The sequence below is a fragment of the Mesocricetus auratus genome, unplaced genomic scaffold, assembly GCF_017639785.1.
Source record: "Mesocricetus auratus isolate SY011 unplaced genomic scaffold, BCM_Maur_2.0 Super-Scaffold_100022, whole genome shotgun sequence".
NCBI lineage: Eukaryota > Metazoa > Chordata > Mammalia > Rodentia > Cricetidae > Mesocricetus > Mesocricetus auratus.
Window position 1 is genome coordinate 10,706,900 of NW_024429203.1, and position 119,209 is coordinate 10,826,108.

The 119,209-nt window shown below is 41.6% G+C and overlaps 1 protein-coding gene and 2 pseudogenes across 4 annotated transcripts; 2 read left to right on the forward strand and 1 right to left on the reverse strand.

Annotated features, from left to right (window-relative positions):
• Positions 1-18,032: 18,032 nt before the first annotated feature.
• LOC101837822 lies at positions 18,033-18,527 on the forward strand (annotated as a pseudogene).
• Positions 18,528-47,991: 29,464 nt separating this feature from the next.
• On the forward strand, positions 47,992-103,972 carry Zbtb44 (zinc finger and BTB domain containing 44). Of its 4 annotated transcripts, none has more exons than XM_013123928.3 (6): positions 47,992-48,530; positions 76,315-77,392; positions 90,303-90,387; positions 92,479-92,588; positions 94,888-95,188; positions 97,217-103,972. In XM_013123928.3, the coding sequence occupies exons 2-6, from the start codon at positions 76,375-76,377 to the stop codon at positions 97,497-97,499; spliced, it is 1,797 nt and encodes a 598-aa protein (XP_012979382.1). In that variant the 5' UTR covers positions 47,992-48,530; positions 76,315-76,374; the 3' UTR covers positions 97,500-103,972. The 4 variants fall into 4 exon arrangements, with proteins under 4 accessions (XP_012979382.1, XP_012979381.1, XP_012979380.1 ...); XM_013123927.3 differs by having other exon boundaries at positions 47,994-48,530; positions 92,476-92,588; XM_013123926.3 differs by having other exon boundaries at positions 47,995-48,530; positions 92,425-92,588.
• Positions 60,563-60,962, reverse strand: LOC110343604 (annotated as a pseudogene).
• Positions 103,973-119,209: the final 15,237 nt, after the last annotated feature.

Consider the following 119,209-nt stretch of genomic DNA (forward strand, 5'->3'; position numbering starts at 1 on the left):
TGCAAACACAACACTCATGTATGAAATTCTTTTTTAGAGATTATTTAAAATTCTCTAAGAATTATTTTAGAGAAGCAGAAGAAAAATAACTTTGCAGAAGAGTCCCTCTCCCTCTTGGACACAAAGCCAGGATGCCTTTGGTAAATAGCTGCCTAGAGTTCAGATCCTACCAATGGACATTCTGAAGCTAGGCTTCAACCTTTTCCCTCTGACAAATTACCAGAGAAAATATACTACCCTCAAGGCCCTACCATGAAGCAGTCCTCATATCTAAAAGATCAGAGGCCAGCCTTAGAGAGAGTGGACCTGGTCTTGGGAGTGTCCCTAGGCTATCAGCATTGTGATGACCACGGCTAAGCATGCCAATTAAGCCTGGTCCAAGGAAACTTCTGGCAAATGTTCTCACAACTTTATTTGTGTGAACAGCAGTGCCTGATAAGAGCTCAGGAAGCAGATAGGAGCTATTAGCACCTCTGGGTCAGGCCCTGCAACTCCTTTGGCAGTCTTTCTGTATGTTAAGGAAAGAAAACTTTGGGGGCTGGCAGTGTCAGAGATCAGACTAGAATACAAAAGTATTTCCTGCCCAGCCTTTTCAAGATATAACAAACTAAGTGGCTTTGTACCAATGTGTCCCAGATGCTTCAGGGTTAGGCAATCCAAAATTCCCCAAGCCATATCAATCTGAAAAAAAAAAAAAAGGTCTGTGGTTCCCCCATGAATAGGAACCTTCCAGGAGCCTCTAGCATCTGAAGAGTATTTGAAGAGTATTTCCTCCACAACTGACACCAGAACACTTTGTGCTCCTGGCTGTACCTACTCCTCTGGTGCTTCTACTCTGGCTTCCCCGTGAACACTCTGTAATGATCTAGTGCTCTGCCCAGCACTCCACTTACTGACAAACAGGTAAAGCAACTCCTCTCAAGGAATGAGTTCCAGGATTCCCCCTAGACACCAAAATCCACCAATGTTTCTCTTATGTAAAATGACTAACGTCATCCTGTGCAATTTAAGTCACCTCTAGATTACCTTTAACACCCAATGCAATGTCATTGCTACATGAAGCTGTTACATGTATTGCTCAGAAGACAGTAATAAAGGAGGAAGTATTATCTACTTAGTACAGGCTTTTTAATAAAGATTTATTTATTTTTATTTTACGGGTGTGGGTATCTTGCCTGCATGTACATCTGTACACAGCATGCAGGCCTGGTGCCTATGGAGGCCAGAAGAAGGCTTTGGGTCTGCTAGAACTGGAGTTACAGACAGTTTGGAGCCACCATGTGAGTACCGCCAATAGAACTCAGGTCCTCCGGAAGAATAACCAGTGCTTTTAACTACTGAACCAGATCTCCTGTTCTAGTGAACACAGTTCTACAGAAAATATTTTCAGTCCTCAGCTGAATCCAGAACTTGAGCATTCGTATCAAGTGAACTGCTGTGTGAATTACCTGAAGAAAAAGAAAGGAACAAAAGACTATGCAAAGGTATGATACAGTGGAGATGGAGCCAGGGATGCGGAGGAGGAACAGTGAGATGGCAGCTCTTGCCGTGCTAGCCTGAAGATCTGAGTTCAGTCACTAGAACTGCCAAAAACTGGAATGCAACCCCACTCACCCATACGGCAAAACGAGTGAGAGGTGGAGAGAGAACGGCCCAGAAGCTTCTAGGCCAGCCAGCCTGTACCCTGCCTGCCTTGTCAAGGCGGATAATGAAAACAAACTCCCCAAAATTGTTCTCTGACCTACACACAGAGAGAAAGGGAGAATAGGAGAGAGGCAACAAGAGAAGATCACGGAGACCAGCTTGACCCTTTCATTATGATGTTTTCCACTGCCACTGCAGCTAATAGCTTTCGTTTTTTTTAATGAACATTGCCCGTCAATTATTATCAGTCAATCACTACATCATTACAAGCTGAAACCAATGAATGTAAAGCATTCCACCATTTCCTCTAATTTATCTTCTATATAGACAGGACCTTTACATCAGTTATTTGGTTATTCTGAAACATATATGACAAAAAGAAATAAAAATAAGTGTTTTCTCATTCGTTATTTACTTCCAGAATAAAAAAAGTACCATCCTATCAACCCCCAGCAACAGCCATTATTTGTCTGGAGTTGGGCGTTTGGGCTGGTGGTCTTTTTGTATCAATATGAGTCCGCTACCATGCCTTCACTATGAGGGACTCATCCCTCCGGAACCATAAGCCAATATTACCAGCATGCACCACCATGCCCAATTTTTGTACCTGGGTTCTGGCTAAAACTTGCAAGGCAAGCACTTAATTGACCAAGCAATCTTCCCACCTGTGCTTATGATACTTTTTATTACTGCCAAAAGCAAAAAGCAGATAAAAAACAAACAAACAAAAACCTTAATTTAATGTTATGCGATCTTTGTCTTTCCCCCCAAGACAGGGTTTCTCTGTTCAACCTTAGCTAACCTGGAACTCTCTCTGCATCTGCCTTCTGAGTGCTGGGATTAAAGTCATATGCCACCATGCCTGGCCTAACATAATACAATCTTCATCTTTTTTTTTCTTTACTACTTAAGTTATTGGTATATGACCTAAGAGATATTTTTATAGCCCAAGGTTTTTTGTGTCTAATTTGAGTGTTTTTTGTTTTGTTTTGTTTTGGTTTGGTTTTGGTTTTTACAAGACAGGGTTTCCCTGTATTGTTTTGGAGGCTGTCAGTCCAGCCTGGCCTCGAACTCACAGAGATCTGCCTGCCTCTACCTCCCGAGTACTGGTAATTTGAATGTTTTTTTATTAAATAAACTAAGTGTATTTAATTAGGATGCAAAGTAATATGCTTTATTTTGGCATTTCAGACCTAATTTGTTTCTGTTGAATTTCCTCATTAATTAAATTAGATATTTAACATGCAAAATAATAAGTTTTATTATGACATTTTCACACGTAATTTGTTTCTGTTGGTCCTTCTATCCCATTCTTCCCATCTTGAACTCTTCCATCCCAGTACTGTCCAATTTTTCTCATGGCACATATGTTCTTGACGTTCTTGGTGATATATTTTCTTTGGACACTTAGCTTTTCTCTTCCATTTGTAAGACTTTTAATCCACCTATGATAAAAGATAAGGATATAAATTTCTTAAGAAAACCCAATTTTTGCCAAGGCTAACCAACTCAGCTACCATCCAGGCACACATTCAGGACCTTGAGTTGGCACACCCCAACACCTACCCCATCTATGACCTACTGGAGCATGTGAAGGGGCTTGTCCTGCAGAACCATAGCCGCAGGATCCCCATGACTTTGTGCAACAGCAGGATATCCTAGAGGAGTTTCTGCGAGGGTTCAGTATGGATAGTGTACCAGAAGCTTTGAACCAAACCCATAACACATTACACAAAACATTTACAAGTAAAACTGTTTAGGTATACTGTATATACAGTACATAAAAGAGTATACTGCATGACACACAGCAGTTCCCAATGCCAATAAGATGGATGAAGAGGTGTTGGAGAGGCTGGAAAGATGGAGGAGTGAAGAGGTTTTTTGTTTGTTTTTGTTTTACTTTTTTAATTAATATTTTATTTTTGAGGGGGATGATACAAGGGTGAAAGGAAGATATGAGGGATTGGGGTACATGATGGGAAATTCCCAAAAATCAGTAAAAAAAATTATGTTCAAAAAAAAGGAAAAGAGCCAGGCCGTGATGGCACATGCCTTTAATTCCAGCACTTGGGAGGTAGAGGCAGGTGGACCTCAGCAAAGTTGTAGGCCAGCCTAGTCTACAAAGTAAGTTCCAGGACAGCCAGGACTGTCACATAGAGAAATCCTGTCTCAAAAATCCAAAAATAAAAGAGAGAGAGAGAGAGAGAGAGAGAGAGAGAGAGAGAGAGAGAGAGAGAGGGAGGGAAAGAAAAGAATAACCAAGATTCCTAGCACTACATTTTAATAGTTTGATATTTTCCCACTGATATATAATTCTAACTTTATAGCACATTGAGTTTCCAAATTCATATGAATTTGCTTCTGGGCTTCATCTCTGTTCCATTGATTTATTTTTCCAATTCTTGCACTATTCCACTTTGTCCTAGTTTCTGTGGCTTTAAAATGAGTCTGAATGTCTCCTCGTGGCTGGTAGTGTTAGTCAATTTGACAGAATCTAGGAGGAGCTGGGAGATGGACCATTGAGCATAACTGGAGGGATTATCTTGACTAAGTTAATTGATGTGGGAATACCCACCTTAACTGTGGGATACACCATTCCCTCCCTAGATCTTGGACAGAGTAGTGGAGAGAGTGAGCCATGCAGTGTACATGAACTCATCCCTTGCTCTCTGTGTGTTTATTTTAATACAATGCTCCGAGCTCCTCTTCTTTGACTTTCCTGCTATGGTTGAAAATACCTCAAATTGTGAGCCAAAGCAAACCTTTCCTTACGTTGCTTTGGCCAGGGCATTTCATCACAAGAGAAAAGTGACCGAGACACTTCTAGAACAAGCATCACCATCGTCTTTAAAATATCACATCCAGCTGGGTGGTGGTGGTGCACGCCTTTAATCCCAGCACTCGGGAGGCAGAGGCAGGCGGATCTCTGTGAGTTCGAGGCCGGGCTGGTCCGACAGCCTCCAAAACAATACAGAGAAACCCTGTCTCGTAAAAACAAAACAACAATAACAAAAAAAATCACATCCAGTATAATATACCCTGTAGAAAGGTACTGGGGAAGCCCCACATACTCAAATTTTATCTGTATCAAATAGGAAGAGACATGATCAAAGGCCACTTGAGGGCCATAATAGAATATTTGCCATGTGGAGCTACCTTAGATCTAGCTAAGAGGGCTTACTTCTAGGAAAAATCTAGGAATATGCATGATATACTGATTTCTAAAGGTGAACCCCAGTGACCAGATAGGGAAAATATATTATCCTGCTTTGAATGAAATAGCAGGTGAAAAAAAATCTCAGAAATGGAAAAGAGATGTCAAGGCAAAAATCCTACAAAAGGGCTCAATGCTAGAACAACCCAGCTTTAAATTTTCTTTAGAATGGGATGCTTAGATACCAGTTGGTAACAGTGCTGGACAAACAGAACCTTCCCATTGTTCCTCTTCCATCCCCTACTTGAGCTTCTCTTAAGGAAGGCACACCTTGGTCTCATGGAGAGGACTCAGGCAAGAAAATAGGTGAGACATTCTTCATCCTCATTCCCAGTGTATCTCTACCTGCTACTGGCTCAGCTTGGCCAGACAGAGTTCTAAGTTTGTGAGTGACTTAGGCAGCATGACTATTTCTGTGATGAAACACCATAACCAAAGAAACTTGGGGGAGAAACAGTTTCTTAGGCTTATACTTCCATAGTACTGCTCATCATTGAATAAAATCAGGACGGGGACTCAAACAGGACAGGAACCTAGAGGCAGGAGCTAATGCAGAGGCTATGGAGGGGTGTTCAGCCTACTTTTTTCTAAACCCAGAACCACCAACCCAGGGATGGCATCACCCACAATGGGCTAGGCCCTCCCCCATCAATCACTAATTAAGAGAATGTCCTATGGCTGGAACTTATGTAGGCATTTTTTTTTCAGTTGAGGCTACCTCCTTTCAGATAATTCTACTTAGTGTCAAGTTAGCATAATACTAGCCAGCACAGTGATGTTGAACTTTGACTATTACTTGAACTAGATATCTTTAAAAAAAAACTAGATATTTTAATTCATAGATTAGAATGACTTTTCATGACCATGGTAGTGAAAGAAATCAATGGTGGCTGCCAGTGATTTCATTAAAGGGCAACAAAGATTAGCCTTGCAATTTAACTTCCCAGATCAATAGCAAGAGAAAAGTCTGGTAACTCATGATCAATCGTATCGCATGACTCCTATTCACTTGAATATTGTATTTATAATTTTTAGCTCACAGCTTAATTAACAAGTAAAATAACAGAAGTTTTTTTTTCCTCCACTAGGCTTATAGCATCCCTAGCTACAGATTTCTGTCCTGGCTTACAGTATTTTACTTAGGAGTGTCTATATGTACACTCTTGAGTGGGATTTATACATAATTTTCTTTTTTTTTTCCTTTTCAGCTTCAGAACCAAAGTTCAGAACTAATCACACACACCCACACACAAAAAAAAAAATGTAGGTAGCTTCCATTCTTTGATTATACAAGTGAGTTGTATAGTATTAGGATATTATGTTTGTTGATTGTGGTCTCTAAAATCACCAACTAGTGATGTCAAAGGAGGCAGGCCGATACATGATCCATACTTGTACTTTGGTACAAATAAAGTCTCAGTGCCCAGAAGCTAGTGAAGAATGGGATAGTCAGTAGCCCTGTCCTATGTGGGACACTTCGCTCAAGATATCTATGGCGCCAGGTGTGAGGCTGAATAAGAATGCTAGTATTGATTTGGATATTAAATTGCTAGTAAAGCTACATTTCTCTCATTTTAAAAAGGTGTATTATTTATCTGTGCATTTTTACATGTATATGTGCAATGGTGTATATGGGTGCAAGGTGTGGAGGCCAGAAGAGGGTGTTGGGTGCCCTCCTCTATCACTCCCCTGTTGTGGAACAATCTTTCAACAGCTAGATAGGAAGAGGTTAGGCGGGACTTGCATACAGGGAGAGAGCTCACTGGGACGAAGAGGGGTGGAGTTGCCAGCCAGATGCAGAGGAGGCAGGATGTGTGCAAGATGAGGTAAGAAACCATGAGCCATGTGCCAGTAAGTAAAATAATAGAAATGGGTTAATTTAAGTTATAAGTGCTAAGCTATCAGCTGAGCACTTATACTTAATAATAAGTCTCTGTGCGGTTATTTGGGAACCGGCTGACAGGACAGAAAAGTCCGCCTACACTCTCCACCTGTTCCTTTGAAGCAGAGTCTCTTCCTGAACCTAGGGCTATCGTTTTCCCAAACAGACTGAAAGCCTGAAGGCCCCAGCAACCGTCCTGACTTCTCTCTCTCAGGGGCAGGTGTGCTTGGGATGCCCTACATGTTACAAAGAAATTAGAATCTAAACTCTGGCCCTCATGATTGTGCTGCAAGCTCTCTTAATCACAGAGCCGACTCCTCAGCTCATTTCATTCCTTTTAAAGAAATAAAGTTTGAGCAGTGTCCTAGAGAACAAACTTAGCATGCTTTGAAGCTAAAGTAAGAGTTAGGTTTGGACAGTGACCATTTCTGGAAATTTTAACCAGTGAAAGGCCGTTAGGTATTGTTCATTTCCACCTTCTTCACTGATAAGATCCACTGCACACATTTAATAACAAAAAAGATTCCCGAGGCTAACCCAGATTACTGAATCAAACTCTCGTGGGAGGGGTGTCTGAAAATCTGTATTTTTTTTAAAGATTTATGTATTTAGTTAGTTATTATGAATACAGTTTTCTGCCTGCATGTATGCCTCCAGGCCAGAGGAGGGCACCAGAACTCATTATAGATGTTTGCGAGCCACCATGTGGTTGCTGAGAATTGAACTCAAGACCTCTGGAAGAGCAGCCAGTGTTCCTAACCACTGAGCCATCTCTCCAGCCCCGAAAATCTGTATTTCTAATAAATATAGTAAAGAATCTTCTGAATGAGCAAATTTGGGAAATACACACAAGGAGAATAAACATGGGTTGTGGAGTTAGGCTGGGGCCTTACTTTCAGTTCTTGGGTGGCTTTGAGCATGTCACTTAACCTCCCTGTACCTCCTTTCCTTGTTTAGAAAAGGAACTAACCATTCCTCTCAGATAAAGTAATCACGAAGACTCAGTGGGAGAGTGTAACACAAGGCTCTCATTCCATGAATAGTCATCTTAATTATGGAAAAGGTTCTAGAAAAAAATCATGAAATTTAAAGTACTAGGCTACAAAACTGTTTCTGAAGTTGAGAGAGAAGAACAGCTTCTCTTATTAGTTCAGTATCATCTGCTCCCCAGTTTTACAATCACAGTATCGCATTTTCTTGGAGAGTCACCAGCAGTTTCCATTCCTAGTTTACATAGTTCTGGTGTGAGACTCAATCATGTCTTCTCACTCCAGAGGGAAGAATGGCTCGGGCCTAGCCAGTCAGCAAACTTCCTTCTCTTTGGCTATCATGGTCAGTTCAGAATGAGGACCATGACACGAATTTATGTGATGACATTCAGCTTTGGGATTTCTACCAAGGTTGTGTTCTCTAAGCAGCTACTAAGAGGGAATGAGGAGAATAAAGCTCCCACAGTCTGAAGCTTCCACAGCCACAGGAGATGAGAGAGACTCTAGAGATGTAGGATGCAGAGGCGCAAATCTTGAAGATCTTTTTGAGCATTGGAATCTAGATATGCTAAGAGATTCCATTCCAGGACTTTGCAGCTGTGTAAGCTATTAAACATTTCCCCTAAAACAGTTTAAGTTAGACTTTCTGTAACTTGCACTCATAGATCTTGACATTAATTCTTTTTTGTTTGTTTTTGTTTTTGTTTTTCAAGATAGGGTTTTTCTTCGTAGCTTTGGAAACTGTCCTGGAACTAGCTCTTGTAGACCAGGCTGGTCTGGAACTCATAAAGATCCACCTGCCTCTGCCTCCCAAGTGCTGGGATTAAAGATGTGTACCTCCACTGCCTGGCATGACATTAATTTTACAGCATTTCTTCTATTTTAGTCTCTAGCTCACTATGGAGTCATATAAGGTATATACATACATACATACATACATACATACATACATACATACGTGTATTTGGTCTGATACATTCCCCAAGTTTATTAGGAAGAAACAGTCCCATGGCCTAACATTTGGCTGACGGATAATGGAAATTGCTGAAGCATCATCAATTTCCCAGGAGCAGAAATTCAAATCTGTTCCGTCTAAATGGGTCCTTTTCTCTCAGAATAGGAAGTTGTTGATACTGAGATAAGTCTCTGCACTGTTCTTCGAGCTGTGAGAAAGGTTGCCATGCAAGGGCAACACAACAATTGAAAGCTGTTGGGTAGGAGAATGACAGGCTTGGCTGGTATGCAGTACTGTGTCACTGTGATTACTCTCAATTAATGAGCAGACATTACACAATTGTCTCTTTCAAGTCCAGAGACCTAATACATAATACACAATCAGAGGGCATTGTACATTGGAATAGAACCCATTAGCCAGAGTCATTTCTTTACCCCTCGAAATGAAATTGTCCATTACCTATCAGAGCTTTATTTTGAGTCTTTCTAATTTACAGCTACAGGCCAGGTGAGGATTCCAATGTGGGAAAAAGCCAAAAGGGGTTAGGGATAGGATCTCCGACTGAAACCCGTTAAGTCAAAACCAGGAGAAGGAGAGGCTGAGTGGTGTGAGAGGCAAAGTGGAGTTTGACCTCTAGCGCCTCCCACTCAGAGTACCAGGCAGGGACCTTAGGTAAATCTAGCTGAGGCAGCATCTGGCCCTTGTGAGGGACATCCCAGAATGGACATGTCCCTGTGTGACTTCCCAGTGAATACCAAATTGATTGGGTCATTTTCTTCAAACCTGGAGGACTTGGCTGCCCAAGCACATGCTCTGCAGATGAACTCACTTTTGCTTTGGTCCCACATGGTGGCTGAAGCCTGAGCAACTCAGACAGCAAGAGACAGAGGAGAGAACACAGGGCAGATGATCAGAGAAACGCGTGGAAGGGGATTAAGTCACTGTCGGATCGAGTGTGTGTGAGGGAGACTCTGGGTCAGACTTGTGGAAGAGTCTAAGCGCCTGGCAGAGAACTAAGAGTTGCCACGGCCACTCTACTGAGCCAGCTGCCCTTTGTATACAGAGTACAGGCTAACTGCGCAGGAGGGAGTCTTAACAGTTACCCAAAACACCCGGCAACACGTCAGCTCTACAGACTGGAAAACAAAGCATGCTATTTGGACTCCAAATCCCCCCAAACCCAAGAGATAACTACGTTATCCAGTTTCTCGATCTGTGAGGACATGTCTCTGCTAGTCTCTCCACAAACACCAAGAGCCTTCCAAATGGCATCAGCTATGCTAGGTACTGGAGTTATGGAGGAAGTATGCATAGTATTTCCCAGGAGAAGTGATCATCTAGTTAACAATTTGGGGGGGCGGGGGTGGTAGGGACAGGGTTGAGGGAAAACACAAGACCAAACAAAACAGATGAAAGTCCTAGGGATTTGACATCCTAGTGGGGTCAGGGAGAAGTTTTCTGGAAAGACCAAACAAGCACAACCATGAAATATGGGAGTGGAGGGGGGTTGCATGTATGTGGGATTATGCGTGTAGCTTGCTAGCAAGGGTATCTGGACATTCTAAAACATTACATATATGCATACTAACCCATTCCAGCCTCTAGTTTGTTTTTGTTTTGGGGCCTTGGGGGTGTTGGGGGGGATTTGAGACAGGGTTTCTCTGTGGCTTTGGAAGCTGTCCTGGAACTCGCTCTGTAGACCAGGCTGGCCTCAAACTCACAGAGATTCGCCTGCCTCTGCCTCCCCAGTGCTGGGATTAAAGGCGTGCGCCACTACCGCCTGCCCAGCCTCTAGTTTTAAATAGAACACTGCCACTGAGTAGTATAGGTAATGGTAATGGGTTTGAATGGAGTGAACACTCTATGGCCTCTTGATCTGACCTCCCACAACCACAAACAGAGCAGACATGTGCTGAGCCTCTGGCTCAGATCGGTGAGTGAAGAAGCTGTAGTCATGGGAGCTTTATTCTCCTTCCAAATGAAGCTAAACAATTCACGAAATCAAAGTCCCAACCTTTCACTCTCATCTTCTACCAGCTAGCTTAAACAACACACTCCAAGGGATACAACCAAGGTGTGAACATACAAGCAGAGCTCAGACATTAAGTTATTTACTAGACCTGATCGGCTGTGGGGAATATTGTTAGCATGTGAGCTCGTGTACGGGACACTAGATGAGGGAGAGAAAGCTGTTGAGAGGGCTTGTGGGAAATGCAGCGGTAGAAGGTGGTTCATGTGATTAATAGTTATATAACTCCTCAGCTTCACAACATGACTTACATGATTTGGTGCCTATTTCAGGGCATAGTCCCAGCACAGTGACTGGATAGGAGTTAGGCATGTGACCTGGACAAAGCAACATACTCTTCCTGTAGAAGGATCCTTAAATGAGAGAAGGGAGGTATTTTCTATTGGGATTGTTAAATTGAAGACAAGTCTTTGGTGGGCCCTCCTAACTAACACATGACTTTAAGCTGTGTGAGAATAAAGTAAAAAACAAGACAAAAACTAAGCAAGGCCAAGAAATGAAGAGGCACAGGGTTCTTGTGGAGTCCTGAATCTCTGTATTCATCCTTGCTCACAAGATGACAAGAGACCATAAACATCATTTTTGCTTGACTGCTTGCTTGAATTTTTCATTATTATTGACTAAATAAAAAAATTTGGCCAGGTAGTGGTGGCACACACCTTTAATCCCAGCATTTGGGAGGCAGAGGCAGAGGCAGGCAGATCTCAGAGTTTGAGGCCAACCTGGTCTACAGAGTGAATTCCAGGTCAGCCAGGGCTATACAGAGAAACCATGTTTCAAAAATCAATAATATATATTTGTACATATATATTCATATGTAGAACATTTTGCATATGTTTGCAATGCATATACCAATCTCACTCTCCTGCCTCATCATTGCCCTCCTTCTTTCCTTCTCTGTCACGTTCATGTCTACTCATCTTGTTTTGTGACCCGCCAAGATTAACCAGGGCTGTCTATATGACCATGGATTTGGAGCTATCATCTGGATCTGAGTGGGCTCAGCACTGGGGATACAACTAAAGTCAGGTATTTCACCTCTCCCAAAAACTACCAATAGCTAATAGTTCAGAAGTAAAGAGTAAGGCCCCTTAGTCCCTCCCTGTTTCTTAACCAATCATTGATAGGACAGGTCTTGTATGAGCCCAGTGCTTGTCACTACAGTTGTTGGGAGTTGTGGTGGATAGTTTTATGTCAACTTGACACAAGCTTCTAACATCATCTGAAATGAGGGAGCCTCAATTAAGTAAATGCCTCCAGCCAGGAGGTGGTGGCACACGCCTTTAATCCCCACACTCAGGAGGCAGAGGCAGAGGCAGATCTCTGTGAGTTTGAGGCCAGCCTGGTCTACAGAATAAGTTCCAGGACAATCAGAGTAACACAGAGAAACCCAGTCTCAAAAAACAAAAAAGAAAGGAGAGAGAGAGAGAGAGAGAGAGAGAGAGAGAGAGAGAGAGAGAGAGAGAGAGAGAGAGAGAGAGAGAGGTCTCCATAAGGTCAGGCTGTAGGCAAGCCTGTAGGGCATTTTCTTAATTAGTGATTGAAGAGGGAGGGCTCAGCCCATTATGGGTGGTACCATCCCTTGGACTGGTGGTCCTGAGTTCTACAGAAAGCAAGCTGAGCAAGTCTTGAGGAGCAAGCCAGTAAGCAGCATCTGTCATGGCTTCTGCATCAGCTCCTGCTTCCAGGTTCCTGCCCTGCTTGAGCTCCTGTCCTGACTTCCTTTGCTGATGAACTGCAATATGAAGTGTAAGCCAAATAAACCCTTCCTTCCCCAACTTGATTTTTGGTCGTGGTGTTTTATCACAGCAATCGAAACTCTAATAAGACAGGAGTTAGAGACCACAATACTTGTGTGCATTTCTAAGCCCTTCACCCAAAGAAGTTTTTTAAAAAATTTTAGTTTAATGAAACTGCCTTATTATCTACAGTAAAAGAGTTCTAAGTCTCCTTAATAAGTACTATGTTCCCACATTAATATTAAGGACACAGGCTAAGGAAGTGAAATACCATCCCAGGTGCTAAGGTGTTTACACTCCGCTCCTGTAGCTTGAACTTTCTGGTACTCATCCTCCTAGGACTGGCAGCACCACACCCACTCTGCATTGCACCCTCAACAAGACTCTCAGAGGATGACCGGGAAGAAAGGCTTGACGGGGAAGAAAGGCTCATCAAATTAAGAGACTGGTTGATACTTTGTAGCAGAGACCAGATCCTAAATGATATCTATCTGACTTCTCTTCAGCCTTTCTTTTCCTAAAGCAAAGTAGTGGTTGTCCCCTGTGTTTCTGGCCATAAGGTAGGAAGGGCCATGATTCCAATGAGATCATAACTGGACCATGTCCCAGGTTTCTTTTCATACCAGGAAGAGGAATGTGTTTTTCTGAAGCCTATTTTGACTTGGGATTTCCTCATAATTACCATCTAGATTATTTTATCCTTGGAAAACAAGAGAAACTCTGGGTTTTGATCAGCTCCTCTTTAAAATTCTATTTCCACTGCCATATTTGCTGTGTAGTTTTACAATGAGAACATTTCTTCCTTTAAATTGAAGTATAAAGTTCTGTTAAAATGGAAATAGTTTCTTAAAATGTTTATATTTGTGCTTAGTAGCCATGTCCAACTGAGCATGAATTTACTTGGCAGGTCATCCCTTAGAGCACACTTCCAATGGCAGATAGAAAGAAAAGAGAAATTAGTACAGAAATAGAAAGACAGGGACAGTTCAAAAGCTTACCTCCAAAAGTCACTTCTGAGGTAAAATTGTAAACCAGGAGCATGCTGGACACACTGATATGAAAAGTGTCCTGAGCAATAAGGTGAATTAGACAAGGGCTTTGAATCCTGAAGGGAGTCTCTAATGTGGTTCCAGAACAAGCTCTCATTCTTTTCACATGCTCTTCTACTTGGTCACTTCTGGCATTGCTTAAGACCATTCATGAGCTCCAATTAGAGTCACATCCAGAAATCAGACCCAACCATTCACAGCATGTGACTGCAGCTGTCCCACACTGTCAGCAAGCATCAGCCCCTCTGCAATTTACTACCTGGACAGAAATTACGTGAGAGCCCGATCTGCTCTCAACTGTCATCAATGTCCTTGTAGATTCTTCATCTACGCAATTTCAGTTCCCCAGTCAGGCTCCTTCTAAGTTGCTCTAATGTGCTTAGATGGACTTAGTGATCACGTTATTTTACAACTGTACATTTGTGTCACTTGTCGGGCCCTCCAGTGTGCCCTTGGTGACAGTACAAGTGAAAGCAAAATTATGTTGACCAGGAGTACACGAGTAAAAAGCATAGTAGAAAGTTCCAGCTCTCTCTCCTGTAGAAACATATAGAGATGGGGAACTATTTGGATGGATCTGTTAGAGCTCTGGAAGATAGCTTACTGTCACTAATGAAATGGGGGATCAAAAAATGCATTGGACACACAGGAGTGTTGTGCTTGTTGCTAGGCATCGCCATCTGTCCATTCCCAGCATGAGAATAGCGTTGGCACTGACGCGGACCTGAATACAGGTATCTCCCTTGAATCAAAGTCTACAATAGTAGACTTCTTTTTTTTAATGATCATGAGTAACTATTACATAAGCTGTATGTTACTCACTTGAAGGCTGATACAAGGAGCTTTCCTCTGTCTTGTCTAACTTAAATTCCAGGCAGGAAAAGTAGAAAGCACTACTCAAAAGCCTGTAGGGGGTAAAGATCGCCAGAGTCCTGGAACAAACAACTACAGGTAGAAGGATGGTGAGATGGTTTGGTGGGTAAAGGCACTTGTAGCTGAGCCTGGCAAACCTGTGTTCCATCTCCAGGACCCCCAGGGCGGAAGGTGAGAACTGACTTCTGCAAGTTGTCCTTTGACCTCTACAAGTAACGGCTTGCCTGATGAAGAAACACATGATTTTTGTGTAAGTATTAGGTGTAGAGCTGCATAGAAGACAAGCTTCATTCATGTCTAGGAAAGCTGGACTTTGAATGTTTCAGCCATGTAACAGAGGGTCTAGGAATCCAGGAGCATGTACAAAACAAGGTACTATGTCAGAAGAGACCGGAATCATTCAGGTTGGTTTCTAGGCACAAAACAATAATGAATATGGGTTGAAGAAATGCCTCAGCAAAGAAAGATTCTTCAAACACTGGGAAAGCTCCAGACATTTAGGAAACTCTGTCAAAAAAAATGAGCAAAAGAAGCTAAGAACTCAGTGATTGAAGACAACAAAAAGTAAGTTCTACAAATATAATTAAGAAAACTCTACAACTAGCAGACCATGACAGCCTTCAATGAAAGACAAAAGTGCTGACCCTGAGTTTCCATACTTTAATGTTCAACAACAACTAAAGGCCCAAGACATACAATGAAGTAGTAACATGGACCACAAGGCAACCAACCATTGCTGCTTGAAAAAGTTCTCCAGCACCTTTAAACTTTCATTTCTTATGATTCTCACTCTTAATGACTTTCCCTTTGGGAAATGTTGTGTGGGCTTTGTTTGGTAAAGGATGAAAATGTGTACCAGGGGAACCAGGAATCCCATTGTGCCCTCCTAATTATACCAAGAACAGGAAAGTTAGAGATTTACTAGACACACCTGATCCCAAGAGTGAAATGCCTATGATTCAGATCCAGTTTGAGTCTAGCCTGGCCTACAAAGCAAGTCCCAGAATAGTCAGGACTGTTACACAGAAAAACCCTGTCTCTGAAAAACCAGGAAAAAAAAAAGAAAATTTCAGTAGAAGGAATTAGCAGCCTGTCTGAGCATTCAGAAGAGAATGAGCCCAGGTAGGCTGAAATTACACATTCTGAGAAACAAAGCAACAACAACAAAGAAGAATGAAGTAAAATGAACAGAGCCTAAGGGAATTTACAGACATCTCAAAAGGAGATGAGGGACCTGGGGAGGGAGTTATTTAAAGAAATCATGGTCAAAGAAAGCATCACAAATTTGATAAAGTAAAATTTATCAACTCCAAAGAAGTCAAATGAACATTAAGTATGACAAACTGTGAAGGCTTCATCAAGACACTTATAAGTCAAACTTTCAAGACAAAGGAAAGCAGCAAGAGAATGGTTCAACATGTGGGAAGGGCTTTCAATAAAATACTACTGAATCTCATATAGTGGCTGATTTTCACTGTTACTCTTTTTGCTCTTGGGGGGGGGTTGCCACCCAGCTCCCAAATAAATACATGGAGACTTATCCTTCCTTATGGATATCTGGCCTTAGCTTGGCTTATTTCTAGTCAGCTTTTCTTTTCTTTTCTCTTTCTTTTTTTTTCATGAGACAGGGTTTCTCTGTACCTTTTGGAGGCTGTCCTGGAACTCACTCTGTAGACCAGGTTGGCTTTGGACTTACAGAGATCTGCCTGTCTCTGCCTCCCGAATGCTGGGACTAAAGGCATGCACCACCACAGCCTGGCTCTAGCCAGCTTTTTTTTTTTTTAACTTAAATTATCCTATCTTTTGCCTCTGTAATTTTACCTTTCTTTATTTCTGTATATCTTTTTTTTCCTTATTCTGAGTCTGGCTGTGTGACTGGCCCTGTCTTTTCTCACTCCTTCTTTTCTTGCTCCTCACTCTCTTTCTGTTATGGAATTAAGCTGGCATCAATTAAGATCAAATTATTATAATTTGGGGGTACTATATAATTATAGTAACTACAAAATATCATGGTAGAATATATATATATATATACATATATATAAGGAAGTGAAAAGAGAATTGAAAATGTAATTTCAAAGCAATCAGGTAAACAAAAAAGAAGGCAGTGGTGAAGTAAATTAGAAACAAAAAAGCACCTGGGTGTGGTGGTGCATGCCAAGACAAGCAGGTGTCTGAGTTCAGGGCTAGCTTGGTCCACAGAGTGAGTTCCAGGACAGCCAGAGCTGTACAGAGAAACTCTGTCTCAAAAAGAAAGAGAGAGAGAGAGAGAGAGAGAGAGAGAGAGAGAGAGAGAGAGAGAGAGAGGGAGGGAGGGAGGGAGGGAGGGAGGGAGGGAGGGAGGGAGGGAGGGAGGAAGGGAGGAAGGGAGGAAGGGAGGAAGGGAGGAAGGGAGGAAGGGAGGAAGGGAGGGAGGGAGGAAGGGAGGAATAAAAAAGAAAGAAAGAGGCCGGGCAGTGGTGGCACATGCCTTTAACCCCAGCACTCGGGAGGCAGAGGCAAGCGGATCTCTGTGAGTTTGAGACCAGACTGGTCTACAAGAGCTAGTTCCAAGACAACCTCCAAAGCCACAGAGAAACACTGCCTTGAAAAACAAAACAAAAAACAAAAAAAGAAAGAAAGAAAGAAAGAAAACCAACCCCAAACAATAACAACAACAACAAAAAGAGTTACCAAAGTTATGTTGTCTCTTCATAGCAATAGAAACCCTAAGATACAACGGCATCAAAAAGAATAAGATGCTTATGAAAAAATTAAAAGGGAAGTGAAATATTTATACATTGAAGACTAGTACACATGCAGCAATAAGTTCTATTCCCAATATACACATACATAAAGGCAGCACACACCTAAATCCCATCACTTGGGAGGAGGCAGGAGGATTAGATGTTTAAGGTTATCTTCAGCTTCATAGTGAGTTTAAGGCCAGCCTGAAATCTATGGAACTATCTAACAAAAAAAAAAGTTGCTAAAAAAAATAAAGACACAGAAAAATGGGAGAAAAATCCAACCTTCATGGATTGCAAGATTTGCTATTGTTAAGATGTAAATACTACACAAATTAATCTACAGAGTCAATGCAATCCCTATCAGAATTCCACATATTTCTTTGTAGAAATAATAAAATCTATCCTAAAGTTCAAATAGAAACTCAAGGGGCCCCGAAGAGTGAAACAATCTTGAAGAATAGTGATTGGTGGAGTCACACTATGTAGTTACAAAAGTTGGAGTGTCACGGTGTCAGGCCGGTTTAAGACTAGCAGAACGACAGGGATATAGACCAATGAAGCAGAACGGACAGCACAGAGGAAAGCTTCTGCATGTATAATCAAATGATTCCCAATAGTGGAAGCAAATCATGCCTGCAGTCTTAGCATCTGGGAGACTGAAGCACAAGGATCATAATCTTGACAGACTGTGGCTACATAGTCTTTTTTAAAAAATAATCCATTTTTTAAAATTTATTTGCATTGGTGTTTTATCTGCATGTATGTCTGTGTGAGGGTGTCAGATCTTGGAGTTATAGACAGTTGTTAGGTGCCATATGGTTGCTGAGATTTGAACCCAGGTCCTCTGGAAAAGCAGTCAGTGCAACTGCTGAGTCATCTCTCCTGCCCCCGACTGTCCTTGTAAACAAACAAAAATAGGGAGTGGAGAGATGGCTCAGCAGTTAAGAACAGTGGCTCGGGACCCAGGGGTGCTGGAGCCCGATGCAGCGGCGACCCCAGCAGCATCTCGGAGCTAGTCTCTGGCTGCCAGCTGCTCACCACGGCTCTGTCCCCTGTCCTTTGGCGAAGGAGTCCAGTATGACCCGCTACCACCAAAAGAAATAAAGTATACTTCTTCAGTCAAGTATGACTCTGAGTGACACTTCATCGATGATGTGCAGATGCCCCTGGGCCTGGCGGTGGCCTCCTGCATGCACACAGTCACCTGTGTCCCCAGTTGCACTTGGCGAAACTATAAGACTGAGGCTCACTTGGAGCCCAGCGACAAGGCTGCGTGTTTCCTCAGCACCACCATCATCTACCCCAAGACCATCTACACCACCACTCTGGGTTACAACTGCCGCAAGAAGCTGAGATTTCCGTCCAGTGTGGAGCTGGAGGCCACAGAGTTCCAGGGTAGTGACAGTCTCTCAGATGAATGCTGACTCAAGCTAGTTACTTGGGGTTGGGTCAGCTGTTCATCTGCTACCCGGGTCCCCAGACCACCCTGGAGAAGCTGGGCAGCATTGCTCTTGAGGATCATCCCAGCCCCAGAGGAGTCTTACCTGGAGATACCTCTAAACCTACCAGGGGAAGAAGGGGAAAGAAAATCAGTGAATTTATAGTAATAGAGAAACTTGGCTTTTTTTTTTTTTTCAGGTGCTGGGCGGTAGTGGCGCACGCCTTTAATCCCAGCACTCGGGAGGCAGAGGCAGGCGGATCTCTGTGAGTTCGAGGCCGGGCTGGACCGACAGCCTCAAAAACAATACAGAGAAACCCTGTCTCGAAAAAAACCAAAAAAATTTTTTTTCAGATAGTTTTTTGTTTGTTTGTTTGTTTTGTTTTTTGGTTTTTCGAGACAGGGTTCAGGGTTTCTCTGTATTGCTTTGGAGGCTTTCCTGGAACTCACTTTGTCGACCAGGCTGACATCGAACTCACAGAGTATCCACCTGCCTCTGCCTTCCCAGTGCTGGGATGATTAAAGGCATGTACCACCTATGCCAGGCGGGAATTGCTGTTTAAAGGATACCAAATTTCTGTGTGAAATATCGAAAAGTTCTGGAAAGGGTTAGCATCTATGGTTGGACTATGATGTCATATATCTAAGTGCCATTAGAATCTTTAAAAAAAATCTGGCTAACCATGGGAGAGCTGCCCCTGATGGCATGGACCTAGGAGAGCTGGCTCCGCCCCTTACCTAATGGGGCTGTTCCAGCTCAGCTACCAGCCAGACTCACATCCTGGACCTTGGGTCAGCCCATCCTAACATCTACCCCATCTGTGACAAGCTGGGGTTCTGTGAAGGGACTGGTCCTGCAGAATGCTAACTGCAGCATCTCCATGACTCCAGGCACCAGCAGGATATCACAGAGGAGTTTCTGTGAGGGTCCAGTGATGATGGTGGGCCAGAGGCCTTGAACCAGACCAGTGACTCATTGCAATGAGCTTTCTATGGGTGGGGCTGCTTGGACAAAAGGGATGTGTGTGACACAGGCAGCACCCACTGCCAGTAGGGTAAATGACAAGATGTTAAAAAGATGGAGGAGCAAGGCGGGTTTTTTTTTAAATTTATTTATTTGTATGTGCATTGGTGTTTTACCATGGGTGTCAGGTCCCCTGGAATTGGAATTACAGACAGTTGTGAGCTTCCATGTCCTTGCTGGGAATTGACCCTGGGTCTTCTGCAAGAGCGGTTAGTGCTCTTAACCACTGAGCCTATCTCTCCAATCCTACAAGGTAGGTTTTTTGTTTTGTTTTTAATTGATTTTTTTGGGGGGAAGAGGTTCTTGTGGAGAATGCTTCAGGGGTGAGGGGAATATATAGAGGGGCTGGGAGGTAAGAAGGATTGGGGTTCATGATGTGAAATTCCCAAAAATTCAATAAAGAATTATGTTATTAAAAAAACTGGCTAAAATGGGAAATTTATGAGATATATACATGTACATTTATACAATACTACAAAAATTTAACTGATTTATGCTAAAAAATGTATTTTATAGCTCTCAAAGACCATCCATTAAAGTATCAATTAACTTTAGTTTCCTTTACTCAACCAAAATATATTGAATACCATCAAAATGGTAGTTCTCTTGCTATTTCTCAGCTTCCAAAGACAATTAAAATAGTCCCCACCATGACAGACTTCAATACGAGCCACATATAGTGGTTCACGCCTATAATACCAGCATTCAAGGATGAGGTGGGAGGATAATTCAAGTCCAGCTTTGGCTATGCAGAGAGTTCAAGGACAGCAAGAGCTCCAAGAGGCCCTGTCTGCTGAGAAAGTTAAGGGTGTGAAACTAGAAAGCATCCCATGTGATGAGGAATGTCACACGCGTAGGTATAGGGAGATTAGGAAGCAGAGAAGTAGGAGGACTTAGCTCAGGCAAGAAATAACTTGGAACACTTATGGAAGGACATGGATGAATTAGCTGCTGTGATAGTTTGAATGTTATTGACCCCATAAACTTGTATGGAGTGGCACTATTAGGAGGTATAGCTTTGTAGGAGTACGTATAGCCTTTTTGGAGGAAATGTCACTGTGGAGGCAGACTTTGAGGTCTCATATATGCTCAAGTCATACTCAGGGTCTCAGTTCACTTCCTGTTGCCTTTGAATCAAAATGTAGAATTCTCACAGGGCCATGGTCACACGTGACTTTAATCCCAGCACTCAGGAAGCAGAGGCAGGAGGTCTCTGAGTTTGAGGCCAACCTGGTCTATAGAGTGAGTTCTGGGACAACCAGAACCACACAGAGAGACCCTGTCTCGAAACACCAATCAAAATTTTTTAAAAATGTAGAATTCTCAACTCCTCCATGATGATAATAGATTAAACCTCTAAACTGTAAGTGAGTCACCCCAAGTAAATGCTCTCCTTTATAAAAATTGCCTTGGTCATGGGCTCTTTTCACAGCAAACCCTGACAAGGCAGTTGATTGTCTTGTCACTGTGACAGAACGCCTCACAAAACCATCCTAAAAGGAAGAGGGTTTATTTGGTTCACAATTTCTATTAATCGTTATGGCAGTTGGAAGGTGTGGACTTTTAAAATAAAATTTTAAGTTATAATATGTATAATTGTGTGTACAACATGTGTTTGGGGGATATAAATGTACCATGATCTACATGTGGAGGTCAGGGGACAACTTTGTGGAGTTGGCTCTCTACATATACTGTCATATCAGTTCTGGTGATTGAACTCAGGGTCCCAGGTTTTCATGGCAAGACCCTTACCCACTGAACCATATCACTAACCCCAGTAAAGTAGGTTCTTTACCTCACAGTAGACAGAAACCAGAGAGTAAGAAGGAACCAGAGACCAAGCATAACCTCCCAAGATATGTCCCATGTGACCTACTTCCTACCGTCTGACCTCAACTCCTAAAGTTGCACCATTTTTTCAAAATAGCACCATGAGCTGGGGACCAAGCATGGAACCATAGGAGTTGGTCACTTGACCTGAGTCTTAGTGAGTTTGAAGTAGTCAGCCAAAATAAAAAGGGGTTCTAAGATAAGAGAAACGCCATATGGAGGCACAGGCAGTTAAGACAGCCCAAGGAAATTAGAAAACATATGATGTATGAAATTGGTAGGGATGGGTGATGAAATGAATAGTGAAGAGACAGACAAGATTCAAGAAGTAACCTTATACACTAATAGGAGTTCGCGCTTTATCCTAAGGGCAATGAGTACCCACTGAATATTGAGAAAGAGGACTGACTCAGTCATATCCCTAAAATAGGCCTCCCTGATTACCTGGTGAGAAAAGACAGAAGAGAGGACGAGCTCTCCAATCTTCCACCTACAGAACTGATGAAAGGCATGATCGTGATATGCAGATGATCATGGAGAGTAATAGAGTCAAGGATTGTTGATGAAAAAGACTCAGAAGACTAGTTAGTAGGTGATAGGAAAGCTTGGGTTTCTAGATAGGAAAATTTGGCACAGACTGTGGTGGCGCACGCCTTTACCCTGCATTGAGGAGGCAGAGGCAGGCAGCTCTTTGATTATGAGACCAGTCTGGTCTACAGAGCGAGTCCCAGAACAACCAGGGCTACACAAAGGAACACTGTCTTGAAAACCAGAAAGAAAGAAAGAAAGAAAGAAAGAAAGAAAGAAAGAAAGGAAGGAAGGAAGGAAGGAAGAGGAAGAAAACTTGGCAAATGGTAAGATAATTCATTGAAATGAGAAACCCAGAAGGAAAAACTATGTCTAGTGTAAGAGAGGTAACAGTTCTGTTTAGGCTGTATTGACAGCAGGGGGTGGGGCAAGAACAGATGGTATTCAGGAGTGGAGTTTGGGAAATGCATGGCGTGCGGAGATTGGACAGCCCACTGGACAGAAAGGAGAAATTGCCCAAAGTTTAAGGGAATTAATGTCTAAATGTAAATTTCCATAATTAGAAATAAATATAATCCTTCCACTGGGTAATTTAAGCAAGAGAACAGCTCTTCTATATGACATCAAGATCAACCATATGGGCCATTGCCCACTCGGCTTTGCATATAATAAGCTTATGAGAATAAATCAACTAAAGATAAACGTGGATGCTTTCCAACTGGTTTTCATCTTCAAGCAAAAAGATGTTTTCTGTGACAAATCAAAATCTTGAATTCTTTATATTTGAAATCAATCTTTTGGGACTCTTGTTTGCATAAAAGCATCAACAAACAAAAGTAAAAAATAAAAATAAAAACAAAATATGTGCTGCTATGTTCTACTCTTGTGTCAAAGAGGGAATCATTATCAGTTTTCCTATAGCTTGCCCTCCACAGCTGACAGAAACTTGTCCTAACCAGTCAGTTCTATTTGAGTAATTCTTGGAACTGGATCATACCACATATGAAGGAAGACTGAGCCAGGTGGTGGCACACCCGTTAGTCCCCTGCACTCAGGAGGCAGAGGCAGGTGGATCTTGGTGAGTTCAAGGTCAACTTGGTCTACAAAAAAAGAGTTCAAGGACAGCTAGAGTTGGTACACAGCCCCAACCCCCACCAAAAAAGAAAAAGACTGGTCTTTGGATCAAGAAAACTCTGAATTGAAATAATATTCCATTTCTCAGAACTTATACTCATGCTGGGTTTGGTGGCACACACCTTTAAGCCCAGCAGTTAGTAAGTAGAGGCAGGTGTATCTCTGACTCTAGTGTACACAGTGAGCTTCAAGGGTTACAAAGAGAGACCCCTATCTCAAAGAAAATGGAGGGTGGAGGGAAAGAACCCTCATGCATCAAATGACTACCTTCTTTTTATTTTTAAAGATTTATTTATTTATTATGTATTCAGTGTTCTCTCTGCATGTATCCCTAAAGGCCAGAAGAAGGCACCAGATGTCATTACAGATAGTTGTGACCCATCATGTGGTTGCTGGGAATTGAACTCAAGACCTCTGGAAGACCAGCTAGTGTTCTTAACCACTGAGCCATCTCTCCAGCCCCTTATTGATTGATTTGTATTTAGCTTTATTTTATGTGCATTGGTGTGAAACTGGGGTTACAGACAGGCATCAATTGCCACATGGGTGCTAGGAATTGACTCTGGGTCCACTGGAAGAGCAGTCAGTGATCTTAACCACTGAGACATCTCTCCAGCCCTGCTGTACATTTTTAATGTTATTGCTGCCATAGACTCTCTCCCATTCATTATTTGGAGACTTTGACACGATGTTCACAGGATCCTCTCTAAATTCTCTAGCAGCCTAAATTAGCTAGGGCTCTTGCAGGGAGACAAAACCCATAGGATATATATGCAGTCAGAGAGAGGTTTATGTTAGGGAGTCCGCTCCTGTAAGTGTGGAGGCTGTCAAGTCTGAAATGTGTTGGGCAGACCAGCAGGCAGGGTTTCTATGTTACAGCATTGGAGAAGAATCTCTTCCTCTTCAGGAAACAGGTTTTTATCCCTGGAGTTCTTCCTCCTCGTTAGCTTCAGCTGCCAACTTGACGCAGGCCAGAGTTATCTGAGCAAATCCTAAGTGAGGGATAGCCTGCATTATACTGGCCTGTGGACAAGTCTGTGAAGGTGTTCTTTGATTACTGATACAGGAAGGCCCAGCCCACTGTGGATGGTACCATCCCTAGGCAAGGGGTCCCAAACTGCACAAAAAAGCTAGTCAGAGCTGTAACACAGAGAAACCCTGTCTGGAAAAACATAAACAAAACAAAACAGCTAGTTGGCAAAGGCTGAGGACTAGTCAGCAAGTAGTTTCTTCCATACTTTCTGCTTTATCTCCTGCTTGAATCCCTGCCATTATATTCTTCAGATGGGATGAAGTGTAAATTGAAATAAACCCTTTCCTCCCCAAGACGTTTCCACTATGGTGTTTATCACAGCAACTAGAATGTCAACTAACTGGGTGAAAGCCTTCATCCATTAGGCACTTAATCTGTTTTAACCAGGTATATAAATATAGGAGCTGGTGAGATGGCCTAGCCAGTAAAATGTTGTTGTACAAGCATGAGGACCTCAGTTTGGATCCTACATAAGAGCCTGGCATGGTGGCATATATCTATAACCCTAGTGCTACGGCAAAGGCAGAGATAGAGAGATCCCTGAAAGTCCATGGCAAGTCAGCCAATCTAGTCAATCTGAAACCCTGGTTCAGTGAGAGAGTCTGACTTAAAAAAATAAAGTAAGGTGGAGGTCTGGGAGATAGCTCAGTGGATAAGAGCACTAGCTCTTCATGAAGACCTAGGTTCAAAACTCCAGCACTCATGTAAAACCTGGGCATAGCTGTTGAGTATACCTGTAACCCCAACACTGGGGTACACAGACAGGTGGATTCTGAGAGCCCACTGGTTAGCCAACATGCCTACTGCAAGAAGTTTCCACCTCAGTAAGAGACTGTATTTCTAGGCAATAAGGTGGAGGACAATAGAGGAAGACAATGCTTCCACATATATACATATATACATGTAACACACACACACACACACACACACACACACACACACACACACACACACACCCCAGAAAGTTAATTAAGATAACAACAGAGAAAGACACCTGATACTAACCTCTAGCTTACAGGTGCATTCACACACGTATACACAAACACACATATTACATACACACACAGAAAACATGAATAAAATAGTCTATGGTGGTGGCTCAGTGGACAAAAGCATTTGCTGTGTGTCTAGTTAGCTTTAATTCTCAGTGTTGACAGCCAGGAGTTATCTGAGAGGAATATCCTGATTGAGGAATTGCCTACATCTGTTGACCTGTGGGCATGGGGTATTCTCGCGATTGTTAATTGATGTAGAAGACTAGGCTCACTGTTGAGTGGTGCCATCTGTAGGCAGGTGGTCCTGGACTGGATAAGAAAGGTTACTAAGCGTGAGCCTGGGAGCGAGGCAGCAAGCAGCACTCCACAGCAGGTTCTGCTTCAAGTTCCTCCCCTGACCCCACAATGAGCTGTGGTTAAAGTGTTTATTACATCAGCAAAAGGAAACTAGAATAGCACATCAATTCAAGGACCTGAGTTCAAACCTCCAGAACACACAAAAACTGAATGCAGTGTGTGTGTGAGCATCAGCAATCCCAGTGCTTCTGTGAGGAAGTTGGGAGGCAGACACCGTAAATGCCTGCAAGCTTGCAGACTTGGTGTATGCAGCAGAAAAGCAGATTCCATCTCAAGCAGGGTGGAAAGTGAAAGACCAACACCCCAGGTCCTCTGGCCTCCACACATACACCATGGTATGTGTACACTCATATTAGCACATACAGAGCATGCACGCAAAATAAATGATGAAAAAATACTATGTTAACTACATCTAAAACTATCTTCAAAACCACACTTAGAATAGCAACAACTAAAACACTATTTGACCAAATAGCCAAGCATCACAGCATAGCTAAGAAGACACACAAAAATCAATCCCTTATCCCTTAAGACTTCAAAATGTCTGGATATCTCCTCGGTTAAGGCCCAACTGGAAACAGAATTCACCGAGATAGACTTGGTGGAAGGACTATTTTTAGAGGTGATTATCACATGTAAGTAAACACACAAGAAATGCCAAGGTACCTAGCAAAATCTGTGAAGGAGCTGGACAGCGGTGGCGCACACCTTTAATCCCAGCACTCGTGAGGTAGAGGCAGGCAGATCTCTGTGAGTTGGAGACCACCCTGGTCTACAAAAGCTAGTTCTAGGACAGCCTCCAAAGCCACAGAGAAACACTGTCTCAAAAAACAAAAACCTGTGTAGGATCTGAGATTTTACAAATTGTAGGAGGAAGTCTGATGCCGCCATTAAACACGTGACTTACTAAGTCTATGCCGCCATTAAACATGTGACTTACTAGAGGCGCATACAGATGAGGTAATAAAAGGGCGGTTTACCACACCGCTAACCACACCCACTTTAGGCAGGACTAAAGACGTATACGGCTGGACGTAAAGACGTATACGTACGTAGGCGGAACTACGTCACTAGCCAAGCCCACTTTTGGGCATGGCTAGGGGCGTTACGGGGGAAGGCATAAAAGACAGCGCACAGGAAGTCTCGCTCTCTTTTCCTGGAGTTCGGCTTCCGGTCCAGTCGCTAGCTGAGATCTGCTGGGCTTCTCTGGGTTTGCGTCCATTGAAGCCAACAATTTGGTGTCGGGAGCGGGATTGAAATCCGGATCCAGGCGCCCCGGAAAAGCGGCTTCTCTTGGCCCAGCCAGGCACACGTGGACTCTCCTTTCGCTAAGTTCCTCACCACTTCGCTCGGCAAGGCACGATTCCTGCCGCCAGGAACCAGCACCTACTACCTGCCGGTAAGGTCGGGCGGTATTCCAAGATTTCTCTTGCGGCCACGTGCTGTTTTACTGGCGGCCTGCTGACTCCGGCCACGTGCTCTTTCGCTGGCAGCCTGTTGATTTCGGCCTGAATTACTCCATTGGTAACAAACGTAACTGCTTTATACAATGTCAACAGCTAACACTATGATGCAGGATGTTAAGAATTTTCTTGTTTTTTGTATGGATGGGATTTTAGAAAGGGTTGAGGACCTACCTGAAAGGTACTTCCTACCCACGATGGTGACTATTAGCTTCATAATCAATATAATTTTGTTAATGAAATGGCTCAAAAATAGGAATAAACTTATACAGGTCATACAGTCATCGCAGGATAGTTTTGAAATCTTAATACAAAGGATTCAGGAAATGCAAAATTCATTGCAGGAGAGTAAGAAAGGGTTGGTAGAAAATATTCAGGATATTAAAAATGATAATGTAGGTCTGACGAACAGGTTTAAAGAGACGGAACACAAAATTGAATTATTTTCAGGAAAAATGTGTTCCATAGATAGAATTGAAAAATTGGAACATAATGTGGAAACATTTAACGACAAACACGGTTCCATGTTTGATGATTTCACTAGCAAATTACAAAGACTGGAACATAAAATTGAAATGCTAGCAGAAAAGAATTGTTCCATGTCTGAGAGAAATGGTAAACTAACTGATAGAATATCATTTGTTGAAGGCAGTTTACATGCTATTGAGGTACTTGCTAAGGATGAGAATATTAGAAATTTGGAATCACATGTAAATGATGAATGTAAAAAAATGAAAGATTCCATGACATCCTTAGAAAATCATTTGTCCCAAGAACTTCAAGAGCTCAGAGAAACAATGATGAATAGACTGCAGGATTTAGAAGACGCTCAATCTGATACTTCAGAATCAGAAATACAGGCAACAGGTCAGGACAGGAGTTTCCCAAAGCTTCTCAAATGCCGGAATGATTTCCCTAAGGTTGCTATGCGTTCCCCTATGGTTTTTCCAGTATCTGTATCAGAAAAACCAGCAACGAAAAAACAATCAAATGGTCCCATTGCTTATCACTGGGAGCCTATACAGATGAAGGATCTAAAAAATATTAAGGAGGCCATTGTCATGTATGGTCTTCATTCTCCCTTTGTCAGAGAGCTCCTAACCTCATGGGCTACTGTAAATAAAGTAACCCCAAAAGACTGGGCCCAATTAGCCTCTGCAGTACTCGAAAATTCTTGCCAAATTCAATGGAGAGCTTTGTGGAGGCAAGAAGCAAAAGCAATTGAGATTCAGGAATTGCAGAACGGTCATGAAGTACCCCAAGACAAGATTCTTGGGGAGGGTCCTTATGCTGACACGCAGGTTCAATCTGCATATGACGAGCACATGTTGTCTTTGTGCCGTACAGCTGCTTTAAATGCTTTGGATAAGGTTTGTGAAACAGGAGAGATAATGCAACCCTACACCAAGGTATTACAGGGCCCAAGGGAAAGGTTCACTGAATTTTTAGAGAGATTATCCAGAGCAGTAGAAGTACAAGTAGCAAACCCAGAATCCAGGCGTCTCCTTATAGAATCTTTGGCGTATGAGAATGCGAATCCTCAATGCAGGCAGGTAATTTGGCCATTAAAAATAAGATCAGCGCCTTTGGAGGAATGGGTCCTGCATACAGCGAACCTGGAATGTAAAAGTCAGGATACAGGAGCTTGGGTAGGTGAAGCTATTTCTACAGGCTTGAGGAGGCACCAGGATGCCAAATACCCTACCTGTGATGATATAGAGGCATGGGTAGGGAAGGCAATCTCAAAGAATTTAAATAGGCGTAAAGATGCAAAATGCTTTAACTGTGGTAGAATAGGACATCTTAGTAGGAACTGTAGACAACGCATTCCTAGAAATAATGCTTTTACCAGGAATGTATCAAACAGAAGGCCTAAGCCTCCTGGTCTATGCAGGAGGTGTGGGAAGGGGCGCCATTGGACTGATGAATGCTTTTCCACAATAGACAGACAAGGTAGATCTTTACAGCAGGGAAACGGGCTTCCGGGGCTCCATGGAGCCCCGAAGAGGAAGATTATCCGGTCATTCCCAGTGACAGTGGAGGACAGCCCCTCCCAGGACAATTAGAAGATCCACTGCCCATTGTAAATAATACGGCACTGGATAATACATTAGCTCCAGAGGATGAATCAATTACATCAGGAGGAGATACAAAACATATATTTTGGCAAACTTCTATACAATATCATAGACCCAAACTTCCGGTTAAGGTAAATAATAGGGTGATTTACGGATTACTGGACACCGGAAGTGACGTCACTATCCTTAATCAGCAGTCCTGGCCACAAAACTGGGCTTTAAAAGAGGTTAATGTTCAATTCTTAGGGATCGGAACCCTATCTGAAGTTAAACAGAGCGTTAGATGGATTGACTTTATTGGGCCAGAAGGACAGAGAGGAAGGTTAAAGCCATATGTTGCAGATATTGCTATAAACCTCTGGGGTCGTGATCTACTCCAGCAATGGAATACGCAGATTAAAATTCCTCCTGTATCAGCTAGGAATTATAGACAAGCTCTTAGTGGTAGTAAGAATATAGTAAGACAGTACAGAAAACAGATGCCAAATGTACAGGCTGTGCAGAAGCAAGATGCTAGTGCCAAACCTACAGAGCAACCAAAAGCTCTACCATTAAAATGGCTGACAGATGAACCCGTCTGGGTGGGTCAATGGCCTATGACATCTGAGAAGTTAGAGGCTTTGGAGAAGTTAGTTCAGGAACAGCTAGATGCTGGACACATTGAGGAATCAACTAGTGCGTGGAATTCGCCTGTTTTTGTTGTCAAGAAGAAGTCTGGTAAGTGGAGAATGGTTACTGATCTTAGAGCCATCAACAAGGTAATTCAGCCTATGGGGTCTCTACAACCTGGGATGCCATTACCTTCTCTAATTCCTAAGGATTGGCCAATTATAGTTATAGACTTAAAAGATTGTTTCTTCACCATACCGTTACAAGAAAATGACAGAGAAAAGTTCGCCTTCACAGTACCTACCTATAATAATTCCCGTCCGGTACAGAGATTCCAGTGGAAGGTACTACCTCAAGGTATGTTAAACAGTCCAACTTTGTGTCAATATTTTGTGAATAAACCTCTAGAAATAATTCGTAAAAAATTTCCACATTCGTTAATATATCATTATATGGATGACATATTATTGTCTGATTCAAATAAGGATACTTTGGAAAAGATGTTTGAGGCAGTAAAGGAAATTTTGCCTCGCTGGGGATTACAAATTGCCCCAGAAAAAATACAAAGAGGAGATTCTATTAACTATTTAGGTTATAAAATAGATGCTCAGAAAATTAGACCACAGAAAGTACAGATCAGAAGAGATCGTTACCGGACTCTTAATGATCTTCAAAAACTATTAGGAGAAATCTCTCAATTACAGACGATTATTGGTGTAGAAGGGCATGATTTAAAACACCTGAAAATGGCTTTAAAAGGAGATAAAGACCTAAACAGCCCACGAGTACTATCAGCTGAGGCTGAAAAAGAATTAGAATGGGTAGAAAAGAGAATATTAGAAGCACATGTGGACCGTGTGGATCCAAATCTGGACTGTATTCTGGTTATTTTACCATCTAGAGAATACCCCTCAGGAATATTAATGCAGAGGGACGACATCATTCTAGAATGGGTATTTCTGCCACATAAACAAAATAAAAAATTGAAAACATATATAGAAAAGATATCTGATTTGATATTAAAAGGTAAATTAAGGCTTCGTCAACTGACTGGGAAAGACCCAGCTGAAATTATTGTACCGTTAACGAATGAGGAAATTTCCTCCTTATGGAAGGATAATGAGTATTGGCAAATAGCTTGCAGTGACTTTTTGGGAAGTATTAGTAATAACTATCCCAAAACAGAGAGAATCAAATTCATAAAGAAAACAATTTGGATTCTTCCACGTATCGTGAGGCAAACACCTATTTCTGGAGTTCTTACCTTCTACACGGATGCAAACAAATCAGGTAAGGCAGGGTATAAATCAGGAAATATAAGTAAAGTAGTTCAAAGCCCTTACAACTCCGTACAAAAGGCAGAGTTATATGCCATTCTCATGGTACTTAAAGACTTTACAGAGCCTCTCAATATAGTCACGGATTCTCAGTATGCAGAAAGAGTTGTCCTGCACATTGAGACTGCAGAATTTGTTCCTGATAATACAGAATTAACCTCATTGTTTTTACAATTGCAGGAAATCATCAGAAACAGGACTCATCCTATATATATAACACACATCAGATCCCATACAGGTCTGCCAGGTCCTCTGGCACAAGGCAATGATGAAATTGATCGTTTATTAGTAGGTAATGTGTTGGAAGCTTCAGAATTTCATAAGAAACACCATGTTAACAGCAAAGGTTTAAAGAAGGATTTTTCTATCACCTGGCAACAAGCCAAAGAAATAGTAAGAAATTGTCCCAGTTGCTCATTGTACAATCAAACTCCATTACCAGCAGGTTGTAATCCTAAAGGTGTTCACAGAAATGAACTTTTGCAAATGGATGTATTTCACTTCCCAGAATTTGGCAGTTTGAAATATGTACACCATACTATAGACACGTTCTCAGGCTTCCAATGGGCTACTGCCCTCAGCTCTGAAAAAGCTGACTCTGTTATTACACACCTCTTAGAGGTAATGGCTGTTATGGGTATACCTAAAACAATAAAAACTGACAATGGTCCAGCATATGTCTCCAGTAAATTGGAACAATTCTTCAAATATTATAATATAAAACATGTAACTGGTATACCTTACAATCCCACAGGACAAGCAATAATTGAAAGGTCTAACCGAACCTTAAAGGAGATGCTTCATAAACAGCCAGGGAAAACAAAGACACCTAGACACAGGTTACACAATGCTTTACTAACGTTGAATTTTCTTAATGCTGATGAAAAAGGACAAACTGCAGCAGAAAGACACTGGACTACAGAGAAGACTTCTGAACTGAACCAACCGGTGTATTTTAAGGATGTTATGACCTCAGTCTGGAAACCAGGATATGTGTTACGTTGGGGAAGGGGTTATGCTTTTGTTTCCACAGGAGAAGAAAAGGTTTGGGTTCCATCAAAATTAATTAAAATTCGATCAGAACAGAAAACATCTCAGGAGGAGGAAGATAACAGCCCATCTACAAATTCATAGTCCACAATGGGTAAAGTGACCTCCTAAAAGGAAAGAGAAGTGCTTTGTTTTTGTCCTCACAGGTAAACTCAGCAAAGAATACTGGACACATGGATTCCTGTAGAAGAATGAATAGCTACCCTGAGGACCATCAAACACACACTGTGTGGTATCAAAGTCTAAATCTCTCTATATTGCTTTTTCATAGTATCCTTTTATCTTTATTTCTTCACATACCTCAGTTCCCATTCATTTAACTGAAGCTGGCTTTGGAGTTGGATTGGCTCTCCTACTCTAAACCCAAGCATATTATTTAAATACAATTCAGAATTTCTGTATTATATCAAAGAGCCATTGATATAAGACAGAAGAAATAAAATGAGGGACTGTCATCTGTGGATTTCTTTTTCTGAACAGTCTAATTTCCTCCAGGTTTTCCATCTTCCCTATTGTCACCTCTTCTGTATGCATACATATGAAAGTTAAAATATTTCTTTGTTAACATTAATGTTTGAGTTTTCCAGAGAACAAGGGATTTCCTGACAGCAATCTTGAACTGCTTCCGAAAGAGAATGAGGATCCACTTCCTTGACTTCGCCTGATTCGACTGGAGGCATCTGAACTGCCCCACATCATTGACTCCACCTGACAAGCACTATCCTGAAACTGGCTTGAAACTACATCACTCGACACAACTCCAGACCAAGGAACGGAAATAGCACATCTTCTACAATCTGACCAGAGCTTCAAGATAAGAGCTTCAATCAACACTAGAACCCCAGTCAGGAACTTCAATCAAGCATCTCCTGCCATACTGAGACTGTCTGATCTACTCAGATTTTGTTATACTAACATTTTCTTTTCACAGGTCCCCATGAGATTATCATCGTCCCATCTCAGCAGGAAGTAGTTTTGAGAATTCCACGCCCCCTCTCCCTACTATAGATATTATAAGATTACACCTGTTAGTGTTAGTTTTCAATTATTTTAGAGTTGGGATTGGAAAGAGGTGTTCATATTTGGGTGTTTCTTTAAGATAAGTTTAGGTTTAGATAGAATAGATGTTTGATACATTTTGTTCATGGACACAAGTTAGTTGTCCTTTTTTAGACTAAAAGGGGGAATTGTAGGAGGAAGTCTGATGCCGCCATTAAACACGTGACTTACTAAGTCTATGCCGCCATTAAACATGTGACTTACTAGAGGCGCATACAGATGAGGTAATAAAAGGGCGGTTTACCACACCGCTAACCACACCCACTTTAGGCAGGACTAAAGACGTATACGGCTGGACGTAAAGACGTATACGTACGTAGGCGGAACTACGTCACTAGCCAAGCCCACTTTTGGGCATGGCTAGGGGCGTTACGGGGGGAAGGCATAAAAGACAGCGCACAGGAAGTCTCGCTCTCTTTTCCTGGAGTTCGGCTTCCGGTCCAGTCGCTAGCTGAGATCTGCTGGGCTTCTCTGGGTTTGCGTCCGTTGAAGCCAACAACAAATCTGAAAGGTAACTAAGTAACCTATTCATGTTTCATGGGTGCTGGTAGGAGACATGATACTCTTCCAATCAAGATAAAGAACATTATATCCCATAATAACATTAGTAACCAGAGCATGAGCACTTTAAACAAATTATCAGTGTTCATTAATTGTGGAAACAATTGTGGAAATGGGTTTCAATATGACATTTTTTGTACATGGATATAATGTACTTTGAGCATCAGCACTTTATTCTGCTTCACAAAGGCTCAGTTCCCACAGAATGGCATGCAGAGAACCAGGTAAAATTTTCACACACAGAGGGACTGAGTTATGCCAACAAGACTTTGAATTTAGAGAATCTAACCCTTGATAAAGGCCACTAAGCCTCTTTTTCTGCAGGGAGATACAAAATTCTCAGCCTCTCTCTGTCTCTGTCTCTGTCTCTGTCTCTCTCTCTCTCTCTCTCTCTCTCTCTCTCTCTCTAACTCACTATGTAGTCACTCCTTGACCTTGCCATCCTCCTGCCTCAGCCTCCTAAGTATGGAAATGACAGGCATGTGCCACCAGGCCTGGCTTAAGAATTCTGTCTCAACCATTCCTAGCAACAAGGTATTAGAAATCAGTTGCAGTTCATAGAGCCAGGATTAGAATAGCAAGAAAAAGAAGAGTTATCTGAGCCCATCAACATATGTGGCCATGGAGAAAAGACCACCCAATAGGGACTCCAGTCAGAAGGAAGTACAGTTGCTTACTACCAAAAGCAGATCGAGTGTGGAAGAAGCCCTCAAACTCTCTCCACCTTTAATTTTTGGTATTTCCACAACTAATGCAGCAAGTTTACAAATCCTGGTTTTAGTTCCTCTTTCTCTTCTTGTCCCTCAGAGCTTCATTTCTATGTCCCTGAAGTAGAGGAAGGTTAACAAAGATCCTCAATAGATCCTCAGGCATGATGAAAGAGCTTCTTGAACCTAATTGGACATGAGGTCATGTGCCTATAACCCCAACACATAATGGTGGTCTTTAGACCACCAGCTCCCTGACACTTCTTGCTATGAAATCTTGGCCTTATCTTAGGCTTGTTCCCAACTAGTTCTTATAACTTAAATTAGTCCCTTTATATTAATCTACATTCTTCCACGTGGCTCGTTAGCTCTCCTCCATATTATACATCCAACTTCCCTGTGTCCAGCTGGTGAATTCTACCTCTCTTCTTCCCAGAGTTTCTTTCTCTGCCCAGAAGTCCCACCTATCCTCTCCTGCCTAACTATTGACCATTCATCTCTTTATTAAACCAATGAGAAAGTGCCTTGGCAGAGATACATTTTTCACAGTGTACAAAACAACACCCACTCCTCAGTCTAAGGAAGAAGATCCCAAGTTTAAGGCAGTTTGGGCAACTTAGCAAGCTCTGTTTCAAAATAAAAAAATATTTAAAAAAAAAGGAAAGCTGGCTAGACAGTTCAGCAGTTAAATACTGTTCTTGCCTAGAACCTGGGCTTGATCCCCAGCAGGAACAAAAGGTGCTTCATAACCATCTGCAACTCTAGTTCTAGGGGATCTGATGTCCTCTTCTGGCTTCCACAGATACACACACACACACACACACACACACACACACACACACACACACACACACACACGTAGTTTTTATAAAGGAAGGAAAAGAAGAAAAAGAAAAGGAAAGGATCGAGGTCTATTCAGGAACAGTATATATACCTATTATGTATGAAGTTCTGGATTCACTCCCCAGTACCAAACAAAACAACAACAACAACAAAATAAACAAAAATGCCATTCAGTCCCCTTGCATAGCTACCTCTTCATTCATACGTCCAGTTCTTCTGTTTCCCTGATTGCTTCAAGAGCCTAACTCAATGCAGGCCATTGCTAGACTCCACAGCACACATTTGAAAATTCTACCTCTCAATCCCAGCATTGTAGACTTCCTTTATTTTGCCTCACCCACCCTTGTAAACACTCATGATTACATCTAACCAGACGCTGTCTTTTGAATACATATCCATGACAGGTGTGGTAGAGAGCAAACTGGAACTTTTGAGTGAAACAGAAATAAAGTTGCATCTTGGCCCTGATAGTTACTAAGTAAGTAGACATGGGCACCTATCTTAAGCCTTCATGTTTCCTCCTATAAATATTTCTACACACTGCAATATGTACAATATTATATGCAATAAACACAATAATATTTATCTAAGTGTTATCTGAATTGATAGAAAAGTGAGTGTAAGGAGATTAGCACAGTTCCTGATGCCATTAATAGATGGTGACCATGATAAGATTCTGCTCAAAATCTCCGATTTGATGCTTCATAAGTAGATTGTTTTCAACCTCTGCAAGACCTCTGTGAGGTTTGAGAATATATCAGGTTCCACCTTCCAATTCCCTGCCAGTGCTCTCATACATGAGCAACAATCTCACCAAGGTCAGAGTTGTGGGTCATGGTTCTTCATCACAATAGTATAACTCTGACAAAGAGAATGGAAAACACAAATTTGCCATTCCTTGCATTGGTCTTTGTTTCTAGGAGACTCCCATGGAGTGAGTAGCTAGCAATGTGAATAGAAGTCATGAATTTATAAGGTGAAGTCACTGACTTCCTCTCCTGTTCAATGACAGAATGAATAATCTGTTCCAGTACAGAAGAGAGCTCACTGGGTTGGCTTATTGGAAGAGATACAGCAGTCTCTCTCACATGGCTCATAAATATAATATGACTAATTTTATAAGTGCTTTAAGAGATTTCTAAATGTTATTTTGACTATACATGATTATCTGTAACATGTTTGTTGCCTTAAGTAAAATTTTTCATTTGACTAATTAGAAAATCAGATTAAAATGGAGAGGCTGGTTGCAACTTGAGTATAGAAGCAAATGGCATACGGAGCATGTTAGAGAGAGATAAAAATAAACAGAAACCGTGATCTAAGCTACATAGACAGAGAAGAGGGGACCAAAGTGTAGCAAATATTCATGATTTGCTAACAGTCTTAGGGCTACTGTTGCTGCAATGAAATATAACTGAAAGTAAAGCGGGGAGGAAAGAGTTTATTCAGCTTACACTTCCCCATCACTGTTCATCGCCAAAGGTAGTTAGGACAGGACTCAAGCAGGGCCAGAACCTGGAGGCAGAGGCCATGGACAGGAGCTGCTTACTGGCTTTACTGGCTTGCTCCTCACGGCTTGCTCAGCCTGCTTTCTTTTAGCAGAACCATCAGTCCAGGGATGGCCTCACCCACAACAGGTTGAGTTCCTCCCTTATAAATCACTAATTAAGAAAATACCCTACAGACTTGCCTACAGCCAGGTCTTATGGAAGCATTTTTAACTGAGGCCCTCTCTTCTCAAATGACTTTAGCTTGTGTCAAACTGACATAAAAGTAACCATTACACTAATAATTCAGGAGACATTAAGCATTCAGCATTTGTCTTAAATCAGCCACTCATGGTTGATTTTTTACTAGTTCTTTGCCTACCTTCCTAATGTAAACCAAGTTAGAACTACTCATGAAGTTGGTTGATAAAATTCAGCTATGGCCAGTGTAGTTGCCCCACAACCTCTGCAGTCTTTCAAATACAAAAACACGTAAGTTCCATGTGTCTTCAATCTATTGGATGTCTGTGTTTGAATACGAACTCTGATCCTCATACACAAATCATGAAAGAGGAAAGCAGACACAGAGGCAGACAAACAGAAGTATGAACATTGCAGAACCCATGGTCAGGTAGCATGGTCTTCTACTCCACTATACCTTATCAACTATTTTTGATCTACCTTATCTCTTTCTTCTTACCTTTCACTTCATCTCTTTGTTTTTTTTTGTTTTGTTTTTTGTTTTTTTGTTTTTGTTTTTGGAGACAGGGTTTCTCTGTGGCTTTGGAGGCTGTCCTGGAACTCTCTCTGTAGACCAGGCTGGCCTCGAACTCACAGAGATCCGCCTGCCTCTGCCTCCCGAGTGCTGGGATTAAAGGCGTGCGCCACCAACGCCCGGCTCACTTCATCTCTTAAGTTTTATAATCAAATACAATTCAGGATTCTTATTTTAGTCTGTGGTTCTGTTGTTGTTGTTGTTGCTTGACTTTTTCTGGGAGGACAAATAAATTTATTCATACCAGACAGAGAGGACACCAGCAAACCACAGAGAGGATTCCATCCAAGTCAAGCTTGGTAAACCAATGAGTGTACTAGGGTTAGCTGCAAAAAATATGGGCAACTAGGGCACCAGGAAATGCCCTGGGCAACTTATAAGCAGCTATGCCACTGAATAGTCCCACATGTAATATGGAATCTTTACCATTATAAAGTCCTCTGAACAACTGATAGGCAGCTACACTACTAAAGATTCACCAACCCCAATCAACCTTCCACTTTCTATATAACCCCAAGTGAAATACTAAGAGTTAGACTGATTTCCTAGTAGGCAGATAAATAGGGACAGAGGACATGGCTAAGTACTAAGGGCAGCAACCTTCCAAGATGACTAGCATCTTCCACCTCCTGACCTGCGACGAAAGACTGACAGCTTAAAACAGGCATTATAGGCTTTTTTTTCTCCTGCGAGGAGGCCTTCTTCTGTGATAGAGTGGCTAAACAGGTTCAAGGCCAGGTCAGGAGACATCACCAATCAGCCATCCTACCTTCCTTCAAACTGACCAACGCTAAATTAGGGGAGGAAAACTCTTCAGAGACTTAAAACTAACCAGCCCTCATGAAGAGACTGAATGCTTGTTTGCTTTGTTTTCTTTCCTGCATCTTCCTCTGCTTTGCAGAGGGTCCATTTCTCTGTGTGCTTGTGGCACGTGTGTGTATCCTCATCCCCAATAAGTGCCTTTCTTCAACTGTAGACTCTGTTTGCTGATAGTGGTAGTGCTTGAGATTTCTCCACTGCTGTCATGCTCCCCATTTCCCCTGCCTTTTAATTCTTTAACTGGCAGAAAAAGAAGTACTCTTCTCACAAGGGTCTTCATGAAGTTCTCATGAAAGCTAATGCATGTTGTGAATCTCATGTGCCCCCACAAACCATCCAAACCTTCTGTACATTCTCCCTCCCTCCATGAGGGAGTGTCAACGGGTCTAATGCCATGAGAGTTCCCTCTGGATAATATTACTCTGAATCAAGAGGATCCTGTCCAACCCAGAGGAAACAGGTATACAATACTACATCTTTTCTTTTGGTTCTTTCCACCACATCTTCTTGAGCCTTGGAAGTAATGATATAGGGATTATATAGGGATTACTCCAGGAGTTTAACAAATTATGAGTTTCCACAATAATTATGCTAAGAAGTTTTTATTACCTGCAGCTGTCATGAGGAGCAATCTACAGTTATAAACACAGATATTTAGAAAGTAATTTTATAGATACATTACATTTGTTTAACAGAGCAATAGCAGCAGCCTCCACAAACCTCCACCATTTTCCTAACCATGATTTTTTTTTGCCTGAAGTTATAATATGAAACATGAGTCCTGTCCTGTGGAGTGGGGTTTAAATCCAATCAGAAGATAGTAGATTGCACCCACAATAGTCATGCCAATATTGTACCAATAGGCACATCTTGCCAGGCATGGTGACATTATAACATGTTAAGTCTATAGCTGAGCAGGACTTTTAGCAATAATTTTATACCAGCAGCCTACATATATATCAGGCACTATAAATGCTAGCTAATAGGAAGGAAACTTCCAGCACAGTACTAGTTTGATTTCTCTGTACCCCACAATCATACTATATGATGTCTTTAGAAACAGGAACTTTCCATTTTGTTCTAGTGTGTAACCAAGCACAGTGACAATAACTTGTAAGGCGTGTAGGTGGAGATCAGGGTCTTTCCTAGACAGCAACATGTAAAGAGACAGCCCACTCTGTCACGGGTAGTTTTAGTCAATAACCTTATGGCTTTTAGAATGCTCTGTTACATTCACTCAGGGTGACTTTATTGTTTTAACTGTTCTCCTGGATGTCGTTCCAACAAAGTTTGGAATACTCGTAAGTCAGCATTATATAATGAAACCTTCCAGTATGTGGACAGGATCTATGAAGCTCCAGTACCATCATTTCCAAGCAAGTGCAAATTGGTCTTGGGACCTAATGGCTAAGGGGTTGCTTCAGGAAGGTTCAATATAGCACAAAAATACCTATCTCAACATTTGTGTCATTTGTCCCATCAAAGGAGTGATGCTGAATGCACTATTGTGGGTGAGGAACACAGCCTTAGATGAGATTGTGCATGTTCAGGACCATATGTCCATAGACACTTTCTATTTAGGGCTTTTTGATTTTTGGTGTTGTTATTGTTGTTTGAGACAGGATTTCTCTGTGGCTTTGGAGGCTGTCCTGGAAATAGCTCTTGTAGACCAGGCTGGTCTGGAAATCACAGAGATCCTCTTGCCTTTGCCTCCCAAGTGCTGGTATTAAAGGCATGTGCCACCACGGCCTGATGGTGTGTGTGTGTGTGTGTGTGTGTGTGTGTGTGTGTGTGTGTGTGTTTGGTTTGTGTGTTTGGTTTTTGTTTTTTTGAGACAGGGTTTCTCTGTGTAACAACCCTGGCTGTCCTGGAACCTACTCTGTAGACCAGGCTGACCTGGAACTCACAGAGATCTGCTTGTCTCTGCTTCCTGAGTGCTGGGGTTAAAGGCATCACCACCCAGCTCTATTTAGCTTTTTATAGGTCACGCTATCACCATGAGCTGTTTGGTTTTTTGCCAACCGTAGTTGGCTATCAAAAGGGCATTATGGTTTGTGAGCCCGTCTTACCCAGCCATGCATGCTTGCTTTTATAGTTTATATCTTCTAGTGAAAACTTCCATTAATATGTGGAAAATGTATCTGAATAGCACATGCATATGAGGCATGTATACTTTCACAGATGAGAAATGCACACATCACACTAATCTTTTATACATGTACTGCTCCATCTCCACTAGCCCTTCTGCTTTGGGTGGTTGCTATGAATTAACGTACACCTAGCTCAGCATCTAAAGCCTTCCCAATAGCAAGGGACCAACAAATCCCATCCATCTGAGGGCCTCTGGTTATCCTGTATGCCCTCCACCTACTGGCAACAGTAGCTAACTCACTAGGGGAGCAGCTGAGGTAGTTACCAACACACAAGGTCTTCTTCCACAGTAGCTGCTGAAGTAGGGATCATCTGTACTTTTCTGTCATTCATCTTTTCAGTGAACTGTTCAGACTTTAAAGTCTTCCAGAGGTTCATAAACAAAGCATTTGTCTTTTTATTCACCCCAATCCTACCCCCATTGCTATCAAGTGACCCAAAGAGATCTTTTGTCTGATTTCCCTTAAACTTTCCTTTCTCTGGCTGTAAAAATTGGAAATTCAGCACTTTTATCCTATCCTCCCTCTTATCCACATTTCCTAATAAGGAGAGTTCCTCCTGTGTTGTGGAATATTATTTTAAGATGTGTTACATTTGTTTATGCTGTGGAACATTTCTTTAATGATGCAAAGATGTGTTGCATTCTTTTATGTTCCATTTGTTTAACTCTGTGAAGCTGTATTACTTTACCTGTCTAAAACACCTGATTGGTCTAATAAAGAGTTGAACAGCCAATCACAAGGCAGGAAAAAGGATAGGTGGGGCTGGCAGAATACATAGAAGGAGAAAAAGAGAGATCAAGGAGGATGAAGAGAACAAGAAGAGGATGCTAGGGGCCAGCCACCCAGCTACACTGCCAGCCATGGAATAAGAGGAAAAAATAAGATATACAGAAGTGAGTAAAGGAAAAAGTCCAGAGACAAAAGGTAGATGGAATCATTTAAGTTAAGGAATGCTGACTAGAAATTAGCCAAACAAAGGCTAGGCATTTATAAATAAGACTCTGTGCGTGTTTATTTGGGAGCTGGGTGGTGGGCCCCCAAAGAGTAAAACAACCAACTACACTCCTATATATCTACTTTCAGGTCAAGTGCCCTCTGGACAAACAGATAAGCCTCAGTTGCCTGTCTCATCATTTCCAGAAGGGATCATGCAATATAATCACAGGTTGCAGGCAAACCATTCTGCATTGCATAGTAGAAAGATGCCACCCCAGGATTTCTTCCATGAACACTTCATTCTGTATTCATCTTTACATGCTAGGTGCTAGGATAGGTTTCCTGGGGAAACTATTCATCTACATTGAGCGGCACTAGCAGACTAAAGAGAGGTTCCATCCAAGTCCAGGTTGGGGAAACAGGTATTATATTGTGATTGCCCATGGAAGCATAAGTATCACGAGGCAACTCTACCACCAGGAAATCCCCTGGGCAAATATGGACAGCAATATCACTGCAGAGTCCCATCTGTACAATATCACTCATGAAAAGAAGCACCACTTAGAGTACCTAGAAGAACTTATGAGAAAGTATACTACTGAGGAAGTCTCAACCTCCAATCAGCTTTCCATTTCTTACATAACCTTGGAGAGTGGGGGGGATATTGTGAAGGTCTCATGTACATTCATGAGCCCTGTGAGCCCCATTGAGAAGCTCCATGAGCTTCTCCCTCCTTGCAAAAGAGAACACTAATCTATCCAAACTCTTGAATGTTGCCCAAGGAAGTCATGGCTACTCTGATACAAGATGGAACTGCCCTGCTCTGCCCTGGCCTGCCATGCTGTACCATACCTCAGGTGAAAAGTTGTTATTTCTCTTCTCAGCTCCTTTCAGGCAAAGGAAAGTCTCACCCAAACCTCATTCAAGAGATTTATTGGGGACTGGGGAGATGGCTTGTCATTAAAGGCTAGGCTCACAAACAAAAATGGGAGATTTATTAGGAGGGAAAAATCCAGGAGGGTAGCTGAGTCTGCCAGAGCAGAAGAAAGCAGCAAACTGAACAGGCACAAGGTTTATATAGGGCTTATTAGGGGCGGAGTTTTCCAGGGAGAAGATTTCCAGGGTGGGGATTGGTCAGATTTCAGTCCCTGTGCTCAGATTGGCTAGATCTCCTGCTTAGGGATTGGTTGCTCTTTTGCTCAGGGTTCAGTGTCAGATTTGGTCTGGTTTCAGTGCCAAAATGTGTTTCTTTCACTAATCCTCTTTAGCTTTTTGGCTCTAATTTAGGGGCCAGGATATATTTTTTTCACTGTCTCTGATTCTAAGGCCAAAGTATGTTTTTTTAGCACTAATTTTGTGGTCAGGGTGCATTTCTTTGGCTCTGGTTGCAGGACCAACATGTGTTTCTTTGACTCTGCTCAGGTTATGTTTCTTTGGTTGGTCCTTTTTCCTTACATACATTATATACAATTATATACACACATACACACACACTACATATGGTGTGCATTACTATTGTTCTGTATAGTCTGAAGATGATAAACTATAGCTGGACTTTCAGTTTTGAATGAGCAAATTTAGTAAGTACATAGCATGCAAAAGAAAGAATAAATACTGGGCAGTGGTGGCGCATACCTTTAATCCCAGATCTTGGGAGGAAGCAGGTGCATCTCTGTGAGTTCTAGCCCGCCCTGGTCAACAGAGCTAGTTCCAGAGCAGAGAAACCATGTCTCGAAAAACAAACAAACAAACAAACAAACAAACAAAAAGAATGAATATAATAACAAGGAGCAGATAGAAAGCAATACATTGATGGGGGGGATGTCCTCTGTATATATATTTCTCTTATTGACTGATGAACAAAACGTTGTTTGGCCAATAGAGGCAGGAAGATAGGTGGGGCTAGGAGAAGAGGAGAAATCTGGGAAAGTTAGGCGGGGGAGATGGGAAGGAAACACCATGTATTGGAGGAAGGAGGAACAGGCTGGACCCTTCTTTGCTAAGATAAGACTACATGGAAATACTTAGATTAATAGAAATAAGTTACTAATTAAGAAAGAGCTAGCTAATAAGAAGCCCTAGATATCAGCTAACAGTTTTATAATTAATATAAGTCTCTATGTGTTTATTTGGGGCTGAAGGGCAGCAGGACCTGGCAGGACAACAAAACTACAGCAACAAAACAACATCCAGCAGAAATTGGCTGGGGAAGCCCCATTAAGGCTGCCAGCTAGAGTTCCTAACTGAGAGGCAAAGTGTCCCCTCAGGAAATGCTTCTACGGAAAAGAATAAATAGTAGCAGAAAGGTAACATCATCAAATTGGATTTTTAATTTATTAATTTTTATTTTATATGCATTGGTGCTTTGCCATGGTTGTCAGGTCCTCTGGAACTGGAATTACAGACAGTTGTGAGCTGCCATGTGGGTGCGGGGAATTGAACCTAGGTCCTCTGCAAGAGCAGTCAGTGCTCTTAACCACTGAGCCATCCCATCAAACTGGATTTTGAAAACCATCTGGCAGAAACCAACTGTATAAGCCAAAGCAGTCAGATGATCCTCCAGTTTCCTAGTCCCACTGTAGGCATTTTAATATGATGGGATAAACAATAGTAACCTTTATTAGAAAAGGTTTCCCTTAGAGCTGTTTTCAAAGACACTGTGTTTTTACTCTTGGGTTATTTGGCTTTTTTTGTTTTTCTTCTCTTGCCATTACAGAGGTGTGAGTGTGTGCTGGGATGGTAGCTCATCCACAGACAAAGGGGCCTTGGAAGATACTATGAGAAAAATATGCTTGCATCTTAAATGGGAAATGGTGATGCAACCCCATTTCTAGAGCCAGCTTCTCAGTGATTCCAAACGGCACACAACAGTTTACCAATTTTATAGACAGTATAGTTATGCAACAAATATATTTTACATTATTCAAATCTGTAAAAGAGGAGATCTGAAGGTGGAGAAAAAAATATCCAAAGAATGGAATATTACTATTTAGAGGGAAGAATGTATCGAAACAAGAAGCATGATAATGTTAGAGGTTAAACAAAAACAGTAACTCTGTGACTACCATGTTTCTTGAAGGAGACAAGGAAGGACCCGGACAGTAGTGTTATGAAAGCCACAGTCAGAGCTTGGGACTTCACCTGAATACAATAGAAATTGTTGGCTGCTTGCTCACATGGTTGCCAAGCATTACAATCCTGGCTACTGCTTTGTCAGTGAAGGGAAGGCAGAGTCCTTTGGGAAGCAGGTAAGCAATATTACAGTTTTCTAGGTGCCATCTGCTCTATTTCAGGATGGTGACAGTGGGAAAGAACATATTTAACAGGAATCGCTCAACTGGACTGGTTTGCAGTAAGTTAGGAAAGTGGCTAAGTTGACCTACCCAACTGAGAGGGTGGTGAAATGGGAACATTAGAGAGGCATGTTTCACGGTACGAAAAGAGACTGCTTTTTGTTTATACAGTTGGAAGAATCTATGAGGAAGTAAGCTTGTGCAGTAATGGACTGTCATTGAAATAACTCTAATCTTTCTGGTGAGTATAAAGCAGTCCACCTTTGAAAGATGTTTTGGTCTAAATAACTGAGTTCCCACTCAGCAGTAACGGTCTACCATGAGAGAGTACCATTTTTTGCCAGAAATGAGTCTCCCAAACAGCTTAAGGATAAAATAACCCCCCCCCCCCGGAATTTGCCTGGAATTTGAATTCCTCAGAATCATCCACACTGAGTTAATAATTAGAAGTTCCTCATACTGCTTGTTTGTTTCACCTGTGTACAGGATTCCAGGTGCACAAAATCCTCCCAACAGAATTATCCAACTTGGTGTCAAAGAAAGGTCTACCTATTCTAGCAACCCAAGGGCAAGTCTCTGCTAGCTCAGGAAGAAAAGAGGTGGGAGGCTGAAGAAGCCACAGAAACTGATCCTGCCCAGAGCCAGAATACTGAAGAGGGTTCCAGCAACAGTCCATCTTCTTTGCATTTTTTCTTACACCCTCCCCAAGCATCTAGAACTCTCTGCCTTCAAGAGATCAACAGTTATTTGTTGCTTCCTAAACTCTTCAGACACAGGGGTAAATGGGAGAGGAGGGTGATAAACACCTAAACTCTTCAGACACAGGGGTAAATGGGAGAGGAGGAGGATAAACACCTAAACTCTTCAGACACAGGGGTAAATGGGAGAGGAGGAGGATAAACACCTAAACTCTTCAGACACAGGGGTAAATGGGAGAGGAGGAGGATAAACACCTAAACTCTTCAGACACAGGGGTAAATGGGAGAGGAGGAGGATAAACACCTAAACTCTTCAGACACAGGGGTAAATGGGAGAGGAGGAGGATAAACACCTAAACTCTTCAGACACAGGGGTAAATGGGAGAGGAGGAGGATAAACACCTAAACTCTTCAGACACAGGGGTAAATGGGAGAGGAGGAGGATAAACACCTAAACTCTTCAGACACAGGGGTAAATGGGAGAGGAGGAGGATAAACACCTAAACTCTTCAGACACAGGGGTAAATGGGAGAGGAGGAGGATAAACACCTAAACTCTTCAGACACAGGGGTAAATGGGAGAGGAGGAGGATAAACACCTAAACTCTTCAGACACAGGGGTAAATGGGAGAGGAGGAGGATAAACACCTAAACTCTTCAGACACAGGGGTAAATGGGAGAGGAGGAGGATAAACACCTAAACTCTTCAGACACAGGGGTAAATGGGAGAGGAGGGTGATAAACACCTAAACTCTTCAGACACAGGGGTAAATGGGAGAGGAGGGTGATAAACACCTAAACTCTTCAGACACAGGGGTAAATGGGAGAGGAGGAGGATAAACACCTAAACTCTTCAGACACAGGGATAAATGGGAGAGGAGGAGGATAAACACCTAAACTCTTCAGACACAGGGGTAAATGGGAGAGGAGGATGATAAACACCTAAACTCTTCAGACACAGGGGTAAATGGGAGAGGAGGAGGATAAACACTTTTAGAGGCAAAATGAGAAATAGACAAAGCTTAAGAGAGAGAAGGAAATGAGATAAGAAAATGAAAGCGCTCTCTCTCTCTCTCTCTCTCTCTCTCTCTCTCTCTGTGTGTGTGTGTGTGTGTGTGTGTGTGTTTTCTGTCTGTCCTGTGAATATTAGCTGCCATCTTAGTCCCTTGAGTCACAATTAGAAAAGTCCAACTGAATGCTCCTTTATTGACTATCTATTAATTATCCTAAGACTTTATTTGTCTACTTTATTCCCACTAGATTCTCCACCAGTTGTTTCCATGGCATATGTTTTCAGCACATACTCTACCAAGAACCCTAAGCTCAGGCACCTCCCTAGATAGTAAGATTCTTCAATTCTCAGTGCAAAGACAGGTCCAATTTATTTAAAAACATGGTAAAGTAAAATACCTTCTATATACTTGAAAATTTGTTTGGAAATTGTGAAGGGCTGCATAGACTTTGGTTCTGTTGCTTTTATTTTGAAGGTAGATTTCATTGGTTAGGGTGCTCTGGGGCTTGGTGGTTTGCTTTCTTGGGGGGGGGGGGGGGGGTGGATTAAAGTCAGAAGAGGCCAAGTGTCTGTCTATTGCACCCGGGAGATCAACCTACCTTGCACAAAGGAGTCTTTCGGTTTAAACGCTGGGTGTGTGGGTACATAGTATGCATATGCAAATGTACAGCGCCCGAGGTGCAGAGCCTTGACTGACATCCTGCCCTCCTCCTCGCTTCCAAGGCACAATGACGCCTGCCTCCGGGGGGTACTCCCGGGGTACCCCCAACCCACCCCCGCTAAATCATCAAGTCTGGTTCTCTGAGGTCTGAGGAAGTCACAATTTAGGGCTTTGAGGGTTTTAATACCCTAAATGCTGACTTTGCAGGCCATCAAAACTTGAAAGCCCTACAGACAGTGTCAGTCAAGTGACCCGCACATATTCCCTGCCCCAAGGGCAAAGAAGAGTCGGTGTACTGTTGGGAATAGTTCACAGTCGCTTTAGCTTGTAGAAGCCACTTTGTTGGGGAAACGAGAGACATGGGAGCCGATTTGTTTGTAGTCATCCCAGGGCTACACTTTCTGCCATGGTAATCAGAAAAATGCTAGGGCAACCTCAGAGCACTGCGAGGATGCCAGACACGCCAAGATGCTCTGTGGTACGGCTCGCAAGGGATCCCTGTCCATGGGGAGAATGCCGGGGAGCTCGTCAGGTTCTCAGCGGCCCTCGAGGACATGCACTGATAGGCCTCAGTTTCCACGTGCGAAAAACGGCCACATCACCCAAATTCCTTCCCCGACAGAGAAGGGCTGGAGTGCTTTGCAGCTACAGAGAAACCTTTCGAAAAATAAATAAAAAAAGAAAAAGAAAACAGTTTCTTTAGCCTTTTATAAAGCGCCGAGGAAAACCAAACCGTTCTGACGTTTCCCTCGGTGTAGGCTCAGACCACGGCTACAGGGCAAACCGGACAGGCCTTGTGGCGCTTCTGTGGAAACATGCAGACAAGAGGACAGACCGGGTCAAGGCCCGCGGTACTTTCTGTGTCTGGCTGGCTCGACAGGCTAAGGACAGCTCGCTCTGCGCTTGCGCAGTCTCCTTCAGTCCGGCCCCGCCCCTCCTCCTCCCCAGCCCGGCCGTCCGCGCAGAGCATTGTGGGACACAAACAAAGTGCCCCCCCAAACAGGCTGGAGTGAGACGAGCGGCTACGGCCCGCACGCGCGCTGCGGCGGCGGCTTCCCTCCCAGCCTCCCCTCCCCTCCCCTCAGTCCCTTTCCCCTTCCCCACCCCGCCCCGCCGGCCGGGCCAGCGCTCGCGGTCGCCCGCCCTCGGCAACCGCCCCCAACGGCCGCCCGCGCGCAGCGGGCTTGGGCCCCTCGCTCCTCCTCTCGGGCCCGCGGGCGCCGGGCGCTCCCCTCGCGCCTCGCACTCTCACACCTCGCGGGCACGCGGGCGAGCGGCGCCGCCATGCGCGCCCACTTCCAGGCTGCACACTGGCCTAGGCGCGGCGGCCCGAGATAGGGTCTCCTGAGCCTCCCGGGGGAGGAGAGGAGCCAGCCGCGCGCTCCGCCCCCTCCCCCCCGGGTTGCCGGCGCCGCCGCCGCCACCACCGCCACCGCCACCGCCGCCACCGCCGCTGCCACCTCGCTGCCGCCGCCTCAGTCTGGCGGGGAGGAGGAGGAGGAGAAGGAGGAGTAACAGGCCTCCGGACCCCCGCACCGCCGGCCGCAGGTAACGGAGGGAAGGGCCAGCAAGGGGACAGGGGGAGGCGGCGGCGGGCCAGCCCGGGAACCGACACCACGCGTCGCCCACCTGGACACGGCGAGGGGGGGGGAGAGGAAGGAAACGTGATTTGTCACTCTTGATTCGTGCGGGGAAACACCCCACAAGGTCCCCCTCATTGGTATTTGATCCGGGAAAGGGGGAGCGGCTGGCCTCGCTCCCTGGGGACCTGAAGTAGTCACCCGGATCCTCCAGGGGAGCCGATTTTGCAAGGCAATCCGCCCAGCACCAAATGCAATGCTGGTGAGGTGTGTTTGTACCCGCTCGCTCACCTGGTCTACCCGTGAGCCCGAGACCTGTTTGTTCCCTCCTCTCCTCCGCTGCCTCCACCCCCCTCACCCCCCCATTAGAACGGCACTTTTAAAAGAAAAGAGGAAGAGTATGCAAACACACCTCCCCCCACCCCCACACACACCTACCTGAGGATATCTCTGTATCTGGTCGTGTTGCTGTCGGCCTACCAAAAAGGAAGGAGTTACCTGCAAGTGAAATGACAACTTAAGTTATAACTGATTAAAGGAAATGGTACCTGTTTGAATTTTGTTTTTTGTGAACCTTAACCAGAATCTATTGTAAACTGCGTTGTTCGTGTACTTTCTAGTAACTTACAGAATTTAAGACTGAAACCTATTTGTTAGCTATATAAGCAGCATACTAATCTGTTGAGTGTGTTTATCGGAAAAATTCTTCCGCTTATTAGAATTTTATGCGGAGATAAGTTAATACCAAAAGCAGGCTACAATATAATAGCAGAAGCTGGGTAAAAAAAAAATCGATATTTACTTTTGCTTTCTTGGTAATTTTTGGTTTAAAAAATACTATAGATCTTGATTTTCCCCCTCCCATTCACTCTGATATCCAGTTGATTTATAATATTCACCTGTGTCTTTTGTAGTTTTCCACGTGGAATGTAAAAATTAGTGTTAGTACTTTGTATATCTATTTAATTACAAAAACCAGATTTACTTTGTGCAACAGTGTTTTGCTTTTTATTTATGTGTCTTAGTCTCAGAACACATAATGATGTAGATAACAATTTTATAGAAGAGACAGAAACTTAGTAACATTAACTGTAACTCGTTCTAGGTTATGCAAGTAGTGTTGACAGTTGAACCCAGGTGTCTTTCTGCTGTACTTCTCATGAGTGATATAATTTCTTTTATGGCTTCAAACTTTTCAGTTTCACAGAGGTTGTCTGAAAAATAGAGTGACCATATTAGTACCGATTCCATGATGGCCGGCTTTTCCTATACTTGCCTGTTTTGTGGTTGCTGTTGTTGAGACAGTGTGCCTCCTCCTCCTAAGTGCTAGAATTAGATTTCTTCACCACCATGTTTGATTCTGGAATATTTCCTAAAAATACCAAGTCAGTAACAGTGTCCATCAACATTTCCTCAGTTGCCCCAAAGTAGTTCCACAGGCTGTGATCAATCAAGATTCATGAATTGCATTTGGTGATTACGTTTATTTAGTCATGCCTTTTGTTGGAAAGGATAGTACCCAGACTATCGTATTTTCTTTTCTTCTTCCTTCTGTTTTTGTTTTTGGGTTTTTTTGGAGGGGGGGGGACACTTAACTGACCAAACCAGTTGCTTGTAGAACATTTGAGCCGTTTTAGCCTTGACCTTGTACTCCCCGCGTCATTTCATTTACTACTCTTTCTTTTTAAGTGAGAGTTTGGTTCCAGACCTGTCCAGCTGCTGGTCGATGATTGCATAAGGCCAATGATATCTATGAATACAGCTCAACACCAGGTTGTAAACTGAAAATATTAGGTTTTCGTGTGTGTAACCTGATTGATTGTGTAATAGTGTCAAAAGATTGGACATCCTTGGAACAAAGATTTAATTTGCTTAAAGTGAAACCTTATTTGGCAAGAATACTTAAATAAGTGATGCCCCAGACTTCGAATCGGAACACCACACAGTTGATGTTAAGTTTAAGTGGTGACTGCAAGGTCTTTTGTGAAGGTGTGGTTTAACAGTTTGATTATATGTGACCTTAAGGTAACTCTTTGACAGGAAGCAAAAGCAAAAAACTTGTTTCTGATAAATTTTCCTCAGTGAGTTTTAGCTCTTAATCAGTTATTTTATTGACTCTCTTGAAAAGTTGAGATTTTATTAGGTATGAACTAAATTTCTTCCTAAAAATGCAGATTAAGTGCTTAATTTTTATCACCTTAATTATGGATTTTGTTGTTGTTGTTGTTTTTTTTTTTTTTTTTTTTTTTTACGAGACAGGGTTTCTCTGTATTGTTTTGGAGGCTTATCAGTCCAGCCCGGCCTCGAACTCACAGAGATCCGCCTGCCTCTGCCTCCCGAGTGCTGGGATTAAAGGCGTGCGCCACCACCGCCCAGCAATTATGGATTTTTTAAATGAGTAAATTGATTTGTTTTTCATTTTAGGGGGCTGTGGCCATTACAGACTTAAGATTTGAGCGGATAATACTACCAAGGAGTTTATTCGTTTTATAACCAATTAGGATCCTTTTTGAGGGCCACACTGTCACCAGTTTGGACATAGGAACTCTTTCAAACTGGCTACAGTGTCTTTTGACACTTAGACTCACCTCTACTCTGGAGCACTTTCTGATACAAGGTACCCAGCCACATGGAAAGGGCTGTTTATCCTAGGAGTCTTGGTCATTTCGATGAGAAATGGTATATATAAAAAGATCTGAAAGTTTGGCATAACCATTGCTACCAGAGTATTACTGTTTCTAGACTTGTTTCAAAGGACAGAACTAAGAATTTATTTACTTAGACAGGGTCTCCCTATAAAGCCCTGGCTGCTCTGGAACTCAAAAGAGATCCTTCTCAGCCCCTCAGGTGCTGGGATTAAAGGTATGAGCCGCACACCCAGCAGAATTTTTTAAAAAAAGATTTAAACATTTTTATGTGTATCAGTGTTTTCCCTGCATCTGTCTGTTTGTACCTGTTGCCCTCAGAGGCTGGAAGAGGGTGTTGGAGATCCTGGAGTTAGAGTTACAGTTGGTTGTGAGCTGAAATATAGATACAGGGAACCGAACCTGGGTCCTCTGCATGCTAAGCCATCTCTAGCCCCAGGATTTCAATTTTGAATGTATAAAATATATACATAGTTCAGCATAATGTTGCAAAAACTGTGCCTTTAAAAACTTCACTTAAGAAAACTTCATTCAAGGGCCTAGGTTGAAGCACGAGTACTATCAGAAATCAAAACCAAAACCTTGGCTCAAGTGCCAGAGGGTTAGCAGTACGGTAGGCTGAAGCCACATAGTACTGCTTTTTTTAATTTGTTCAAAATTTTTTGCCTTTAAAAAATTAGACTATACATTTTATAGTACTACTTTTGTTTTATAATTACATTCAGATACCTTTGGCTAACCTTTAGAAATTTGTAGAGACATAGATTTGAAGTTTGCTTTTGCAGGTGTTGTATTTTTAAGTAATTCATGAAAGAAAAACTGCAACTTTTACTTGAAAAATCTTGATCTAGGGGATGGGGAATAGCTCCATGGGTAAAGTACCTGCCATAGCAAGCATGAAGACCTGGGTTCAGATCTCTAGCATCAGTATCTGGGGGTGGGAGCCCGGGATTTGGGGCATGGGTAGAGACTTAGCAAGATCCTGAGACTTGCTAGACAGCTAGTCTCGCCAATAGATGATCTTCAGGAAAGTGGTAGAGGAAGACTGACTTTCCTTACTCCCCACCCAAATCATCTTTAAAGCTAAATGTAATTGATAGAGGTTTTATTTACTTAATTTTGGAGACAGGGTTTCTCTGTGTAGCCCTGTCTGGCTATCCTGGACCCCAGCTCTGTAAACCAGGTTGGCCTTAAACTCACAGAGATCCACCTACCTCTGCCTCCTGAGTGCTGGGATTAAAGGTGTGTGCCACCACCACTTGGCAAATGCTTGCTTTTATACTGCACAACAAAACTGGCATTCATAACGTCTGCAAATATAAAGGCCATTTGGACACATGAAGATAACACATTTAATTTAGATTAGATAAATTTGATATAAATGCATAATTATGTGGTCTGAAATACTATGTTCACATAGTTTTCAGAGGGAGCAATGGTTGTTTAAAGTAGGTATGTATAGCCATGCAAACAGCTATTGTGATAACTATGGGGCTAATCTGATTGTAATTACTAGCATTACTAAATATTTTGTGAATTATCTTAATTAAGGCTCATTTTAACATTTAGATATTGCTACTAGTATTTTATTTTGCAAGTAAAGAAACTGATAGCTAGAAGAATTAAATCACATGTCTAGGATGCCATAGCTATTGAGTGACAGACCCAGGTTTCAAATTCAAGTGTATTTTCAGAGTTAGCACTCACCTACTTGTTGCACCTCACAACTGAGTGTAACAAGCCAAGACAATGAACTTATTTCCAGTGCTATACGTAAGGAACTACATGACTCACATACTATAGGAACACTGAAATTGTAGTCCAGAACTTACAAGTATTTGTCCTATCTATTATAAATCCTTAGATTTCCCCTTCTAAGAAATTTGGGGGTCATGACCCTGTGTGAAGAAGATTTTATTAAAGGTATCAGAACTCAAGATGGATTGATAAGTGGATATATTTGTTAAAAAAAATAAAAGAATATTACAGAGTGTTGATAGGCATGGCTATTTATTCAGCTATAAGTTTGTTTTTGTCTTTTTACATTTTTCTATGCCTGAAAATTTCACAGTTGGGAGTGATTGAACATCAATTCTTATTAAAAACCAGTATTACTGGGACTGTAGCTCAGGGTAGAAGGGTGCTGGCCTAGCAGGTACTGTATCTGCATTGTGTAAATTGAGGTAGTGACAGGCTTGAGCTTCTAATGCCATCACTCCAGTGGTGGAAGCAAGAGGATTAAGATCATCCTAGACCTAAGCCAGTTTTGTTCACTCTGGGTTTTTGTATGAGTTCTTCGAAATAAAAATCAACAACTACCCCATACCACTAGTATTATGACAGTTAACACAGAGACCACCCACTCACCCAATCTCTGTACAAAGAATGAGAGATGTGAAATACTCTGTCTTAAATGAGAGATGTATAGTACTCTCTCCAAAGTTCAGCATCTTCTACGAAGAGAGACAGAAAAATTACTTAAGAGCGAGCCAAAGGTGGTGGTGGCTGACTTCAAGGAAATAGTACTTTCTAGACACAACAGGACAGCTGTTCATACAAACTTAGTGGTTATGACAGCATGACCAAGACCTGCATAAAATCAGGCCAGACAAAAATCCCTGCATGTCCTGCCAGCCAGCTCCCAAATAACGACACAGAGACTTTTATTAATTATGAAAGCTCAGCCTTAGCTTAGACTTGTTTCTGACTAGCTCTTATAACTTAAATTAGCCCATTTCTATTAATCTATGTGCTGCCATTTGGCTCACGGCTTTGAACTCTGCTGTATGTCCTGTTTCCTGTGTCCGGTTGTCGACTTCCCCTTTCTACTTCCCAGAGCCGTCTCTGTCCAGAAGTCCTGCCTATACCTGCCTAGTTATTGGCAGTTTAGCTTTTTGTTAAACCAATCACAGTGAGATATCCTTAGAGTGTAATCAAATATCTCTCACAACAAATGGGCAATGGAGGTGTGCATAAAATCCCACCACAAGTTGAGGAGCTATTGATATTTGATAGTTTTTGGGAGAGAGAAAATAGGTTTTCTTTAATGTTAAGACTCCTGGTAGACTGGCCACACTACAGGACAGGTCCCACACTGAAGAGTAAGTTGGGCAACATAAGCTGGAATAATGGAAAAGGGAGGGAAAAACTCAAAGTAAGGTGGATAAGGAGTTGAGGGTGGCTATGGAAGGATTTGGGGTAAATATGATCAAAATTTATGAAGTTCTCAAGGAATTAAAAATACTGCTTTTTTTTATCCCAGTATTGACAACTGTTTAAAAACCAATAAAACACAGTATCACCTCTGTGTCTTTGTGTACAAATAATCCTCTGAAACTTCTAGTAAATATGGTTTTTTATAAGATTTTAAAAAATTATATTAGTGGATCTGAGCATGTTTGCATAGGTTAAGTGTAGTTACAAGTGGTTGTGAGCCACCTGACAGAGGTGGCAGAAATTAAACTCAGGTTCTCAAGCAGCAAGGGTTAAGAGGTCTCCTAACCATTAAGCCATCTCTCCAGCCCCTTCCTAGACTTGTAAAGGGGGTTTCCTCATTACTTAAGAGGCTCTTAATTATGTTCCTAACAATTTTTAATACCCTTATAATTATTACATATATCAAAAATAATTTCTCCCTGTGGTTTTCATGTAATTTTATGGGATATTTTTGTTTTAAATGCCTCTGCATTCATTAGGAAACAAATAGTTCTCCCACTAAATAAGGATTGATTAAAAATTGGGTTAAACTGAAAGTCTTGGTTGTTGGTATTAGTGATGGTTTGTTGAGATTGCGTTTCATTGTGTAGTCTAGACTGTTTTGGAACTCAGTATGTATGCTAGCCTATTCATGAACTTCTGACAGTTCTTCTACCTCAGTTTCCCCAGTGTTGGAATTGCAGATGTTATACCACTATGCTTTAGTTTAGTCAATAGTGACTGCATGTATATTTGCCTTTAAAAATACAAAGTAACATTAAGTTTGTGTTAATGCTCTTGTTTGAATGCTACATTAATTTCTTCATTTAACACTAGTGCCTCAGATGCTTTGGCCAGCAGTTTTACTTACTCTGGAATAAATCCTGGTGCCTAAGAGGCCAGAAGCGGGTGTTGAATCCCCTAGAACTGGAATTATAGGCATTTGTGAGTGTTGAAGTACAACTTCCAAAACGGGCACCAGAGGTTGAGAACTAGAAATGCATGTGTTGTATTTAAAGAATGAGGAACCAGAGTAGGTTTTGCTGAGGTAGAAATCATATTATAATGTATAAAGGGAGAAGTGGAAGCCTAAAGCATCTAAAAGGAGAATGGAACAGATTTTGTGTGTGTGTGTGTGTGTGTGTGTGTGTCTGTGTGTGTGTGTGTGTGTGTGTGTCTGTGTGTGTCTGTGTATGTATGTGTATATATAGTGAGAAAACCTAGCATCAGACATAAGTTGCTGTTACTGGCCTAGTGACGTTTCTTCTTCTTCTTCTTTTTCTTTTTTTTTTTTTTTTTTTCAAGACAGGGTTTCTGTGTATTGTTTTGGAGCCTGTCCTGGAACTCGCTCGGTAGACCAGGTTTGGTCTTGAACTCACAGAGATCCGCCTGCCTCTGCCTCCCGAGTGCTGGGATTAAAGGCATGCGCCACCACCGCCCGGTCCTCCTCCTCCTCCTCCTCCTCCTCCTCCTCTTCTTCTTCTTCTTCTTTTCTTCTTCTTCTTCTCCTCCTCCTCCTCCTCCTCCTCCCCTCCTCCTCCTCCTCCTCCCCTCCTCCTCCTCCTCCTCCTCCTCCTCATTCTGAGAATGTGTGTTCTGTGCATGTAAGTATGCATGTAGGTATGCATGTGGAGTTCTGAGGACAATTTGACAGAAGTTGGTTCTCTCTTTTACCATATGGGTCCTGAGAATTGATATTGGATCATCACGCTTGAGGACAGGTGCCTTTATCCACTGAGCTATCTTGCCAGCCCTCATTTCTCCTGAGTCTCCATTTCCTTGTTAGTATAGTAGGAAATAATTCTCTTGTGTTAATAATCATGTTTCTTAGAAATCAGTATTATATGTTCCAGCATATGGAAGTGCTTTGAAGCACCAAAGATTAATAGTTGTTTAATGTGCTAAGCCATGAGCTAGCTAGTAAGTATCTGGACTCCAGTGATTGTCTTATTTAAGTTACAACAGAGTTGAAGTTTAAGTAAACTCAATCAGTCAGGATACTACTGGCTTTAGGGTTTTTTTTTTTTTCCGTTTGGTTGTGTTGTGTTGTTTTTGTGTGTGAGACAGGATCTCTCTGTAACCCTGGCTGTCCTGAAACTTGCTATATAGACCAGACTGGCCTCGAACTCACAAAGGTCCTTTTCTGTCTCTTATCTCCTGAGCACTGGGATTAAAGGCTTGCAGCACCATGCTCTGCTAGATACTGTTTTAAGTGGTTTTAATGTGTTTGCAGTAAAGAAAGGAAAGAATGAGTTTGTTCTTAATGAACAGGTCTGTGTTGGAAGGAAAAGGAAAAGAAATGTATTAATTTCTAGATTATCACAAACTACATAGTAATTTACAATCACATCTACTAATTCTTTCTCATAAAAGTGTCACTAGTAAGCGCAGATTAGGTAGGATAAAGACCTTGATGGGGAGGTATTTCTGCTTTTGTTTTTGTTGTTGCTTTCTGGAGACACTAAAGTGCTTTTGTAAGGCATGCGAATGGAAGTTGGATTTTGTATTAGTCAGCTTTTGTAGCTGATCAGACACCTGATAGAAACAACTTAAGAGGAAACATTTATTTTGATCAAGGTTTGAGATTTAAAACTGTTTCTATCATGTGGGCATAGAGGAATTTAACTCATGGAAGCCTTAAAATAAGGGAATTTTCGTTTTTCTTTCTTCTTTTTTTTTTTTTCAAGACAGGATTTTTCTGTGTAGCAGTTCCAGCTGCCCTGGAACTCACTTTGTAGACTAGGCCTTGAACTCAACAGAAATATGTCTGCCTGTGCCTCTGGAATTAAAGGCCTGCACCACTGCCACCCAGCTAAGAGAGAATTCATAAACTGCTTTCTCCTTTTGTTTCATCCAGGACCTGGCCTAAGGCAGCATACTTCCCACATTCAGGTTATACCTTTCCCCCAGTTAATACTGTCCAGAAATATCTGTACAGATACACTTGTTAATCTCCTAGGTACTTCTCAATCTAATCAAGTTGACAATCAAGATTAACCATCATGGGGCTGGAGAGATGACTCCCTAATTAAGAGCATCTGTAGCTTGTCCTAAGTTAGATTTCTATTGTTGTGATAACACCAAGACCAAAACCAGCCTGGGGAGGAAAGGATTTATTTCTTCTTACAACCCCACTCACAGTCTACCATTAAGGGAAGTCAGGGCAGAAACTCTTGAGCAGGAACCTAGAGGCAGGACCTGAAACATAGATATATATGGAGGCATAATGTTTACTGGCTGTTCCTCATGACTTGCTTGGCCATAACCATCTGCCCAGGAATGGCATCACCCTCTGTGAACTGTGACATCCATATCAATTACTTACTAATCAAGAAAATGGCCCACACAAACTTGCCTATTGGTAACCTTGTAGAGGCATTATCTCATTTGTCTCATTTGTGGTTCTTCTTCCCAGATAACTATCTTGTGTCAGCTTGATAAAAAAACTAACCAGTACAGCCTTCGTGGAGGAGACCCAAGTTCTGTTGTATCATGTACACCAGGAAGCTCACAGCCATCTCTAACAACGGTTTTAGGGAATCTGAGGCCTCTTTGGGCTCCATGAGCACCTGCACATACACTTTGGTGCACACACATATAAAATAAAATTTAAAAATAAATCACACCGGACGGTGGTGGCGCACGCCTTTAATCCCAGCACTCGGGAGGCAGAGGCAGGCGGATCTCTGTGAGTTGGAGGCTGGGCTGGACTGACAGCCTCCAAAACAATACAGAGAAACCCTGTCTCGTAAAAACAAAAAAAACAAACAAAAAAATCACACACATGGTGCACATACACTTTGGTACACACACACATAAAATAAAATATAAAAATAAACCTTAAAGACAAACTGTCACTAAGTATCTATATGAGGATACTGATTTTATGTATTAGTAATCTTTTTTTATTGGGGGGGTGGTTTCGAGACAGAGTTTCTCTGTATTGTTTTGGAGGCTGTCCTGAAACTTCCTCTGTAGACCAGGCTGGCCTTGAACTCACAGAGATCCACCTGCCTCTGCCTCCCGAGTGCTGGGATTAAAAGCATGTGCCACCACCGCCTGGCCGTATTAGTAATCTTGAATTGAATAACTAAAACAACAATGGCATTTGTTATTTCAAATAAGACAAATAAGCACTACAGTCTTGCAACTATGGAGTTGTCTTATTTAGCAATTCAGTGGCAGCATACACTTATGTTCTCACCTGTTTATTGTTGTTTTTAAACTAGCTTCTGTTTTTGCATCTTTATTAAAAATTTAAATTAGAAACAAGACTGTTTTACATGTCAATCCCAGTTCCCTCTCCCTCCCCTCCTCCCTTGCCTCCCCACTAACTCCCTATCCTATACACTTTCTGCTCCCCAGGGAGGCTGAGGCCTTCCATGGGGCATCTTCAAAGTCTCATAACATTTGGGTCAGGGCCTAGGCCCTCCCCCATTTATTTAGGCTGAGAGAATATCCCTCTATGGAGAATGGATTCCCAAAGTCCATTTGTATGCCAGGGATAAATACTGATCTACTACCAGAGGCCCCATAGATTGCCGAGGCCTCCTCACTGACACCCATGTTCAGGGAGAATGGATCAGTCCTATGCTGGTTTCCCCACTATCAGTCTGGGGTCCATGAGCTCCCCCTTGTTCAGGTCAGCTGTTTCTGTGGGTTTCACGATCCTGGTCCCCTTTGCTCATTACTCCTCCCTCTCTGCAACTGAATTCCAGAGTTCAATTCAGTGTTTAGCTGTGGGTGTCTGCATTTACTTCCATCAGCTGCTGGATGAAGGCTCTAGGATGGCATATAAGGTAGTCACCGGTATTATTCGTAAGGGCATTTAAGGTAGTCTCTCCACTATTGCTTAGATTATTAGTTGGGGTCATCTTTGTAGATCTCTGGACATTTTCCTAGTACCAGATTTCTCTGTAAACCTAAAATGGCTCCCTCTATTATGGTATCTCCTATCTTGCTCTCCTCTATTCTTCTGACTTAACCTTCCTGCTCCCTCATGTCCTCTCCCCTCTTCTCCCCTTCTCTTTCTCTTAGCTCCCTCTCCCCTCACCCCATGCTCCCAATTTGCTCATGAGATCTTGTCCCTTTCCCCTTCTCCAGGGGTCCATGTATGTCTTTCTTAGGGTCCTCCTTGTTTCCTAGCTTCTCTGGTGGTGTGGATTGTAGGCTGGTAATCCTTTGCTCTATGCCTAAAATCCATATATGAGTGAGCACATACCAGGTTTGTCTTTTTGTGACTGTTACCTCACTCAGGATGGTTTCTTAGACTAGCTTCTTGATATTCTTGATAGTTACAGGATAACTCCTGACTCTTGGTCTTAAATCCAGAGATGAAAACACTCAAAGGGCTTGTTTTGTACTGTACCCTCTTTTTTTTTTTTTTTTTTTTTTTTGGCCAAGAGATTTAACTGAAGCTCCAGGTTTCTTGGTTAGTTAACCTTCTCTTGGCTAATACCTTTTACCTAAATACATTTTTTTTCAATGTTGGACCCCAAGGATTTTAATAAAGCTCTTTGTTTTTGTACTGGCTTTTAAAAATAAAGAAACCCCTCACAAAACAACAGCACTCAGGAGGCAGTGTCTCTATGTTGCATTCTAGACCAACCCGTCTACAGAGCTGTCACAGAGAAGCTGTCTGAAAAACAAAACAAAGTCCTAAGAGCACAGGGAAGGGAATGGACTGTTTGGCAGAGATGGCTAGAAGGCCAAGGCTGACAGCCCAAGTTCAATTCCCAGGACCCAGGCAACACAAGGTTTCAGTATCATGTAACAGTTATAACCTCAGTCTTCAATCTTAGGCTCACATACACCCGGAACTAAAATGAGACCTAACACTACAGCTTCTTAAATGCCACAACAAGCCAGGCACGGCAGTGCACACCTTTAATTCCAGCCCTTGGGAGGTAGAGGTCCGTGGATCTGTGAGTTCCAGGCTGGCCTGGTCTGCAGAGCAAATTCTAGGACAGTCAGGGCCACACAGAAAAACCAGAACGCCATCTTGAAAAACCAAAACCCATAATTCTAACACATTGATTTCTATGAAAAGTACATACCCAGGGCAGCAGTTCTTAACTCCCAACAATACCCCTTAGATAATCCTAAACAGTATCAAATATTCCACTGGTGGAGCAGACAAAAAGGAAAACCAAACCCTGAAGGCAGTTCTCCAACTTTATTTGACATTCAGCAGGTTAGTTCTTATCTATATTAACTGTCTGTAGATTTTTGAATGTGGTAACAGGCACATAGGTTAGCAATGTTTACAGCTTGTTTGGTGAGTCCTCATCCTTGTTACGTTTTCTGGACAAACATACATGGATTTGGTATGGAACAGTCCTTATTCCTTTGGCCCAGACGGCTTTATTGAGCCTGGTATCAGTGCGCACATTTGGAGTCCCCATCTCCTTCATGGCAAATTTCCGGATTTCTTTGAGTGCCCGAGGAGCATGCTTCTTGATGCCCACACCGTGAATGTTGATGGCGTATTCTCAGGTCACCACCTCGTTGATGGCAGAAAGGCATTTCTTCTTCTCGCCACCCTTCTTTGCGGGAGCCATTCTGCCTGCCCAAATTGGACAGGAAGGACGTGAGGGATTGTGGGAAGAAAAGCCGGGTCACAACTATAACTTCCGGGTTCGGAGGCGGGGAAGAGGAAGTGTCACCTAAATACATTTTTTTACAGCTCCAGTGAGAATCTGTTGATGTCTGTACCTCTGCTCAATAATACAAATATAAATATGCCCTTCCTTTATGATATTTTAAGTGTTAAATGACATAACAAACTATTTGAGCACTTACCGTGCCACACTCATTTTACTGTTCATCAGGCATTGGTTAGTGGTTACTGTTGTCTGGGAATCTCTAGAACTTCTAAGAATCCATGAAGTCAAAGCAATTTTATAACAGTATTTATTATTATCATCATCATCATCATCATTATTTGGTTTTGGTTTTGTTTAGTTTTTCAAGACAGGGTTTCCCTGTGTAGCCCTGGCTGCCCTGGAACTTGCTTGGTAGACAAAGCTGACTCAGATTATCCAACAAGAGTGTGTGAGTGGTGACCACTGGCTCATAACAGTGTTTTTGCTATTTACATCTTTCTTTTCCTTTCTCAGATGTACAGTGGAGTTTTCCAGAGCTAGGTGTGGTTTTCCAGACCTAGCATTTGGGAGCCTGAGGCAGGATCACTAGCTTAGCCTGGGCTACAGAGTAAGCACTAGCCTGGGCTAGTGTGAGACCTGCCTTCCAGAACAAAATCAAACAACAATAATAAGCTATGCGAGACCCAGAGTAACAGCAGAGTGCAGCTGCAGTGGAAGAATTTTACTGATTTCCAATAACCAGAGTCACACTTTTTGACCCCACTCCCCTTTTTATGTCTGAGAAAATATTTTTTTAGAATGCTGTTTTGTGAGTTGGGCAAGGTGGCACTCACCTTTAATCACAGCACTTGAGAGGCAGAGATAGATGGATCTCTGCAAATTCAAGGCCAGTGTGTGTACATGACAAGTTCTAAGATAGCCAGGTCTACACAGAAATTGGTCTCAAACCAAACAACAACAAAGTTCTTTTGTGTTAACATGTGATAGGCTGTTTTTTGTTGTTGTTTTGTTTTTTTGAGACAGGGTTTCTCTGTGTAGCTTTGTAGATTAGGCTGGCCTTGAAATCACAGAGATCTGCCTGCCTCTGCCTCCTGAATGCTGGGACTAGAGGCGTGCACCACCACCTCCCAGCAATAGGCTAGTTTTTAAATAATTTTTTTCCTATTTATTTTGTGTGAGTGTGTGTGTGTGTGTGTGTGTGTGTGTGTGTGTGTGCCACAGTGTGTATTCGCTAGTCAGATCAACTTTGCAGGAGTCACTTGTCTTCATCCACAAGGTGGCTCCTGAGGATGGAACTCAAGTTGTGTTTAGGGGTGGCAGCAATCACCTTACATCCTGAGCCCTCATGCCAGCCCTGAATCCTTTTTTTTATTATTATTATTTATAATGTGGTTGGTGTTAGAAATACACATTTTACATGAACTTAAGAGGATAAAGAGACAACAAAGCCTGAAATCTGACTGCTAGGGTTAATGTCACTCTAGCAGCATACACTAAAGTTAGTTTCTTGTTATTTTTCTTTGTCTTTTCTTGATTATCCTTAGTTATCATGTAGATACCATGGCTTCATATGTTGTAAGGGTTCTTGACAGTATTTCAGCCATTCATGGTATTTAGTATTTGTCCCATTGACAGGGCAGCATGCTTACTTTCCCCCCATTCTTTATTATTCCAGCTCTTTTTTTTTTATTTTATTTGCCTTGATCTTTTTCCTGAATGTATACTTATGTGGGAATGTCAGATCTTGAAGTTACAGACAGTTGATAGCTGCCATGTGGGTGCTAGGAATTGAACCAGGATCCCTGGAAGAACAGTCAGTGCTCTTACCTGCTGAGCCATCTCTCAACCTCCCCTTCTTTATTAATCTTACTCAATTCATTTCAATCATAATGTCCTATCTTTGTTTCTTAGCATTTTCAACAGTTTTACTGGTTTCATGCCTATCAAACATGGAGTGTGTGTGTGTGTGTGCGCGCGCGCACGCGTGCATCTCAAAACTAAGCACAGAACAAACCAGTAAAGATCAGAAAGCCAAGAATTAAATGACATCACAAGTTCATTATTATTGGCTGGGCATGCTACCATATACATGTAATCCAAACTCAGAAAACTGAGACTGAAGATCTACCAGATAGATATATGTTCAAGGCCAGCCTGGGCTATATAGTGAGTACCAAGCTAGATAGAGGCTACATAACAAGACTGTGCCCCAGACGACATTTTGTTATTTCTTGGTAGTGGACACAGTTAATATTAATACTCTTGCTCTGGAAAATGACTTTATCATTAAACATAAGTAGAAGATGGTCTTTAATCTGTCTAGATTTGGCTGGAAAGGTTAATAATCTGAGAGATGCTTTCCAGGTTTTTGGTAGGTTGGGTTGTAGAATTAAAAATGAAGAACAGTCTCCTTTATCTATCCACAGCTTGACTTTTGCAGTTTGAGCTACTCATGATAAGCTGCAAATGCTGAACACTTTCAAGAGAGAGACCAAGTTTACATAACTTTCATTGTGTATATTGTTGTAATTGTACTACATAATTATTGTGGTTCATCTCTTTCAGGTTAGGTCTGAATAGGGGTATGAGTCAGTACTATTAGTATACATGGCTTCAGGCATCCATTGGCTCTACTGTACCCTCAAATAAGAGGAAAATATTATCTTAGATTTTAAGGTATGAGTGGCTTGGCAGTTGAAGACACCCATCAGTACCAGAGCAGATGCCTGTAATCCTAGGAGTGGTTGAGACAGAAAAATCATAAATTAGAAGCCAGACTGGGACTCAAAGCAAGCCCTGTCTCAAAAAAAAAAGGGGGGGTACAAAGAGAAATTGTACAACAGATCAGCTCAGTTTCAGATACTGAATTTGAAATGTGGCAAATATATCCAGGTGGAATTATCAAGCACTCTTCTCTGGTCACTAGAAGCTCCATAATTAAAGTTCAGGAAGGGTGTTGGAGATTTGGATTGATTCAGTCAGACATAGTAGTTAAATCTACCTTTGTTTCCTCATTGCTGTACCACCTCTCTGTGTGTGTACTGTGTGCTTAGGATGGGATATTTTACATACATTCATTTAATTCCTATACCTATTTAGTCATTCGGCTTCTTTGGTGCTAATACAGTGATGAGTCAGGGCCCCCCAATTACAAAGCTCTTGGTTTTTGTTTTTTTGTAACTGGGCTTTGATCTTTAAACTATAGCCTCAACCCATTTTTTTACTTTGTTTTTATTTTTTATTTTTTATTTTTTTTTGAGACCGGGTTTTTCTGTGTAACAGCCCTAGCTGTCCTGGAACTCACTCTGTGGACCAGGCTGGCTTCAGAGATTCACTAGCCTCTGCCTCCCGAGTGCTGGAATTAAAGGCAATTGCCGCCACCATTTGACCCCATTTTTCCTTTTATTTTAACACAGGGTATCATTAATTTGCCCAAGTTGTCCTTGTACATTCTGTAACTCAAATAGGCCTTAAACCTGTGGTCTTCCCGCCTTTTCTTCCTGACTAATTTTATGGGAAGTGAAGGAGTCTTATGACATTTTGGGCACTACAAAAAGACTATATTTTTTTTAATTAATGTATAAAAAGATGGTGCATTTATTCTTACATCAGTCTTTTGTAGTTTAAATGGATAGATACCCAGGATGCCTGTCCATGGTAGATCTAGATTTAGAAATCTTAATTACAATTGAAAAATAGCTATGATTTAAGGTAAGTACAATTTATTGGGAAGACTTGAGAAAAATAGGTTTCTAAGAAAATAACTGAAGTTAGATCCAATAGCATGTACCTTGGCCCTTGTAGCTAGGTCCCAGAAACCTGTCTGGGAGCTTAGATGATTAAGACAGACACAGTAATGTAAAGCTCCACTCTCTCCAAACTCTAGGATTATAGGTACTTACAGAGACACTCAACTTCCCCCAAGTTCCCATCATGGCTGCTTGGGATCTGATCTCAGGTAAGGTCCCAACCTACTGAGTCAGTTTCCCAGCCCTCAAGTTCTAGTTGTAATTCTTGAGATTTGTATGAAGTTGTGGATTGCAGAAAGTAAATTCTGGTAAGTTACTAATTTAGCTAAGCTTTCTGGATTTTAGCATAAGTATCCTGCAACTGATAAATGTTTAACTAAACATCTTTTCTGAACTATTTTTTTATGTCTAAAATCCAAATTCCTTCATTCTGTTTGTGAGTGTTATGAAAAGATTATTTTTAGTGCTTTCTTGTGTGAACGTAATGTGCATGCCATTGTACGTGTATAGAGGTCAGAATCCAAACTTGGGTGTTGGTTCTTGCCCTCTGCCTTGTTTGAGACAGGTCTTTGTGAATTCCAGACTAGCTGGCCTACAAGCTTCCTGCCTTACCATAGGAGTGCTGACTTTATGTGTACCACCCTATCCACTTTTTTTTACATGGTTCCAGGGATACAAACTTAGGTCATCTGATATTGTAGCAAGTACTTTTATATATTGAACTGTCTGCCTGGATCAAGTAATTTTTGTTTGTTTTTCCAAGGCTGGGGAAAATATTGCTTTTCAATTTAACCATATTAATCTTTTTAATTTTAAACTAACATTTAAGCCATGAATACTAATATCTATATGGTACATGAAGATCAAAGGTCCCAGTTCCAATGTCACATTGACTGGACATAGAGTTAATCTAGAGCAGCAGTTCTTAACCTGTGGATCACAACCCCTTTGGGGGATTAAAATTATCTTTTCACAAGGGTCAGATATCAGATATTTACATTGTGATTCATAACAGTAGCAAAATTACAGTTATGAAGTGGCAACAAAAATAATTTTATGGTTGTGGTGTCACTACAACATAAAGAACTATATTAAAGGGTCACAGCATTAGGAAAGTTGAGAATCACTGATCTAGAGGCACATAGAATATTTCTATTATCAAAGCAGAATGTTTCTCTGTAGTTGTCTGTATTGGCAGGTTAGTGATTTCCAGAGTAGCTATTTGATGTCCTGTTCTTGTTCAGTTTAGTCATAGTCTTCAAATGAGTTAGGCCTTATCAAAACTTTTGTGGTTGTCATCTGTTAATCAGTTGTGGGTTTCATCACAGCACTGGGGGGGGGGTGGGCAGAGGCACATGATCTCTGAGTTCTTGAGACAGGGTCTCTACATAACTCTGGCTGGAGCTCACTATGTAGACCTGTCTGGCCTCGTAAAGATCTGCCTGCCTCTTCGACTGCTGGGATTAAAGGCATTCACCACTACTGCCTGGCTTTTAATCTTCTATTTCTTTGAATTAGTTTGGCAGTGGGTTTTTTGATCTTGTAAATCTTTTCAAAGAACCAATTACTGACCTGATCTTTACTTGGGTTTTTATTATTATTACTATTTATATTTTTTGCATGTGTGCTCTGCACGTATACTTGCATGCCAGAAGAGGGCATTAGATCCTTTTGTAGATGTTTGTGAGCCACTGTGTGGTTGTTGGGTATTGAACTCAGGACCTCTAGAAGAGCAGCCAATGCTCTTAACCTGTGAGCCGAGCCATCTCTCCAACTCTGGGTTTCTACTATTATTGTTTTTACAAGGCTCTTGGAGCACTAAATTATTTATTTGAAGTCACTCTGCTTCTTAAAAATATCTTACACTGTGTCAGGGAGGAGCACAGATTTTTCCCATGTATATAGAGGCCCAAGGAGAGTATATAGAGTTGTTTCTCCTCTTCCACCTTTTTGTGGGTTCTATTCATTTATCAGACTCGGCAGCAAGCACATTCCTTACTGACCCATCTCTACCCAGGAGCCATTTCATTTAGACACCGTTGAGTTTTGTGGATTTTTGAAAATGTAATCATTTTTTTTTTACAGTTTTCATGGTATCCTAAAGGCACTGGTTTTCATTTTCATTCACTTCTAAGCATTTCAAATAAACCTTACCCGCAAACTGTGAGCCAAAATAAATCCTTTCTTAAGTTGCTTTTTGTTAGGCACTCCGTACAGCAAATGATAGATAGATAGATAGATAGATAGATAGATAGATAGATAGATAGATAGATAGATAGCCCAGAGCATTGGTACCAAGAAGTATGTCTGTTACGTAACACACCTGACCATATGGTTCTTGGGTGTTTGGAAATGGCTTGCAGGAGGAATGTGGAAGAGTTTAGTATTTGGGACTAGAAAATTGCTATAATGCAGACATTAACGGGCCATTCTGGTTGGAGTTTGGGGAACTAGAATACTAAGAGAAACTAAAGGTGTGGACACTCAACTCTTCAAGTTTCAGAGGGCAATAAGGACTATTGGGAAGTGAGCTAGATACCATTCAGGTTATATTGGTGAATGAGAGTGACAGGGGGTGGGGTGGTGCAGTGTGGTCAGCCTTCATTGTGACTGTGACCTGAAAAATTTAGTGATGCTGAATTTTAAAGTAATGGGTGTATGTGTGGAGAAAATTTCAATGCAAGGGTGGCATTCAGAGTGTATGCCATGACTACTTGATCACTACTCTTACTCAGGTCTAAAGAGAGGGGGAAAGGCAAAAAGGTGTTGAAATTGAGCAGTTTAGCATGGGAAGGAGCCTTATGCAGGTTTAAAGTTGTAAGCAAGGAGGATGCTGCAAAAGAAGCCCTAACTGTACCAAATGCCTTCCCCCACATACACACAAATAAGAGAAGCTATAACTGTTAACTAAATTAGCCCCCTTAAAGAGAAACTTCTGCTCTGCACTGGGAGAGTAGGAAAAGTACCCTGAGGATAAGATCCCGCCCAAAGACTTCAACTTAGGAAAATTCACGTTTATTTGATATTAAAGGAGAGAACCTGAAGTGAGGATGCAGCTGAAGGTTTTTTCTGTCCGCAGATAACTACCCAGGAAACTGAATTTGCAGATTCAGCTGCAGCTCTAAAGCTGTGATCCAAGGGGCCGGGCTCCATCTCAAACTAGCAATAGAGATTGGGAGCATCCATGTGGTACTGATTTTGCAGGCATGAAAGATCAAAGAAAGAGTGGGTCGTGGAAGCATGTTTCAGGGAGCTGCTGAGGCTGAGCAGTGTATGCCAGGGTCAGAGTCCTTGAAAGGATCCCCTGTATCAAGATGTAAAGGTGAGTGAAACCAAAGTTGCATTGCTGACTCCAATATATTCAAGATGTCAGAACTTTGGGTTATCTAAACAGAAGAAGAAAAGGAAAAAAAAATCTGCAACTACGTCATAGACCTAGCCAAAGAGAGAGGCTGTAAGTGTGCCACAGGCAGCAGCTCTTTGGTGCCCAAAGGAGTCTACAGAATGCAGATGCCAGACATGGAGCTACAGGATATGATGTTGACCTCACTGAGCTTCAATCTTGCTTAAACTCAGTCTTACCCTACTACACTCCTATTCCTCCTTTTTGGAATAGGAGTGTTTACTCTGTGCCCTTGTAAAGAAACTGTGTAACTAACTTTTCATAATGTTATAGGGGCTCACAGTTAAGAGATTGCCTTGAGGATCAGAAGAACTTTGACTGTTAGGTTTTTTTTTAACACTGTTGGGACTAGTATAAACTATGGGAATTTTTGGAGTTAAGATACAGTTAATGCATTTTGCACATAGCCCTAAGGCTTTAGGAGCCATAGTTGGAATATTGTAGTTTTTCATTTCTATTTTCTCACAGTAATGAGAAAAGTAAGTAATATGGTCTGTTTGACCCATGGTTTCATTTAACTCTTTACATTTTGTCAGAATGACAGTGTGTTGATGAGAGTGAGCTGTTGAAGTCATCTACTGTTATTATATTGGGATTAATTTGTCTTTACTTCTAGTAGTGCTTATGAAATTGGGTGTGCCAATATTCAGTGTATATGTGTTTAGAACTGTAATGTCCTTTTGTTAGATTATTTACTCCAAGGAGCTTTTTATTTTACTTAATGTGTTTTTCATATCTAGTATTTCAGACCTCTTCATTATTTTTAATTGAATTTGTCTGTCATATCTTGTACTGGCTTTCTTGTTTCACTTAGGTGTTTTCTTGGAATTTCTTCAAAGATTTACTGTGTCTTTGAATGTAATTATGTTTTATTCTTTGGGATTTCATCTAATTTATTCTCACTGCATGCCAATGGACTAGTAACTTTGAGGGAGTTTCATTGCGTTAGTTTTTCTTGTTTTTCATATGACTGTTAAGATTATTTCATTGACTGGAATTTGTATCAGCTGTATCCATTCAGTTGAAATGTTCAAGTAGGGCTAGATTGTAGACGAGTTGAGATGTGGTTCAGAAGTTACAGCCACAGTCCAAGAGCCTAGGGTGCTTAGTGTTTCATCTATATCTCTTCCAGTATAGAATTTTAAATGCAAGAACAACCACAGCTCCTGACTATTCCTGTTATGCAGTTGCTGTATAGTAGCACATACCATTTCCTCCCCCCCCCCCTTTTTAAACAGTTGGAGGGTAAAGGAACAAGGATAAGGATAGTGTGAAGTACAATAAATAGGACTTTAGTCACTAAAATTTCATAGTGGAAGAAAGAAGGGTGAATGTGGGGATAATGATAAATAAGTATTAGCTCAATTTTGAAAAAATCAAAATGGGGAAAAGGCTTGGAGTGGAACCTTAAGTTCCTGTTAATGTCTACAGATTTTTTGTTTGTTTTATTTTTCTCTGTACTGTTTTGGAGGCTGTTCTGGAACTCACAGATATCCGCCTGCCTTTGCCTCCCGAGTGCTGGGATTAAAGACGTGCACCACCAATGCCTGGCAAGGTGTACAGATTTTAGAGATTGTTAAAGCTATGGAAGTTTTTAGTTCAGAAATAAAAAATGAATAGGTTAAGAATGCGAATGCATATGAGTTGGACATAGGAAGAATAGAGTGCCTAACTGTAGACTGGACAGAACAATCCTAAAACCTGTCCGAGCAATATATGTTAAAGCAGGATTATTATGAGATATGGAAGAGTGGCATTTAGATTTTTTTTTTTTTTTGGTTTTTACGAGACAGGGTTTCTCTGTATTGTTTCGGAGGCTATCGGTCCAGCCCGGCCTCGAACTCACAGAGATCCGCCTGCCTCTGCCTCCCGAGTGCTGGGATTAAAGGCGTGCGCCACCACTGCCCGGCTGGCATTTAGAATATTTTTAAAAAGACAAATGTAAGAGTAATAAACCAAAAAAATAAAAATAAAAGAGTAATAAACCAAAAGACAAAGTATAATAATTAGATTAAATTTTTTTTGCATCAGTATTCTTCATTGGGGAATGAGTTTGGAGTTATGGAAGGTATACAGTTTGCAATTCTAGTTCAAACTAATAAAACCGGATTTGGAGTGTGTACTGGCACCCAGGTAGTTGAGACTAGTAAGGCTTTCAAGTGTGTTTCTGGCACAGCTTTACTGAGTTGAGTGTGTGATTCTGTTTCCTTCTTGGTGCCCTGTGAGTAATGAAGTCAGGGCCAGGCATGAGCAAGAGCCTTGTAAGAGTAACTAACTCAATTCAGCCCCAACTTCCACACCAGGGCATCTGTGTAGAGCCCAGGGTCCCCAACAGCTCTTAGTTCTGCTGCAGCTCAGCCCTTGAGTGTTCTCTATATAAAGCTGCCCTGTGGAGGAAAGGAAGTCCTTGTCTGGGAATCCTCAGGAACTTTTTCCAATCTCTACACTTGGCTCCAGCTTCTTGGACGTCCAGCTTCACAACATCAGTAGATATTCAACCCTTGCTTATGCAGCAGCTGACCTTACAGCTTGATATGTGTAAGAAAAGCCCTACTCCAGCAGTTTTCACTTGCCCCCATTGGAGCCTCTTAGTTCAAATTCAGATTTACATCCACCCCTGCCTGCTTTCCATGGAGACTTCACCCAGTCTAATAAACTAATTGATAAGTATGGTCTCTTACAGGGATAAAAATTATTGGGCTTTTATCTTGACTGTTTCTTTCATTGAGTCTTATTGGTGGGACTTTCAATCCATCATTTTAGCCATAAATTCTCTGCTTAAATTCATTTTAGTCCAGATTAATGGTCTGAATATTGGTAGGGATCTATCATTGAGAATGAAACTTTGAACATTTATATGAAGAACAATGTTGTCAGTGGCTGTTACTTAAATGGGGAAGATATTGATGCTACTCAGTCTAAAAGGTTTGTTATAGGTCTTTTCAATTTTACACTTTTAAAAATAACTTTTATTGTATAAGAGTGTATGTGTGTGTATGTATGTATATATGTATGTATGCCATATGTCTGCATGGTGCCCAAGGAAGCTAGAAGAAGACATTGGACCTCTTGGAACTGAACTTATAGATAGTTGTAAGCTACAGTAGAAGTTCAGGGAACTGAACCTGGGGTCTCTCTAAGAATGACAAGTGCCCTTCAACCCCAAAGAACCTAGGTAATAAAGAGGACCCTAAGAGAGAGACATAAATGGATCTGCCTAGGTAGGGGAAAAAGACAAGATCTCCTGAGTAAATTGGGAGTGTGTGGGGTGGGTGGGGAGGTGGAAGGGAAGGGGAGTGAGGAAAAATATGTAGCTCAATTTTTAAAAAAGGCAAAAAAAATACCTGTGGAATAAATGAAGGCATGCATGAATAAATATTACACACAATGCCCTTAATTGTTGAACCATTTCTCTAACCTAGGATGAGTCTTGTAGACAGGGAATGAGAACACAAACCCAACAATTGTAACTAGTGTTTTTGTGTAGTTCATGTTCTTATACCCTTTTGATTGATTTTGTACAGAGTAAAGTTATGATAACAAAGGTCGCAGAATTCCTAGAGTGAACAAAAGAAAAACTCTAGGATGGATGGTAGAGATAGTCAAAGTCATATTGTAAACAAAAGAAATGATTACCACCCAGCTGGAAATACAGAGGCTATCACACACTGACCCAGGAAAGGAACAAGAAAAGCCATAGTCAGCAGTTTTTATTTTTTATTACTTTGTTATTTTGTGTGTATGGGCATATTGTTTGCATGTATGTGTGTGCACTAAATGGCGTGCCGAAAGCCAGAAAAGGACATCAGGTCTACTAGTTCTGGAATTACTGAAATTGTGAGCTGTGTGGGTGCTAGGAACTATATCCAGGTCCCCTAGAAGAGCGCAGCCAGTGCTTGTAATTGCTGAACCATTGCTCCAGTCCACACAGCAGATTTTAAGTACAAGATTAAATTTCTTGGAGGTATAATTAATCATAGAAATTTCTCTGAAGATATTTGTTGGAGGCTAGAGTTAGGGCATTCTCAGTAGCCTGAGCAGTAGGCAAACTACTGAGTATTTAGAGTAATACACAAGCAGAAAGTCTCTTATGGGATAAAGACCTTTCCTGCGCTTTCAGACATGGGCATTTACCTTTTTGAAGAGGAGCAGGTCACCTGTAGATTTGTTGGTATAGTGTGAAAAATTAACTTGAGTTGAGCTAGATCTGAGACAGGAATCCTGAAAGCAAGCCTAGCGGCAGTGAGAGTGGTGAGAATAACCCTACCGATGGTTGAAAAGGTTGTTTGTCCTTGTAGGTCCTTTTAAGAGGATACAGTCTCCTGGCCTGATTTTAAGATGGAGGGTGAGATATGAGGATGGTGCCAGGAAATGTTGACCAGCATGCTCCCTGATCAGGCTTCTAAGAAGCAAGCTGTAAAGACTGAGCTGTCCATTTCCTAAGACAGGGTTTGATAGGGATGCTAGTGTTGAAGAGAAAAGGTCTGTGGTGGGATAACTTGAGAAAGGGCTTACGCATTATGTTATCTTTGTTTCTTTTCCTGTTGCTATGACAGATTACTATTACAAAAGGGCTTATTCCACAGTGAGCAAGACTTCCCACCTCTGTGAAACCTGAATAATTACCACAAGCATGCCCAAAGTTCCATCTCCTAAGTCTATAGTCTGTCAAGTTGACAACACTCACCATCACATATGCCTCTCAGTCATAAAAAATGAAAGGCAGTGTTGAAGCTACAGAGACAGCCTGATAGGTGTTTTAAGACAAAATGGACCTTTTCAATTTTCCCTGAAGATTGAGGGTGATACAGAGGGTGTATATAAAGGTGATACCCAAAGCTTTGTGAGCCCTGTTGGATTATTTTGGAAACAAAGGCTGTCCACCATTATTGCTTTGGAGATAATGGTTAAGGGGCAGGTGTGTGGGTTATCTTGTAAGAATACTTGGTTGACTTCTGAGGCATTTTTTTTGTTTTGGAGAGGAGGAAGGCTTCTAGGTGGCCCCCAAAGTGTCCAGGCAAGTTTTCCATCAATTTAGTGGGTAAGGAAGAGGTTAGTCTGAGATGTCCTTGAGGACTGACAGGCCTGCAGATAGAGCAGTTTTTGTTTTGTTTGTGTGGTTTTTTTGTTGTTGTTTTTGTTTTGTTTTGTTTATAGAGACAGGGTTTCTCTGTATTGCTTTGGAGTCTATCCTGGACCAGGCTGGCCTCGAACTCACAGAGGCCACCTGCCTCTGCCTCCCAAGTGTTGGGATTAAAGGCATGTGCCACCAATACCCGGCTTGATAAAGCAGTTTTTACTGAATTAAATTTATAACTTAATTACTGGTTTGAGAGTAGGTAAGGGGAATATGAAGATTGTGAAGAGGCTTGCACCCTACATAAGTATTATGTAGTCTGAGAGATGTTCCTTTTGTTGACAGAAGGAAGGATATTTTTTTCCTTGTAAGGAAAGTCAGAATCATTCTTTGTTAATTTCTTCCTCTGTTGGTTTCTCCTGCTCCTTTTAGCTGTACTCAGGAATGATTGAGGAAATAAATAGCCAGGGCCTCAGTGGCTAGGAAAAGGTAAAGCTTTCCATGTTTGTTTTTTGTTTGTTTTGTTTTTTAATCCATCTTGATATTTTGCAGTAGTTCTAAAACTTAAGTCTTGGTATCCTGTGCAGCAGATAACTGCAGCCTGACTTGAGATTTTGGCAACCCCAGTTAAAAGTCCTCTTCTAGATTGCTGCATATGAATGCAGGATGTGGAAGGCATGTTAGGAATCAGTATAGATGTTAAGTCTTAACCTTTTTTCAAGATGAGCACTCTGGTATAGGCAGTAAGTAATGTCTTATGGGCAGATGTTGTTTAGGGGTGTGTATAAACCTATAAAAACTAAAAACCTATGTCCCCACACAACAAATATGAGATAGAAACAGGCAGAAGAGAGAACTTAGTGGCACAGTACTTGTTCTGTAAACATGAAGATCTGAGTTCAGCTCCCCAACACTCACATAAAATGTTGGGGCATGGTGTTAAATACTTGTGATCCCAGAACTGGGGACACAGACAGGAAAATCCCAGTAGGCTAATTGTAATTTCTGGTCCTTTTAGAACTGAAAGAGACTACTACTGTTCCAACTACTGAATTTCTCTGTTGCTCATTACTATCTGAAACATGTATTTGATTAGCATCAGAGCTCTGATATAGGTTCTGTTATCCCTGTTTTACTGCCACAGAAATTAAAGTACAAAGACTAATTTGTACTATATATATGACATAATCAAGATGACAATCCAGTATTCTGGTTCCATTCTATGTTTTATCTGTGTCACTCTTGGCTGTTGGAAAATAATGTCATGTTTCTTCATCTTAGCTGTTCTTTAAATCAGACTCATATTCTTTAGAGCTTTCCCAAGTATAATAAGCCTGAGATAAAGAGAAAAAAATACCTCTGCTTTTAAAGTTGGGCCATTAAGAGTGGTTACTTTGATTGGGATCATGTGGTTGAGGGCAGTAACTATTTTTCCTTTCAGGAAAGAAGAAAAGAGTTGAATGGGGGTTTGGACCTCAAAACCCACTGATTATTGGCTAAAACTCCTTTTCTAATTTTTAGTCTTTTGGTTTGTCTCTGTATTGCTTTGGAGGTTGTTCTGGAACTTCCTCTGTAGACCAGGCTGGCCTCGAACTCCTAGAGATCCACCTGCCTCTGCCTCCTGAGTGCTGGGATTAAAAGTGTGAGCCACCAATGCCTAGCCTAATTTTTAGCTCTTTGATCATAGAAGATGGAGGTAACACTAGGTTGAAAAAGGTTTCCACTCCCTCCTTGTCTGGGTAGCCTTGTACTTTTTTTTGTGGAAGACTGCTGGTACAGTATCTGGGACCTCCACCCAAATAAAGTTTGAAGTAGTTTCATTTTAGCATTCTGTTGTACATTTTCCAATGATAGTCCTTGATTTCTTATTTTTTAGTATGTGTGTTCATGCAGATGGTCCCTGGGTCATGAGTATCATTTGCTCTGAAGTTAATCTTCTGCTCTCAACCACATACTAGGAATCAAAGTAATCACTCTTGTATGTTTACTGACATACAAGCACTGGACAACACGTGCTATATGTAGCCTTCCTGTTTGTTTAAGAGAATAATTGTCAAGTCCATGAAGTTATTTTCTGTCTAGATCAATCCTAACTGTATTATCTCTTTGTGATTACTTTGGGGTTTTTTGTTTAAGTTTGAGGTTTGGACAATTTTTTTGTTTTGTTGTTATTTTGAGTTTTTGGAGACAATCTATGTATCCCATGTAGGTCAGGTTGGCCTTGAACTTACGGTTATTTTCCTAATTTACTGCCTCCAAAATGCTAGGCTTATAGCCATACATTACAGTGTTTGCCTGTGATTACTTGTATTTAGGAAGAATGTGTGGAACAGGATTTGTTTTGTTGTTGTCTTTAATGATCTTAACTTGACTTTCTTCTCCGTTGAGGACTGAGCAACACCAATCTGTATGACAGAATAAGTGTCTAGAGCGGTTTGAATTTGGTCAAAGTCATTATTTCTATGGTTTCAGCTCTTTTACCTTCTTAAGATTCTTTTCATGTTATCCTTTATCATGATGCCAGGTGGGCAACAGTTTTGGCTCCTATCATTATAGTATTCATACTTTTTAAAAATCTTGAAATCTTTTCTTTTTCCCTTCTCCCATACATTTATCTGAAGAAAACATTTGACAGAATCATATAATGCTTGCCTGACATTATTTATTGTATGTTCATGTTTAGAAGCAGGATAATTACATACCTACTGACCAAGGTGTCACTCTATAATTGTTTTAAATGATGCTCATTAACAATAATTTATAGATGACTGGTTGATATCTAGAGAATGTGTTTTTATTATTTGTGCATTCATTTTATTTATTTGACACAGGATTTTACCCTCTAGCCCAGCTGGCATCAAACTTACTGTGCAGCACAGGCTTATGAGACAGTCTCCTTACTAGGATTATAAGAATTTGACACCACAACAGATCAGAAAATATTATTTTAATACATTCCATGCCTGAAGTTTTTTTCTTTCACTGTCAAAATTTTTTTAGTCTTTTTATTTGGCACAGTTGCTGCTACATGAAAACTATTAAGCTGTCATTTAATGTTTTATTTTCTATATTTTTTAGGACATTTCTGATTTATTGCATCCTTGAAGAGCCTCAGTCGTAGAGGAAGGAAAAAAAAAGATGGGTGTGAAAACATTTACTCACAGTTCCTCTTCCCACAGCCAGGAAATGCTGGGAAAACTAAATATGCTACGAAATGATGGACATTTTTGTGATATCACTATTCGTGTTCAGGACAAAATCTTCCGGGCTCATAAGGTGGTACTAGCAGCTTGCAGTGATTTCTTTCGAACAAAGCTTGTGGGCCAAGCAGAGGATGAGAACAAAAATGTGTTGGATCTGCATCATGTTACAGTAACTGGCTTTATACCTCTTTTAGAATACGCTTACACAGCCACTCTGTCAATTAACACAGAAAATATTATTGATGTTCTAGCCGCAGCCAGCTATATGCAAATGTTTAGTGTTGCTAGTACCTGCTCAGAGTTCATGAAATCAAGTATTTTGTGGAATACACCTAATAGCCAACCAGAAAAGGGTTTGGATGCTGGACAAGAAAATAGTTCCAACTGCAATTTTACATCTCGAGATGGAAGTATTTCTCCAGTGTCTTCGGAGTGCAGTGTTGTGGACAGGACCATTCCTGTTTGCCGGGAATCCCGAAGAAAACGCAAAAGCTACATTGTTATGTCTCCTGAGAGTCCTGTAAAATGTAGCACACAAACAAGTTCACCCCAGGTATTGAATTCTTCAGCTTCCTATGCAGAAAATAGAAATCAGCCAGTTGACTCTTCTTTAGCTTTTCCATGGACTTTCCCTTTTGGAATTGATCGAAGGATTCAGCCTGAGAAAGTGAAACAGGCAGAAAACACCCGGACTTTAGAAATGCCTGGCCCATCTGAGGCAGGCAGAAGAATGACTGACTTTGTGACTTGTGAGAGCACAAAAACTACCTTGCCTCTAGGTACAGAAGAAGATGTGCAGGTCAAAGTAGAAAGATTAAGTGATGAGGAGGTCCATGAGGAAGTGTCCCAGCCTGTCAGTGCATCTCAGAGCTCACTGAGTGATCAGCAGACAGTGCCCGGAAGTGAACCAGTTCAAGAGGACCTTCTGATTAGTCCACAGTCTTCCTCTATAGGTATAAATACTTCCTGTGGTTTTTATAGTCTGTTCAAACATTTTTAGGTTATTTGCTGTGCTCAGTCTTACAAAAAAAATCATAAAAAGAGAGCAGTTAAAACATGATAATTGAATTTAATTATCTGTTTGTTTTGAGTCCAGACCTCAATCTATAGCCCTGGCTGTCCTGGAACTCACAGAGATCCACCTGCCTCTGCTTGCAAAGTGCTAGGATCAAAGGTGTGAGCCACCATGATTAAAGGCTGATGATTGGATTTTTAAAAATTATTATTAGCACTGTAAGTTTTGCGTATGTGTTTAACAAGTTACACATTGAGGCAGAACAGAGGTCAATGGGGAATATAAGGGGCAAAGGCAGAGATAAAAGTTGTGAATTACCGTTTATTTAAAGAGACAGTTCTACTTTGTAGTCTTTGACCTTGAACTGCTTCTCCTCTTTTCTCTTGGGTGCTAGGATATCAGGTATATACCACCACACCCCGATGTTAATTGCTTTCAATTACAAAAGACAACCGGTTTTGAAAATCTAGTTGAAGAATCTAGACACCGTGATGCGGGCACTAAGGAAGCACAGGCAGGAGGGTAGTACCTCACAGCCATCTTCAGCTGTATAATCAAGGCCTGCTATGCGACCCCCTGTGTTTATCATGGGAATCCACTTACTGTTTTGTTCTTTATTAAAAATGGGTAAGGTCATTTGCTACCACATCTGAGGACCTAAGTTTGAGCTCTGGAACCTCTCTGATAAAAAGATAGATCTTGCATGCTTTCTTCCCTCCCTCCCTCCCTCTTAAAATAAATACATAGATGTAAAACATAAAAATATTTATTGTAAATTTAAGCAGTGTGCCAAACATGATCCTATGTAAACAGAAGATATCATTCTTACGACAAAGGAGATACTGGCCCACATAGAGAGGCAGATAAGTCAATAAGTGACTTACAACAAACTAGTAAAGATCCTGTTCTAGGCAAATTAAAAGGCATTATTAGTGTAGTAGTAGGAAGAGTAAGTTAACAATGTATATTTTAGTGGAGTTTAAATAGTGAGAATTTGCCCAAGTAAGTCCACAAAGTGAAGATGCTAAGAAACAACATCTAGTAGAAGAGCTTGATGGTTTAGAACATTGAATGTCTAAACAATGAGTTTAGTGCAAAGTGATGTACAAAGACGACATGGACACTTGAATCTTTGGGGCGTGAGTGGCAAATCTAAAGGAGCTGGAAGAACAAATTGTGGAGAGTTCCAGTTAAGGGTTGCGTTGAACTGAATGTAACAGATCTCTTCTACAGAGGCTTTACCAGACAGGATCTTATTTTTATTGTATGATACGTTCTAGAATAGGAAGTCTAGAACTGGTAATGTGGATCTACTGTGTAATCAGTGTTCTAGGCTCCTTGTATATTTATAACTTACTATCTTTAGCTAACAGTTTATCTGTAGGCTTCTTTGCTTTGTGGCAATGATTTCATCTTGACTTGTATTCTAGAAAGCGATAGATAGCACTTGTAATTAGGAATGCACTAATGAAGGTTTCCCAGAAGCACTTAAGAAACAAGTGTTAGTTTGTGCTACATGATCTTTTTTAGCTACAGAGAAACTTGAGGAAAACTAGTTTGCTTTTGGTATTGATATGTAAGAGATTTGGCTCAGAAACTTGTTAACCTGTGTAAGTCTAAAACTTACTTCCTCCTTCCTTCCTTCCTTTTTTTTTTTTTTTTTTTTTTTTTTTTATGTATGAGTGCTCTGTCTGTCAGGTATGCATGCCAGAGGCGGGGCTTTTTATGATAAGATGGTTGTAAAACCACCATGTCATCGTTGCTGGGAATTGAACACAGGACCTCTGGAAGAGCAGCCTGTGCAGCCAGTGTTCTTAACCACTGAGTCATCTCTCCAGCCCCTAAAACTTTTTAATTACAATATTTTATAAATAATGAATCAATACAATCTAGTAATATTCAAGTATGTGAAGTGAAAGGAAGGGATCAAAGTACTCAGGATAAAATAATCATATTTCTTTTATATTCATTGATACTAAGTAACTAGTTTATTGTCTGAATGCAGCTGTATCTTACTGTTGATAATCTTTGCTATTTTTTTCTTAAGGACACAAAAATTGATACTTATAAAATGGGTAGAGCCGGACAATCCCAGCACTCGGGAAGCAGAGGCAGGCGGATCTCTGTGAGTTCGAGGCCAGGCTGGTCCGACAGCCTCCAAAACAATACAGAGAAACCCTGTCTGGTAAAAACCAAAATAAAATAAAACGGATAGAATTTGTCATGTAGGTACACTAACTGCAGTATGAACATTGGTAGGAGAAAGTTGGAGTCTTAGTTTTAATAATAATCAGCAAGATGAGTTGCGTGTGAATTTTGCTTGGATATGACCAGGCAATGTTGGACCACAAAGAAATCAGAAGTTGGCATTGATAATACATTACAAATTTGGACTTTAAGAAACTATGGGAGAGCAAAAACCCTTGACCACTTCCTATGTTAGGTTGGGAAGTGATTAAAATAATAATAATATTTTTAACAGGTTAAAAAAAACAGGAACATATTAACTTTGTTAATTTCTTGTGTTTTGACACACTGAGTTTCCAGGGCTGCTGTGACAAAGTACCACAAGCTTGGTAATTTCACAACAGTAAAATTTATTTTCTCACAGTTCAGAAGGATAAAATTCTAAAATAAGGGTTCCCTTAAAGGTTCCCTAGGAGAAACTCTTTCTTGCTTCTTCAAGTCCTGACAGTTTCCAGCCATCATTTTCATTCCAGTACAGTTTTATCATTCATATCGCTTTTATTATAACATGACTTTCCTTGTCTGACCATACCTGTCACTGAGTCTCTGATCTTTTACTGGACTTCATTTGATCTTATGTAGCCACATCCTAACTTGATTATTCCCACAAAGGCCCCAATTACAAATAAAGTCTTATTTTTAGTAGCCAAGGTAAGACATCAACTTTTGAGAGACAGTTTTATACACCCGAATTTGAGTCAAGACATTTTTTGAAGAATTTGAATATATTACATTGATAAAATGATCATAGCCATTTTGAGTCTTTAGTCTTAAACTGTCCTAGTACCTTCTAAACAGTAATTACTGTTTAACTATCTGAAAATTTAGAAATCCAAATATTTAAATATCTTGGTAACTACAAGTGAAATACTCATTCATTACTCCAGGTATATCTACTAGGTTCATATTTTGCATTTATAACCTTACTAAACATGGCTATATAGAGAAATTAATATGAGTAGACAAAACCTTTAAGTTATATAGGCAGAGTTTCTACTTGTATCATGGATTCCATAACATGAACATAGATATCTGACCTAGATATCATATTATCACATGCTCTGAATGGATTTTTTTCTGCCTTCATATCAAGTACACTAATTACTTTAACCTATCTTTACATCTACAGATTTCTGCATTAAAACAAAGGTGTAAAGAACAGAAAAGTATATTCCTAGGATACTGTGGGCAATCAATAAGTGTTCTAGTCGTGGTACTTTATCTTCTGTATTTCAGAAGAGCATTAATTACTGTAAGCAGTTTAACTTACTGATTCATTAAAGAAGATAGCAAAGTGGTAGCTTATCATTCCACTGACTGATAAATTTGAAAACTACATCATTCTGAAATTGTAAAGTAGTAAAAATTTGGCTATCTATGGATTTTATTCAAGTGAAATTTTGCCTATATTTTAAGTTCCCATTTTCACTAGTTGCCCAGTAAGAGGTTAAATCTAACATCTTGAACATAGGATAAGTGAAAGCAATAATTACAGCAAATCTAAAGGTGGAAAAATGCTGCTGAGATGTATTTTATCCAGAAAGATACAGCTGGACCTGGAGAGGTGGCTCCGGGTTAAGAGTGCTACCTACTCTGCTAAAGGGATTGATTCAGTTCCCAGTACCCGGCAGGAGTTCACAACTGCCCATCTTCTCCCGCTCCAGGAGATCAGTGTCCTCTTCTGGCCCCTGCAGTTACTGTATTCACATGTACACTCCATGCACACACAGGTAATTAAAAATATTTTGTTTAAACACAGGCCATCAATTTGTAGAACATTTCAAGAAAAATCAAATAATCTTAGATGTAAAGGCTCCATTATTTATTTTAAAGTAATCAGTTGCCTGTGTTCACCAAGGACAGATACAAATGACTTTATATAAGCTGCAGTTCACTGAGCTAGCAAAAGAATTCTGAACTCTAGAATTCTGCCATTAAAATAAAGTGACTGAGGTATACTTGCCCTGCCTTGCCCTGATACTCAAGGACAAGTTTGCTCAGTCATCTTTTCTAGAGAACCATAACTCTACTTTGTGAGATTCGGAAGCGTTCTTAGTGTTATTGAAAGCAGCTCCTTCCTTACCTGTTTGCAGTTGAGTTTGAGGAAGCATACAGATCTTTGAAGTACACATCATACCGACCTGTAAGAGTAAATCCTAAGATTCAAAGTACAATTCCCTATTGTAAAAGGCTGCCGATTCACTTAAATGTCTTTTAGAAGATTATAAAACAGTTTCACCAAAGAACAATTTGTATCTGGTTAAATAGTCAAAATACTCCTAAAAGACCTTATTTATAAGAAGTAAAATAATTTGAATAGTCGTGTCACAGACCTTTAGTCCCAGCACTCAGGAGGCAGAGGTAGAAGCAGGAGGATCTCTGAATTTGAGACCCTGGTCTACAAGAGCTAGTTCCAGGACAGTCAGAGCTGTTACACAGAGAAACCCTGTCTCAAAAAACAAAACAAAAAGACAGTGAAGAAGAAACAAAATAAACCCAGCAGCAAAGAGCAGTTACTGAAATATTTGAACTTGGCTCATGAATTTACCAGCAGGCAAGGACAGTTTGCATCTCAAAAAAGATTTCCGATCTTCAGTGTTAATGAAAGAGCTTTAATGCATGGCAACTAGAGAATCTCCTAGACTGCCATTGCTGTCAGAGTCCTATCTCCAGAGTCCAAGTACAGTTGATTTCACTGCTCCTTTGCAAGGGTGATCACACCACAAGGCTTTTGTGGGGTTTTGTTTGCTTGTTTTTGGTTTTTTGGTAAGATGGTGCTTGGAGGAATTAGCAGAGGATTTAAGCCTGTGTTAGGTGATTTTAGGGAATTTGCTCACTACTATAGATACCAGAGTGTGAGCATAATTTATGACTGAACCTTCGTAAATATCTTCTAGAAGTGCAGATTAAAATGAGCTCACAGTGTCGATAGCCTACTGGCTAAGGAGAAGGATATGGATGTTGTGACTGCAGAGTCCTCTTGTTTTGTCTGCACTTAAACAAAAGTATATTTTCCACCCTTCCTTACCTTTAGTAAGGGTCGCAGAGCCCTGTGAGGTTATTTATGTCTAACAGAAGAATGCTGTGGCATAACTGAGGGCACTAGACCTGCTCCGGAGAGGGTTTGGTCTGGTCCTGAATGTTAAGGCTGCTTTTGTCCTTCCCTTCCCTCTCTCTCTTTTTCCTTTTCTCATTTGACACTAGGCAATGAGTGTAGGACTTTGCATGTGAAAATACTCTCATCCACTAGATATTCATCCGTCTTGTCCTTAATACACCATACTAAAAACAAGTATATACTGGAGCCCGAGTTTATTGAGTAGTAATAATGTCACAAGATGTAGCAGTTTCAATGGCAGCAATTTGCCAGATAACCTCATCTGCCTTTAGTAACTGATATGATGATTACATGTTTTTGGTGATTGTGGTTGGTTGGTTTTTTGAGACAAGGTTCCTCTGTGTAACAGTCCTGGCTGTTCTCAGAAATCACAGAGATCCTTCTGCCTTCCTCTGTTCCCCAGTTCTGGGATTAAAGGCATGTGCCACCACCTCCCAGCATACATGTTCTTTTATTCCAGTTTTAATCATTACTATTACCTCTCATATCATGCAGCACATAATAAATGTATCTTTGTAAATGTATCTATGTCATTTACAGAATGATTATAATAGGCTACAACAGAATTCAAGAGGTTTCAGAAATAGATTGATAGGAATGCAAGAAGAGGGGGCTGGAGAGATGACTCAGTGGTTAAGAGCACTGGCTGCTCTTCCAGAGGCCCTGATTTCAGTTCCCAGCAACCACATGATGGCTCACAACCATCCATAATGAGATCTGGTCCCTCTTCTGGCCTGTTGGCATACCTGCAAGCAGAACGCTGTATATATAATAAATAAATCTTGAGATGGGGGGGGCAAGAAGAGTGCACTGGTAAAGAAAGATGCCAAAAACAGCCACCACAGGGAAGAAGCTGCTGCCATGACCTAGAGGCTGGAAAGCAGAAACGTAGAAGTGAGTTCATGGCAAGGTGAAAAGACAGAGCCAGAACAGGAAGGTCCAAATGGGAGCAGGTGGAAAGGCAGTCAGATAGGCTGTCAACTGTGTGGAGAACCAAGTCGTACTCTCTCCCTAAGGCAGTCCGGAGGCATCTGGCCTGTCCTCCTGGGAACACACAGACCAGATGAAAGATCTCTGCAGGGCTATGCCACTGTAGTGCTTGCTGTCCTTCACTTTATGTGTTAAAAGGAAAGGAGTTGTACACCCTTTCTTTGGTCTGGTATATCTGAGTTCTGAGGCAACAGAAGCCATATTGTATACCATTTCCTATTATTGAAAGGGTAGTTTGATTTTATAAGCCATCTCTTACATATCAAGCCAGTTGTGTCCACAAATCAACTTGACTGTAGTTTCAAGAAGGAGAGGTCTGTCCAGAATTCTCAGTTGTCTTCAATACCTATGAGTAGAATGGAGCCCAGGGCCTTTTGTAGATTTGACTCTACCACTGCATGTTAGATATCCAACCCAAAAACTCCATTAAAATTAAATTTTAATAATGTAAGAAACATTATTAGTCATTAACTTTTGCAGTTTGCTGTTAAGTCATCTAATTCAGATTCCAGTTCATATAATTACTTGTATGTGCTTGTTGGCAAATGAAATATACTTTTGTTCATATTTTGTTCATATTCCTTTTCATTAAGGAATAAAAGAAAGGATGGAATGAAAATGAGCAGTTCTTTAACAAAGTGCTGCATTATCTGTTTTTTTCTACCCTAAATCTGGGTTCTTAAAAATGTCAGAAGACCCAGAAATAAATTTAATTAGGTAGACATGGAGGACAAGCATAGTCATTTAATAGTAAGGAAGCAGGGAAAGGAGAAGGCATGTATAGAATCAGTAGGGTAGGTTGGAGGTACAATTGAAGACAGGCATAAGTGCTTACATCCCTGTCTATTTACACGAGTGTCTAATAATCTGTGTAGTAGGGTGTAGCATAATGTTGCTTTCAATCAAGAAACAAGCAAAAAAATGTATTCTTTATTTAAGTCAAGAAAAAATGTGAACTTGAGGGATACAGTTAGGCTTTTTTGTTGTTGTTTTTTCAAGACAGCGTTTCTTGGTGTAGTTCTAGCTGGTCCTGTAACTGACTCTGTAGTCCAGTCTAGCCTCAAACTCAGAAATTGGCCTGCCTTTATCTCCTGAGTACTAGGATTGATGGTGTACACCACCATGTCTGGGCTTAAAACAAACAAACAAAAAAGTCAAGTGGAACATGTGCTTGTTTCCTAGTAATGGCAAACAAGTTCAAATAGTCTGAAGAGAAAAGCCGAAATACTAGATTCTAAGTTTATATCTGAAGGAAATGCCATATATGCTAAATATTTTTGTACATATAGTATATTGCATAAATGGTTAAAACTAGAATATATAAACTTTCATTAAAATATGGCCAGCTGGGTGTAGTGGTACTCACATTTAGTCCCAGCACTCAGGAGGCAGGTACAGGTGGATCTCTTTGGTCTATATAAAGAGTTTCTGGACAACCAGGCATATATAGAGAGACCCTGTCTTTAAGAGTGTGAGTACATGCGTATTCATACATTCCTCTAAAAGCTTGTTTGCTCCTAAGGAAATAGAATTAAGATTTGTTCATTATGCAACATAGCTCATTTGCAGACAGTAAAGAATTGGTATATTTCATTACCTGGTTAAACTAGATTATTTGAATCCACTGTTATTACAAGCAACAAATTCTAGAATTTAAAATGTCACCTCAAAAGTGTTTTAATAACCTAAAAAGGTTATAAAAGAGATACCAAATGAAAGTTACTAGAAGTTCCCCAACCCAAAATGGCTTGCAGATCATTAGAGCCAGTTATTTTCATTTAAGACCTTTGTCAAATTCCCTGATGCAAAATACTGCTTATTTTGGGCTACATCTTCTCCTAAGTTCTGTGATCCTAAATGCTCCATTTGCCACCATGGTGAATATCTGCAGTGTTTAGCCAGGCAACCTCATAAACATTGAACACTGCAACCTTTTGTACCTTATGAGAACTGCAAGATGGAATACATTTTCATACATGACCTTCTGGCCCAGCTTTCCTACAGTGTTGAAGATGAGGACCTAGCCAAAATGGAAGAGAACCCTGATTATATTCCACATGGGTACGTGACTTCACTGGTCATGAAGTACTCACACTGGTGTCTTGGCCTGACTTAGAGCTGTTACCATAGTCAAGACCAGGAAGGTCATGCTTGTGAACCTTACCACTAACCTTGTGTCCTTGCCTCTCAAGAATAACTAGGCAGCCTTGTACCTTTATTCTAACACTCTCGACTTCTAGGTTAGTGAAGTGGAACTCAAATACTACCAGGCAGGTGTGTCAGATACTTAGAGTGAGAAGCAGTATTTCTCACAGATGAGCTAAGACACTGGTTGGTACTGAAAAATGATATCTATGCCTGATAGATTCCAGGGAGAACCAGAAGATCAAAGGGTAGTATTTTTTGTTGTTGTTCCTAAGAGGCCTATTGGCAAAAAACCCAACCATCTATGATAGCAAAGAGAACAGCCAGTTAGAAGCACTGATGTTCAGAACTCCTCAAAAGCTGGATTCTACCCCTGGAGCTTGCTTGAGCATCACAGGTCTTGTGTCTCAGCTACTGTCCTCTTGTGAACCCTGGTTTTGTCTGTCTGTGCTGTAGTATCTGCTCCAGGCTTTTGTCACAATCTTCCAAATAACTTACTGTTGATCATGAAAGAATACATGGACATAAACTTCTGTGCAAGAACCAAGAAACCTGGTGTCTGCCATGACAGAACCTTCCGAGTTTTGATCCTTGAGAGAGTAAGTAGTCAGTGTGAACCATCAAGTTAGACATCATACCTGTTTGTTCTTCTTTTCTGGAAGAGGTTATTTTTATAGCTTTCTCTAGAAGCTTTTCTAGCTCTCTAGACGCTCCTGTGTCCTTGATGCTGCTCCTTTTTTCTCCTTTCTCTGTGAAAGAATAAGTGAGGCTTTCTATCGTGTAATCAAAACTTGTAGATTTTCAGCTGGAATGATAGCAGCATGCGTGTACTGGAGGCACTTGAGAGTGAGGCAGGAGGATCAGAAGTTAAAGGCCAACTTCGGCTACGTAAGGAATTGGAGGCCAGCCATATGAGAACCCTGTCACAGACAAGCCCACACTGAAAGGGCTTAAGTGTGTTTTTTTTGTTGTTGTTTTGTTTTTTTGGAAAGGTTTCATTTTTTGGTTTTGTTTTTATTGGTTTTCGAGACAGGGCTTCACTGTGTAGCCCTGATTGTCCTGGAACTCACTCTTTGAACCAAGCTGGCTTTGAACTCCGAGATTCGCCTGCCTCCACCTCCTGGGTGCTGGGATTAAGTGCATGTTCCACACCTCCCAGCTATGGGCTTTATGATTTTTAAGAAAAATACAACTAGTAATTGAATCTCTACTTGAGGTGACAAGTGTTTAGGAAGGAAGGGTCTGGAAACTAGGTTTCTGTATAAGCAAGTCTTAGGTTGCTCCACTTAAAAGAACGGATTACTAGAACTAAACCTGCTTCTTGTCATTCAAACTCTAGGACACTGTAACAGTCCTCTTTGGCAGTTGGCAAATTAGAAGAGGAAGGAGGGAACTGGGGAAATAGTTCAGCGGATAAAGCATTTGCCCGAGTTCAGATCTCCCAGCACCCACATAAAGCCAGGCAAGTACAGAGCTTGTAATTGCTTAAAAGACAGGACAACCCCCACCCTCCCAGAGCAAGCTGCACTACACTAGCTGTATTGGTGAGTTTCATTTCAAGTGAGAAACTTCACTAAGTCCAGTATATAACGTAGAATACATTCAAGGAAAAGCCATATGTGTACATGCATATGAAAGAAAAAGAGGCAAAAAAGGACACTTCCCTGAAAAACCCACTAGATCACTTGCACATATAATCATCCTGGTTATACAACATGTGGACAGGCCAAGTAATCACAAGTCTTGCTCAAGAACCTAGCCCCAGCAAATCAGTCCCTTACAAATGATTTTTAAAGACACAAAACAAGGCCACAAATAACCAGGGTGAGCAAGGGAACAAGGCAACAGAGACACACCTACACCTACAAGGAAAAGATGACAGAAACATGTAGACAAAACTAAAAAGTCAATTAACATGTTTGAACAATGATTACAGAGAACAGTGAATTATGTACAAAATAAGAGCAGATTTAAGAGAAACTTTCTAGCTAAAAACAAAATTAAAATCCCTGAATATTTTGGCAGCAGTTTGGGTTTAGCAAAAAGAATAGAGAATTAAAAACATCATTTTAATGTTTTGTTGAGAAAATACAGAAAATAGAGACTATATTAGAGAAAGAAGGATGTAGGAAAACATACAAGTATTAAGGGAAAGAATGTTGGAGAGTTTTCAATATCAAACAGGAATAATAAAAAGAAGCAAGCCTAGACACATGGGAAAAAATCATTAAAAAAACAAAAAACAGTAAAACACCAGAACCCTGTGGGGTGTTGCCCCAAGAAAAGTAACTGCCAATCTAGATTGCTGCATTCAGTGATCTCAATGGTGAAAATGAAGGATGGGACTATAGCTCGGTTGGTAAAGTGCTTGCCTAGCATACAGAAAGTTCTGGGCTTAATCACCAGTGCTGCAGAAAACCAGGCATGGTGACCTATTCTGTAATCTTAGCACTCAGGAGACAGAGGCAGGAATACAGAAGCCCAGGATACAGGAGGTTCAAGTGTCTCAAAAAGATAAAGTGATGCTCTTGCCTTAGCCTTCTGAGTGCTTAGTTTAATAAGTCTGTACCATGTGCTCCATGAGAAACTTCCTTAAAATAAAAGATGTTTTCAGGTGGTCAGCTTTTTTTTTTAATTTCATCCAATCACTGGAAAGTTTTAAGGATGCCCTTCATCAGGTAACATTAAGCACAAATAGAGGGTGTCAATACTTAAGAACAGGTGCCAGGTGGTTTTGGCGCATGTCTTTGATCTCAGCACTCAGAATGCAAAGGCAGGTGGATCTCTGTGAGTTTGAGGTCAGCCTGGTCTACAGAGTGAGTTCCAGGACAGTGGGGATTACACAGAGAATCCCGTCTCTAACCCCCCTCCCCCAAAAAACAGGCAAATGCATGTTGTATAAGTATTGCTTATGCTACTCGGCAGTAATATCTGTAGGTCTAATCATATGAAATAACAGGAAATTTGTTCTTGAAGCAGCTAGAAATGGGACTTAAAGCTGTTGACTATTTCTGTATTATATAAGAGTAGTGAAGATTTTGGTTAGAGGTAGTAGTTTATGTCTTGCACCATGTGTGGGAAAAGGAGTTCCAAGGGACACACAACTCAGGGCTTTGTCCGTGGTAGGCATTTGATTTACTACTGAGCTTCATCCCAGCCCAGCATATATGACTAAGATAACCAACCAATAAAAACAATAGGGAAGTAAATAATTTGCAATCCAGTAGAGCAGGGAAATTTGAATTATACAGGTGCATATTAGATAGTTCATACTGCCCTCACAGGATTAATACTCTCTAACATTTAAACTAAATTTATATAACAACATGAGTGTGTCTACTGTGTCTGAAGGAGCAAGCCCTAAGAATGATACAGTATATAAATATGTAATTCAAGTTTACATATGAAGTTTATAACTAATCAGCACTAAACTTTATTTAATTTTTTTGGTGCAAATAAACCAAGGTACTAAATTGTATTGTTTTTAGTGGGTTAGTAGGTTGACAAATTTTCCCATAAATATCAAAGAGTGGAACAAAAGCCCATGACAGTCTGTGGTAGCATAATTGGTACATATATTTGATAAAAAGATTACTTTTAAAGGAAGGAGGAGCCAGATAATAACCATAAAAATGGGCTATTGGAGGAAAGAAGAGTCCTGCTCAACAAGAACTTGTAGAATGTGGGTACTGCTTTGTTTTGGTTCGTGTAGAGGGCACCTCAGTGTTCACTTTTTGTCTTTTTAAATTCCCAGTATTTTATGTGTGGGTGTCTGGTCTGCGTGTGTCTCTGTGCACCACATGCACTCTGGTGCCCCCAGGCCAGAAAAAGTTGTCTGGTGGCCCAGAACTGGAGTTGGAGACAGTTGTGAGCCACATTGTGAGTGTTGGGAATTGAACTCAGGTCTTCTAGAAAAGCAGCCAGTGCTTTTTACCACTGAGCCATCTCTCATTCTAGACCCCTATCCTTTAAATTTTCTGTAAAAATTATGTGACAATAAAGTAACACTTAAAAAATGTCAAATGCTTTCTTAGATGATGATTATCATTTAATTTTATATGGAATTCAGTTTGCATTTAAATTGTTCTGCTTATTTTCCCAAGGTTCCTATTAAAGAAATATACCTGAAGGAATTTTAATACTAAAACAAAGTTACATTTATTAAATCATCTTACTGGCTTTAAAGCACACTAACATTTAGTCAAAAGAAAAATTTTGAAATATTACTACTTTTTCATAGGATGTGAGCACTAGGTAAGGCAGAGATTGGGTTTGTGGCTTGCAGTTAACATCTTGGTTTATTTGCACCAGGCATTAACAACTGTCCGTCTTGAAAACCCTTTCACAGGCTCAGTAGATGAAGGAGTTACCGAGGGGTTGCCTACACTGCAAAGCACTTGTAGCACCAATGCTCACGCAGACGATGATGACAGGTCAGTACCTAACAGTGTGTCCTTTTCTCATGAAGATTGTCCTTGGAGCTCTACATTCTTTTTGCACATTTCCAAAATTGTCTAGTCCCCTTACCTTACATAGGACAATTGCTCCCTTTCCTGCTACAGTTTGGCTCGTCTTGTTCTAGATATCATCCATAATTCCGAAGGAATTGTCTTCATTTAGCTTCTGAGAACTATACATTATCCTTTTTCTTCATCACTTCTCACTTAGTCTCCCTGTATTTATATTTAATCTTTAAGTCCTTTCAACTCTATCTTCAAAATCCTTAGTTCACTTTTCCTCTGTACTACAGCCATGTTGGTTTAAGTCACCTCTATTTCTCCTGACTACCATAGTAGTCTTGAAATGAGCCCGTTTGCATTCTTCCACTTCTGAAGTCTGTTCCCCGTGTACTACCACATCATTTTTAACTAAGATGTCATGGTTTTCACTTATAATCTAAATTCTTGTTGGGTGGTGTTGGCACATACCTTTAATCCCAAGAGGCAGAGACAGGAGGATCACTGTGAGTTCAAGGACAGCCAGGACTACATAGAAAAACCCTGTCTTGAAAAACAAAAATAAATCTAAAGTCCCTGCTGTTTATAAAGTCCAAATTTAACTAACTCCCCTCAGTTCTTAGAACCCCCTTATTGTTCCTACCTTTAGTCCTTTGTATTTTACAACCTTTGCTTAAATGTTTTCTCCCCTGGTTTCCATTCTTTTGACTCTTCATTTTTTTATATAATTTTATGTATATGGGTGTTTTGCATGATACCTGCAGAGGCCAGAAGAGGGCATTAAATACCCTGGAATTGGGGTTTCAGATGGTTATGAGGCATCATCTGGTTGCAGGGACTTAAACCCAGGTTCTAGAACAACCAGTGCCTTTAACAACTGAGCCATTTCTCCAGGCCCTTCTTTGACTGTGACCTTCAGATCATTAACATGTTGGTTCTCAAGGAGACCTTCTCTGACTATCAGTTTAAACCAGCAGCCAGTCACTTTTGGATCTTCCTGATTTAATTCTCTACCTTCTGGTGCTTTTCTATGATTACTTATTGTTTATTTCTAACTACTGAATATAGATTCCACTGAATGAAGTATTCTTTATACAGAGTGTAGAACAGTCTTAATTACCTGCATATGCCGAAAACTTGAAGGATTCAAGATGTATTCTCTAGTAGCTAAACCTGGAAGTTTATGAACCAAAATCATTTCAAAGGCATAAATGAGCATGTGTCCTTATTCCTTAATTTTAAATAGTAACAAGTTGTCTATTCTTTATTAAACACTTTGCTAAGTAATGGGAATATGAGATGAAACAGCCTTTTCTCTTGAGCTCTGTTGTGTTTTCAGGGAAGGAACGAGATGGAAGATAGATAGGGAAACAGATCATCAAAAGTAATCTGCAAGGAGTTTGGGCTATATATAGGAAAGCATGTATTTCAGTGAGTCAGTGCAGGGTTTTAGGAAGAGGAGGCACTGGTCAGCTACATCTTATAAAATGAGTAGATGCTATCTAAGCAAAGAAAGTAGCCTTGTAGAGAAAATTCAGTGTGGGAAACACAGCATAGGGCACAGTAAAGGAATTATTTTACATAAAGTGCATTTTGGGGAGTGGGAGTATGACCAGAAATGAGGCTAGATATGGAAAGATAGAGTTCATATTTGAGTAGTTTTGGACACATTGTGGAGGTTGAGAATTTATTCTCATGAAGACAGTTATAGCAAGATTTAAGGGGAGGGGGGATGATACAGGCCTAAATTAAAACATGAACAGAAAGGAGGGAACTCAAGAGATTTGAAGGGTATCTAAGGTAAAAGAGATTGTGATATGTTCTGTGGGTTTTTCATCCCTACTTAAAGATGTGGGCATTTTGGACAGTAACATTGCTTAACAAATTTTTCTAAGTGAAAATCTTTGTAAAAGTCTTTGTTTTTCCTTTGTTTATTTAGAAATTGGGCTGCAGAGATGTGTATTCAACCTAAAAAATCAGAGCCTGGTTGCCTTCTTTGGTTTGTTTTTTTAGATTGGAAAATGTTCAGTATCCCTACCAACTCTACATTGCTCCTTCTACCAGCAGTACAGAACGACCAAGTCCAAATGGTCCAGACAGACCTTTTCAATGCCCAACCTGTGGGGTTCGATTCACCCGTGTTCAGAACCTAAAACAGCACATGCTTATCCACTCAGGTAATGTTACCTTTGATGTAGTTGCATACGGGGCATGCCAAAACAGTTCACTTTGCTATCCCAATTAAAATAGAATTTGTGCTGGGCATAGTGGCACATGCCTGTAATCCCACCACTCAAGAGGCATAGGCTGGAAGATCCAGAATTTGGAATTTGGGGGCCAGCCTGGCCTATATAATAGAAAGACTCCATCTGAGAAAGGGGATGGGCACCCAAGGAGCATGAAAGGAAATGAAGGCTGGGTGGGGTGAGGGAAGTGTATAGAGAACAGAAAATAGAAGTCCTGTAAAGTCCCATGAGACCAGGTTGGCTAGCTATACTCTCTTTTTGAAATGTTGGGAAACTAGCACATTTACCACAGGTATCATATCAGGCATTCTGATTAAAACTTAAAAGTATTATGTATGTTAAATACACAAGTTAACAGGTACTGGATATGTTAGATACATCTTTATAAGTGAGAAAAGCACAAATGAAAGTGGAGTTTTTAAAAACTACATTGGTGATTCTTTGAGTTTCTCTTTAAGTTTGAATTTCTTGCCAAGTTAAAAAAAACATTTAAAGGATTTCATATTTTCTTTTAATTCTGTCAGTCTCTGGTTTTGATTGGTCAGCTTTGCAGTACTTTTTTGATAGAAAAAAATGTTGGATATATGTGTAGGCAGTTCTTAGTGAAGCTTGTGAGCGGTGATGACATGAGGATAAACAGTAAACCTGACATTAAGGATGAGAGCCCTTTGCTGCTGCCTTCTGCTGTGTTCATTTCTACTTCTAGATAGGTAGGTCTTGTAGTCTCTGTCCTTGTTAAATCCACAGGTTGTGTTTTGCAGAGTTTTAACGCCTCCCCAACCCTCTGCAAATTGCGATAGTAACTGTAATGAAACTGTTAATATACTTTAGCTATGCACACCTTTAATCCCAGCTCTCAGGAGGCAAAAGCAGGTGGATTTCTGTGAGTTTGAGGCCAGCCTGGTCTACAAAGTGAGTTCTAGGACAGCTAGGGCTGTTAGACAGAGACCAAAACTCCCTTATTAATATCTAACAATATTAAATACCCCTAAGTTAATTCACCATATAATGAGCCTATCATGATCATTACATACAGAGATGTTAGAATTTTTCTTACTTCTGTCTAAAGCATTGACTTGTTTTCCTATTGCTGTGATAAAATACCTTGAGAAAATAAAGAGGAATTCAGACTACAGTAAGTCCATCATGACAAGGAGGTCATAGCAGCAGGAATTTGAAAGAACAGTCATTGATCCAGTGAAGAGTAGAAAGCGTGAATAATGCATGCAAGAAAATATTCACCTTGCCCTGTCTGTTACAGCAGTTCAGGGTTTGCATGCAAGAGAGTATTCATTTTGCCCTGTCTGTTAGTACAGTTCAGGGTTCCCTGCTCAAGGAAAGATCTCACTGGAATTAAGCTAGATCTTCCCACATTAACTTAATAAAGATAAACCCTCATAGACATGCCCAGAGGCCCATCTTCTACATGAATCATCACAGATAGATTTCACTGTAAACCTCTCTAATGAAATATATTTGTTACCCCAACGGGTGTCTAAATAGTAGTTTAAGTGTGTTTTCCAGCTAGAGGTTTGACTCCGTGGTAGGACACATGGCCTAGTGTTCACAAGGCCCTAGAGTGAATCCTCAACACTACAACAAATAAAATAGTTAATGTTCTACTTTCTTCTCCATTGCTGTGATAAAACACTCATGAAAAGAAACTTAGGAAGGGTTTATTTCCTCTCACTGGTCACAGTTCATCATTTAGGGAAATCAGGGCAGGGACTGATAAACACAAAAACCATGAGGGATGCTGCTTGCTGGCTCATTCACAAGCTCATACTTAGTTGTCTTATACAGCCCAGAACCATGCACTCTGGAGAGTGGTGCTGCCCACAGTGGCTTTCCTACGTCAATTAGCAATCTAGACAGTCACCCACAGAAAAGAAAGTTAATCTCAATTAGTCTCTTCTCATGGGACTTGCCTGATGCCATGCTGATAGTTAAAGCTAACTAGGATGATTAATTAATTTTTGAAGTTTCTAAATACATGATTTAGAAGAACATTCAGAAAATATTTCAGTGCATATTACCTAGTTGTCTCCCCCCCATCTTGCCTTTTTTTTTTTAAGCACTAGTGACTTCAGATATTCTGGAACACCTCTGAAATATGTTAGAGACTGTTTTGTTGGCAGTTTTAATTTTTTAAAATTATAGTTATAAAACTGTTATTTAGACTTTCAGTTTATTTTATTTTTCAGATGGTATTTTGTGTTTTGTTTTATAGGAATTAAACCATTTCAGTGTGACCGCTGTGGAAAAAAGTTCACCAGGGCGTACTCCCTAAAGATGCATCGCCTAAAGCATGAAGGTAAACGCTGTTTCCGGTGCCAGATATGTAGTGCCACTTTCACTTCCTTCGGGGAATATAAACACCATATGAGGGTTTCCCGGCACATTATCCGCAAGCCTCGGATTTATGAGTGCAAAACATGTGGCGCCATGTTCACCAACTCTGGAAATTTAATCGTGCACCTGAGGAGTCTGAACCATGAAGCATCAGAGCTAGCAAACTACTTCCAGAGCAGGTGAGGTGCAGAGGGAAAACCCAATCAGGGAAACTGCTTTCTAAACTCTCCTGCTTTAGGGCAGCCTACTGTTTTATTATCAGGTTGCCAGCTAATTAGTCACATTCATTTTCAATTGCCACTGTGCATACAGGCTCTGATCTCCTGATCTGATGAGATTTTCCTAAGTCTCCTAAGTGATAAAGTCATATGTGTTTTAAAGTCGGTATTAAAATTAGTTCCTAGAAAATAAATAGTAAAAATATTCCCACAGAAGAATATTTGTCCTCCTGGGTATTTTTTAAATGAAGTTAAATAAATTTTTTATATTGGATCTTAACTAGATCTGTCTAGCAGATATACCAAGTCAGGTGTTTCTTAGTAAAATGCAGTTCAGACTATAGCTGCTAGCAGAGTTCTTCAGCACCACCCCTCCTTCTTAATATCCTATAGAGCTGGGTGGTGGAGGTGCTGCACACCTTTAATCCCAGCACTCAGGAGGCAGAAGCAGGCAGATCTCTGAGTTGGAGGCCAGCCTGGTCCACAGAGTTGACAGTTAAGGATACACAGACAAACCCTGTCTTGAAAAAAGAAAAAAAAATAACTTAAATAAAGGAATATCCATTTATCAATAAAAAACATTGTTTGATAGTCATTACCATGGATAATGATTAGATCCTGTAAGTTCCTGTTTTTCTTAGTTAGGTGTTCTGGCTTTTAGCATTAATAATTTATTAAGGCATTATCCTTATTTATAGGGTACCTAAGTAAGTAAGGTTCTATTTCAAATATAAAAATCCTTCTAAATCTTTAAAGTTTTTAATTAAGCTTCATTTTTAAAATCAGTTCTAAATTATTCATGAATAGATCTTGTCTTTCCCTTAAGGCATTCATTTTATTTAATCACTTCTGATTCTCAATGTCTAGTTATTATCACTAAAGCTAGATTATATACTTAATAAACATAGTTGTTTAGGAATAAATTAGTCCAGTTTCGCTAATCCTATGTGTAACTCTTCCATATAGGACCCTGTATCTTATACTACTCTTGTCTTGAAGACTTTTTAGGAAATATAGCACAGACATTAGAAATTACTTTGCAGACAAACAGATTTTATTAATTCTCAATGCTCAGATTATTAAGTGGTCACCTCAAATGCATGTTATTGACAGGTGTAGCATAATATCCTCTTAAGTTCAGCAATGAAAGTTTTTTTGTTTTGTTTTTCAAGACTGGGTTTCTTTGTGTAGTTGGCTGTCCTAGACTCACTCTGTAGACCAGTCTGGCCTACAACTCACAGAGATCCCCCTGTCTCCTCTTCCCAAGTGCTGGGATTAAAAGAATACACCACCATCACCTGGCTTCTTCCCAAATTCTTATAAAAGATAATTTATTACTATTTCCATATACTGTCTACTAGTAAAATGAACACTATTTTCTCCATCTTTCAACTTCACATAGTAGAATATATGTAAGGTCATCTGTGCATAAGGACTTACCTTCTTAGATAACCTATATCCAGTTGGTAATATGGAGGTAGGTTTATGTATATCTCATACCCAGTATATGTTCCATGACAACTTAAGCATTTACATTAATCATATGATTTTTGCTTTAGTGAAATGCCCCTTAGGTTAAATACAGACTCCTGTATGTAGATTCAGAAAGGCCATTGACGCGTCAAGAGAACCACTGGAAATGGTCATTAATCCTTTTTATTGCTCATAGGGAGCTGTGATACACTTTGGTTCTACTGAATGGCTTCAGTAGTAGTCAGGAAAACTTATTTACACTTTGGTTCTACTGAATGGCTTCAGTTCATATTCAGGAAAATTTATTTACACTTTGGTTCTACTGAATGGCTTCAGTTCATATTTAGGAAAACCTACTTATTAGCAACTTCATTGAAAAATTAGTGAAATGAGAACTGCAGCTGGGAGGTAGTGGAGAATTAGTGAAATGAAAAGTCCCAGTCTTGTTTAATAGATGACATTTCTTTATTGCAATTTGAAAATTAATCTTTATTTTATCCTTTGCCTTTCATTTAGTGATTTCTTAGTGCCGGACTACTTAAACCAGGAGCAAGAAGAGACTCTTGTTCAGTATGATCTTGGAGAACACACTTTTGAAAGCAACTCTTCTGTTCAAATGCCTGTGATCTCGCAGGTCTCCTCCACCCAGAATTGTGAAAGCTCTTTCCCCTTGGGGTCTCTTGGTGGGCTTGCAGAGAAAGAGGAGGGAGTGCAAGAGCAGCCAAAGACCAGTGCTCATGCCGAGGCTCCCCGAGACGACCCCCCTAAGTCAGAGCTGTCTTCTATAACTATCGAGTAATTCTGTGATTGGCCTCAGTTTTGGTTTTTGGAAAGTGCCTGTGCTTGGTCTTAACGTTTAAATTTAATTTTTTAAACACAGAAGGTTTCCCTTTGTAAGCCCTGAAATTGGAGGGTTGCTTTGTTTTTTTCATAGCTGAGAGATTGCTTCTGTATGTATACAATTAGGTAACATTGAAACAGAACATAGACTTTGAGAATTAAGGAAAAGCAGCTGATTTCAAACGTGGTGGTTCTTCCTCCCATTGTTAAAAGTGGGTAGTAGCAGATACAGAAGAAACCAGGCTGTTGACCTTCCTGAGATGAGAGGCCTCATGGGAAGTTACTACACAGAATTTGACAATGCCTAAGTAAATGTTTACTCCTAGGTGCAGGGTGTTATAGACCCTGTAGTTTTGGAAGTATTTATGGTAATTTTTTTCCAAATGAAGGCAAATAACTTTTGAAATCCAGCATATTCTTTTTTAAGCCATTAAGGATTTTCATGGTGAAAAATTGGTATTGGGCAGGCTTTTCCTGTACCTTTATAGTACCACTCCAAAGGCTAAGCAGTGTGATTGAGAGGAGTCAGGCTGTTCATGGAATGGCCAGGGTGCAGAATGAGGTATGTATACCCCAGCTTTATAGGAATTGTTTTAATAATGTTTTTCTTACTAGAATGAATGTTTACCTGGCCTTTGAATACTGATACCTGGCTAACTAGGACATTGCCCAGATAAGTGTCCTCTTGTCCCATCAACAGTACTTTCACTTTCACTTGCATATACTATTGTGCTGCCATATAAAGAAAAATATTGAAGATATTCTATATTTTATATATAGGTTTATGTATTGTTGGGATGTTTATGCTGTGCTGTTTTGGACAAAAATAAAAGAATTCTGTTTTGAGGCTACATTCTTAACCCAATTAAGATTGTTTACAAGATCACATATGACAACAATACATTGTCCTTATTCTAAAGTATTTTGAAGTATCGCCAAGTTTGTTAAAAGTGGTTATAGTTTTCACAGGATGTAAGCAATAATGTGGAAGGCAAGAAGTTGTAAAGTGATCACCTGTGACTCAGAAACTGGAGGGGGTTGTTAAGACTAAAAACTAAAAGCTTTTGCTAGGCTACTTGTGATGAAATTTATATACTCTAGATTGGGATATGCATTTTTTTAATCTGGTGCCATTAAAGCCTCTTTGATCTGGAATATTCATGAGTTCATGAATAATGAACTTTTGAGTAATTTTTCTATATAGAAAATCACCCCAAAGTTCATCATTATGATAGCTCCTGATGGGGTTAGAAAATAGAAACAACATAGACTTTTGTTTGACTTTGGATACTTTCTTTGTGACAGGATCATATGTATCCCAGGCTGACCCAGAACTCATGATCCTCTCGCCTCAGAGTCCCCCACAGCCCTTGGTAATATTATATATTATAGACACATGTCGCCACACCCAGTTCAGACTTTAGTTCCTTTAGTCAAACACATGATCTGAATTTTATTCCAATGCCAGACCTTACTTCTTTTTACATTATAGTAACTTGTTTCTTTAAAATTTATTAATTCTATAATTTAATTTCTCTCTTTGTCCATGTTCTGCTACCTTCTATGATTTTCTTCTTAATATTGAGATGTGAACCCAGAGCCTTATACATTAGGAGGACATGAATCTTCATTGAGATACAACCCTAGCCTTTATTTTCACTTTTTCGTCTGACTGATGAACTTACTTGTTCCCAAACATAGGTGTATGACTTTCAGAAAAATCAACTAGAAATGTCACAATTTTTATTTTACTGTCATATATGATCTTTAAAACTGTGCCTACTAATAAATAAATTCTAAAACTTGTTAGAATCCTCTTTTAGTATGGTAAAGACTAGGTTAAATTATGATCAGGAATTATGTTTTTGGTTTCAAGTTTTGTTTGGTTAAGAGTCAGAAAAAAAAGAAAAGAAAGAAATAATCAGAGATGAACTGTTAAAAGAATTCTTTTTGGATTTCTTGATTGAAAGTGTTTCAGTCTACCCTATCCTGAGAATTCTTGAGTTAGGACATCCCTGGTAGCCCCCTGTGAAGGACACTCCTCACTCTGGGAATGAGAGATTTGAATATACCTTGAAAATACATATGGTTAGTTGCCTTTTTCTTTTCCAATGAGACTCCACATTTTTGAGGACATTTTGTTTATGGGTCTGTTATAGGAAACACAACTGCAAGAGATAACTGTATATAGAAACATTTAAGGTTTATTTGAAGTTGATTTGAGAGAGGAATGCCTAGATGTATACTTTTCACCAGAATATATGGAAGACATGTGAAGAGATGAAAGCCAGTCTATGATCCCTTCTATAGAAGGTAACTAAAAAGAAAGGCATACTTGTTTAGAATTTTTAAGGGTAACTATCTTTTGTAAGGCCTAAGAGGGTAACTTTGTGATATTTAAAGGGCTTAAGTTTTGGAATGCAGGATAAATTACTTTTTAAAAAAGCTAAGCATTTTATACAAGAAAAGCTTTTGTTTTCAGGTTTTTCCCAGCTACCAAATAGATAGGATGTGCTTTAGAAATAAGGTTCTTGCCATGATGTTAGGTCTAATTCTTCTTGTCACACTTTGCATTTCCAAATTCTGGCCTTGGTAGCATCATGCCAGTTTTTGTTCTGATGCAAAGACAAAGTTGACAATGGCTTTTACTTTCTGTATTTTAATTTTCAAGAAATGGATGTAGACAAATGTTGCTATCCACAAATGGATTTCAATGAATTTCTCTTAATTGGCCATTTTAAATAATGCCAATTTTTTATTTCAGTTAATTACAGTTCATTTTATTGCTAGGTTTTGATTTGGAGGAGTGGGGTTTCTTTTTTGTTTCGGTGTTTGGTTTTAAGTTCACAATTTTGTTAAAACAAAATGACCTAAAATGTTTAAATGGCCTCATTTGTGTCTTATGGTTGAACATTCTTACTCCCTTAAATAGGTTCCATGTTAAGGTACATGCCATGTGTTATTAAAGACCAACAAACAAAAAATACTTGTATTTTGTTAAAATGTTTTAAGAAATAAGAGTGAAGTAGTCAATGCCTCTGATGCGCTGAGTTACTGGTAACCCAGTTACTTTCTAAACTGCTGAGCCAGGCTCTCCTGTTCTAGAAGCTGATCCTATTCCTTTGGAAGCTAAATTAAGTCTTTCATTCCTTTAAAAAACAAAAACAAATCATCTCCTGTTTTATTCTTTTAATCTAACAGGAACCGCTTCAGCACTTAGTGACTTTTGTGTAGGTTTTCAGACTGTGATTTTAGTCTGTTAGCTTTGAATTTCCTATAAGGTACATTGCCATACAGGGTTATGGTAGATGGCAATACTCTACTAGTATCACAGAGAATTGTTTCTTACCATGAGTGAACAGTCCTGATACTGTACTGAAGAGATTTTGATTTGAGAAAGTAATGAACAGGCAGATTGGAAACTTCCATTGGCACTGCATCACTCATCTGCAAAAAGGGCCGTAAAACTCTGAAGTATACATCTAAGTGAAGGAATGATTTATGATTTCTTAACTATAGGCAGGGGAAGGAATTAGGAAAGCTTGAATACAGAGCAAAAGGTACAGGAGGAAAATGAGTTTTCACGGTAAGTTGTTGACATCAGATGGTTTTTTTGTATTTTGATAGTTACTAAGAGAATGTGTAGAAGCCAAAAGGCAGTGGAACAAAGCTAAGGGAACGGATAGACTGGATCATGGTAACATAACTCTGGAATATTTATAACTAAACACGGGTTTTAAATAAGATCATCAAAATTAATATTCCTTATTTTGCTTATACTAGTATTTATCTCTAAGTGTCTTTTTTGACAGAATGTGGTGACATGAAATTTTTTTATTTGAAAAATACTCTGCAAAACAAATTTGCCAAAATGGCAATGGTTCAGATAAACAGTGAAGTGGAACTGAGCCAGTCCTCATTCAAACTGGAAATAGGTGAGGGGTGTCTCATTCTGGATTATACGTAGATTAAGATATTTGCTGTGACCCAGAAAAGTTGAACTGTGTTGAACAGGGGATAGTACCAGCTGCCACCAGGAGTTACACTTTTTATCTATTAATTTACACTAAGTTGATAAGTTAGGTGTTTCCCCTATAGCATAATTCTGTTTTTGGAAATAGTCACTGTAGAAATTTCAGTGCATTGGAACCTTGGCTTTGGCAGTGTCTGAGCAGCAAATGCTACTTCACGTGTTTTCTGCTCCCTCCGAGGTAAGACCCAGGCCAGTGCCAGCGAGCCCCAGGCTTCTTGTGCACAAAACAGTCTACAAAGAACTTAGTTCAGATCATGGTTAAAAACGTTAAAATTAATATTTTTGTTAATTAAAAGTTAAAATACAGTTAAATGACTTTATTTTAGTTTGAAGTGCCTAGTTTATAAAGTCAAATGCTTTCTTTCTCTTGTAAGTTAACCAGCTTTGCTAAGCCTAAAGCTCAGTTGTGATGACCTTACTAGACTCCTTGTTTTCTCAAATACCAGTCTGATCATACCTAGAGCTTGGAAGGGTCAGTGAACGGTGGTTACGTTACCAGGTTCCATCACCTGCTGAGGAGTTGGCCTCCCTAGCTAGGGGAAGTGTTTTGTGTCTTCAGGATGGGGAAGCTCTTTTTGTAGTCCTCGTTTCCAGAGAGGGCCTTTTCTGTGATTAGTGTGGGAGTGCACTTTCTCCAATCATTTCATTTTAGGTAGCAGTTTTCAAGTTAACAGATGTCATGGAAAATTTCATACTGAGAGTGCATTGCAGTTTTGAAAGTTGTGCTGCTTTTCTGCTCCCTGGAGTGAGAGCATCCATCGGGTATTTAGAAGTGAGATCATAAACTTGGTTGTTTTGCTTATACAAAATGATAGCTTCTGATGCTTATAGTTGAAGATATTGTTTAAAGAAACAGCAGTTGCTGATGGGTAAAATTTGGTTTTGACCCAAGTTCCAGTGATGTATTTAGTTTGCTGATACTGGTGTCTCCTGTTGCATCAGCTAGATTTTGCCTGCCTTTGTTAGGCACCCTTGTGGCACCTTGTGTTCACCTTGGAGGATGGTATGTGGCCTCTTGATGCCTCTACTGTCTTTTCAAAGCCATTTTATAAAAATCTTAGGTAGCCTATTTTAATATTTAAATATATATATTTGTGAAAGATACTTTTAGAACAGACTTTTTTTTAACATTAAAATTCCTGTATTCCCATTTTTAAGAGTAAACTAAAGCTTTTCCAGGCTTAGGAAGTATCTTTTCAGAACCATAATAAGAAAGTCAAATAGATTGAAGTAATGAACTGGAGAGTTCAATGGTAGGGGAAAAAGATGTTGGTTGAGGGGAGACAGTTTTAAAGGTGGAAACAATTGCTTTGATGTAACAAATTTTTAAAATAAAATTATGGTTTTATTTCTGTAATTTCATATTTGCTGCTACAGTAGCTCACTATTTTACAGGGCTAATATAGAAATCTGGCCCCATTTAAAAACTGGGGTCCTTTCTAATGCAGGCAGCCTAGAGAGAGACTGCATCAGTCTGCCAGACGGTGACCGAGCGTTCCGTGAGGCTGCTGCATGCTTTAATATTTGCCTGTAGCTGGCAGCACAGGTCAGGGAAGCTTCCTACCCTGCCAGCTAGAGCAGCGTGACCCTTGAGGAACTGGCATCTGTGAAACAGGCCAGAGAGGGGACTTGTGCAGAAACGCTGGTTCGGTCAGGTGGATGGGCGTCTCCATGTCCTCTTCCCTCTCCTAGGACAGCACGACTCTCCACGGTGCCAGTCCCAGTTCACCAGCCGTGTACCAGCCGTCGTCATCTCATCAAGTGTAGCTTTACTTGGTGACAGTGGCCATAGCTAAACTACTTGGCATGTTTGACTTCCTATAATATCAAAATGGTCTTAAATTTTGTTTTGTTTGATTTCCTTAAAAAATGTATACGGTGTCATAACTTCACATTTTATATACTAGTATCTGGCTATTAGTATTTTACAGAAACCATGGTCCTTGGTAACTACATATATATATATATATATATATTTTTGTGACTTTTGTAAACTAAGTGCCGTTTCAATGTTACAATCATTTTTAGAGTTATTGTAATCAATGTGAATATCATGTCTTTTCAAATCTGTTCTGAGCCTAGTGTTTGCTTTGTGACATAATGTGTATTGTATATATTCTGTATAGTTAATACTGTACTGAAATTAGCTTGTTTGATATGAGAAAAGTATGTATTGAGTACCTTTTTGCTAGCCTGATTGCTTAATCTTTTTTTAAAAAGATTTAAACTTTTGTTTTTTAAATCTTTAAACTGACCTTTATTACGTGGTCACAAATAAGTTACAGTTAGAAGGGATGGACAGGGATAAAGTTAGTCTTGAGTGTCTTTGGATAGAAACATGAGACTAAGATTTGTTTTTGTTTTTCCTCATTAAAATATCTTACTGGTGTTTTATGAAATATGTTTTCCTGCTGTTGTCATTGACTGTTGACTAGAAGGAGGAGCTGGTTATTGAGTGTGTGCAGACTGAAGACTATTATACTGAACAGCATTGTCAGTGCATCTAAGTGTAGATCCTGTCACAGCATGCCCAGGCCAGGCAGGGAACATAAAGAAGGCAGTTGGGGAAGCCATCAGGTCTGGGCTAGGAGCCAGGTTCCTGGATAATGCTACTTGCTGGATGGTGGGTTGCCTCTGGATTTTTTGTTTGTTTGTTTTGATTTTTTCCTGAAATTATTTCCTATTTAATACCGATTAGGCAGAAACACATTGCTGCCATTTCAGTGATAACTGACAAACAGATCAAAACAAATGGGAAAGCAGCCCAGTGCAGAAGTAGTAGTGTGCCTGTACGTGCGAGAGGAGCCTCCCACGAAATGACTGCCCGCACTCAGTCAGCCAGGGTCGTCTTAGTCACTTTAGTCAGAGACAAAGGCAGAGTTTAAGAAGTACATTGGTAGTGGGCATCTATAACAAGTTATCAAACATCTAAAGTCTGCCTTATCCTTTATGGTTCAGGATACCAAGGAACCAGGATAGGGCAAAGATAAAATTCAAGATGATTTTATCTTGCAGTGTTCTTGAATGGAAAGATTCAAAGAATGATACTAAAAACAATAACCAAAGATAATGCTTTCTAAATTGGTTAGAATTAAAATTCTCTCTTATGAACAAGAAAGTTAGTTCTAAGAAATAAACAGAAAGTTAGCAAATTATACTAAACATTAAAGGATGGGAGGTGTGCATGTAATTTTTTTATATCAAAAAGTTTTACAGCTGTAAAACAGAGATAGGTGTGTTTAATCCCCTCCTTTCCCTCCCCTCCCTCCCTCCCGCAGACTGCTTGCTCTGACCCCAGTTGGAACACTCCTAGATGAGAAGACTTGCTGTTGCTGACAGTTCTGTTCCGATCAGTGTACTTGAATTTTCCTGCCCCCACCAAGGAAAATGAAGTGTTTGTACTTCCTAAATGGGGAGCAGACCATCACAAAGCTGAGCAGAGTTGGCAGAACTTTTACACTGGACCCCCATTTGTCAGTCTCCACCTAATTTTTCCCACGACCATGTCTTTAGCTGTGTCTTTAGCCATACAAATTTATTAACGGTGTTCAGTAGGCTCCAAGACAACACTTCGTTCTGTCGATAGGAGAAATTTTTAAAAAGCAACAGACCCTTCTCTGCTACCTTTGGAGTTTCTCTGTTTCTTTGTGAAAGCATTGAGTTCCTTTTCCAGCTGTCTCAGACTTGACTGTGCCACCTTTGCAACATGACATGGTGCCTTTGGCTCTCTACCCAGACCCCATCCTGAGTCCTTTTGCTGGTTTTATTGGAAGTCACTTACTGAATTAGTTAAGTCTCATTTACCAGAGAACCTGAAGCCCTGGGCAGGATCAATACTCACCCCACCCCATGGCATGCACAGCTAGTATGTGACCAGCCTCAAGTGACAATCTTGATTCTTGCCATCTAAAGATCATTCATTAGAAAAGTTGCTATAGACCACGAGCAAATAAAGATTCCCAGATTCTGGTTTAAATTGGGGGCCAAGGCAGAAATGCTGTCTTTAGTGATGCGTGTGTGTATACATACATACTCACTGCAGCATAGACTGGCCATTAATTGTCTTGGCCTGGTCAGAGGCAGCTCAAACTTTGTACAATCCTGTGTCAGCAGTTTTCCCACTGCTTCCTCAGACATCACAGTCTGAGCCCTCGTCAAGGGAGCCTCCTGCTCTCGGGTGGGACTTCCCCTTTAACATAACATTCTGTGTTTTCATTGACAACTGTCGTATTCACGCACGGGTTGCAGGCCCTTGGCTGACTGAATGGATGAATCCTCCATCTTTTGGAGGCAATGGCTTCGGAAGTAAAATTTTTAAAAAGACTGAGACTAGAGGACACCAAAAAGGGCTGGAAATGGAGGAACACCCTGACCTGACTGACAGGAAAAGCATGGAAGGAAGCGGCACTTGAGTGGGCTCTTGAGAAAGGGTTTGTGTAGACAGTGAAGGAGAGTGCTTCAGGTACAGGGCTGGGGGAGAGCAAGATAATATGCCTGACTTTGTGGCATTCGTGGGAGGAGTCGAGGATTGTCTTCAGAGCTCCTGCCCAGAACCTAGAAGGGTCGGGAGGAGTTCAACACTGACCTGCGGGTTTGGTCTTTTTGGTTTTTTGTTTGTTTGAGGCAATGTTTCAAAAGAAAAGGAACTGTATTTGGTAGAAAAACTGATCAAGTTAACTGAGGAGGAGGCCAGGGCTCTGCTCTCTAGAAAGATTTGGAACAAGATTTGAGAGAACACAGGCTTCACAGAGTCCCTCAAAGTTCAAGGTAGAGCCCAAGAGAAGGTAAGAGTAGAGCTGCCAGAGAAGCATCAGGCTAGGGGGTTGTCTAGAAAGTGGACTTGAGCCGAAGCGCAAGACTTGGCTCCCAACAGTGGGGAACCCGCTATATGCATTCCACACCCATGGCCTGCTCACTGCTCAGGTAACCTGGCCTTGGTTTTGAAGGGAAGGCCGAAATAAAGCAAAGGAAGAAGGAAACTGCGAGAGGACCACTGCACACTTAGACTTGACCTGATGTCAGAGCCCCTGGTGTGGTCCCCATCACTGCGGTCAAAGGATGAGCTTGTGCCCAGCTGAGGAAAGTCCCCCTTTAGAATGGTCATACGATAGTTAGCTTGTTGTTAACGTACTTGCCTTCTGGCAAAATTCATCTCACCAAGTTCGTGAGATTGAGTATTCCAGACATTCTCTGACTTGTAAGTCATCAGTTCATAAGCATTGGACAACTCCAAAACCCGGTGTGGTGGTGTTGGGGCATGCTGGAGTTGTCCTGGGAGGGTGGGCCAGAGCTAGCAGAGATGGGGGGGAAAGAAATATGTAAGTTAGCATGTGCTGAAGGAGAGAGATGGAATATGTAGGTTAGCATGTGCTGAAGGAAAATATCTTGGTAGGCTGAGTGAGGTCAGGTGACGAAAAATGAGTTAAGCCCCGAAGGAGAAGTGCTACAAGCATAGGGAACCATGCCAATGACATGGTTCTCTCTCTCTCTCTCTCTCTCTCTCTCTCTCTCTCTCTCTCTCTCTCTCTCTCTCTCTCTCTCTCTCTCTCTCTCACTCTCCTCACCCAGCACCCAATTTTAATCTATTACCAGGAAGGTGCACTACTATCCAGAAAAGCTAAAAGCAGAGATTGCTGTGAAACAGAATGACAATGGGATTTGCTCTGCAGCTCAATGCATGTCTTCCTGCACATATTCAGAGGCCTGTTCTCCCTAGAACAAGCCACTAAGCAGGCTCACTCAGACACTCGGTGTTACAGGTCTAGTTTTTGGAAGAGCTGAGCCTTGTTCTCAATATCTTTTTAAACAGCATTAAAATGTCATTTAAAATACTCCGCAGGCTACAACGTGCTCAGTTATAGAGTAGCATCCTCAGAGTGAGACTTCTGCAGTCAAACACATTCCTTGGTTCAGAACTGATGGCTAGGTAAGCCACTCACTGCTAGTCTTAAAATATACATACATGCATACCTCTCGAGCCTGCGCGCCCCTCAACCAGGGAAGCAGCTTTGTAAAGACCTAGGGAGGACTGAGGTTTAAGCAGGAAGCTGTGTATAAGTTGAACACTGTTCCTAGTACCCACCCATGCTACACTTGTAAATAGTTTCTCAAGAGCTGCCTGCTGTGGGAATCCCCTAATCACATCTTCGTGCGCATCCATGTGTCCATATAACATTTCTCTCTGTGGCAAGTGGGCAGAGCTGAGGAAGAAGGATCTCCCTAATTGGGGCCTCCGGAGACCTTGAAGTACTGTTCAACTATTTTTAGACCCATGCAAGGCCCCTCACCCAGGTCTGACTGATAGACAACACTACCACAGCCCTGGACTGAAAGCCTCATAAGATCAGCCCAGCCCTAGTGAGTCCCACCCTTCCTTGCTCCGGATTCTCCATGCTGTCACCGCAGCACCCTTTCCAGTCATGTTCCCACTTTCCGCTCTGTTCCCACATGAGTTCAGGGTTCCCCAGTGTGTGTATGCTCCCACCAGCACCCTGGGCCCAGTTCTCGCCCCAGCTTCTAGTGTGTGCTGTGGGTGCTGCAGTTCCTCCCATTGGTGGCCAGGAGACGAGCAAGGCAAGCAGCTCTTCTGTACCCGCTGGGCAGAGGAAACCAGCACAGCTCAATCCTGACAGCTCTGGGATCCTGGGGCATGGCCTTCTGCCTGGTACCTGCAGAAGCCAGAAGAGGCACTGGAATTACAGATGGTTGTGAGCTGTCATGTGGGTACTGGGAATAGAACTGGAGTCTTCTGGAAGAGCAGCCAATGCTCTTAACTACTGAGCCATCTCTTTGGCCCTTAATTAACATGCTAGTTGCACAAAACAATGACTGGCTATAACATTCATACATGAATATACCATGCTTTGTTCATTGTCATAATTTCTCGTTCTCCCATTTTCTCACCTCCATACGTCCCTCTCCCTGGCCCCTAATAGTCTCTGTTTTCAGGTCATCTTCCTTTTTGTTTTTTCGTGTAAAGATATGTCCTTTTAATTTAAAGTATGTCCTGGCTCCAGCTCTGATTGGTTGATTGCCATGCTGAGGATAGAACCCAGAGCCTCCAGCATGCTGGAGGGCATTACCACTGAGATAGCTAGTCCAGATTCCAATACTTGTCTTTCTGCGGAGGAGTTACCTTACCCCATATTATACCCATCCCTTTTCTTGTAAATAACAGGACCCCATTCTTTATGGCTGAATAATGCCCCATTGTGTATGTGTATATAAACTATTTTGTCTTTATCCATTCATCTGTAGATAGCACTCAAGCTGATTTTATGACTTGACTGCTATGAGTAATACTGCAGTCAACATGGGAGTACAGGCATCTATATTTGGGCTGACTGGATTCCTCTGGATGTTCCCAGAAGTGGTATAGCTGGATCTTAGGGTAGTTCATTTCTTTCTTTCTTTCTTTCTTTCTTTCTTTCTTTCTTTCTTTCTTTCTTTTTTTTTTTTTTTGAGACACTTCCATGTTGACTTCAAGCTGGGTCATGTATAAGAGCCCCTTTTCTCTTAGATCATCCCCAAAATTTATTGTCTATTGATCACCATTGTGACTGGGGTGAAATGGGGTCCCAATGTGATTTTAATTTGCATTTCCCTGATGGCTAAAGATACAGTAGCATTTTCTCAGTACATATTGGGAAGTATCTATTCAGGTTATTTGTGTATTTGAAAGAAATCTGATCCATCCACGTGTCCCATGTCCCCCCTGCCACACACACACACTCCTTTTGTCTAGTGATTGGGGTGCCGTATGGTAGCTATTAGCCTGGTAAGATGAGTAGCTGCCAGGATTGGGTCCAGGAGACTGGGTCCAGCCTGAGAGTCACGCTCTTTCCTCCCTATGCCTCACTCTCCTCGGCACTTTACAGTTAATGGCTGTACTCCCAGCCCCTGGAGCAGAGGCTTGGTACCTGGGAAGAAATCGGTGATGGCCCTGGTGGAGGGAAAGCAAGCACACTAGGGAACCCTGGCTCACTTGTGACCAAAGGAAAGGGTGCTGCTGCGGGTGCCTGCATGGAGAACTTAGCCACAATCACAGGAGTCCCCAAAAAGGTACGCAGCCAACTAACATGACTGCAACAAGAGAGCCATTCAAGCCCAGGGGTGTGGGCAATATAATCAGAACCTAGCTCAGGAAGGGGTGAGGGGAGACCATTGTGAACCTCCGTATATTCCCTACTTCTCCATCATTTGGACCCTCAGCAGTGAAGACACCCCAGTAACAAGCTATTCACAGAGCAATCACATTCCTGACAGCTCTTGCATGCTCTTTGAAAGCCCCAGCACCAGACGCTTTTCAGGACCATAGCTTCCAAGTCTTCAGCTTCCGTGGTGCCTGGGGGGAGCAGGAAGGCTAGAAAGGAGGCTAATGGTGTTAGGTTTACTTAACCTTGGAGAAGAAATGCTTTAGGGAATGGAGGCTTCCAGATGACGTAAAGGGGATGAAATCCAAGCTTTGCTCACCCTGCCCTGAGGAGCACTTCCAGGCCAGCCATAAGAGAAAAATAAAGGGTCCAATGAGTACCTCAGTGGATAAAGGTGTCTTCCAGGTCCCACATGGAAGAAGGTGACAGCTGATCTGCACGTTGTCTGACTGTGTGCTGTGGTACATCACTCACATCCCAAATAAATAAAAATACACTTTAAGGACTGGAGAGATGGCACAGGGATTAAGAGCACTGTCTGCTCTTCCAGAGGGCCTGGGTTTGATTCCCAGCGCCCACATGGCAGCTCACAACTAGTTCCAGGAAGTCTGACTCTCACAGATACATACATGCAGGCAAAATGCCAACACACATAACATAAAAATTATTTAAAATACGTACTTTAAAAAAAGTGCTTACTGATGGGTGCAGAGACCCACAGAGAGAACACAAATTGGGTTCCCTCCCTTTGGAGCTCGGGGGGGGGGTCTTAAAAAAGGGGAGGAAGCATTGTAGAAGTCTGAGGGGTCAAAGAACACCGCCCACAGAATTGACTAGACTGGGCACATAGAGTCCCACAGAGACTGCTTGTGTCTGCACTAGATCATCTTCATATCTGTTAGCTTGGCGTTTTCTGGGACTAACAGTGGGAATTGGGGTGTCTGTGACTCATCTGCTTTTGGGACCCTTTCTCACACTGGTTTGTCCTGTCTATCCTTGATAGAGGGTTTGTGCCTTGTCTTACTGTAACTTGTTATGTCATGTTCTGCTGATAGCCCTGGGAGGCCTGCTCTTTTCTGAAGGGAAAAACGGAGGAGTTGATGGTAGGGCTGGGGGTGGAGGGAGTGGAGGAAAGGGAAACTGGTCAGGATGTATTGAAAACAAAACAATAAAATTAAACAAAAAAATGTTTAATTCCCTGTAGCTGTGACATGCACCCACTCCCCTTGGCCGCCACAGAGTAGCTCCAGCCTAGGCATCAACGGAGGAAACCTGTATCTTGTTTGTTTTGAGACAAGGCCTCACTGTGTAGCCTTGGCTGGCCTGGAATGTACTATGTAGACCAGGCTGGCATCAAACACATAAAGAAAGATCCACCTTCCTTTGCACCCCGCGTGCTGAAATAGAAGATAAAAGCCACCACACCAATCCAAAGCCTGTGTCTTCCACCCCTGACTGCCTGTCACAGCCGTGAGACTCTCCCTCCTGGCTGCCACATGAACAGTGTTGGCTGTCCAGTCCAAGAGCTCAGATTTTGGGTCTTAAAGGAGTCTGCCAGTTTCCCTGTTGTACTGAAAACAACAGGTGGCATGCGCCACCACCCTTACGATGTCGACACTTTAGGCCCGCGCTTATAGCGTAGGAAAGCCAACCAGTCATGGAAGGCCACCTTGACAATGCCCGATGTCGCTCTTTATGGGAAAGCAGGTGGCCAGCATCTGTGTCTGCTAAAACCACATCATAATCGCATGGGAGGAGGCTGGTAGAGAGCTGCTCAAAGCTTCCTCCTAAACCTCTCTTGCTCATCAGTGTGGCCACTGACCACACTTAATACAGTGCGTGAGCGCCCCCTGCTGTTCTCTGGAATTAACTGCAAGTTAAGAACCAAAGTCAAACTGGACTTCCTGTATTTATCTTTTCAAAAATGTTTACAATCCAATCAAAAAGTTTCTGTTGAAGCACCTAATGAACTTGTCCAAACTGTTAACCGCTTGAGATTTTTATTTAAAAGTTCCTTAAGTCGGGCGTTGTGGCTCACGCCTTTAATCCCAGCACTCGGGAGGCAGAGGCAGGCGGATCTCTGTGAGTTTGAGACCAGCCTGGTCTATAAGAGCTAGTTCCAGGACAGCCTCCAGAGCCACAGAGAAACTCTATCTCGAAAAACCAAAAAAGCAAAAGTTCCTTAGACAGTAACAAAATGGAATTGTTTTGGTTCTTACTCCATTACCCCAGTTCCATGAAAACCCTTGGTTCTCAGGTATTTCTAACCCTCTGCATGATCAATGCGTAGACAGACCTCTGGGATCAGAGACCCGACAAAAGGGATTGATTACCCTAGGTGCAGTGGCGCCCTACCTCCGCCCAGCCCTAACAGCTAACCATCTCTCCAGGCCTGACTCAAGGCAGAGCTGCCTGCATCGTGGGCTCTGTTCGCTTCACAGAAGCATCCCATGAGGCCATGCTGTTTTCCATGCAAGTCCAGGGCTCAGGGGAGGATGGTGAGGGGCAGGGGCTAGTCCTGAACTTCCAAGATGGAACATGGTGTTCTGCTGCCCACAGCCAAGACCTCAAGGAAACATTTCTCCATCCACACTGCCCCAGGCAGGGCAGTAAGAGAAAGCAGATGGCTTGGCCCCTGAGAAAGGGAAATGCCCAGGGGCTACTGGAGGTGGCCAAGGAATTGGGGACGGGAAAGATTTGGAAATGGAGCCAATTCAGCCCAGCTAGTGAAAGTTCCCTTCTGCCTTTTCCACATGGGCCTCAGCCAATGCATTTATTACCTGGCAAGAGAGTTCCGGTAATTTAGAGCTCCAGGTGCACGGGGTCTTGGCTCTAGAAAGGGGCAGAACTCCATTTCCCAGGCAACTATAGAACTATCCTCTCCCCCGCCGCTACTGAGAAACGTTGAGCAGGGCGTTTACAGGGCATCTCTGGGCCTGCTGCTCCCACGAGATGGAAATGATTGTCTGCTTAATGGCTTCACTCTCCACACAGTCACGTGCTGGCCGTGTGGAGCATGAGGCCAGGGCCGTGTACAAGGCCGTTGTCACGTGCTGGCTGTGTGGAGCATGAGGCCAGGGCCGTGTACAAGGCCGTTGTCACGTGCTGGCTGTGTGGAGCATGAGGCCAGGGCCGTGTACAAGGCCGTTGTCACGTGCTGGCTTGTTACGTGCTCAGACCTTGTCCATCTCTAACACTCAGCAGAGGGCACAGAGGGGCCCTAATCCCATTTGACAACGGCAGTGCAGACTGAGGTCTCCATCCAGAAGCTTGTCTGCTCTCCTGACTTGTCATTCCAAGTCTTCCCAGGAGGCTGGCCTGGGACCTTAAGTTTAAGGCTCTTTTCTACTAACGTGGAGGACCGTATTCTTCCACTTCTAAAAGGGTGGCTCCAGATCCAAGAGATCTGAGCGCTTGGGTAAAAGTCCTTGCATACAACCAGCGAGATGGCTCAGCCCGTAAGGGCAATTGCCACCAAGTTCGATGATTTAAGTTGTCCTCTGACTTCCTCCAGTCAGCCTGGCATCCCACATCAAGTGCCCTCAGTCCTAATCACAGCCGACACCATGCTGAGTTCATGAACAAATTCCTCCTCGCCATGGCTTATATGAATAGTTTGGTGTTTCAGTTTGTTTTGCTACAGTTACATCTTTCAAACAGATTTTTTCCCAGACTAAATCTGTATTCCATGCTGTCGTAGATTGTCTAGCTCTGACCCTCTAAGAGGCCTCTCCTTTGTGGCCCGGCCTCTGAATGTACTTCTGTTTGAGAGGACCCCTGCCCTCCCTCGGAGGACCTACTCTTCTTATTGCCACCACCCCTGCACGCCGCGTTCTTGGAGTTCTGGCTGGGCCAGAACTGAAGAATTCCCCTGTTGAGTTAAGCAAGACCATATGGAGTAGCGGAAAGCTGGCATGGAGATGAGCTATTCTGGATCACGGGTGTGGCAGGAGAAGCTGTGATAACCTCCGAGGCAAAGGCAATGTGTAGGGGAAGCGTATGAGCTAAAAGAAAGGGAAAGTTGAGCTCACGCCCCAGGAAAGCAGGGCCTCCTGCTGGAAGATGCTGAGACAATGGAACAAACAGACAAGGGAGCCCGTCCACCTACGCCTGGAAATACTGGCTTTGTAGGATAGGAAGGGAGGCGAGTGGGAAGGGCGGTGAGCATGGGGTGATGGGACAAGAATGGAGAGGTGGGAAACGATGAGGCTCATTGAAGTCCCAAGTTGGCATGTCTCCATTAAAGGCCTCTTCCCTGCAGGCCTAGAGACCCGGATGTGTGTGTTAGTGTGACATCTGTTTGGGGTAGGCTGTCGGAAGGTCATTCTGTGTGCCGAGGGGCTGCTTGCTCTTTTCTCCCTCTTTCCATTGTCTGTCATGGGCTCACAGGAGTCATCTCAGAGCTGCTCCACGGCTGTCACTGGTACTTGCTGGCAGTGGGTTTGCAAGCACCTATGCCAGCCGCCCTTGCATCTGCCGGAGCCATGCTTGTCCTCTGCGGAAGAGCAGCTTGGTCCATCCTGTAGGCAACTCCATGCTCTAAAAGCAGGTGAGAAGTAGCCTGTTCTTACTTACTGTGGACTTCGGTCTCATCATTCCCAGTGGTATTACGTGGCTTCTCAGACTTCCCAGACTCCCTTGCTGATTGCCACCTGAAGGAACCCCACTCCAGTGCCTGGCCTGACATATCTGTTCATTCCACCCCCATCCACCATCCTTACTTGGCAAATTGAGGTGGCTGCGAAGCTACTATCAGTAACTGGACCCCTTTCTGTTGGGCTGGCAAAGCCAGGGGAAGGGATGTGCATGACCAGTCTAGAGCGAGCCCCAGCCTAGAAAATGAGCCTCCTGGCTAAAAAGCTCAGGGGGATTCATGCCTGAAAAAAATAGTTCCCAAATGTTGGTCCATGCCTCCCAGCTCACCAGAGGCAGTTTCTCTGACATATAGAAAAAACGGAGGTGGCTCCCTTCTAAATCCTTTGGAAGACCCTTGTACTAAGAGTGTGAGCCGCCTTCACTCGTGTTACAGTTTCCTTGTTTCTAGGAACAGCAGTAGTCTGTAAACACACCAAGACCATGCTGGGGGGACAATTGGATCAGCACCATATATAGTGTAGGAGTTCTGGGTACAGGCCCTGGGGCTGCACCACCAGTGCTCAGATCCCCTTTTCTCTAAGGTGGGCTTTGGGAAAGTCATCTACACTCCTGGCCCCCTGGTGTTCTCTGGAAAATGGGGGTGACATAGGACTGTTGTGAGGATTAAGCAAAATTCCATACATAGACCACTTAGAATACTTAAGAAGCTAGCATGGCGGTACACATTTGTAATCCAGTATTTGTGAGCCGGAGGCAGGAGGATTGGCGTTCCAGGCCAGGTACATAGCAAAACCCCAGCCCAGAGAACAAAAAGAAAGGAAAAACTTAGAGGAGCTGTTCTTCTTTAAATTCTGGGATGTCTTGTCATTTTACAGCTCCAAGAAAATCCACTACCTAAGGCTCAGCGGCTGGAAGATTCCCACTTCCTAACGTGGTTGCTGTGGGCAACACACAGACTCCACGTGTCATTTATTCACACCGCACAGACTTAGCATCCACAGGTACCTTGTATGTTGCTTTGCAGAAGATGCCCTGTGCCACCCAGATCTTCTAACATAATCTGATCCCAACATAGCCCATACCACCTGCCTCCACAATTCCAGTGTGTGTGTGTGTGTGTGTGTGTGTGTGTGTGTGTGTGTGTGTGTGTGTGTGTACATTCTCCGAAAACTAGTTTGCTCCTAAGGAAATAGACTATTTCATAGACTTAGATTTATCCATTATGCAACACAGCCAGCTCATTTGCAGACAGTAAAGAATTGGCACAGACATGCCTATGTGTTATACGGACCAAGATGATCTGTGACAGATACTTGTATCTCGTGGGATTCTGCTTTACCACTGCTTGCTACCTAGAGACTTACCGTCTGACGGGAGTCATGGCTGGGCTCCCACGTGTTTTTCAGCCTGCGTGGTGAGCTCTCCAGAGTTTGATGCTAAGGGTCCGGGGGTCCTGCCCGCAGACTGAGGGCTGGAGGACTGACTAGAGAAAGGCTTTGTGCTGGTGCCCCTTGGATGCTATCCCTGAGACCAATTCTACTGCACTAAAGGCTAATTAGAAACCAAGTGTGGTGGTGCACACCTTTAATCCCAGCACTCGAGTGGCAGAGGCAGGTGGATCTCTGTGAGTTCGAGGCTAGCCTGATCTGCAGAGCGGTTCCAGGATGGCCACAGCTGTTACAGAGAAACCCTGTCACAGAAAAAGAAAACAGAAGAACCCAGAAGGCCCAGTCAGGGGTTGAGGACACCAGGAGAACATGGCCCACAGAATCAATTAACCCCAGGTTCATAGGAGCCTGTCAGGATCTGTGCTAGGTCCTGTGCATATGTAATGGTTGTGTAACTTGGTGTTCTTCCTAACCGTGGGAGTGGGGGTGTCCCTGACTCTTTCACCTACTTTTGGGACCCTTTTCCGTCTATTGGGTTGCCTCATCTAACTTTATTGTAACTTGTTATGTCATATTCAGTTGACATCCAGGGAGGCCTGCTCTTTTCTGAAGGGATCTGGGGGAGAGAGGAGATGGGGTGGATCCTGGGAGGAGTGGAGGGGTGGGAATTGCAGTCAGAATGTAATGTATGAAAGATTTTTTTAAGTTATAATGAAAGAAAGGAAGACAGACAGACTAGAAGGCCCAGTCTGGCCCTACCTGGTGAGGGGCTCTCCCTCGTGTGCCAGCACAACATTACCACCATGTGGACAGAAACCTGAATGACCAATTTACAGCCAGGCCTGCCCAGTGGCCCCGAATCTGAAGTCCTACACCTCCGGGATGTGAAACATTCCCTAACCCATTTCACGGTGTCTCCTGCAGAACCCTGATGGAGGCAGGAGCCCCTGTAGATGCAGCACACAGCTTCTGAGGTTTTGATGAGTGACTACTGAGTACAGGGCAGTTTGGGAGGACCAGAAGATGCATTGCTTTGAGACTCCCAACATAAGAGGGTCAGCCGGGCAAAGACTCCATAGTGTATACACAGCTAGCAAGGCCAGCGCACGGTTCATCTGTGAACAGGGAGGCTCTTAGCCTTGTGACTGCTGCCACCTCCTCCTCATCCTCTGAGGTCACTACATCCAAGAGACCCTATGGCACCGGAAGTTAAGGTGCTTTCATCCATGCCGTGGGGCAGAGGCCAGAAGGCTAGATGTTACACACCACATCTCACCTGTCCTGACCAGCCTACCCTCATCCCCATCCTTTAACTCCATGGCAGGCTGCCCAGAGAATGGTACCGGATGCAAGACTAGCTGCAAAATCCACGGAGCAAAACAAAATATAAAGACCCCTGTTTAAAGGCAAGAGTGGAGCATGGAACCACGTGCAGGGCCCTTCTGGGCATGGGGCTCAGCATTTTGCAGGCATAGGGGAGACACCCTGCCTAGCTGCTTGGCGTGGAATAAAGAGCTCTCTAGCTTTCAACACCTTCACTTCAGGATGCGATGGTAGTAAGTGGTCTTAGGATGCATTCTTTATCCCATGCCCTGCACAGCCTGTCCTAGTTGAACTGAATTTTTTCTAACATGCTTAGAGCTTGTGAATTGAAAATGCAAATGTGTGCAAAACAGTCTTGGCCATGACCTGCCTCGGTAAAGCTAAGATGGGCCAATACCCAGGACCATTGCAGAGCTGGGTAGCCAGGTACTCCAGTGTAGGGGCACCTCTTGTGTCCCTGGGCTCTTTGGTGGTACTAGTGAATTGTCCTCAGAGAGCCTCTGTGATGAGTCTGAGTTCCTGCTGGCTGTGGTTCCTTGGCCTTTTTAAATCTGTCTATAGAAAGGCCAGACTTGGCTTCATCATCTTTTCTTTATATATACTTTTATTTATTTATTTATTTATTTATTTATTTTGGTTTTTCGAGACAGGGTTTCTCTGTGGCTTTGGAGGCTGTCCTGGAACTAGCTCTTGTAGACCAGGCTGGCCTCGAACTCATAGAGATCCGCCTGCCTCTGCCTCACGAGTGCTGGGATTAAAGGCGTGCGCCACCAACGCCCGGCTATTTATTGTTTTAGTACATTTCTTTGCGTGTCTGTCCGAGTGTGGATAGAGTACAAAGGGCAACTTGATGGAGTCAGCTCTTTTCCTTCCACCGTGTGGATCCCAGGGCTAGGGCTCAGGTCACCAGACTTGGTGGCAAGCACTTTTATCCGATGAACAATCTCGCTAGCCCTCATAGTCATTTTTGGAGGCATCAACATTTGGTTGGTTCCCTAGGGATTAAATGTGACCATCATTCCAAGTCGGTCGGTCTTCAGGATTCTACCAGCACTGTGGGATCAGGGCACCCTACGGACCTTGCTCAGGGTGCCATATGGAGCCCTTACAGGCTGTTAGTCCATGGCAACTGCAGAGTACCATGAACCTTTGCTAACAGTGCTTCTCCAGCTCCAACTTGTGTTGGTAACCCTCAGAAGGCCTCCAGCGTGCACCACTGCTGCTGGCACCTTCAGAATGAGGTCTCAGGAGCCCTGTGTCAGGAATGGGAAGTTGTGACCTCCCTGGGATCTCAAAGCTCCGGCCCACCAAGAACCACTCTTGAAGAGCCACTGTTCAAGACCACAGGCCTAGTCTCCACCCCAAGAGTCCTGGAGAGGCAGGGAGTGGTCCTGAAGGATAACTAGACCCCAGGCAGAAAATAGTGTGATGCCTACATTAACCTAGAATAGTGGAGCTAGAGACAGCGAGGTCAGGCAAAAAGCTTTTCCCAAGAAGTTTTCAGGCAGCCTACCTGTGTGTTTGCTGTCAGGGAAATGAACCCTTACTGTGGGCGGCAGCTGGGGTGGACATCGAGGTGCTAGGTGGGTGGCCTAGTCTGCACTAGCTACCCCAAAATCACATATGTGTGAGCTAGTTGTACACATAACACATGGGATCAGTCCACACATGTGCCCTGCAGCTTTTCACTTAACATGGAGCCTGGCTCAACCCTCCTGTCCCATATCACTAGGAAGGAGCGAGCAACCTTGTCAGGAGAAAAGGAATGCTATTTCCGTGGTGAGTCTCCCTGGAAAACACTCACGCTAAGGTCAGAGACACCACACAAACACCACCTGAGCAGTCAGACTATAACTTTCTTTCCTTTTGTTAACAAAAGTCACCAGGAGCAAAGCCCAAAGGTAACAGCACCATCCGAAGCTGGAGAGGTGTGAGCCCTCTTCCCTCATGACAACAGCAATCACTGCCAGGTCTACTGGAGGCCACTTCCTCCTCCAGCCTCAGCCCACACAGGGCTCCAGGAGCCTTCTAAGGGCCTTTCAAAAGACCTCCAGCCTCTCTGGGCGGTGGTGGCACATGCTTTAATCCCAGTTCGCTGTGAGTTCAAGGGCAGCCTGGTCTACAAAGCAAGTTCAAGACAGCCAGGACTGTTACACAGAAAAACCCTGTCTTGAAA

Coding starts and splice junctions, on each gene's coding strand:
- Zbtb44 (XM_013123926.3), top strand. CDS start 76,375: ATGGGTGTGAAAACATTTACTCACAGTTCCTCTTCCCACAGCCAGGAA. Junction 90,388..92,424: donor CACGCAGACGATGATGACAG/GTCAGTACCTAA, acceptor TTGTTTTTTTAG/ATTGGAAAATGTTCAGTATC. Junction 92,589..94,887: donor GCACATGCTTATCCACTCAG/GTAATGTTACCT, acceptor TTTGTTTTATAG/GAATTAAACCATTTCAGTGT.